At 40.3% G+C, this 144,179-nt stretch overlaps 1 protein-coding gene and 1 long non-coding RNA gene across 7 annotated transcripts; one reads left to right on the top strand and one right to left on the bottom strand.

Moving 5' to 3' along the window:
- Positions 1 to 29,917: 29,917 nt before the first annotated feature.
- On the bottom strand, positions 29,918 to 40,322 carry LOC136792135 (uncharacterized). The gene is made up of 3 exons (XR_010835419.1): positions 40,225 to 40,322; positions 35,418 to 35,487; positions 29,918 to 30,691 (listed from the first exon to the last, which is right to left on the bottom strand). It is a non-coding gene; the product is annotated as an uncharacterized lncRNA (long non-coding RNA).
- On the top strand, positions 39,318 to 137,891 carry EVA1A (eva-1 homolog A, regulator of programmed cell death). 6 transcript variants are annotated; one of them, XM_067007380.1, is made up of 6 exons: positions 39,496 to 39,760; positions 42,226 to 42,287; positions 46,303 to 47,159; positions 86,671 to 86,793; positions 96,148 to 96,319; positions 136,620 to 137,891. In XM_067007380.1, exons 5-6 carry the CDS (start codon positions 96,274 to 96,276, stop codon positions 136,991 to 136,993), a joined length of 420 nt encoding a protein of 139 aa, XP_066863481.1. In that variant the 5' UTR covers positions 39,496 to 39,760; positions 42,226 to 42,287; positions 46,303 to 47,159; positions 86,671 to 86,793; positions 96,148 to 96,273; the 3' UTR covers positions 136,994 to 137,891. The 6 variants fall into 6 exon arrangements, with proteins under 6 accessions (XP_066863479.1, XP_066863480.1, XP_066863481.1 ...); XM_067007379.1 differs by lacking the exon at positions 42,226 to 42,287 and having other exon boundaries at positions 39,484 to 39,760; XM_059079665.2 differs by lacking the exon at positions 46,303 to 47,159.
- The last annotated feature ends 6,288 nt before the right edge of the window (positions 137,892 to 144,179 follow it).

The raw sequence follows: 144,179 nt of genomic DNA, 5'->3' as shown, positions 1-144,179 counted from the left end.
ATATTACTTAGCAATAAAAAACAAAATAATACCATTTGCAGCAACATGGATTGACATAGAGAATGTCATACTGGGTGAAATAAGTCAGACAGAGAAAGACAAATATGTTATGATATTGCTTATATGTGAAATCTAAAAAAATGGTACAAATGAGCCTATTTACAAAACAGAAATTTGAGTCACAGATGTAGAAAACTTATGCTTACCAAGGGGCCAAGGAGGTGAAGGGATAAATTGGGAGATTGGGATTGACATATACACACTACTATATATAAAGGATAACTAATAAGAACCTACTGTATAGCACAGAGAATTCTATTTGGTGTTCTGTAATGACCTATATAGAAATGGAGATGGAGTCTAAAAGAGAGTGGAGATATATATATATATAAAACTAATTCACTTTGCTGTACAGCAGAAACCAACATAACGTTGTAAATCAACTATACTCTAATAAAAAAGTTAATTAGGGCTTCCCTGGTGGCACAGTGGTTGGTTGAGAATCCGCCTGCCGATGCAGGGGACACGGGTTCGTGCCCCGGTCTGGGAAGATCCCACATGCCGCGGAGCGGCTGGGGCCGTGAGCCATGGCCGCTGAGCCTGAGCGTCCGGAGCCTGTGCTCCACAACGGGAGAGGCCACAACAGTGAGGCCCGCATACCACAAAAAAAAAAAAAAAAAAAAAAAAAAAAAGTTAATAAAAAAATTCAGAACCAAAATTAACATTTATCTTGTCCCATCTTCCTACCTGCAGCAGAAGGTGGGTGAAAAAAATCTGCTGTTTTAGAGTCCCAGGTTGTCAGCTTCTTACGCTCTCAGCTCATGTTCCCCCAACCCCCTATAGAAGGTTGGTGATTGGACTGGACACAGGTAATTAGGAGACAAGGACAGGGTCTTCTGCCATGGGACCTGTGTCTAACATAGCCTCCTCGAGAAGTAGCTATCTGAAGCTGAGTCTTTCTCTTGTGGTACATTTATGGTCTCTTCAGACACCCCCTGCCAGTCCCTCTGACCATAGGCCTTGTGACATGGGCAGTGCCTTCTGTCCCTTTGGATGTCATTCCCCCGAGTCCCTGGTTTGCTCATGGCCCAGTCTTCATTGAATCTCACTGTTGGGGTTGCCTCAACCTCCAAGACTCTGCTCTCAGGCAGGGCTTAAAACCTTTTCAGTCAGGCTCTTCTGTCTTTTCATGGTCTGTGATACACTCACACATCCTTACTCTGACAAATTCTGGGAGAACAGTCCAGTTCTGAGGCAGCATCTTTTATCCTGCTGCCCAGGCTGCCTTAGCTATATCAACATTTCCTGTACCCTCCCCTCCCTGCCTTTGGGAACACAGTGCAAGATCTTCTATTGCAACCACAGAAGCTTCCTTCAATAAGTTTGAGGGGAAGAGGCTGCCTCTGGACACTCCTCAAAAGGGAGTAGGGACTTGGCAACAGCACCATATAAATAAATCTTTGTGAAACTCCCCACTCCCCTCCTCTCTAGATACAGACTCTTCTATATTCTCAAGTAGGGGACAGTGCTTGAGGATCATAGAATCAGATCTTGGAAATTTCCTTTGTGAATTCTGCACATAGTGAGCTAGCCCACCCTCAACCTTGCTCAGGCTTCAGTTGAGACTGAGGCAAGAAAAGTCCCATCTAACAAGTCTGTGACATAAACCTCTAGTAAGAGGAGGTGTCAATTCAGAGATTCTCAATTCACACACTCATTTACTCACTCCCTCATCACTCACACAGCACCTGTTCTTTGAGTCAGGAAGCTGGAAACCGTCCAGGGACTGTCAAGCTTAACTGGACAATCAAGCAGCCCTTATTGCATTCAATTTGGATTGTCTCTAAGTCAACAGTTTTTAGTGAGGCTACTGACTGGGACTAAATTCAGCAGCATATGGAAGTGGTCAAAATTGCTCCACAAACTTGAGGTGCAAATGTGGGCATATCTCTCTCATTTTTCCAGTTGCATAGCAAGTAAGTCGAAAATCAGTCTTTCCTTGAGGTCGCCCCTCTCAACTGTCTGAGATCATCTGAGAAAGTCCAGGATGTATGATGGAGAGAGCACTGGGATGTGCTGTGTCCGCTGCTGCCGCTGCTCAATGCTGTCACACGGTGGCGCCATTGAAAGTCCTTCAGCCTTCCACAAAGGGGCTTTTGTCCTTATCCCCGCACAGCGGCTCAGGTTCTCTGAAGGAGAATGACCCCATTCCCTCAAGCAGTAACTTCGGCCAGGGCTGACCCACACACACCAACTAGAGCTCACGAGGTTGCTGCTTAGCTGAGATCTGCTGCCAGTTTTTTTTCATAGCCCCCCTCCAGGTGCCAACTTGTTCATGGATCCCCAGGCCAGCACAGCCTCCCAGGAATCCCTGTGAGCCTTTATTTTCAACTCAAAACACAAAGTGTCCTGTTATCACCTCCTCTTCCTGAACAACTGGGCTAATTGCCAATCATCTAGAGTTCTGAAAAAAAGTGCTCTCAATAACTTGCTAGGGGAATTCCAGGATGCCTTTGTAACAGGGAAGAGGCAAATCTGACTTCATGTTGGATCTGTTTCTTTTACTTTAACCTTTGCTTCCTGTTGCTTTTGTTCACTAAAAGGATACTGTCTATACAAAATGGCCTGCCTCAGGGAACCCTGCCCCTCTGCCTGAATGTTAAACCAAAATGTCTTTGTTCAGGGAAACATCCTGACCCTGTCCACCTGTGGATGGATGCAAGGAAGAAGAAATTAACACATCCCCTCCCCAAGGCTGGCCATTCCAGGGGACATTTGCAAATCTTACGGCCTTTTTACTTTACTTCCTCATCTCCCCCCCACTCTGTTCTATAAAAGAAACTGGCATCCAAACCCAATAAATTGTTTTTTGCAGACATTAGTCCGCCATCTTCTCGGTCTGCCAACTTTCCAAATAAAGTCATATTCTTTGCCTCAACACCTTGTCTTCTGATTTATTGGCTTGCTGTGCAGAAAGCAGAGTGAACTTGGGCTCGGTAACACCCTATCTCTTCCCTTCCCCTTCCCTCCACCTCATGTTAGCAGCCCATGGATGCCAAATTGGTTTTCTGTCAGAGTCTACAGGCCAAGAAGAAGTTGGGAGTTTTCTCACTTAATAAAGGGGCTACAAATGTAATCTTTTAATCTTCCTTAGGCATCCCTCAAAGTAAGTGGTGCCTCAAAGTCACTCTGCCTCAAAGTAAAAGCATGTCTCACATGTTTTAAGATCTGGAACTGTTCATGGCCCTCAACTTCAGAGCAGATCTCTGGGAGTGCATTTGAAAATAGTGCTACAGTCTGACCCCTCTGACTTAAGGAAGTGAGTTTAGATTCCAGGGGCTTGTTCATGCAAGTTTAGAAACTTTTAAAGTTTCTAAGAACAAAGGTTAGTCTCCATGGAGATGAGAGTGGGGAACCCAGTGTTTCTGTTGCAGGGATGGAAGTCATGGAGTGCTGGATGTCACACTAGTGACTAAGCCACATCTCACCTTTAGTGAGTAGGAGCCAGGCACTGAGGGGAGCAGAGGTGAGAGGGTGAGGCAGTACGTCCCACAATCTGGGATAACAACATTTAACATCTTTGAACATGGGCTATATGCAAAGCATTTTTGGGGTTACTTTGCATATGTTAATTCTAATCTTCATGATCACTCTATTTGGTAGATATTTATTACCCCCATTTTACAGATGAGGAAAGCGTGACTCAGAGAAATAACCAGTCTAGTGTCACACTGCTAGTTGTGGAGTTGGGATTCAAACCCAATTCTTAGTAATCTACAACTCATTCTCTTCCCATTATCCTATGTTGGCTCTCAAGAATAGTGTCCAACTTGGAAGATGGATGGCAAGGAGAAGGTGGCTGGGAATGGATCTTGCCATATTGCAGGGTTTCTTTTGAGATTTAATGTTTAGAAAAATGATAGTTTTGCCTATGAGTCAATGATGAAAATTATTCTGACCCACAGTCCCTGGCAGAAAGAGTGGTGGAAGCCAAGGGCACAGAACAAATGTGACCACTTCTTTTCCTTGGTAGTGGATGAGCTTCTTGTTAATCTGGCATCCTCTTTCATGTCTCTGTGCCTTTGCCCTCACTGCTCCTCTGCCTGGAGTTACCTTCAACTCCTGCCTTGCTCAGCTTGGGGAAAGTCTGACAATCTCCTCTGCAGAAGAAGGTTTTCTTTTCCTGATGCATCCCTCAATACACAGGTAGAATTAGGCACTCTCTCATCTGTGTCCCCATTGTTCTTATGCAGGCACTAGTACATCATGCATTATTCAAAGCATAGTCATTGTTTAGGCCTAGGGCTAAACACGATGACAGAGGAGTTATTTTTTACACAAGACAAAAACATGCCAGGAATTCTCAGAGCCCCAACCATTCAAGAACAGGGAGATATGAAGGGAGTCTGCATGGCCCAAAGGCAGACATGGTTAGGGGGTGAAGCTGGAGTCAGGAACCAGGAACCTGGAGAGGGTGACAGAAACAAGTGCTAGCAAGTCAAGCCAGAAGGTGCAGTATGTAGTGAGGGGCCTGCATGTAGATGGTTTGTCCTCAGTAAGCAGGTGATGAATCAGAGGAACCAGCAATGATGAACAGCTTTTCTTAAGCCAAACCTGAGGCTGTGTTTGTCACAGGCAGTTGCTGCAATCAGGAATGAAATCATAATTCTCCCAAGAACTCATCATGCTCCTAGAACTTCCCTCTGTATTTCCCAGCTGACTTCCCCACAGGTTTGACCAAAGACCTGGACCACTTGAATTGGTAAACTACACCAACCATCCTGGCCAGCCATACTCTGAGCAACACTTCCCTCTCTAGGTGTCTGTTTGCAGAGCTATAAATACCTGAGCCCCAAATGACAATTCAGGATAACTCAACCCCTTCATTTGGGAGCCAACAGTTACTCCTGGCCATGAATCTACTTGTGCCCAACACCCCTTTGTTTTCCTAGGAGTTGGGACTATCCTTGATGAAGCCTCCAGGTCTTCCTTATTTCTGCATTTAATGAGCTCATTTCTTTTTCACTTAGCAGGTTTTAGGGCTGGTTAATGAGTGGTGGGGTTCTCTTTAACATTCAAGTTGGGCCAAGCTCAGGGCACTTTTCTTGCTATTTCCAGCTCTTAAGTCCCTAATGTCTCTTGCATTCTCTCCCCACCTCCTCGGGCAATCACCCTCCTCAGTACAGATCCAATCTGTGGAAGTTTCTGGAGTACAGTGACTAATAGGCCTTGGGGTTTTGTTTTGTTTTCTTTTTTTTATTCACATATCTTCCCTGGGATAGTTGTTTCAAGATGAGCTTTTACTTTTTTAAAAAGAAGAAGCTGTTGAAACATCAGGGAAAGAGATTTGGGTTTTTTTAAAAAATTAGTTAATTAATTTTTTGAGAGTTATGCTTTATTCGGTGGGAATTTTTAGGACTTCAAGCCTGGGAGGCAGCAACTCAAGTAACCCAGAGAGAATTGCTCTGAGGAGGGGAGGTGGAAGCCAAGGTTATGTAGAAGTTTTGCAACAAGGGACAGGTATTCAGAACATCAAAAGATTACTGTTAATTAAAGAAAACCAGATATCCCAAGTTAAGGAAAGTAAGAATGTGTGTTTTTAGTAAAGAAGGTATACAGAATGTAATTACATTTTATTGAGGAAAAACAAATTTATGCATTTTCAGGATTAACTAATTTTAGATTGAAGTTAAGTAAGTAAATGGATTTTGTCATTTAGTAAGCTAATACAAGACTGGATTTTGATATCTCTCTCTGTTAGTGTGCTCCTTTTTGATAACCGATTGTGTGAGTTTCTGTGCCCTTAAGCGATCTGTATTTAATTTTAAAAATATTTTTGTGACTTTGGTTAAAAGAATAAGTATTGTTTCATAGAGACCTATGATCCTGTTGTGTTTTAAAACCTTTTTGATATCTTTAACAAACTTCCCCAATATAAAAATTAACTAAACTTCTTTGAGATTTGTTTTTAAATACAGAGTTTCTTCTCTGGGTTTTGTCTGAAGCTTTTGGTAGATTTTGGGGTGGGGGCTGGTTGTGAATTCCAGGGAGACTTGCCAGAGGCTGTTTCAACTTCCTTTGTGTGAAGCTATTGTAAAGAGCTGCCAGAAGAGAGCACTAATGAAAGGGAACTTGGAAACCTTGCTGTGGTGATTGACACCTGGGAAATTTTCAGCCCAGAGAGAAGTAGTGTAGGATCCATGTGGCAAGAACAGGAATCTACAGTGACTCAACAGCTGACTCAGTTCCTAGTAGCTCCTCATGGTAATGACATCGCAGCTGCTTTGTTGACTCATGTACCACAGGAAATTTAGCCCAAAGAACCTCCTTATACATTTGCCCCTCCATCCATCTACACATCCATTGATCTCCCATCCATCGATCTTCTATCTGTCTATCCATTTATCCATGCAATAAATGAAGATTGAGCACTTACTGTGAGGCAGGCACTGGGCTAGGTACTGGGGCGGCAGGAGGAATGATTGCACACAACCATAATGAATAACCACAGGCCATCTTCACACATTTCAGAGTGAGGACTCTTGTGTGGTGGAGGCCAAAATACAGTGGGGAGGGACTAGAGAATAATTCACAGAAACCTCAGCATGCCATGTTTGGGTAGTACACAGAGTGATTTTTAACTACTTGTCTCCTGCTGAACCTCTGAAGCTTGGGCACAACACTCCTCCCCCTGAGCTCTGCTCTCCCTGTGAAGTCTTGGCTTTCAGACTGCTTCTGCATGGGGTCTAGGCTGTGGGTGGCAGGCAGGTGTTTCCATCCCAGGTGAGATCAGAGAGAGGAGCTCAGGTGGAAGGCAGTCTGCCTTCATCTCTGTTGGGTTGCATATGTATTTTTGTTCGCTAAGGCTGCTGTAACAAAACACTACTCTGGGTAGCTTAAACAACAGAAATTTATTGTCTCAGTTCTGGAGGCTAGAAATCCAAGATCAAAGTGAGAGTAGTGTTGGTTCCTTCTGAGAGCTGTGAGGGAGAATCTGTTTCAGGCTTTTCATCTGGCTTCTGGTGGTTTGCTGACAATCTTTGGCTGTCCTTGGCATTTAGAATCACCACCCCAATCTCTGTCTTCATTTTCGCATGGCATTCTTATGTGTGTGTCTCTGGGTCTAAATTTTTATTTTTAATAAGGATATCAGTCATATGGGATAAAGACCCACTCTAATGACTTAAATAATTATATCTACAATGACCCTATTTCCAAATAAGGTCACATTCTAAGGTACTGGGGGTTAGAATTTAGTGTATGGATATTAGGGGGACAGAGTTCTGCCCATAACATCATGTTTCTGACTTTATCCTCTTCTTCCTGCCACCAGCAGTGTCTAAGAAAAAGAGATCAGAGTGATTTGTGCTGGAGAGCAGCATGGCCTGCGGAAGTCTCATGGACAGCTGCAGAAATGAGGAGCAGCAGTTAGCGGGTGCCAGGGATTTTTGTCTTCTATGCTTTTGGGCTCAGAGATAGCAGGAACCTGAAGGGGAAGAAAACCCCAAGCATGCATCCCTTGAGCCTGGGATACATTGACCAGAGGAGAGCCGGGGGCAGGTTGCCCTAGGATACGGGTGAGGCAATCCTTTGGGTATGAGGGAAAGGGGAGAATAGGGATCAGGGCCCAGAGTTCTGAGACTTTTTTGGGTAGTATTGTGGGCAGGAATTGGAGTATGAAACTGCTCACGATGGCACCTGGGGTGACTGAGGCTGTGTGAATGACCTGGTGTTCATGTGTGCAGCCATCCGGGATTCGCTGAGATTCTCTTAATCACATACTCTTTGAAACATAGATGCATTTAATTAAAAAGCATAATTATAGTGGGGAACTGTAATAGAGTACTTGTAGAGTCTGACAGATAATTTTAAAAAAGAAAATAGGGGATATTTGCCTTACCAAATATTAAAATTTAAGATAAATTATTGTCATCAAAAAATATGCTTTGGCACATGAATGAATTTCTCAAAGGAATAGGCTAGATGTCAGGAATGGACACAGTATGTTTACATACTTAAAATTTTTTTTTAAATTTTATTTTTGTAAGCACTAGTCTTTTTTTGAATTTTTATTTTTTATACAATACGTTTTTATTAATCATCAATTTTATGCACATCAGTGTATACATGTCAATCCTAATCACCCAATTCATCACACCACCCGCCCCCCCCACACCACTTTCCCTGCTTTGTGTCCATACGTTTGTCCTCTACATCTGTGTCTCAATTTCTGTCCTCCAAACCAGTTCATCTGTACCATTTTCTAGGTTCCACATATATGCATTAATATACGATATTTGTTTTCCTCTTTCTGACTTACTTCACTCTGCATGACAGTCTCTAGATCCATCCACATCTCAACAAATGAACAATTTCTGTCCTTTTTATGGCTGAGTAATATTCCATTGTATATATGTACCACATCTTCCTTATCCATACATCTGTCGATGGGTATTTAGGTTGCTTCCATGACCTGGCTATTGTAAATAGTGCTGCAATGAACATTGGGGTGCATGTGTCTTTTTGAATTATGGTTTTCTCTGGGTATATGCCCAGTAGTGGGATTGCTGGATCATAAGGTAATTCTATTTTTAATTTTTTTTTTTTGTGGGCCTCTCACTGTTGTGGCCTCTCCCATTTTGGAGCACAGGCTCCGGACGCGCAGGCTCAGCAGCCATGGCTCACGGGCCCAGCCGCTCCACGGCATGTGGGATCTTCCCAGACCAGGGCACGAACCTGGGTCCCCTGCATTGGCAGGCGGATTCTCAACCACTGCACCACCAGGGAAGCCCATATTTTAATTTTTTAAGAAAACTCCACACTGTTCTCCATAGTGGCTGGATCAATTTACATTCCCACCAACAGTGCAAGAGGGTTCCCTTTTCACCACACCCTCTCAACAACAGCATTTGTTGTCTGTAGACTTTCTGATGATGTCCATTCTAACTGGTGTGAGGTGATACCTCATTATAGTTTTGATTTACATTTCTCTAATAATTAGTGATGTTGAGCAGCTTTTCATGTGCTTCTTGGCCATCTGTATGTCTTCTTTGGAGAAATGTCTATTTAGGTCTTCTGCCCATTTTTGGATTGGGTTGTTTTTATTTTAGCATTGAGCTTCATGAGCTGTTTATATATTTTGGAGATTAATCCTTTGTCCATTGATTCATTTGCAACTATTTTCTCCCATTCTTAGGGTTGTCTTTTCGTCTTGTTTATGGTTTCCTTTGCTGTGCAAAAGCTTTGAAGTTTCATTAGGTCCCATTTGTTTATTTTTGTTTTATTTCCAGTACTCTAGGAGGTGGATCAAAAAAGATCTTGCTGTGATTATGTCAGAGTGTTCTTCCTATATTTTCCTCTAAGAGTTTTACAGTGTTCAGTCTTATATTTAGGTCTCTAATCCATTTTGAATTTAGTTTTGTGTATGTTGTCAGGGGGTGTTTTAATTTTATTCTTTTACATTTAGCTGTATAGTTTTCACAGCACCACTTATTGAAGAGACTGTTGTTTCTCCATTGTATATCCTTGCCTCCTTTGTCATAGATTAGTTGATCATAGTTGCGTGGGTTTATCTCTGGGCTTTCTATCTTGTTCCATTGATCTATGTTTCTGTTTTCGTGCCAGCACCATATTGTCTTGATTACTGTAGCTTTATAGTATAGTCTGAAGTCAGGGAGTCTGATTCCTCCAGCTCCGTTTTTTCCCTTCAGGACTGCTTTGGCTATTTGGGGTCTTTCGTGTCTCCATACAAATTTTTTTTTTTTTTTTTTTTTTTTTTTTTTTTTTGTGGTATGTGGGCCTCTCACTGTTGTGGCCTTTCCCGTTGCGGAGCACAGGCTCCGGACGCGCAGGCTCAGCGGCCATGGCTCACGGGCCCAGCCACTCCGCGGCATGTGGGATCTTCCCGGACCGGGGCACGAACCCGTGTCCCCTGCATCAGCAGGCGGATTCTCAACCACTGCGCCACCAGGGAAGCCCTCTCCATACAAATTTTAAGACATTTTGTTCTAGTTCTGTAAAAAATGCCAGTGGTAATTTGATAGGAATTGCATTGAATCCGTAGATTGCTTTGGGTAGTATAGTTATATTCACAGTATTGATTCTTCCAATCCAAGAACATGGTATATCTCTCCATCTGTTGGTGTCATCTTTAATTTCTTTCATCAGTGTCTTATAGTTTTCTGCATACAGGTCTTTTGTCTCCCTAGGTAGGTTCATTCCTAGGTATTTTATTCTTTTTTTTTTGCAGTGGTAAATAGGAGTGTTTCCTTAATTTCTTTTTCAGATTTTTCATCATTAGTGTGTAGGAATGCAAGAGATTTCTGCGTATTAATTTTGTATCCTGCAACTTTACCAAATTCATTGATTAACTTTAGTAGTTTTCTGATGGCATCTTTACATTTCTCTATGTACAGTTATCATGTCATCTGCAAACAGTGACAGTTTTACTTCTTCTTTTCCAATTTGTATTCCTTTTTTCTTCTCTGATTGCCATGACTAGGACTTCCAAAAGTATGTTGAATAATAATGGTGAGAGTGCACATCCTTGTCTTGTTCTTGATCTTAAAGGAAATGCTTTCAGGTTTTCACCATTGAGAATGATGTTTGCTGTGGGCTTGTCATATATGGCCTTTATTATGTTGAGGTAGGTTCCCTCTATGCCCACTTTCTGGAGAGTGTTTATCATAAATGGGTGTTGAATTTTGTCAAAAGCTTTTTCTGCATCTATTGAAATGATCATATGGTGTTATTCTTCAATTTGTTAATATGGTGTGTCACATGGATTGATTTGCATATATTGAAGAATCCTTGCATCCCTGGGATAAATCCCACTTGGTCATGGTGTATGATCCTTTTAATCTGTTGTTGGATTCTGTTTTCTAGTTTTTTGTTGAGGACTTTTGCATCCATATTCATCAGTGATGTTGGTCTGTAATTTTCTTTTTTTTGTAGTATGTTTGTCTGGTTTTTGTATCAGGGTGATGGTGGCCTCATAGAATGAGTTTGGGAGTGTTCCTTCCCCTGCAATTTTTTGGAAGAGTTTGAGAAGGATGGGTGTTAGCTCTTCTCTAAATGTTTGATAGTATTCACCTGCAAAGGCATCTGGTCCTGGACTTTTGTTTATTGGAAGATTTTAAATCACAGTTTCAATTTCATTACTTGTTATTGGTCTGTTGATATTTTCTGTTTCTTCCTGGTTCAGTCTTGGAAGGTTATACCTTTCTGAGAATTTGTCCATTTCTTCTAGGTTGTCCATTTTATTGGCATAGAGTTGCTTGTAGTAGTCTCTTAGGATGCTTTGTATTTCGGTGGTGTCTGTTGTAACTTCTCTGTTTCCATTTCTCATTTTATTGATTTGAGTCCTCTCCCTCTTTTTCTTGATGAGTCTGGCTAATGGTTTATCAATTTTGTTTATCTTCTCACAGAACCAGCTTTTAGTTTTATTGATCTTTGCTATTGTTTTCCTTGTTTCTATTTCATTTCTTTCTGCTCTGATTTTTATTATTTCTTTCCTTCCGCTAACTTTGGGTTTTGTTTGTTCTTCTTTCTCTAGTTACTTTAGGTGTAAGGTTAGATTGTTTATTTGAGATTTTTCTTGTTTCTTGAGGTAGGCTTGTATAGCTATAAATTTCCCTCTTAGAACTGCTTTTGCTGCATCCCATAGGTTTTGGATGGTCGTGTTTTCATTGTCGTTTGTCTCTAGATATTTTTTGATTTCCTCTTTGATTTCTTCAGTGATCTCTTGGTTATTTAGTACCATATTGTTTAGCCTCCTTGTGTTTATGTTTTTAACGGTTTTTTCCCTGTAATTCATTTCTAACCTCCTAGAATTGTGGTCAGAAAAGATGCTTGATATGATTTCAATTTTGTTAAATTTACTGAGCTTGATTTGTGACCCAAGACGTGATCTATCCTGGAGAATGTTCCATGCACACTTAGAAGAAAGTATAATGTGCTGTTTTTGGATAGAATGTCCTATAAATATCATTTAATTCTATCAGGTCTATTGTGTCATTTAAAGCTTCTGTTTCCTTATTTATTTTCATTTTGGATGATCTGTCCATTGGTGTAAGTGAGGTGTTAAAGTTCTCCACTATTGTATTATTGTCTGTGGGTCTATTTCTATTTTGTATATAAGTTCATTTGTATCATTTTTTTTAGATTCCACATACAAACAATATCGTGATATTTGTCTTTGTCTGGCTTACTTCACCTTAGTTTGATAATCTCTAGGTCCATTCATGTTGCTGCAAATGGCATTATTTTTTTCTTTTTTATGGCTGAGTAATATTCCATTGTGTGTGTGTGTGTGTGTGTGTGTGTGTGTGTGTGTGTGTGTGTATATATATATATATATATATATATATATATACCACATCTTCTTTATCCATTCTTCTGTTGATGGACATTTAGGTTGCTTCCATGTCTTGACTATTATAAATGAACATTGGTGTGCAAGTATCTTTTCAAATTATGGTTTTCTCTGGTTATATGCCCAGGGGTGAGTTTGCAGGATCATATGGTAGTTTATTTTTAGTTTTTTAAGGAACCTCCATAGTGACTGAACAAATTTACATTCCCATCAACAGTGTAAGAGGGTTCCTTTTTCTCCACACCCTCTCCTGCATTTATTATTTGTAGACTTTTTGATGATTGCCATTCTGACCTATGTGTGGTGATACCTTATTGTAGTTTGATTTGCATTTCTCTAATAATTAGTGATATTGAGCATCTTTTCATGTGTCTGTTGGCCACCTGTATGTCTTGTTTGAAGAAAGTCTATTTAGATCTGCACATTTTTTGGATTAGGTTGTTTATTTGTTTTTTATATTGAGCTGTATTAGCTGTTTGTATATTTTAGAGATTAATCCCTTGTTGGTTGCATTGTTTCAGCAACCCCATTTTAAGCTGTCATTTCAGTAGATATAAAAGTACCAGTACCTAAGAATATATGACAGGGGTGTTTACGGAAGTACTGTTTGCTGTGGCAAAATATTGGGCAATGAATCATTATCCGTTAATGATAAAATGGCCAAATAAACATGGTGCCTCCATGCTGTGGGATATTATGTAACTATCACAAAGAATAAATAAGTTAAATCTATCAACATATTCACATGGAGAAATGTTAATATATTAAGTGCAAAATCAAGTTTTTTCCAAATGTGTATACTATAATTGCATTTTTGTAAAAAAGTTGAATAAACAAATAAAGCTCAAGACTCATGCCTGTTCTGGGTTTGCATGTATTTATAACAGCTTGGACAAGTATGGCTTAACAGCATAAATTCCCTCAGGTAATATGAATGAGAGGGAGTGATTTTTATCTTATTGTTTCTATACTTTTGGTTGGTCTGCTTTTTACAAGAATCATGTTTTTGCTTTTTTAATCAAAAGGATTTGGTTAAAGGCAATTTTAAAATGAAAAAAAGGACAAAGTGCTTAAAATATGTCTATGGCTCACTGGGCCCTAAGGTTAAAGTCCACTCTCTTTAATGGACTCACAAGGACCCTGGGATCTAATGTCTGCCTACAGCACCAGCCATTTTCCCCTTTATTCTGCTCTTTCTCTCTGTTCTCCAGCTGTGCAGGACCAGGAGCATTCTTGGCAGCATTATTCCCTCCTACACATCTGGATCTCACTTCCCATGGAAATCCCTGAGACTGGGCAAAGTACCCACCTTACCGTTCCTATAGCTCCTTGCACCTATGTCCCTGATGATATTGCTGTATTGCCTGTTTACTTACTTTTATCCCCACTAGATGGTAAGTACAAAGAATGGAGGAATAGCTTTTGTCATGATGTCCCCAGTGCCTTGTCTAACTCATTGTAGGTACTAAACACAATAAATATTTGTTGAATAAATAAAGGAAAGAAGAACAAAATGAATGAATGTCAAGCATCAGAGATACAAAGAAGAAAACATAGTCTGTGCTCTCAAAATTGCATGATGGAGAGACAGACATGTAAACAGCCCAGTTATAAAAGAAAGAGATGATTATTGTTATAGAGCAGAGGGAACATAAGCTACCTAAAGTTACCTGGAGAAAGTCTGGATGATTTCATAAGTGAGGAAACATTTAACCAGAGATTTGAAGGATAAATAGACATTTACCAGGAAAATAAGGATGGAATGATGTTTCTGGCCCAAGAACCAGCCCCTTCAAGAGCACAAAGGCATGAAAGAGCAAAACATATTCTGAAAAATTTCAATAGATTTGGTGTTGCTTGAGTGTAAAGTTCAGGTTGGGAAAAGGAGTATAAGAAAGATCATAAATGGAAGCAGCTATACTGATGAAGGTCTCTGCTTGGCCATGCACATGAGTTTAAGGTTTACATGGGGAACTACTGAGGAAGATTTTAAGCAGGGGTGTGATATGAGAGGTTTTAGATCATACTCTCAAGATATGAAGTTTGGGGCAGGAGACGATTATCAGATAAAGGGAGATTGGCCAGGAGCGCAACAAAAAGGAGGTTACTACAACCTTCTATTGGAGAAGTAATCTGGGCTGAACCACAACAGAGACTAGGCTTCAAAGAGGAGGGATTGGTGAAGTACTAAGGTGGTCAAGTTGACATAACTCAGTGTTTGATGGGCTGGAGTGGTCAAAAGTCAAAGTGAACCCTCAAATTTCTGATTTGGCAATTTCAGAAATATCACAACAAGAAATATCAGAGGAGAAGCAAGTCTGAGAAAGGTAGAAAACAAACTCAGTTTGGATCATGTTGCGAGTATTCATCTCCTAGGGCTTAAGTTCAAAAACCGCATGGCTCAAATCAACAGAAATTTACTCTCTCACAGTTCTGGAGGCTGGAAGACCAAAATCAAGATGGTCAGCAGGACCATGCTCCCTCCAAAAGCTGTAGAGGAGGATCCTTCTTTTCTTGCCTCTTCTTGGCTTCTGGGTGGTTGCTCTCAATCTTCAGTGTTCCTGGGCTTGCAGCTCCAATCTCTGCTTCTGCCATCAAATGAACTTCTCCCTGTGTGTCTCTATCTCCATATGGCATTTTCCTCTTCTTATAAGGACTAGTCATATTTGATTAGGACCCACCCTACCAACCTCATCTCAACCTGATTATATGTGCAAAGACCCTATTTCCAAATAAGGTCACATACACTGGTACTGGGCATTAGGACTTCAACACATATTTTGGGGAGACTCAATTCAACCCATTACACTGAGTTTAAAGGGTGGTGGGACCTTTGGTGGAGGTTCCCAGGAGGCGCCTCAATAGACGGTTCAGGGGAGAGTCCTGGTCTACATATCTTTAATTATAATATACCAGCAAAGAGACAGCATGGAGTGATCACAGCAAATACGTAAGTGGCCTGAGAAGAGAAACTTTGGGAAAGTCAAGGTTATGGAGCTGCAAGGGCCAGAGGATCCCATGCAAGAGGTGACTGAGAAGGAGGGGTCAGAGTGTGAATGTCTGCAAGGGACTCTTGTGCTGACCATCTTGACTCATGTTAGGGGTGTTTGAACCCAGGCTGTCTGGAACTAGAGTCCACTCATTATAGCTCTTCATTGTACTCGTGAGCTTTGCCAATTTCTTTTGAAATTTCTTGTCTACTCAGCAAGTTTAGACCAAGAGAGGGGACAAGAATGATGTGGACAGTTAGGAAGCCCTCAGGGGGCCTGCTGTCAGGTTCTAGGAATACAACTTTGGCTTTGGGGAGAAAAATAGCAGTGAATTTAACAAGAAATGCAGCGGAGCCTGGGTACCCAGGTCATCACTACCCTGTGAGCTCTACATGTCTTCTGGGCTGAATTCAGCTGTCACCACGTGCAGGCTTACAAAGGGCATGGACTCACAGCCTGAGCCCCCTTTTTCAATTAGTGAATTATGCATCAGAACCAGTGACTCATAACCTATGGGGATTGACAGGGCCCCCAAAGATAATCCAGTTTGACTCTTTGATTTCACAGGTGAGAAGCCAGAGGCCCAAAAGGCAGAGCAAGGACTATGGCAGATTAAAGATGACTACAAATTCTTTGACACTTCTCCCATTGTGAGTGAGAGCTATATCCCTCCCCATGAATCTGGACAGGCTCTATGACTGCTTAGCTAATAGAAAGCTGCCCAAGTGACACTGTGCCAGTTTCTGGACTCAGGCCTTAAGAGGCTAGCACCTTCCACTTCCTGCTCTGTGAACATGGATGCTTTGAACACAGATGCCATGCTGTGAGGAAGCCCAAATAACCCCATAGAGACACACAGGAGAGGAATTGAGGTCCCTGGTCAACAGTCCCTGGTGACAGTCAGCATTTTGTGCCAACTTGGAAGTGGATCCTCTAGCTCCAGTCAAGTGTCTCCTGCTGAAAACTCATGGAACAAGAATAGCCACCTCTGCATAGCCTTGCCCCAAATGCAGATTTATGAGTAAATTAAATGCTTGTTGCTATTTTAAGCCTCTAAGTTTGGGATGGTTTGTTATGTAGCAACAGATAATCAGAAGAAGGTGCTCTGACCCTCAGCCAATGTTTCTTTCACACTAGTGCTCACTGTCTCCCTTTGGATCATGCAGGCCACTCACCAGTCTCGGTGGTCTGTGAAGCTGGAAAAACTGGTGCATTACCCTGCATGAGGACTGCTCGATGATTGCAGGTCTTCAGCAAAAGTCACCAAACCTAATGATCATGAGAATCCCTGGGATCTGGGGCTTAAGTATATAGATTCTTGAGGCCTATCCCAGTTGTATATTGAATTAGAATCCTTAAGTGTGCAACATTTCTATTTTTTAAAGCTTCCCAGGTGATTCTGATGATCAGCCAGCTTTGGAAACCATCAATCATGATTTATGCATGAGCAATTTGGAAAAATATCCCAGCATCACTGACATGCACAGATTATCCTAAACTAGGCATTTCTGGAATTTTTCCATTTGTATTAAGATTCCTAGGCCGAATGAGTTATTCCTACTTCCTGGTTAAGGCAATCTGAGGCCAAGTTCTTAGCACAGTTACCCTTCATTTAACTTGGTGTTGGCCTGGGATTCCTCAGTGTAGATGTTTCTGATGACCCTGGACCAGGTTAATGTGTGTAAATAAAAGGAAGGGACTAATTAGTCATTAGTGTTGTTTGCCAAATATTTATTTGAAGAGGCTCTCTCCTTTTCTTGGCATATAATAGGATCACATTTCCTGGCCCCTGCAATTGAATAGAACCAAATAAATAACTCTAACAAATGAACAGAGATGTGTGTCACTTTTGGGACAACACATTTTATTACAAGTCCAAGACCCTCCAGAATTCTCTTTTCATCTGCATTATGAGTGGCAATGTTCCAGATGGTGGTTGTTCTATCAACATGGGCTCCTGAGTGACAATGATGTACAGAGCCTCCTTGTTTACCCTACAAGGTTTGTTGATGTTTGTTATTGTAGCATAACCCAGCCTAGTCTGATTGATATAGCCAGAAATGTAAGGCTTATCACTCTGAAGCCTCGTCTCTCTTATGTTTATTGGTTAGAAGCATACTCTATAACCAATTTGAATTTTTATGTTTTTCCACTTTAAAGACTTATTAATTACAAAGTTCTATTCCCGTTCTTGCATGAACGAACACTTTTCCTCCCAGCAAACTTGTCAGGGACCTGTCTATTCTCACAACATACAGTAGGTGCTGAGAACATGATGTTACCTGTTGAAAGGATATGGCTTTTATTTGCCTATTCCATGGAACTCTGATAATTATGAATTCTGGGGCATAAACTAACTCATAGAAGATTCTACTTAAATATTTCAAATACTATGTGGAATACTGTCTTTTTAAAAGGCTGTCTTACAAGGCATGTTTTCTGATTTTTCTGAAAAGCTGCTGGTGTGAGATAATGTCTCTGTCAGTGAATGAGTGTAGGTTTTCTACACCCAGCAATAGTGTGCTCTATATTGACTATTTTCAGACATTGTTTTTCTCTCACATTGTGGTAGAGAAGTTGAGAGCCCTGATATTCAAAGGGAGGAAGTATTACTTTGTCTCCTGAGCCAGCATGTGAGGCTGCATCTATGAAGCTGTGACTTGTTATTGATTATTATTCTTTTCCTTAGAAAGAGAACATAAAATGAGGGGCTGCTTTCTTCCATCTTGTTTGCAAAAATAGTCATCAATGTTTTCTGGTATCTTGGGTAGTAAGTTTTCTTTATTATTTAACAAGTAATTAAGTCTCTCCCTACTTGATCTATACTTGAATTTAGCTTCTGAATTTAGAAGTTTTAACAATTTATTCAAGTAACGTGTATATATTCTGTTAATAATTCAAATATTGCAAATAATGTTGAAATCCCTCTTTGCCACATTCCATTTCCCATTCTCCTTCCCAGGGTGGATTGCTTTTACTAATTTTATGTGTATGTCTTTAAATTTTTATACACATATTTATACATAATAAATGTACCTTCAAAATTATATAGCATTTTTTGTGTTTTAATTTTCTTTACATACATGGGAATTGTTGTACATACTGTCTGCAAATTGCTTTCTTCACTTAATATATCTTAGAGTTATTCAAGTCAGTATAAATAGAGAAATCACATTGTTTTCTGTTCATTTTCTATAATGTGGATGTGACATAGTTCATTTAATAATTTCCCTATTTGAAGACATTAAGGTTATTTCTCAGATTTTGTATTACAAATAGTGTGACCACAAACATCTTCATATATGTGACTTTCTGCACATATGTGAATGTTGACTTAGAGTTGACACAGGAAAGTGTAATAGTTTTGTCAAAGCTTTCATTTAATTTTATTTAAAAATATTATTTTAAAAATGTGGTAAAATATACACATTACAATTTTAACCATTTTCAGTAACATTAAGTTCATTCACATACTGTGCAACCATCACCACAATCTATCCACAGAATTTTTTTCATCTTGCAAAATTGAAACTCTGTATCTATTACACATTAAACCCATTTCCCCCTACCCTAATCCCCAGACCATGACCACTCTACTTTCTGACTCTGAATTTGACTACTTTAAGTACCTTGTTTGGGTGGAATCATACGGTATTTGTCCTTTTGTTATTAGCTTATCTCACTTGTCATAATGTCTTCAGAGTTTATCTATGTTGTAGTGTTTGTCAGAATTTCCTTCCTTTTTAAGGCTGAATAATATTTTATTGTATGTATGTACCTCATTTTGTTTTGCAACTTTCATTTTAATGGATTGTCCTCAATCTCCCTCCAAGTGGCTGGATCATTACATAAGAGCAGCCATTTCCCCCTGTTTTTGCCAACATTCTACATTAAGAAACTTCTTGAAGACAAAAGTGATATTTCATTTTAATTTGCATTTCTCCAATTAATAGTGAGATTAAACTGTTTTTATATTTTTATTTCTGTAAATTACTTCTTAACAATCTTTTCTCACTTTCCTATTGGATTATCTTTTTCCCATCGATTTATTGCAGTTCTTTATATATTCTGCATACTCTCCTTTGTTTGTCATATTCATTGTAATTATTTTCTCTGAGTATGTCTCTTTTAACTTTGTTTGTAGCTGTTTTTCTGCTTGCCCCATTACCTCTGTTTTCCATTAGTCAAGTTCTTCTATTCCTTGAGTTTGGCACCTCTTTTTAATGGTGTTAACTTTCCTCAAATGTTTAATGATTTGTGATTGTGAGTGATTCTTTGTATTTTTTTCCCTTTTAATGGCTTTGCATGCATTCTTTTTTACGAGCCTGCATAGGATAGGTGAGCGGAAGGAGAGAGGGGCATTGCATGCTGCTGTGCTTGTAGTCTAGTGTGCATAAAGTGAACCTAGGCAGAAGCAAATTGCTGCCAGGTATGTTACTTTGATAGACTCTTAGGCAGGAGAACTCCTCATACTTGCCAGGGGTTGTGAGTTGCCCAAAGCAAGTCTGTTTTTCTGTCCAAGCATGCATGCTCATTGTTCATCTCTAAGTGCAGACAGCTCTGTCATCTGCTGCCTGATCCAAGTAGATAAGTCCAAGTAAGATGAATGGGTGGGAAGATGGGAAGGTGGAAGGAGAGGAAGGATTCCACAAACCTGATGGCTCTTACTGTGGAACCTTAGATACTAACCCAGTTAGTGATTCCTGGATCCCTCCTTCTCTACCTACTCGTGTTAGGCTGTGCCTTGTCTTTGCTTCACCTTTTGTAGCTGCCTGTGTGCATTTTGGTTGTGGTTTTCTTCTTCAATCCAATCCTATCGGTATTCTAGGTTTTGGTAATTTTTTCCAGATTTCTGGTCTGTTGAGCAGGATTGTGGGCCTTGGCAAACAGCTCTTAATTTTTCCTTTCTGGCTCCCTCACTTTCAGGAATCCAGGCTCTCTATGAGAGCCAAGGGACCTATAAGAATGGGAAAGGATCAAAAAGATTAATCATCTCAGTGAGTTTCAGTCAGTGTGTTATTTGATCCTGGTGTGACACCTACTGCATTTGCTCTTTACCAATATATACAATACCTTGGAAAAATTTAGTTCTCATGGGCCATTACAATGAAAAGTAGAACTGGCATCTACATTTATGTTAACAGAGAAGGTGATTGTCCCCAGCTTTCATTAATCTTCTATCAGGAAATTTTCTCCTATGAATGTTTGTATCAGTTTTCTTACATGATAAGAAAAAGTGAGCAAGGCTGAATTTTCTTTAAGACTAAACATTGAGAGATACTTAAATAAGTTGAAACAAAGAATAGAAGTTTATGTTATTTAATATAGTCAGAGGAGTTTTACTGGACTTTGTTCTTGGATCCAGAATTTTGAAAAAAGAATATTACCCCTAAGAGACCCTATTTATCCATCTTTCAATGGCTGGGAGAATTTTTCATCCTTGGTGAAATGACGTGACATTCGAACACATTAACCTTTAAACTGCAAGGGGAAAAAGTCAAGAGTACCTCTTATTTGTTGAAGGTAGTGAAGGTATTTAGATTCAAACTAGACATATTTTCTTTTATCAAAGTGTCCTGAGTTCAGTAAGAATACAGATGCATGGAAATTAAAAATATTTGATGGAAATGAATTCACTGTGTTAGTCCCAGATTTTTTTTTTTTAATGCAGTCTTTCATTTCATTCTCACAGGAGTTTATTTATTTTATTATATTTTTTTGCGGTACGCAGGCCTCTCACTGTTGTGGCCTCTCCCGTTGCGGAGCACAGGCTCCGGATGCGCAGGCTCAGCGGCCAAGTCTCACGGGCCCAGCCGCTCCGCGGCATGTGAGATCTTCCTGGACCGGGGCACGAACCCGTGTCCCCTGAATCGGCAGGCCGACTCTCAACCACTGCGCAACCAGGGAAGCCCTATTTATTTATTTATTTACTTTTAAATATTCTGTATTCTTTTTTAAAAATTTTTATTTTCTTTCTTTTTTCTTTCTTTCTTTAGGCTGCATCTGGTCTTAGTTGGGATCTTTGTTGAGGCATGCAGGATCTTTCATTGTGGATGTGGGTTTCTCTCTAGCTGTGGTGTGGGGGTTTTCTCTCTGTAGTTGTGGTGTGCAGGCTCCAGGGTGCATGGGCTCTGTAGTTTGTGGCACGCGGGCTCTCTCATTGATGTGAGCAAGCTCAGAATTTGTGGCACGCGGGCTTAGTTGCCCTGTGGCATGTGGGATCTTAGTTCCCCAACCAGGGATCGAACCTGCATACCCTGCATTGGAAGGTGGATTCTTTACCACTGGACGACCAGGGAAGTCCCAGTCCCAGATTCTTTTAGTGCATACAGGTCATTCTTTAAGTTTCTGTAGCTGTTCTTAGAATGGAAGTATCAGGATCTTCAGAAATGATGAAGATTAGCTCTAACAGTTTGACTGTTAAAAGTACTTTGTATCCACTGAGAAGAAGTCATAATCCTGGAGTTTTGGAGAAAAGGATATTCATACTAGACTAAACTATGCATACATTCCAAAGGCTTGATAACAACTTAGGCTCTTGGTACCAGTTCTATAATTAACAGGGACAAAATTGAACTGAGACCAGTAACAGGCCTATAAATGTTTTATAGAAAAAACATTTATCAAAATGTGTTTTGATTTGCTTTCGTATTAAAGCTAAAAAGCCCAAATTTTGGGCTAGCAACAGACAGCAAACAGACTATGAAATTTATAAACAGTTCACACATATAAGTGGCCCATCATTGGAAAAATGAAATGCCCAGCTGGACGGGGTGCCTTTGGAGGGTTACTGACTTATGGTTAGTGTCTGCAACAGTTTCTGGATTCCTAAATACCCAAGGATAGTTGTACTAGATGGGCACAGGCACTGGTATCATCTGGCTAGACTACGTTTTTTCCCTTGTAAAAGCGGTGATACTCTTTCATCTTTTTGCATGAGATTGTTTTAATCAGTTCTGTGAGGGACCCTCATGGAGAGGGGTTGACTGGCTCATCCAAGCAAAAGGTCTCCAGAGCACAATGCAATCCCTGTATACTTTGTGTTCAGAGTTTTGTCTGTGGCATTTCAGCTCCCTAACTTGGACTTTCTGTGCTCTCTATTTGACGGTTGCATGAAGCATTTTTGATAATGAGACCTAAATCTTTGTTCTGGATAAATGTCATCTGTAAGTATATGCTTTTTAGCTTGGATTATTGCCTTATTTATTTTACAAACATTGTGTACACTAAGATATAATATTTGGGGTTTTTTTGTCGAGGGTCTGTGACAGATTCTAACTCCTCTCTCTCTAGCTTTGTTTTCTGTCTTTATATATGGAACACTCATCTCCAGTGAGATATCTTTGGCACACATTTCTATCTTGCTGGCCCTCCTGCCTCTAATCCATTTGTGACTGCTTAGAAGCATGTAGACAATTTTTTTCCAGCTCTAATGGATTAAGCCATAGTTCATGTTCTTAAAAAAATCCTTATAACTTATTTATGCTGGGCAATTTTCAGACTTTCATTCTCAGTCCTTTAACATTCTATAGTCAGTCAAAGCCTGGAGGAGAGAGAAGAGAAGTTGACCTCTAAACTGTTATATATAATGGAACTAGTTCAAATCTTTTTATGAATTTTTTATTACAAAAGTATTATACATCTTTTAGACAAAGCTAGAAAATAGAGGAAAAAACCCACAATATCCAGAGAAAATGTGCATTAGTTTTGAGAGTTTTTTTTCCTAATTTTTTCTATTCACTTAAATTGTGTAGTAGTTAGGGCTACTACTCAGATTTGTATCCACCTTTCAAATTTCATATTACAATATAAACATTTCCTCATGTTAATACAAACTTCATAAACATTTGTAATGACTTCAAGACATTTAATCATAGAGACGTACCATAATTTAACAACCGCTATATTGTTCAACATTTTGTTTCCAAATGTTCATGAGTGCACATAATGATGTAATGAACATCTTTGTGCATATGGATTTTAAAAACTATTTTCTTAGGTTAGTAGTTTGCTGCCTAGAACTAGACTCAAAATTCCGGAAGTCTCTCCAAAATAAATTTCAAATATTTAAAGGAGAAAAACAGGGAAATCTGAATAAACCTCTTACATAACCATGGTACATTTAACAAAACTAAGAAATTGACATAGGTGCCATACATTAACTAAAGTACAGACTTTTTCAGTATTTTCCCATTTTTCACTCATGTCTCTTTTCTGTTCTAGGACGCAATCCAGGATACCAGATTGTTTTTAGGGTTCAAATTTTAGAAAATTGTGACAGTAGCTTATTGAGAAAGGGAGCTGAGTTATGTGTTTTCTGGGTCCTTGCTTAGCTCAAAATGTCTTCCTCTTACTGAGTCATAAATGACAACCTTGTTGTGGGTGGGATTCTTGAGTCTTAGTTTTCCTCCTTTAAATATTTGAATATATTATCATGTTCCTCACACATTTTTTTTTTTTGTTTAGTCTAGTCATTATGAGCCCCTTGAGTTTTCCTTCTATGATCTGCTTCCTCATATGATCTAGTTCCTTATATGATATTTGGCAAGGTTTCATAGCTCTGACTGTTTGTAGCTTGTCAGAACTTCACTGGTCATTTGCTGTCTCGAACTGGATCAACACTCAATAAGTCTCACCAAGGGCTTCCCTTGTGGCGCAGTGGTTAAGAATCCACCTGCCAGTGCGGGGGACATGGGTTCAAGCCCTGGTCTGGGAAGATCCCACATGCGGTGGAGCAACTAAGCCTGTGCACCACAACTACTGAGCCTGCACTCTAGAGCCCGGGAGAAGCTCGCGTGCCTAGAGCCCATGCTCCGCAACAAGAGAAGCCACCATAAAGAGAAGCCCTCGCAACCGCAATGTAAAAGTAGCCCCCCCAGCCCCCCTCCCTCCAAGGGGCAAAGAAACAAAGACCCACTGAAACCAAAAATAATTAATAAATTAATAAATTAAGAAAAAATGTCTCACCAACACAAAGTACATTCCATCTTCAACAGTTGGCTTTTGACACGGCCCATGATTCTCATATATCCTTTGGCAGCTGTATCTTTCTTGACTGAATGTCTATTCAAATAAATTGTAATACCAAATAAAAAGTTGGTTTTAATATGAGGAAATGCTTATGACATAAACAATAGAATTTGAATATTCCCTATTCAAATGAAATAAAATGCACGGATTATTTACCCTAGTCTTAACCCATGCATTCTCAATGGGAGTAAGCAGTGAAAAAAATCTCTATGTTACAATGGTTGTGGTTCTCCAAAGCTCAGCCTTACCTAATAAAATCTTATTCCTTGGTATTTAATTTCTCTCAGGGAGAGATTAAGACAAAGTAAAATGTTCTCCTAAGGGGGGGTGAAAATGAAAGTCATACAGTTATTATCTTCAACAAAATACTGATTTCCCAATCTGTCAAGATGATCTCAATTCTTTGGAGGGTTAAACGTATAAATGTCTTTATTATGAATTGAAACAAACCATCAATAAACAAGGCAGCACTTTGATCATAAACACTCTGACTACCCTCAAGACTGACCCAAATTTAGGGGCTTGGTATGATTGATCACAGACAAAAGGTTCCTCCTCATAGATAACATGATATTATTTTGAATAAAAACATTATGATATAATCAAAGACTCTGCTTAAGAAACTGAAGACAGATTAGGGTTAATGGTATTTCCTTGGTTTATCAACTTAATAGCCCAAATTAAATAGTACATGAAATTAGTCTGGAACAACAATTAATAAATATTTCACAGTCCCTAATGATCATTGCATTCTCCCTCAATGCTTAAAAATCACCACCATCACCATCATCATCATAATCATTATCATTATCATCATCACTACTTTTCACTGAGCAAGTGGTATGTGCAGGTTTGATGCTAAATGCCCTACTTTCATTACCACTTTAGATACTGTTATTTTTTCAATCAATCTGGAATTTATTTTTTTAATGGTGTTAGGTGGATATTCAATGGTATTTTCCAGATTTGGAAATTTCCATATGGAAATCAAGTTGTCTCAGTTCCACTTATTAAATAGCCCATCTTTCTCCCAATGATTTATAATGCCCTCTCTACTTTATACCAAGGACTCATTTATACTTGGCTCTATTTCTGGGCTCTTTATTCTATTCCATTGGTCTATTTGTCCATTTATAGGCTGTTATTATCTTAGTAATTTGTTTGCTGGCTTACTTTTCAGTAAGCCTATATAGCTTGTGGAGTAGGTTCTTTGTTTCAGAATTATCTTGGCTACATCTTGACCTCTGTGTGCTCTTGGTGAGTGAATTCTGGTCTTTCTTTCTCTTCTTGTAAGGACACTAATCTCATTATGAGGACTCCACCCTCATGGTCTTATCTAAACCTAATTACCTCCCAAAAGTTCTACCTCCTAATGCCATCACATTGGTGATTAGGGCTTCAACATATGAGTTTTGGGGGACATAAACATTCAGTCCATAACATGTCTAAAGGAGTAGAATTCTAACCCTCTTTGCCAATTTCTGGATCCATAGATTCATGGCTTCAGCTCCTGTTCATTACTATCTTGTTCACAGAAATGTTTATCGTGTTTGTGAGCATGCTTTATGTTACTTAAAAACTTTTTTTAACTGTTTTTTACTATCTTTGGGAAAGATGGGAGAATTTCAAGCCAAAATGCTTGAAACAGAACTATGCATGTTTTGTTGACTGAAAACTCCCCAAAGTCTCAGCTGGATTATCTGTGGTCAGCTCAGCAGTACTACCACCTGCTTCCCTGCATTAAAAAGAAGAAGTTAGAAATGACATTCCCCAGAATTCCCTTTTCTCTGTGATTCCAGGGTAGCATCAGTCAGGGCGAGGCATTTGCATAAGACTGGAAGGCAGAGGAGTAGGAGGGGCCACACTCTCTGGAAGCAGATGTGAGGCTCTCAACAACTTCAGGGTATTCTTCTGAATGAACTTCTTGGATACTGTAGGCAGTTGAGACAGCCAGCAGTAGCTTCTAGAGAATCTCTCACTGCATAGTTTCTGGCTAAGATGCATGGTAGGAATTTCTCAAAGTTTTCTGATATTTGAAGCAGTGTCCATGTAAGCTATTTAGAACCTCTTATGATTGTGATGCAGGCTGAGATTGTCACAAATAGCCTGCTTGACCTTTGCTCCCTAGTCCTGCAAACAGATAAACACCCCTCAAATATCCCATTTTAAAGCTTTAGTACTTGGAGTAGATCAAGGAGTGTGGTAGTCAGCCTCCAAGATGGCCCCCAAAGATTGCTTGTGAATACCCCTCCCAGACTGAATCAGGGATGTCTCTGTGTAACCTATAGAATCATGTGGAAAGGATGGTGTGTGACTTCTGAAGCTAGCTCAGAAAAGGTGTTGTGGCTGGCATCTTGGCCTTTGGAAAGTTTGCTCTGGGAGAAGCCAGTTTTCAATTCATAAGGAGACTCAAACAGCCCCATGGAGAGGCCCACTTGAAGAGGAACTGAGGTCTTCTACTAAAAACCAGCACCAACCTGTCAGCCATCGAGTGAGTTGCTTTGAATGGACCCTCTAGTTCCAAGCAAGTCTTCAGATGACTTAAACCCCAGTCAACCTCATGAGAGATAACAAGCTAGTATTTCCCAGTTGAGCCACATACAAATTCCTGGCCCATAAATACAGATAAAAATTGATTATTGTTATTATAAGCAACTAATTTTTGGGGGGGAAGGTGTTTATGCAGAAACAGATAACTAATACAAGTGGCTTCCATTTTCCTGAACAAAAGCTTATGAAAAAAACTTTTCATTTTAATTCTTCTCCATTTGTCTTATGTACCTATACAGTCCCTGTGCAGTGTGAGTCAGGTCCATTGTCATTTTCTTGCCTGGAATTATTTAAGTCAAGCCATCTTGTGTTTTTCAAATTGGTTGCCAATTCCCAGCTGGAAGAGTTGTTTGCATCTCCCAAGATTATCAGCATGTCCACTACTTATTCTTCCTGCAGAAGGAAGATGGCAGGTTTGAGAGCTGTCAGAATGTAACTGGTTGAATCCCATCTCTACTATTTTCTGGCTGTATAATCTTGAGCAAATTTCTAAAGATTTCTAAATTTTAGTTTTCTGACTATTAAGTAAGAATAATAGTACTTACCACACAAGTTTATAAACAGGTTAAATTTTAAAAGTATATTAAAAATTTACAACATAGTGTCTGGCACATAGTGATCATTTACTAATGGTTTCTATGATGATGATGGTGATAATCATGAGGATAATGATAAAGTGTGAGCTTTGGTGTTTGTCATTCAAAGAAACTCAAGTTTCTTCCTGTTTCGAATATCTATTATTGTATAACATACCACTTCTCAAATTTGTATCTAACAACAAGACCATTTTATTATCTCTTGCAATTCTGTGAGCTGACTGGGATCAATTGAGTATACCTGTTCCATGTGGTATTGACTGCAGTCATCTGAGGCCTTTTTGGGGTTGGAATATGCAAGATGGCTCATTCACTTGGCTGTTCTTAATATTGTCTGTTGGCTGGGAGATCAGTTGGTGCTTTGATCAAAAAGCCTACAAATGGCTTTTCCATATGACTTGAACTTCTCACAGCATGGTGGCTGGATTCAAAGAGTCAGCATCTCAAAAGCAAAAGTTCCAAGAAGGAGGAAGTGAAAACTACTTATTCTCTTAAAGGCTAGGCCCAGAACTCGCATGGCATTATTTCTGCTACATTTGGTTTGTTAATCAGTCACAGAACCAGCCCAGACTCAAAATTAGGAGTAGCAAAGTCTTCCTTAGATAGGGGTAGAGACAAAGAGTTTGCCCTCATATTTAAGCTACCACATTCCCCAATTTCCATTCCAAATACCTCCCAAAATCACTCAAGAAGATTCTATGAAGCAAGGTAAGTCTATGAGCTTTCCAAAATATGTCTGATTTTTTCTTACCTCTGTCTAGAGCAAGCCTATCCCTCTTCATAAAGTTTTCCCTCAGATACCTCTACCCTCTGGGGGATCCTAGGACTGATTGTCAGGATTGGCCATAGATCAGTGTCTGCTGTGAAGTTTTATGACCATACAACCATCCATTGGTATCTGCAGGGGACTGGTTCCCCTCACAGATACCAAAATCTTTGGAGGCTCAAGTACATTATATAAAATGGTATAGTATTTGCATATGACCATTACATAGTCTCCTATATAATCTCTAGATTACTTATAATACCTAATACAATGTAAATGCTATGTAAGTAGTTGCTGGAGTGGCAGCAAATTCAGGTTTTGCTTTTTGGAACATTGTGGAATTTTTTAAAATTTATTTTTAATTTTTTTAGTATTTTCAATCTGCAGTTGGTTGAATCCACAGATATGGAACTTGTGGATGTGGAAGGCTGAGTGTACCTGTTACTTGACACTTTCCAGATCTGAATACTCATTTTGTATGTAGTTTCCCACTGAGTGGGATTTATATGTCTTGGCTTTCAGCATTGATCAGTGCTTAGTAAGTATTTTCTGATTTGAATGCTATATTGTGGGGAGGAGTGATGGAAGGGAATTGATATTTATTGAACACTTAGAGCCAAGCACAATGGTAAGTTTACATATATCATTTTGTATATATATATATATATATATATATATATATATATATATATATTTGTGTGTGTGTGTGTGTGTGTGTGTGTGTGTGTGTGTGTGTGTGGTACGCGGGCCTCTCACCGCTGTGGCCTCTCGCGTCGCGGAGCACAGGCTCCAGAAGCACAGGCTCAGCGGCCATGGCTCATGGGCCCAGCCGCTCCGCGGCATGTGGGATCCTCCTGGACTGGGGCACGAACCCATGTCCCCTGCATCGGCAGGAGGACTCGCAACCACTGCGCCACCAGGGAAGCCCTTATTTTGTATATTTTTGATGACCATTCTATAAGTATTATTATTCCCATCTGACAAGGAAACCAAGTACTTAATTTGCTTTATTTTACAACCAGTAAGTAGAAAAACCAGAACTGAATGCAAATCTATTTGAGGCCAAGGCCCTTATCTTTCACTGGTATCATCCTGCCTACAAATCCCTTGAAATGAAGCTCTCTGGGAAAAAAGGGGAAAACTATGTAACTAGGGACTGTGGTTTCTAGAGTATTTGAATAATAAACTCCCATGGTGAGGGTATGCTCTAGTCAGCTTATCTGTGTGCAGACATTTACTACTGCCTAGGACTAAAGCCACTTGAGATCTGCTTTTTCTTTTTGTTTTTCAAACTCCCATGACTCTCAGTGGCCTTGGTCATAGATCCTTTCCATTATTATTCCCTTTTAAACAGCTTCTTGGTATCATGACAGCATGTTTGGAAACACAGTGGCATATGTGTGGTGATTAAACTTCACTAAAATGTCTGGATCTTAGGCTTCCATAGGCCTCTTGGCTCCAGCATTGCCTGGGAGCCCCTATTTATGTCTTCATTTGAGGAATCTCAAGAGAGAGTTTGTGGCTCCTTCTCTGCAGCCTCAGAGGGGAGAAAAATTGCTGGGTCAGCAGTTCCAGAGGGCTTCAAGGGGATCAAAGAGAGAAAAGCAAACACTGAGGAAAAATGTGCTATTTATTCTTAGAACAAAGTTACATTGGCAGCTTGCTCCTCTCCAGTAATACTTGTTTTCCTGAAAGGATTATACATGTGTTTGCTTCCTTCCATAGGATTTAACCACCACTCAGCTTATGACCTGCAACTTCTATCTCCCAGCCCCTCTCAACTATGCTTTCAGTTTTCTCACTGGTTGGGCAAAATTAAAGAGATTAAAATCAACCATGAGAGAAAGTGGGTTAATACAGCAGTTACAAATGCCCATGTCAGCAATCCAAGTCAGCAGCTTAAATTAACTCAGCCATGTGAGTAGCATCCCTGTGCCATAGATGGGGGGATCCAGAGATTTTAGGCCTCTATCCCCAGGGAAGGAATGAATAGGCTTAGGCTAAGTGAGGAGGCCTGCTAAGTGGAGGTGTCTTTCTTTGGGAGAGCAATTTCATTCATGGTTTTTTCATGGACATTTCTGCTTTTAATTAATTGAACAAATTCATTGAGTGTTATGTGGCATGATAATTTATTGAGAAGTTTTTCATGTCTTCTTCTCTTTGTTGTCAGTGCTCTTCTCTCTTCTGCCTCAAGAAGGTAGGAAGACCCTTGTCTTTGGGGGCTTTTTTGTTGCTGGTTGAAAACAGACTTTCTAGTAGAAGAAGAAGCCCTTTTTCTTGGTTTTGTTTTGGTCACCTATGCTGATTGATGGGAATTGTGCTGGGGCTGGAGTGGGAGCTTTGGGTTTCTGAGGGTACACATCCTGACTGGAGGCTGAGGAAGTCCCTGTAAAGGAAAGAAAGAACAAGATTACAGAGGGTGTTCATCAAGTATGAATGCCTGGACCCTGCTTTCCCACAGCACTCACAACGAGGGCTGCTTGTTGTGAGGGCAGGAGGGGAGAGGGGTAGAGTAGAAACAAACAAACATTAGCGGCTGTGGCCTTGAGAACCCCTGTGAAAAAAATCTCAAGTCCCAGGCCTCAGAAGTACCTGTATCCTTGTTCCATGCAGGCTTGGAAAATAAGTCTGGATGTGGTAATCAGTATAGACAGAAGAGGCCCCTCTTTGCATGTTCTATATGGTACAAGTCACCAGGGACCTACCCCTGACCTTGGGAAGTACCTAATAATGACTGAGATTAAATTTCCCTATGGAGGGAGTAAAGAGCTCAGGGAAAATTAAATTCAATTTAGAGAAATAAGAGAAGTGTGATAGTTCTTGCATCCTAATAATGTATTAGCACCTACTAGGTGCTAGGCACTGTGCAAACTCTGGAGACAAAGAGATGAACAAGCACCTGTTGCCCTCACGAGTGAGGAAACACATTGCAGAGTTCACAATGAAGACATGTCACAGATGCCAGGAACTCAGGAGGGAGCACTGCCTCTATTTGGAGGCAAGGAAGTCTTTCCAGAATTGCTCATCTTTATTCTGAGTCTTAAAAGATAAGCTGGAATTCCTCAGTGGAGGATGGGGGTGGAGTTGAGAACATTCTGTACAAAGGTACAGACGTGTGAAATAGCATGACATGTTTGGGAGATGGTAAAGAGGTTGATACAGCTGAAGCACGATAGATTGTTATAGAATGGGTGGAGGCTGACCTTGAAGGGCTTTGAATCCCATGCTAAGAAGTCTAGACTTTATCCTGTAAGAGGTGGGCAACCCTCAAACGATGCTAGTAACGTGAATATGTACATTTATTATGAATCAAAGCCAGTTAAGGAAGGTCACAAAGGAGGAATAACCACAAAGGTAGGAAGGAATCTAGGAGATGGGAAAGTGCAGAAGTGAAGGGAGAAGAGTTTGTGAAGAAGAAAGTAGCCAACAGTGGACAATACTGCAGAGAAGTACCAACACAAGCTCAGGGACAGCCACTGGATTTTGAAATTTGGAACCTATTTTTGACTCCAATGAGGGCAAATTCAGTGGTGCGTTGGGAGTCAGAAACCAGACTACAGTGAGTTGACAATTGAATGGAGGTTGAGCAAGTGATAATAAATACACCCACTTGTTTGAGAAATTTGGAAAAGAAATAAAAATACGGAAAAATACCTATAAATGGGTAATTTATTTATGTATTTCAAATGATGAGGAGGGCTTAAGCATCTTCAAGATTTAGGGGAAGGAGGCAATGGGAAGATCAGAGATGAGGGAAGAGAAATTAGAGCAAGGAAGGAAGTCTGGCAAGCAGAGGCTTGAAGCACAGAGAAGAACCCCCTGACTGACCAAACCTCCCATGTGCCTAAGGGGTTGAGGTCATACATCTGTGTGGAAGCTGTTACTCTGCACATCTCAGGACAACCAAACTCTATGTTTCTGAGAAGTATAGTAAACCATTTAAACATAAATCAAATGGGTCATATTTTAAATGCATTAATCAAACTTGCTAATTTAAAGGATTCCTAGTATGGACCTTCTGTTGAAACAAATGAATTAGCTTTTCATTTATTATCTCTTCTTCTGTTAGGACCATAATCTTAGACTCCTTGTTCACATCCAAAGTAGATTCCTCAACTCCATTAGCTGTGTCCAGACACAGGAGGCTGAGTGGTTGCTGGATACCGGCATCAGTTTAAGAATGGAAATCACTCCAATTTGGGCACTGGGGTAATGAACAGAGTGCCATACATTTGGTTTGATTAGATCTAGCACACCTGTGCATAAGGACACCATGTTCCAGAACTTGCTACTATGAAATTTATGAATCAGAGAACTGATTAAAGGAATGTACTGTAGGGTTTTAAGAAGTTCAGGGTTACCTCAAACATCTGCTCTGTTTAGTGCACAATCTTCAAAGAAATGTATAGTTTGGTATGTTTTGTCATCTGTCTTGTGTTTGCCTATTTACCTTTCAGACCAAATCACTCTACTAATTTCTGAAGCTCACACCTTTCACAGAGTTACAGGAGACAAGTCTTTGAGGAATTTGGAAGAGTTGTAGGCAGTCTCATAAAGGAGTCCTGAATAACGTTCAGAGTTTAGCTCAGTTATGCTGTTAGATTGAGCTACTGTAACACAAATATTATACTTTATTTTGAGCTCTACTGTTTCTAATTCCTCTAAAAATGACTTTTAGTAGTTTGCTACATATGAAGTGTACTTTTTAATAGGTTGTGGGACTAAAATTACTTATAGCAGAATGTCTTAATTTTATAATGAGTCAATGGTATTTTCAATATAAAAAAGACATTTATATTATAAACAACTGTTTAGGGTCATATACATTGTGGATAGAGACATAACTTGCTTTTTCTTAAAGCACAACTATTAGCAACTTTACTAGGCATGTTTCATGATTCCATTGTCTCATTTCTTATAATTAAAACCTCTCAGTTTTATAGTGACTTCCTGTTGGTTAGAAAGAGAGTGTTTTGTATGAACGATTTAGTAAAGTTATATTCATGTTTATTTAACCTTGTTAACCAAGATGAAAAAAATAAAGGAGGTCTCAGCAAAAGGATGAGAATCTCCCTATGGAAAACAGTGGGAATACAAGAAGCAAAATTTACACTCAGCTATGTTTATGGTTTAAATGATGAATATATTTTGATTCAAAACCTATCATTATTTCTGCCTGGCAAACCGGTTCATCTGTACCATTTTTCTAGATTCCATGTATATGTATTAATATATGATATTTGTTTTTCTCTTTCTGACTTACTTCACTTTAGAATTGACATATATACACTAATATATAAAAAATAGATAACTAATGAGAACCTGCTGGATAGCACAGGGGACTCTACTTCGCTTTGCTGTACAGTGGAAACCAACACAACATCACAAAACAACTATACCTCAATTTTTTAAAAACACCTATCACTAATCACAGGTTATGTTGTATTGGGCAGCAGAAACTGGTGAGAGAAATATTTTGATTTCTACTCTGTTGCCTCAAGCAAGGTAAAGTGGCTGAGCCAAAAGGATTTAGATTTCTACTCTTCTGACTGGGCCCATGAGGAATTAATTCAATGAGAGATAAGCTTCCACTTTGCAATAGAATAAAGACATGCTTAGTTGATGCTTGTGCCTCATTATTTCATCCCTTTTGGACACATAACATTTTAAGAATGGTGGGAGAGGTGATTAGATCACTGGGGGGCCAGTTGGGGGGGTGGTGTTCAGCTGTGTGGCTCAAGTTCCCTGTGCTTTCTGGTTTTATTATAAAATTTTTTGACTAGTGTGTCCAGTACCCCCTTATATTCCTCTGTACAGGCAAAACTTCGCTTTTTGAAAGGGAAGACAAGGCCTGGGAACGTTAATTTCATTATCTACCTCTGGAAACTAAGAAGAGCATAACCGTCAATACTGATTTATTTGGTGATTAAAGACATCATTAGACCTTGTAAAAAGTTGGTGAAAGGTCTGGCTGTAAATTTATGGTGCTGCATTCTTCAATCTTTGGTGTCTAGGAGGTGTTAGTAGCTAATACTATCATATGACTAGTGTCATTTCAGCAGGTAGTTGTGAAGTGAAATGCCACCTGGTTAATGAAAGGAAGGAAGAAACAAAGAAACAAAGAGAGAGATAAATTGTCCTGCTTCCCCTAATATTTTAAACAATACTTTCAGGCTCACTTTTGTTAAAATGAATAAATATGAAATGACTGTAAGATAGAACATTAAAAAAAAAACTCAGCCTCCTGATTTTCCTAAAGTAACATCATTAATGGTGACACATTGATGTCTCTGTCTGCACATCCATTAGCCTCTCATCAGGCCATGAGGCAATTTCCTTTGTCTTATTTGGTTTACATGACTGCCTTGCTCTGACGCTCTTAGAGATCATTTTCTACTTCTGGAATTCATAAGTGCTTGATGTTTGAACGCTTCTTGTAAATAGCAGTGCTATAAAAGAAGAGACAAGAATTCTGGTTTCAATCATTTGTACTTTCTTGGGACAGAACCAGATTTCCTACTCTTGACCATGTGATGATGACATTACCTGCTCAAGGCTGAGATAAATCCAGGGGTTTTTGTTAGTTTGGTATTATCTTAACATGCTTTGGTCAAGAGAGAGATTTTGATATTTTCCTTTTCCTGATGACTTCTGGCGATCATCCATTACTAAACTGAGTGCCTTACTTACTTTGCAAACTCCTTATCTGTTAGGACCTAGGCTTTGTCTCTGCATTTCCTACAGAAGTGGTTCTTAATTCTGACTGTACATTTTAATTTCCTGCAGAGGTTAAAAAAATGGGCTCCACACCTAGATATTCTGATTCAATTGATCTGGTCTAGAGCTCTGCTTGTAATTTCAAAATATTCCCTAGGTCAGGATTGAGTGTAACGTGCAGCAAGGTCACCTACAGTGTCTAGGACAATTCCCTGTGAAGGGCAGGTGGTCTCCAGGAAATGGCAGTTAAACTGAACTGCACTGATAAACAGGCTACACAGGGCCGGATGATTTTGGGTGAGGACATATCTGGACATATTCCACTGCAGGCATTGTGTAGTACCTTAAGCGGCTCATAATTTTGGGGTAAAACCACAGGGGCCTGAAGGTCTTACCTTAGTTGAGTTGGTAGATCAGTTTTGTTTTGTTGTCCCCCTTTTGGGTGCTGTGCCTTAGTTTCCTCATCTGTAAAATGGAAATATCCAAAGTTTGAGGTCATATTTTTGTTTGAGGCAAAAACCAGTACCAGTAAAAATTCGCCGCAATGAGCTTTGTGTAAAATCATCAAATTGCTGTCATGCAGACACAAATGGGAATTTAGGAAGTGGAAGCAGCAGAAATGTGTCTGGGGTACTTGTCAAAGTTGATTGATAGGGCTCAACAATGATGTGGACTTAGGGATTCTCCTACCAAATCCCAGCATCATGACATTAGTGCTGCTGAAGAAATGCCACTGAGGGTTAAAACTACCACTTCTCTTTTGTGTCAAATAAAGGGGCTCTGGGGACTAGACCTCTTTCATGAGTCAGAGGTTCTGCTGCTGGCCAGGACACCAGTGTGCAGGATGGTGGAGCCCTGCTCTTACCACCAGAGCCTTGGGAGCCCTGCACACTCTGCAGGGAGGCACAAGCCTGCTGACACATCAGCAAGAATACTTACACTGAGAGCTTAGTTCACAGCCCTGGGCCTGGACCCAGGCATGAAGTAGTTACTTCAGATCCTGGTTTCCTGGGATGAACACTCTTCCACTTCTAATTCTCCACCCCTGCCTATAACTGGAGCTGAGACTGTTCCTGGGCACATGGACTCCCTCCTGCCTCTGTTCCTGACTGGCTCATCCTGTGGATCTCAATCCCAGATTGTGTTCCTATCCACTTCAGCCTTAAGGCCAGCCAGCTTTCCCACAACCAGGGGAAACTTCACAAGATAACCCCTGAGCATCTGCCATGGTCTAGCAGAGGGACTTAATGCTCCTCCTCACATATGATCTAAAGTCTGAAATGCTATGTAATGCTATGCTTTAGTTATATCCCCCTAAAGCTGGAAAATAGAGGATTCCCTGTTTTATGATAGTTGTGCTATTAGTGAAGTACTGGCCCCTCTCATTTTGGGATAAATCTCCCCCATACATTTGGTTTCTTGTAACAATCTATGGTTTATCTCTTGTCATCTCATCTCAGTCTATGGAGGATTAAACCACACATAGTGTCTTAGTAAAAGAGCTATCAAGGACAACTTATTTTACAGGTGGAAAATGGGTCATAGAGAGTTTTGATGATGTGTAACCATAATAAGTGAATGGGACCTGAAATGAGGACTCTCTTTTCTATCAAAGTGGCAGGGTGGCATCAAAACGGTGGTGGTAAATGCAGACAGTGGTGGTAGCAAAGTGTACCACTTGAGAAACTTGGATGGCAGGGACAAAAAGATTTTCACTTCATGACATTTCAGTTTTCTCATTTATAAAATATGAAAACAAGAGCATTTAACATGTCAGGATGCTGTGAGGGTTAAGAGAAATATATGTGAAAAGGACTGGTGCCGGGTTTGGCTCTTATACGTAAGTAAGGCAGTAAGTGCACACACATGCAACCACGAAGTGGGTAGCTTTGAAGAGTTCCTGTCCAAGGTTTAACCATAGTCCACAGGTCTCCTGAGATAACTTCTGGGGTCACTGGTTTCTATAGGACCCTGGAGCAGTCACTCCAAAGCCCTTCCCTCAGGTTGACCTCTCTGGAGAATGACCCCAAAGACCCCCAAGAGGGCTCTCTGGTCACTAATGCCCAGTTGCAGAACCAGAGGCAGGGGCTGTCCTAGATGGCAGCTTTCATCCTGTTATATCTATGATTCCTGAAACCAGTTGGACAGCAGAGGTTCAACAGTATCTTCTTCATTATAATGAAATGAAGTTATCCTAAGCAGAGCATTTAGCCCAATGCCTGCTGTGTACTAGGCATTCAAAAATGTTAGTAGTTATTAATAGTAGTAGTTTTAAATCCAAAGCTAGGTTCATGGGTCAGAGTTCTTCCAAATTCCAGACTCCTTCCTCTAGATTAGGAAGCAAGTGAATATGTTCTGGGTTAGAGCCAATCCATGGAAAGTCTATGCCACCGACTGTTATTTATTCATTCATGTATTTATTTATATACGTAGTACACATTTATTGAGCATCACTTATGTGTGTTGCCCTTGCTCAACACACAATTCTCTGATCTCTGGTGTTTATGCATGGCAGTTGCATCAGGGTGGTACCAATAGTGTTACATAAGGAAAATCCACTTCTCAATATCACTTTTCCATCTGCCTTCTGTTAAAGCTAGAGAGTTAGGAGGAGCTCTGATCATGGCACATGTGGGTGAGATCTGGAGTTAGTCATGTGTGTATTTTTCAGATAAGAAAACTGAGGCCTGAGAGGGGAGTACTTGCCCCAAGTTCAGACAGTACTTTAGTGGCCACCTGAGGCTAGAATCTGGTTCTGATTAGTTTAGGAAGAAAGTGCCCTTTCCAGCAGACCACTTGCCTCTGTATGAGAGGGAGATAACTAGTCTTTACATTTTCACTTACACATAGGTGTTCTTTTTCTTTCTGAAGAGGTGCATTTCAAGGTTAAATGAAATAGCATTTGAATAAGCCTAGAACAGTTGTTCTTAACTCTGATTGCATTAGATCATCTGAACATCATTTCGAGAATACTGATTTTGGAGTCCTACCCCCAGACCAAATAAATATGCGTTTGTGGGACCAGGGGCCTCATATTGGTTTTTAAAGCTCTCCAGATGTTTCTAAAATATGTTCAGGGCTCCACAGTCTAATATCCAGTCATTCTAATACACAGTCAGTGGTCTAGAGATCAGTGCTTCCAAAACTAGAGATCAGATGCACATTTGAATTATCTGGGGATCTTGTTAAAATTCAGATTCTGATTTAGTAGGTCAAGTGGGGCTGGAAAGTTCACACTTCTAACAAGCTCCCAGTTCATGTTAATACTGCCATCCCCAGACCACAGTTGGAATAGCATCTCCAGAAAGTGCTCTGGATTCTGGTTATCCACTGGTCACTCACTAGGTACCCCAGCCAGAGGCGTGGAAATTACCTCTTTCCTTCATCCACTCATCTGCACCCTATCAGCTCTTGGTCACTATTTCTGGTCAACTCCACCCCACTGTTCTCTGCATCTCCTATCCTTTCTTGGTAGACTGGTCAACATTCTCTTCCATGTTCACCCACCATCACTCCCCATCCTGGCTGTGTTCTCTGCTAGACCACCTCCTGATGGGGTTTTCCCATTCCTCCTTGGCTCTGTGCATGCCATTTTTACTCTGTGGAAAGCTCTTCTAGTCCTTGACCTATCTCTTAAGAGACCACAGACTCCCTGGACCTCTTCTCTGCCTGCACTAGTTACATATGACGATTGTCTAGGAACAAGATGCCCTACTGGTTCTTTTCTAAGTTCCCAGAGCCCAGCTCAGCACCTATCATGCTCTTAAATAAAGTAGGTGTTCAATTTAAGAAAGAAAACCCCAACTCTGAATGAGCAAGGCCAAAGACCTCAGCTGCTCTCCTTTGGATCAAAATGAACATTCCTTCGAAATCATGTTTTAGGTTTTAAATTCTCCAGTTTAAGAAAAAAAAGTCGATCAAATTCAACAAAGTATTATTTCTTGTAGTTTAATATGGGCTCAGGGACTTCCCGGCAGTCCAGTGGTTAAGACTCCGAGCTTCCACTGCAGGGGGCACTGGTTTCCATCCCTCCTAGGAGGACCTAAGATAACTGCATGCTCTGCAGCATGGCCAAAACAAAACAAAACAAAACAAAAACCAACCAACCAAACAAACGAAAAACCAAACAACAAAAAAAGGGCTCAGAGCAGGTGATAGGACAGGAAGGAGAGGATGGATGCTGGAAGCAGCTGCAGCTTGGAGGTCTGCTTTCAAATCTGGGCTCGTCCCCGCAGGGAGAAAGGGAAGATCCCGGGGACAGCTGATGGAGAAACTTCCATAGAAGCGCGCGGGTCAGGCTGGAGTTCCGGAGCTAGAACTAACTTGACGCGGAGGGAGGCTCCGCTTGCGGCAGCCATTGAAGTTTCGTGTCTTTCCAGAGCCCACATGGGCCGGCCACTGGCTTGGGGAGGGGGGAGGGGAGAAGAAGGAGGGAGGGCAGGTCCGGAGCGGAGTGGGTGGAGTGGAGGGGGAAGACCAAAGGAAATGAGACAACCTTTTCCTCCCACTGACTCGTGCTTCTCCAGCGTCTGCGGGTCTCACTACCGCTGCCCGTGAGCGCCCAGGCCGAGATCCAGCGCCTCGCGCCCGCCTCGGCGTGTCTCCCCTGGGATTTCTTTCTGAGGCGCCAGTGCCGGCCCAAACCCTGGCCACAGCTTTGTTGCGTCCTCCCCTTAGTGATCGGCTCCTGGTTCCCGAACAAGGACCCCGGAAGTGCGCGTCGGTGGCTCCGGCGAAGGTAAGCGGCGCCGGTGAGAGCGCTAAGGGCGTAGGGACGCCTGGCATCCCCCAGCGGGCCCTGGTCGGCCCGGAACACCCCTTCTTCGGAAACACCCAGAACACTTATGACCTGAAGCCTCTGCTTTGTTCCTGACCCCCTGCCAGGTGTTGTAGCCTGGGACCCCCAGGGAACTTTGCTTCCCAGCGCTTGTTTTTACTCTCTCTCTTCCTCTTACTTTCCTGTTGCTTCCCCCGCCCCCTCCCCCCTCGTTTCTTTTTCTGTACCCAATAACTCTCTGCTCCTTGCTAATGCCGCCTGGCTTCCGAGAGCGAGTCCTTCCCTAATCTCAGCGCCTCTCTCCTCCTCCGCCCCTGGGACCATGGGCTGAGCATGCAGGCCCGCGACAGTGACTGGCTTTGACCCCGGGCCTGCCGGAGGTGGATCTGTCCGAAATTTCCATGGCTCTCATTGATCTCATTTACCTTTCGAGGCACTCAGCTGGCCGCGTGCTTTTGGCGACCCCCAGGACCCCGAAATCAAAGCGGATTGGGGAGTAACAAGGTCGTTGGCTCCCCTTAAATCCTCAGGGGGACTCTCTGCTGTGGAGAGGGGCGCGGTCAACTTCTTGCAGCTCTGATTGGGCTTCCCAAGGATTGGGGTGTGGGGGTGGGGAGGAGCACTGGATATGGGACTCGGGGCGTGGAGGTAATGAGGCTGGCTTGGAAGGATAGGCGAGGAAACCACTTCGTGCTAGCTTGCCATTTTGCTCTTATTAACTGCCTGAGTGCTCACATCAAGCCTCTGAGTAGGGATTCCTATCCTTATTTTACAAAGGGACAAAATGAGAAGCACAGAAGTTAAATAATGCTACCGGAGCCACATACCTGGGAAGGGGCCCAGCCAGGATTTGTGAATCAGCTGGTTTGTACCGCACAACCCACACCCAGCCCTACAGAGAGTTCCTCTATGCAGTCTGAGCAGAATCCCAACACCTACCCCTGGGTCATACCATGAGGAACCAGGCTTTTTCCATTTTGAGCAAATACATCTTGGTTCCATTCAAATCCAAATGATTTATTTAGTACCTACTATCCTCACAATTCAGTGACGAGCACTGAAGTTTCACCTTGGAACCTTACTCTTTCATCCTCTACCCATCATCCAGTCTGTCAGCAAATATGTAATTCTTCCCCAGAAGGCTGGCTTGAGTCTCTCTCCCCAAAAGGCTCTTAGGCTTGTTGGCTAACACAGACCCTGGAGTGGGACCTCCAGCATTTGAATCCTGGATGGGGCCTTTCTGTAGTTTTCTGTGGCTGGATTTCCTCATCTGTAAAGTAGGGATGGGAGAAGTGGCTCTCAATTGGTGTTTTGATTTTGCCTCCCAAATGACATCTGGCAATGTCTGGAAACATTTTTTTTTTTTTTTTTTTTTTGTGTGTGTGTGGTACGCGGGCCTCTCACTGTTGTGGCCTCTCCCGTTGCGGAGCGCAGGCTCCGGACGCACAGGCTCAGCGGCCATGGCTCACGGGCCCAGCCGCTCCGCGGCATGTGGGATCTTCCCGGACCGGGGCACGAACCCGTATCCCCTGCATCGGCAGGCGGAGTCTCAACCACTGCGCCAACAGGGAAGCCCTGGAAACATTTTTGACTGTTAACATATAAGTGTTGCCCCCACCCCCCAACAGAAGGGATGGGAATCTGCACATGTGAACATGTTTTACAAGCACCAGAGGTAGATCCTGTGCATATTAAAGTTTGAGAATCACTGTCTTACAGAATAAAATCTAACCACAGACATTGGCCTACATGCCTGTTCACACTGGTCTCAACTTACCTTCCCAGCCTCACCTTATGACACTTTCTGTATGCACTTTCCATTCCACCCAACTCACTATTCTGGTATTCTAGGTGTTGACTTTTTGAAATGCCCTTCTTCCTCCGTGGCTGACAAATTGCTCATTTTTCTTTGAGACTAGAGCTCAAGTCCCCTGCTGGGTGAAGCATTATTCAGTTCCTGCAGATGGTTCGGTTCTGTCCCTCCCTGCTACCAGCCATCCTCCCCCATTTTTTCTTTCAGTGTATCTCTCTTACAGTGTTTACTGTTCTGTATAAGGATCTCTTGTTCATCCCCTGACTTGTTTCTTTGTACCTGGACCTAACACAGTGCTGCCCTCATGCTGGTGGTTAAGCTTGTGGATTTTGGAGTTAGGCTGCCTGCATTCAAATCCTAGTTCTGCCACTTAACTCTGTGACCTTGAGCACATTGACTTAGTCTCTCAAAGCCTTATTAACAAAATAGGAAGAAATAGTCTGCCTTCTCTGCAGAGAAGTGTGATTAACTAATAGGATAATGACTGTTCATCTTAGTACTGAGGGGCTACTCTGTGCAAGGACATGGCTCAATTTTAGTATTTTATATTTTTAGTCATTTAACTTTTATGAGGACCTTATTAAGTTAGTACTGGTATTACCCTATTTTCCAGGCAAAGAAATGGAGGCACAGAGAGGCCAAGCAGTTTGCCCAAAGTCACACAGCTAATGAGTGGTAAGCCAGTATTCACACAGACATCTGAACTGCAAAACACACACTCTTCACACTATGCAGGTAAAGGGCTTAAACCAGTGCCCCACATATAGTAAGTGCTCCATAAATGTGAGCTGGAGTTGGTTGTGTACATTGATAAAAGCCAAAGTCCATTGGGTTTTTCAACTGCACCACATCTATGATCTAAGACTGTGCCATTATTTTTACAATCCTGTTCCTTCCCTCTCCTTCTTGCCCCTAACCCAGTCTCAGAGGGACAGGACATTGGGGTCAGTCTCCGGTCACAGTTCTAGGTCAGCACCAATGAATTTGATGCTAAATGGAGCTTTATGTGTGCCAGGTCAGAGTCAGAATGGCATTAACTCTTTGGGGATGGTCCTATGGAATCAACACACCTGCTTGAGGTTAGAGGTGCAGACGAGAGGTCAGGAGCTATCTGACTCCAGCTTTGTCCTTTCTAAGCATGTGCCCTTTGCAGTGTGTACCTAGCACAGAAATATTGGGTTAAATCAATCAATGAATGTGGGATGGATGGATGAATGGCACCAGGTGGGTCTTTTGCCTTATACTTGATGATGCAGAGTATGTTTTCTCTCCAAGTGTTATATATCAGGGGTCCCCAACCCCTGGGCCACAGAATGCTACTGGTCCATGGCCTGTTAGGAACAGGGCCACATAGCAGGAGATGAACAGCGGGCGAGTGAGCTAAGCTTCATCTGTATTTACAGCCTTCATCTGTATTTACATTACCGCTGGAGCTCCGCCTCATGTCAGATCAGCAGTGGCATTAGATTCTCATATGAGTGCAAACCCTACTGTGAACTGTGCTTGTGAGGGATCTAGGTTGTGCACTTCTTATGAGAATCTAACGCCTGATGATCTGAGGTGGAGCTGAGGTGGTGAAGCTAGCACTGGGGAGTGGCTGCAAGTACAGATTATCATTAGCAGAGAGGTTTGCTTGCAGACTCATATCAAAGCCCTCTCACTGAGTGTCAAGTGACAATTAAGCTGCATCTGGTGGCAGGCTTTATAGGGGCAAGTGAGTTGATGTACTTCAATAGTACAACTGCATCAGGTGGCAAGTTTTAAGTCAGAATCTGACACTTATTTTAGTCTGCGTGTGGCTTGCCCATTATTTTATTTACCACTTCCATCCACACCTCTTTCCCACACTGCACACTTGTCTCAGTCACAGTTTTGGTAAGCCCAAAAGCTAACCCTAGCCAAACATGGAGACCAAGCACCATGCATTAAAAGACAAGCCTTTGGAGTTTTTCAAAAGAAACAAACGTGAACACAAAGAACAGAAGCGATTATTGAAAGCCACCACTTTATCAAATGTGTCAGCACTGAGAGCATCATTCTTAGTGACTAACTGCATTGCTAAAGCTAAGAAGCCCTTTACTATTGGTGAAAAGTTGATCCTGCCTGCCGCTAAGGACATTTGTTGTGAACTTTTAGGAGAGGCTGCAGTTCAAAAGGTGGCATGTGTTCCTCTTTCGACTAGCACCATAAGTAGACAAATTGATGAAATAGCAAAGGATATTGAGGCACAACTGTTAGAGAGAATTAATGAGTCACCATGGTATGCAATCCAGGTTGACAAGTCTACCGATGTTGACAACAAGGCAACAACTGCTTGTTTTTTGCGATATATTTTTCAGGAGGATGTGCATGAGGATATGTTATGTGCACTTTTGTTGCCAGCCAACACCACAGCTGCAGAACTATTCAAGTCTTTGAATGATTACATATCAGGAAAACTGAATTGGTAATTTTGTGTTGGTATATGCTTGTTTCACTACTCAGGTCAAAGAGGTTGCCTCTGAATGTGAATCTATGCACTGTGTCGTCCATAGAGAAATGCTGGCTAGCTAAGAAATGTCACCTGAATTTAACAAAGTTTTGCAGGATGTGATTAAAATTATCAACCACATTAAAGTACATGCCCCTTATGATCATCTCAATAGATGCAGAAAAAGCTTTTGACAAAATTCAACATCATTTATGATAAAAGCTCTCCAGAAAGTTGGCATAGAGGGAATCTACTTCAACATAATAAAGGACATATATGACAAACCCACAGCAAATATCATTCTCAATGGTGAAAAACTGAAAGCATTTCCTCTAAGATTAGGAATAAGACAAGGATGTCCACTCTCGCCACTGTTATTCAACTTAGTTTTGGAAGTCCTAGCCATGGCAATCAGAAAAGAAAAAGAAATAAAGGGAATACAAATTGGAAAAGAAGAAGTTAAACTGTCACTGTTTGCAGATAACATGATAGTATACATACAGAGTCCTAAAGTTGTTACCAGAAAACTACTAGAGCTAATCAATGAATTTGATAAAGTTGCAGGACACAAGATTAATGCACAGAATTCTCTTGCATTCCTATACAATAACAGCAAAAGATCAGAAAGAGAAATTAAGGAAACAATCCCATTTACCACTGCAACAAAAAGAATGAAATACCTAGGAATAAACCTACCTAAGAAGGTAAAAGACCAGTACTCAAAAAACTATAAGACACTGATGAAAGAAATCAAAGATATCACAAACAGATGGAGAAATATACCATGTTCTTGGATTGGAAGAATCAATATTGTGAAAATGACTATACTACCCAAAGCAATCTACAGATTCAATGCAATCCCTATCAAATTACCACTGGCATTTTTTACAGAACTAGAACAAAAAATATGAAAATTTGTATGGAGACACAAAAGACCCCGAATAGCCAAAGCAATCTTGAGGGAAAAAAACAGAGCTGGAGGAATCAGACTCCCTGACTTCAGATTATACTACAAAGCTACAGTAATCAAGACAGTATGGTACTGGCAAAAAAACAGAAATATAGATCAATGGAACAGGATAGAAAACACAGAGATAAACTCACGCACCTATGGCCAACTAATCTATGACAAAGGAGGCAAGGATAAAATAAACAAATGGGACCTAATGAAACTTAAAAGCTTTTGCACAGCAAGGGAAACTATAAACAAGATGAAAAGACAACCCTCAGAAAATATTTGCAGATGAATCAATGGACAAAGGATTAATCTCCAAAATATATAAATAGATCATGCAGCTCAATATTAAAAAAACAAACAACCCAATCCAAAAATGGACAGAAGACCTAAATAGACATTTCTCCAAACAAGACATACAGATGGCCAAGAAGCACATGAAAAGCTGCTCAACATCACTAATTATTAGAGAAATGCAAATCAAAACTACAATGAGGTATCACCTCATGCCAGTTAGAATAGGTATCATCAGAAAATCTACAAACAACAAATGCTGGAGAGGGTGTGGTGAAAAGGGAACCCTCTTGCACTGTTGGTGGGAATGTAAATTGATCCAGCCACTATGGAGAACAGTATGGAGGTTCCTTTAAAAACTAATAATAGAATTACCTTATGATCCAGCAATCCCACTACTGGGCATATACCCAGAGAAAACCATAATTCAAAAAGACATATGCACCCCAATGTTCATTGCAGCACTATTTACAATAACCAGGTCATGGAAGCAACCTAAATGCCCATCAAGAGACAAATGGATAAAGAAGTTGTGGTACATACATATGATGGAATATTACTCAGCCATAAAAAGGAATGAAACTGGGTAATTTGTAGAGACGTGGATGGACCTAGAGATTGTTATACAGAGCGAGGTAAGTCAGAAAGAGAAAAACAAATGTATATTGATGCATATATATGGAATCCAGAAAAATGGTACAGATGAACTAGTTTGCAAGGCAGAAACAGTGACACAGATATAGAGAACAAATGCATGGACACTAAAGGGGGAAAGTGGGGTGGTGGGGGGGTGGGATGAATTGGGATACTGAGATTGACATATATACACTAATATGTGTAAAACAGATAACTAATAAGAACCTGCTGTATAAAAAATAAAATAAAATTTAAAAAATAGATAAAATAGACCTCATTCTCAAAATAAATAAATAAGTAAAGTACATGCTCTTAACTCATGTCTGTTCGCGCAGCTTTGTGAGGAGATGGACGCAGAGCACACACGTCTTCTCTTATACACAGAAGTCAGATGGCTTTCTAAAGGTAGATCACTGGCCAGAGTTTTTGAGTTATAAGAGCTGCTCCAGAGATTTCTTTTAGAAAAAGAGTCACCACTGACAGCACATTTCAGTGACACAGAATGGGTTGCAAAACTTGCTTACCTGTGTGACATATTCAACCTGCTCAATGAACTCAGTCTGCCACTTCAAGGGAGGACGGAAACTGTGTTCAAGTCGGCACATAAAGTGGCTGCATTCAAAGCCAAACTGGAATTATGGGGGCAACGAGTGAACATTGGGATTTTTGACATGTTTCAAACATTAGCAGAGATTTTGAAAGAGACTGAGCCAGGACCTGCTTTCTTCCAGCTGGTACATGATCACCTATCTCATCTTTCAAAAGAGTTTGAGCATTACTTCCCAACCACAAAAGACCCGTGACCTAGGAAGGAATGGATCCGTGACCCATTTGTGAATAAACCAAGTGAATCGACTTTGTCTGTGCTAGAAGAGGAGCAACTTCTTGAGATCGCAAATGACGGTGACCTTAAAAGTATGTTTGAGACAACTTCAAATCTCCATACGTTCTGGATTAAAGTCAAGACAGAATATCCTGAGATTGCTGCAAAAGCACTGAAAAACCTGCTTTCATTTCCAACATCCTATCCTTGTGAAGCAGGCTTTTCTGTAGTGACAGACACCAAAATGAGATTATGGAGTAGACTGGACATAAGCAACACACTTTGGGTGTCACTGTCTCTCATCACCCCCAGATGGAACCATCTAGTTGCAGGAAAACAATTTCAGGGCTCCACAGATTCTGCATTATGGTGAGTTGTATAATTATTTCATTATATATTAAAATGTAATACTAATAGAAATAAAGTGCACAATAAATGTAATGCACTTGAATCATCCAGAAACTGGTCATCCCCTTTCCCTGGTCTGTGGAAAATTGTCTTCCACGAAACCAGTCCCTGGTGCCAAAAAGTTGGGGACTGCTGTTATATATTAAAGGTAAAACTTGTTAAGAGAATTTAATGACTCATATGGAGTTTTGGAGAACCAGGTTTGAAACCTGTCACTGACCCCCTATCTGAATTATGCATGACACTGGATACTAGGTTACAGGTGATCACTTCACTAACTTGAAATCTTTTTCCCTGAATGCAGCCCTGCCTTTGAAAGCTGAACCCCTTCCTTGCTGGTCCATTGACCACTTGCTGTATAGACCAGACTACTTGCACAAATACCTGCACATTTGTTTACTCTGGCTTCTTCCACAGCTGACTCACACAGTTGTAATCCCCCTGAGTTTGCTTGTTTTGGCAGGTTGTCTCCCAAACTTTAGTGGAATGAGGTTAGCTGGGTGTGCAAGGCCTTCAGGTTTTGTTAGAGGGTCACAGAAATATTCTAGTAAGGATGCTTTTGAGGATGGAGCAGAGTGAGAACTTCCCTGTCCATCAACACATCAGAGACCACTCAGATCTCCTGTAGCACTGCCTTCCCTCTTCAGATACCAGACTCTTACTGCCTCTGGCGTTATCCTCTCTCCTGGGTCACCAGATGGCTGATCTGAGAAACAGATTCCCCTAGGGTATGAATGACTGGAGTAAAAGTCTGACTTAAGATTTTTGGGGCATCACTTGCATTTTCACTGAGGTATTTAAAGCCTGATCCAGAAGATAAACTAGACCAGGAGAGGAATGTCAGACCCAGCACTAGGTTTTCAGGCCTCTGATGTCATGGTTTGGCTGCCTCTTAACTGACCAGCAGGCAGATTTCTAATGAAGCTGGTTCTGCTTGTGTGTCTGGTTCTAAGGAGAGACACCTCACCCTGTTCAGGTCTTGGCTGTGTTCTGTGAAATATACCTCGATTATGTGACTCTATGTGAAATCCTGTTGGGTTCTGAAAGGGTCATTTAGTCTAGACCAGACTAGACAAGACTGGTGATGGTATCTTGAGGAATTAGGGTGAGTTTTGAATACACATAGGGTAAGTAGCTCTATGTTGGGTGTCAGAGAGACAAACATGAGGAAGATAATGCCCTGGCTGATGAACTGTATGGATGGCTTCTCCTGAGTCTGGGCTTTTGAACATTACCTTTAGAGCAGCCAAAAGTCTATATGAATTGGTAAGTAATTGCTAAGTTTCTCTGGACTTAGAGAGGGAGGAAGAAAGCAGGGGCAGAGAGAGAGAGGGACAGACAGAGACAGAGGCAGAGACAGAGACAGAGAGAGACAGTGAGAGTGTACTTGATCAATTGGGTCTGTTTTACATAAAATCCAGCATGTGACCTAGCAGATCAACTGTCATGACTGATACATTTCCTGAGAATCATGTTCACAGTTGCAGTCCTTTTCTTTGATCCCACAGCCTTTTGCCAAGGCTCACCACGGATGATAGGTGCATATGCTTGTTGATTGGACAATTTATATAGGTGCTTCTATAGGTCATTCCCAGACTTCAGTAATTTATTTACCACTTAGTGACCCCCCCCGGCATGTAGGAAACAATAAGTGATAAATGAGTAAATGAATGCCCTAGTATGACAGTCACATCTTGACCCTCAAGATGCTCATGGCCTGAAGGGAGAGATAGACAAGAAAACCAGCACAAAACAGAGGAGTAGTTCTGTGACAGAGAAGATACAAATACAGAGGAAGACTCAATCCAGTCAGGGGTCAGGGAATAGAGGCAGTGAGAAGGGAGGTCTCTTTTGAGGAACATCTTTCCTCCACAGAAAGTGGTCCCGTAGGTGGTTCCCAGTGGTCAGTTACAATAGGAGAACCTGGGGTGGTTGCCAGAACCCATGGAAAGGGTTTTGTATGCCTTTATTGCATTGATCCTCACAACCATCCTCTGAGGTCAGTATCAGGATCCCACCCTCAGCTAAAAGACAGACCTGGGATCAGATCCAGGACGCTGGACTCTAAGCCCTTCACCATTGCTTCAGACAGTGTCGGGATGGTCATATTGTCATCAGAGACACTTTTAGAAAATCTAGTTTTCACAAAGGAAAGTACAGGTGTGTGGGTTGCTGTGGTCTAGGTGGGAGTGGCCTTTTCCTCCATGTTTTTCCTCCTTTCCCTCTCCTCTGCCTGATGTCTGAGGTCTTGCCTTATTAGAACTTAGAAGCAGTTAGAAGCTCTCTGCTCTGGGGGTCAGCAACTCTCACTTCCTCCTCTTGCTCCATCTTTGATCTCTGAGGCAGCTTGTATTTTGTCCTCTAAGGTGAGAGGAGGCAGAAATGCTGCTCAGCAGAGAAGTAGCCATAAGCTTTTGAAGGAAAGAAGTCTTTTTTTACAAAAAACCTTCCATAATTTAAGCCTTTTCCCTTTGCCCTGTGCTCTCTTGCCTGTGTCACTCAGATGGTCAGTAGCGGGAGGGAACTGACTTCAGGGGTCTTGTTTCTACACAGGGACCCCCCTTCAGAAGGGCTGCCCAAACCTGTCTTACCCTAAGGACCTACACAAATATGGCTGACTTGTCCTTTTACTCACTTATCTTGGCAAGACAGGCCACAGCAGCCCATGAGAAGGGGCTGGAAGGGACTCTTATTGGAAGACACACACAATACTTTACTGAAGCACTTATCCTGTGTTCCACTTGGCTGAACAACCTCTGACATTAGTTTCCTTCCTTGCTGGAGTAAACTTTGAGGACCCATGAAAATCAGAAAACAATGACTTGGACATATTGGAGTCTGGAAAAGATACACATGAAAGTGAAGATGGTGCTTGTAGGTGGCATTGTGTGCTCACAGAGATAGCTTGGTGGCCTTGGTTTGTCTCTTTAGCTCAAGCTGTTAGTGTTTACCGACTCCCTTGTGTGCCAGGCATAGTTCTAGGCCCTGGAGACACAGAGATGAACAAGTACTCTTCCTGCCCAAGAATCTCTGAAATCCAGTGTGCAGACAGGGGAATCAAAGATAGTAATGAAGCATTTTGCTATCCATCTCTCTCATTAAAGTAAGTTCTCTGAAAGCAAGACATGTCTTATTGATTCCTAAATCACTAGAGTCCACCATGAATTCTTACATATTATAGATGTTCAATCAGTGACTGTTGCATCACTCTAAAATTCAGCACTAGAGGCAAGACAGAGTACTTTGTGTGTCCAGAGGAGGCACAGCTAAACTCAGCTTGGACAGCAGGTGGGTCCAAGAGCATCTAGGAGGCTGAGACGGAGGCATCTAGGCTGATGAGAAGAGAATCACAGGCAGAGGAACCGGCGAGAAATACATCATGGCCAGGTGAGCAGGCATGGTGTGCTCCAGGAAGGGAAGAGAGGTAGGTGTGGTTGGAGAGGAGGGAGGCGGATCTCTAAATGGGCAAAGAGGCACACCAGGAAAAGCCTTGCTAAAAGGTTTGAATTTTAATCTGAAGGCACGGGGGAGCTACTACAGGATTTCACACAGAGGAGAGACTAGGTCAGAGTTTCACTGTAAAAATAGACCCCTCTGGCAGTAGATGTTGGAGAGGAATAAGACAGGTGGCAGGAAGACCATGTCAGGACACCACTGCAGTTTAGAGAGTAGAAAAGACCTGGGGTTTGAAGTCAGACCGACCTCAGTCTACATAGCAGCCCCATAACATCTTTGTGTAACTTAGGCTATTTATTAAGTGCCTCTGAGCTTCTGTCTTTCTCAATCTGAAAACAGGGATGGATGATCCCCTCCCTCATGGAGAGATGACTGTTGAGACTATGGACGATGAAGTATGTGACGTGTCTACTGCAGTAATTGATCCATAATTGGCATGTGAAAATAGTGGTGAATAATATTTTTAATATTATTGTTACTTATCATCTAGCTGGAAAAAAATGAGGCTCTATCTAAGACACTGGTAATAAGAGTGGAGAATTGGGCACAGACTCAAAAACTATTTTGACAATAAAGTTGACACAATTTGTTGACTGATTGTGCAGGGAGTTTGGGGGCAGGGGCAGGAGTCTAGGACTGACTGGGATTTTGGCCTGGGCAACCAAGAGTAAGTATAGTGGAGCTACTCATTAGTAGAGGTTATGGAGGAAGAGAAGCATTTGCAGGAAAACATGATGAGCTCAGTTTCAGACAAACTGAATTTGAAGAATTTTAAGGACAGCTAGAGAGACATGTCTAGTGGGCAAATGGTTTAGCAGATTTGGCATCCAGGAGAGAAATCTTTTTTTTTCTAACATCTTTATTAGAGTATAATTGCTTTACAATGGTGTGTTAGTTTCTGCTTTACAACAAAGTGAATCAGTTATACATATACATATGTTTCCATATCTCATCCCTCTTGCATCTCCCTCCCTCCCATCCTCCCTATCCCACCCTCCCTATCCCACCCCTCTAGGTGGTCACAAAGCACCTAGCTGATCTCCCTGTGCTATGTGGCTGCTTCCCACTAGCTATCCACCCTACGTTTGGTAGTGTATATATGTCCATGCCACTCTCTCACTTCGTCACAGCTTACCCTTCCCCCTCCCCATATCCTCAAGTCCATGGTCTAGTAGGTCTGTTTTATTCCCGACCTACCTCTAGTCTCTTCATGACATTTTTTTTTCTTAGATTCCATATATATGTGTTAGCATACGGTATTTGTTTTTCTGCTCTGACTTACTTCACTCTGTATGACAGACTCCAGGTCCATCCAGCTCACTACAAATAACTCAGTTTCATTTCTTTTTATGGCTGAGTGATATTCCATTGTATATATGTGCCACATCTTCTTTATCCATTCATCTGTTGATGGACAGTTAGGTTGCTTCCGTGTCCTGGCTATTGTAAATAGAGCTGCAATGAACATTTTGGTACATGACTCTTTTTGAATTATGGTTTTCTCAGGGTATATGCCCAGTAGTGGGATTGCTGGGTCATATGGTAGTTCTATTTGGAGCTTTTTTAAAGGAACCTCCATACTGTTCTCCATAGTGGTTGTATCAATTTACATTCCCACCAGCAGTGCAAGAGTGTTGCCTTTTCTCCACACCCTCTTCAGCATTTATTGTTCCTAGATTTTTTGATGATGGCCATTCTGACTGGTGTGGGATGATATCTCATTGTAGTTTTGATTTGCATTTCTCTAATGATTAATGATGTTGAGCATTCTTTCATGTGTTTGTTGGCAATCTGTATATCTTTGGAGAAATGTCTATTTAGGTCTTCTGCCCATTTTGGGATTGGGTTGTTTGTTTTTTTGTTATTGAGCTGCATGAGTTGCTTATAAATTTTGGAGATTAACCCTTCGTCAGTTGCTTCATTAGCAACTATTTACTCCCATTCTGAGGGTTGTCTTTTGGTCTTGTTTATGGTATCCTTTGCTGTGCAAAAGATTTTAAGTTTCTTTAGGCCCCATTTGTTTATTTTTGTTTTTATTTGCATTTCTCTAGGAGGTGGGTCAAAAAGGATCTTGCTGTGATTGATGTCATAGAGTGTTCTGCCTATGTTTTCCTCTAAGAGTTTGATAGTGTCTGTCCTTACATTTAGGTCTTTAACCCATTTTGAGTTTATTTTTGTGTTTGGTGTTAGGGAGTATTCTAATCTCATACTTTTACATGTGCCTGTCCAGTTTTCACAGCACCACTTATTGAAGAGGCTGTCCTTTCTCCACTATACATTCCTGCTTCCTTTATCAAAGATAAGGTGACCATATGTGCGTGGGTTTATCTCTGGGCTTTCTATCCTGTTCCATTGATCAAAATTTCTGTTTTTGTGACAGTACCATACTCTCTTGATAACTGTAGCTTTGTACTATAGTCTGAAGACAGGGAGCCTGATTCCTCCAACTCCATTTTTCGTTCTCAAGATTGCTTTGGCTATTCGGGGTCTTTTGTGTTTCCATACAAATTGTGAAACTTTTTGTTCTGGTTCTTTGAAAAATGCCACTGGTAGTTTGATAGGGATTACATTGAATCTGTAAATTGCTTTGGGTAGTAGAGTCATTTTCACAATGTTGATTCTTCCAATCCAAGAACATAGTATATCTCTCCATCTGATTGTATCATCTTTAATTTCTTTCATCAGTGTCTTATAATTTTCTGCATACAGGTCTTTTGTCTCCTTAGGTAGGTTTATTCCTAGATATTTTCTTTTTGTTGCAGTGGTAACTGGGAGTGTTTTCTTAATTTCACTCTCAGATTTTTCATCAATAGTGTATAAGAATGCCAGAGGTTTCTGTGCTTTAATTTTGTATCCTGCTACTTTACCAAATTCATTGATAAGCTCTAGTAGTTTTCTGGTAGCATCTTTAGGATTCTCTATGTATAGTATTATGTCATCTGCAAACAGTGACAGCTTTACTTCTTTTCCGATTTCGATTCCTTTTGTTTCTTTTTCTTCTCTGATTGCCGTGGCTAGAACTTCCAAAACTATGTTGAATAAGAGTGGTGAGAGTAGGCAACCTTGTCTTGTTCCTGATCTTAGTGGAAATGGTTTCAATTTTTCACCATTGAAGATGATGTTGGCTGTGGGTTTGTCATATATGACCTTTATTATGTTGAGGAAAGTTCCCTCTATGCCTACTTTCTGCAGGGTTTTTACCATAAATGGGTGTTGAATTTTGTCAAAAGCTTTCTCTGCCTCTATTGACATGATCATGTGGTTTTTCTCCTTCAATTTGTTAATATGGCATATCATGTTGATTAATTTGTATATATTGAAGAATCCTTGCATTCCTGGAATAAACCCCACTTGATCATGGTGTATGATCCTTTTAATGTGCTGTTGGATTCTGTTTGCTAGTATTTTTGCATCTATGTTCATCAGTGATATTGGCCTGTAGTTTTCTTTCTTTGTGACGTCTTTGTCTGGTTTTGGTATCAGGGTGATGTTGGCCTCATAGAATGAGTTTGGGAGTGTTCCTCCCTCTGCTATCTGTTGGAAGAGTTTGAGAAGGATAGGTGTTAGCTCTTCTGTAAAGGTTTGATAGAATTCGCCTGTGAAGCCATCTGGTCCTGGGCTTTTGTTTTTTGCAAGATTTATAATCACAGTTTCAATTTCAGTGCTTGTGATTGGTCTGTTCATATTTTCTATTTCTTCCTGGTTCAGTCTCGGCAGGTTGTGCATTTCTAAGAATTTGTCCATTTCTTCCAGGTTGTCCTTTTTATTGGCATACAGTTGCTTGTAGTAATCTCTAATAATCTTTTGTATTTCTGCAGTGTCCATTTTTATTTCTCCTTTTTCATTTCTAATTCTATTGATTTGAGTCTTCTCCCTTTTTTTCTTGATGAGTCTGGCTAATGGTTTATCAATTTTGTTTATCTTCTCAAAGAACAAGATTTTAGTTTGATCTTTGCTATCATTTCCTTCATTTCTTTTTCATTTATTTCTGATCTGATCTTTATGATTTATTTCCTTCTGCTAAATTTGGGGTTTTTTTGTTCTTCCTTCTCTAATTGCTTTAGGTGCAAAGTTAAGTTGTTTATTCGAGGTGTTTCCTGTTTCTTAAGGTAGGATTGTATTGCTATAAACTTCCCTCTTAGAACTGCTTTTGCTGCATCCCATAGGTTTTGGGTCATCGTGTCTCCATTGTCATTTGTTTCTAAGTATTTTGTGATTTCCTCTTTGATTTCTTCAGTGATCACTTCGTTATTAAGTAGTATATTGTTTAGCCTCCATGTGTTTGTATTTTTTACAGATCTTTTCCTATAATTGATATCTAGTCTCATAGTGTTGTGGTCTGAAAAGATACTTGATACGATTTCAATTTTCTTAAATTTACCAAGGTTTGATTTGTGCCCCAAGATATGATCTATCCTGGAGAATGTTCCATGGGCACTTGAGAAAAATGTCTATTCTTTTGTTTTTGGATGGAATGTCCTATAAATATCAATTAAGTCCATCTTGTTTAATGTATCATTTAAAACTTGTGTTTCCTTATTTATTTTCATTTTGGATGATCTGTCCATTGGTAAAAGTGGGGTGTTAAAGTCCCCTATTATGATTGTGTTACTGTTGATTTCCCCTTTTATGGCTGTTAGTATTTGCCTTATGCATTGAGGTGCTCCTATGTTGGGTGCATAAATATTTACAATTGTTATATCTTCTTCATGGATCAATCCCTTGATCATTATGTAGTGTCCTTCTTTGTCTCTTGTAATAGTCTTTATTTTAAAGTCTATTTTGTCTGATATGAGAATTGCTACTCTAGCTTTCTTCTGATTTCCATTTGCATGGAATATCTTTTTGCATACCCTCACTTTCAGCCTGTAAGTGTCCCTAGGTCTGAAGTGGGTATCTTATAGACAGCATATATATGGATCTTGTTTTTGTATCCATTCAACCAGTCTGTGTCTTTTGGTGGGAGCATTTAATCTATTTACATTTAAGGTAATTATCGATATGTATGTTTCTATTCCCATTTTCTTAATTGTTTGGGTTTGTCATTGTACGTCTTTTCCTTCTCTTGTGTTTCTTGCCTAGAGAAGTTCCCTTAGCATTTGTTGTAAAGCTGGTTTGGTGGTGCTGAACTCTCTCAGCTTTTGCTTGTCTGTAAAGGTTTTAATTTCTCCATCAAATCTGAATGAGATCCTTGCTGGGTAGAGTAATCTTGGTTGTAGGTTTTTCTCCTTCATCACTTTAAATATGTCCTGCCACTCCCTTTTGGCTTGCAGAGTTTATGCTGAAATATCAGCGGTTAACCTTTTGGGGATTCCCTTGTTTCTAATTTGTTGTTTTTCCCTTGCTGCTTTTAATATGTTTTCTTTGTATTTAATTTTTGATAGTTTGATTAATATGTCTCTTGGCATATTCCTCCTTGGATTTATCCTGTATAGGACTCTGTGCTTCCTGGACTTGATTGACTATTTCCTTTCCCATATTAGGGAAGTTTTCAACTATAATCTCTTCAAATATTTTCTCAGTCCCTTTTTTTTTCTCTTCTTCTTCTGGGACCCCTATAATTCAAATGTTGGTGTGTTTAATATTGTCCCAGAAGTCTCTGAGACTGTCCTCTGTTCTTTTCATTCTGTTTTCTTTATTCTGTTCTGCAGTAGTTATTTCCACTATTTTATCTTCCAGGTCACTTATCCGTTCTTCTCCCTCAGTTATTCTGCTATTGATCCCCTCTAGAGTATTTTAAATTTCATTTATTGTGTTGTTCATCGTTGCTTTCTTTCTCTTTAGTTCTTCTAGGTCCTTGTTAAATGTTTCTTGCATTTTGTCTATTCTATTTCCAAGATTTTGGATTATCTTTACTCTCATTATTCTGAATTATTTTTCAGGTAGACTGCCTATTTCCTCTTCATTTGTTAGGTGGGTTTTTATGTTGCTCCTTCATCTACTGTGTGTTTTACTGTCTTCTCATTTTTCTTATCTTACTGTGTTTGGGGTCTCCTTTTTGCAGCCTGCAGTTTCATAGTTCCTGTTGTTTTTGGTGTCTGTCCCCAGTGGCTCAGGTTGGTTCAGTGGGTTGAGTAGGTTTCCTGGTTGAGGGGACTAGTGTCTGTTTTCTGGTGGATGAGGCTGGATCTTGTCTTTCTGGTGGGCAGGTCCACGTCTGGTGGTGTGTTTTGGGGTGTCTGTAGCCTTATTATGATTTTAGTCAGCCTCTCTGCTAATGGATGGGGTTGTGGTCCTGTCTTGCTAGTTGTTTGGCATAGGGTGTCCAGCACTGTAGCTTGCTGTTCGTTGAGTGAAGCTGGGTGTTGGTGTTGAGATGGAGATCTCTGGGAGATTTTCGCCGTTTGATATTACATGGAGCTGGGAGGTCTCTTGTGGACCAGTGTCCTGAAGTTGGTTCTCCCACCTCAAAGACTGCCCTGACACCTGGCTGGAGCACCAAGAGCCTTTAATCCACATGGCTCATAATAAAAGGGAGTAAAAATAGAAAGGAAAGAAAGAAAGGAAGGAAGGAAGAAAGGAAGAAAGAAAGAAGAAGATAAAATCAAGTAGGATAAAATAAAGTTATTAAAATAAAAAGTAATTATTACAGAGAAAAATTTTAAAAAGTCAAAAAAGAAAACAAAAAAAACACAGGACAGTCAGAACCCTAGGACAAATGGTGAAAGCATAGCTATACAGACAAAATCTCACACAGAAGCACACATATACACACTCAGAAAAAGAGAAAAGAGGGAAAAAAAATAATATCTCTTGCTCCCAAAGTCCACCTCCTCAACTTGGAAGATTCGCTGTCTATTCAGGTATTCCACAGATGCCGGGCACTTCAAGTTGATTGTGGAGCTTTAATCCGCTGCTTCTGAGGCTGTTTGGAGAGACCTCCCCCTCTCCTCTTTGTTCGCACAGCTCCTGGGGTTCAGCATTGGACATGGCCCGCCTCTGCGCGTAGGTTGCCCGAGGGCGTCTGCTCTTCGCTCAGACAGGACGGGGTTAAAGGAGAAGCTGATTTGGGGGCTCTGGCTCACTCAGGCCGGGGGAGGGAGGGGTACAGATGTGGGTCGAGCTGCGGCGGCAGAGGCCGGCGTGACGTTGCACCAGCCTGAGGCGTGCCGTGCGTTCTCCCAGGGAAGTTGTCCTTGGATCCCGGGACCCTGGCAGTGGCGGGCTGCACAGTCTCCCGGGAGGGGAGGTGTGGAAAGTGACTTGTGCTCGCACACCGGCTTCTTGGCGGCAGCAGCAGCCTTAGCGTCTCATGCCCATCTCTGGGGTCCACGCTGATAGCCGCGGCTCGCGCCCTCTTCTGGAGGTCCTTTAAGCAGCGCTCTTAATCCCCTCTCCTCGCGCACCAGGAAGAAAAGAGGGAAGAAAAGGTCTCTTGCCTCTTCGGCAGCTCCAGACTTCTCCCGGACTCCCTCCCGGCTAGCCGTGGTGCACTAGCCCCTTCAGGCTGTGTTCACGCCTCCAACGCCAGTCCTCTTCCGGCTTCTGACTGAAGCCCAAGCCTCAGGTCGCAACCCCCCGCCCGTCCCGGCGGCTGAGCAGACAAGCCTCTCGGGCTGGTGAGTGCTGGTCGGCACCGATCATCTGCGAGAATCTCTCCGCTTTGCCCTCCGCACCCTGTTACTGTGCTCTCTTCCGTGGCTCTGAAGCTTCCCCCTCTGCCGCAGTCTCCGCCCGTGAAGGGGCTTCTAGTGTGTGGAAACCTTTCCTCCTTCACAGCTCCCTCCCACTGGTGCAGGTCCTGTCCCTATTCTTTTGTCTCTGTTTATTCTTTTGCCCTACCCAGGTATGTTTCTTGCCTTTTGGAAGGTCTGAGGGAGTTTCTTGCCTTTTGGAAGGTCTGAGGTCTTCTGCCAGCATTCAGCGGGTGTTCTATAGGAGCAGTTCCACGTGTAGATGTATTTCTCATGTATCTGTGGGGAGGAAGGTGATCTTCGCGTCTTACTCTTCCGCCATCTTCTCTCTCCTCCCATCTGGAGAGAAGTCTTAAAGAAGATTCAAGGGCAAACTTTTAACAAGAGGTAATGAAGTCATGGTGTTCAAGGAGAGTATAGAGCATGGGAAGAGGAATTATAATGGCCTGTGCTTACTGAGTGTGTACTTTGTGTTTGTTCTAAATATTTTAAGTGTATTAATGCCCTGAATAACCATTGCCAGAGAAGACTATTATACCTACTTTACAAATGAATAAACTGAGGCACAGCGTTAGTAAGTAACTTGCCCAAGGTCATACAAGTATAGTAATGGACCTAGGACTTTAGGCAAGGCAGTCAGGATTCGGAGCCTGTGCTATTAATGTCTTTGCCAGACTGCCTCTGAGAATGAGGGGACTAGGGCGCAACAGTGACCTCTGAGGGAGGGGAAGGAGAGGCTCTAGTGAAGGCAACAGGAGTAGGAGCTGGGCAGAAAAGTAGGAGGAAATGGGAGACTGGAATACAGGAGAGTTTCCAGGCAGGAGGGATCAGTAGCATCAAATTATCTGGAAATCTATTAAGAAAAGAAACGAAATATCCATGGATTTGGGAATAAGGAAGTTATTGATGACTTGGTGACGGGAATTTGAAAGATGAGGTGGGTTGAGGAACAAATGTGAGGTGAGTAGGTAGAGATACCAAACATAGGCAATTCTTTCCAGATGCTTGGCTGTGGAAGCGACAAGAAAGGGAAGATGATAACTAAAGGTATTAGGTAGAGGGAACATTTTAGAGATGGAAAAGACCTGTCAATATCTATGGGGAGGGACAGAACCAGAGGAGGCCTCACAGCGTGGCCACAAATGCACTATGCTCACTGGGGAAAGTATCTCTATGTTCACTTTTGTTTTTTATACAGATTTTTAATATCTCTCTCCATGTTCTGGACAGCTTCCATGTAGATGGTTAAGACTCACTAAATAAGCCCCTGAAATGTGTTTCAGATCTTCAACTTTTATTAGGTGGAGTAGAGAAAATTTCTTTCATAGTACCCAATGGTGAATCATTATCACATGTTGTTAAATCCAGACCATATCAAATTTATGTACAGTACATCATCTACTGAATTTATCTTTGAAATATTCCAAGAGAGCACAGTGTGCTAGAGCTCCCTGTCATGCATGTGGAATTGGGGTGTCTGCTCTATAGATACCAGAATAGTAAGAATGAAGGGTGGCAGAAAGCCTTGAGAGGAAGGAAAGTGACTCACAGCACAATGGGTCAATGGGTGGAAGGGAGGGGACACTGATCTTTGTGTGTGTGTGTGTGTGTGAGTGAGTTAAGTTTTATTTGGGGAAAAAATAGGGACTGCAGCCCGGGAGAGGGGGACACTGATTTTGAAGTGGACATGAGACATATGATCCTGTGAGCAAAGGGAAAGGTGATTGGAGATTAAGATTAATCTATAGAAGGAAACAGAGATTTGCTTGGATTTTATAGGAAATGGAAGGCATATTTTGTAAGGAGGTTTGCTAGGGCGACAACCCTATGCTTAAAATGAATCTAGATAATTTGGCTGCTGCAATTTAAGTTCTTAAAAATGGGAAAGACTGACATTTCCTTATGAATAGTTTGTTACTAGACTTAAAGGACAAGTCCAGCAAGCTCTGAGAGGAAGTGTTTATCAAGATCCCAAGACAATCTCTGTGTTTTAATACATAGGATTCTTTTGTCATTCAGACCAGAGATAGATGCCACAGAGGGTTAAAGGTTTGACTTAAACATGAAATTCAGCTTTGTCTTCATTCATGGAACTGACATCCCTGAGGCTGCAGGATGGAAATAGGGTTTGGCTGACAACTTCATAAATTTGCCTTGGTTGGAATGGTTGCAATCTTCTTGGAAACATCTGAGTGAAATGCACACACACCTCCACAGAAGGCCTTTATGGATGGGGCTGTCTCTCAAAGAGACACTGTCCAAAATCAGAAAGGCCACACAGGAAATGGCCTTGGGATATATTTCTTCCACATAAAGCAGCAACTCAGCTGAATTATTTGCTTGATCTTGAGCTTCAGGTATTAGGAAAAATGAACAGTACAACTTTCAAGAGTCACATTTTGAGCTTGAAGATTCCTTCTGTGAGTCAAGGAAGAATCATTCCAGCCTAACTCCCTCCTCAAACTTTCCCACGTAGGTCTTTCATCTGGATGTAGGCATGGTGTGGAGTGCCTTTGGCTGGGTATGGGTGTGATGCACAGACAGGACACTCTCCTTAGGGACAGAGGGAAGAAGTTGTAGTAGTCTTGCCCACCTTTTCCTAGTAGAAAGGAGTAGAGGATGTCCTTCTCCAGGAGGGCATGGTCAGGATACTGTATGCTTCAGTGAAAATGTGGACTCAATGATATAAATGTACATGTGGCTTTATTCTAGTTTCATGGGGTCTGAATTTGATCTCATGGAAAGGGCTATGTAAATGTTCCACACACATTCTAAGAATGAGTGAATAGGACTGTATACATGTTCCAAACATCCATATCAAAGCTATTAGTGGTGCTTATGCCCAACCTTCTGGACCATAGGAGTACCAGAAGGGTCTGAAGGGCAGTATCTGGTGCGCTCAGAAAGTAACAGCACTTTCTGATTCCTTACGCTATTTCATTGATATTTGATTCATTAGTAAAATCTCTCTTTCTCTCTCTCTCTCTCTCTCTGTCTTTTTTTTTTTCATTCATCCAACCATTCGTTCATTCAACAGACTGAACAACTACTATGTGGCTGGCTCCAGGATATGTGATGGTAATGTGGTGGTGAATCCAACAGTCTTAGTTCCTGTTTTCTTGGAGCTCACTTTATTAGGGGACAGACATTAAAGAAATTATTACACAAAGAAATACATGATTACAAACTATGGTAAGCACCATGTTGGAAAAGAACAGAGTGCTCCAGGAGGGAAAGAGAGGAGACAGTTTAGCTTGGGGGTGTCTAGTGAGGAAGACAGATATGTAGACCCATATCTACTGTATACGACATGCCATTTATTGGTGGGATACTGTTTCCAAGGAAGGAGTGCCTGACCCTTGTATAGCTCTGAGGGAGCGGTTCTAGAAAGCTTCATAAAGGAAGGGATATTTAAGAAGAATCTTGAAGAATAGGTGGAAGGTTTTTTTTTTTTTTTTTAATGTGGAAAGGGAGTAGTGTTGTTCTATGTGAAGAAAACCTGGTGTGTTTATAGGACCCTCATTCAGCAAGGCGTTTGGGCTTCAAGTAGGGGAATAGTGAGAGATGCATCAGGAAAGATTGGTAAGGGCCAACTAACACAGATTAGACTTTATCTTGGAGGCAAGTCACTGGAGGGAATGATGAGTTACCAAGGGGAGTATTCTAGAACAAGTTACCAAGGGTGCAGCAAACTTTTTCGGTGAAGGATCAGATAGTAAATATTTTAAGCTTTGCAGGCCATACAGTTTCTGTTGCAACTACTCACCTCTGCCACTATAGTGTGAAAGCAGTTATAGATGATACATTAAAAAATGAGCATGGCTCTGTTCCAATAAAACTTTATTGACACAAACAGGCAGTGAACTTGATTTACCGGTGAGTTTACCATTCACTGTTCTAGAATGATAATTCTAGAGGCTCACTGGAGATTGGACTGGAGCATGGGGAGAGAATGGAGGCAGGGAGGCCACTTAGGAGTCATTGCTTAAATTCAGGGAAGCTAAGAAGGAGGGACCATGAAGAGAAATGGCTTGTGACATGCTCCAAGGTAAAAATGACAGGACTACATAACCAATTTGATGGGAACATGTCTAGTTGTTTAACCTGTTGGTCACAAGACACTATGCTGGGTGCATTATATAGATTATTAAGCATAATCCTTAAGAATTCTTAATAATATTAAGTTTCATTTCCTATTTTTCAAACTGAGGTTTGGGAATGCTAAGTTTTTTGTCCAAAGTCATGTAGCTGGTATATGGTGGAGCTGAGATTGAACCTGGATCTGGCATCACAGCCCCTGCCATTCCTAAAATGTAGTCTTCTCCCCACCTCTCAGGGTATGTCATGAAGCCTCACTCCATAAGCCTATGCAACTTCCTCCTCTCTCTTCTCTCAGTCCCTGCTAAGACCCACCTAGCCCTTTAAGTTTCTCAATCAGCTTCTGGCATAGCAAGGACTAGAGCTGTGTTTTAGCCGAAAAAACTGTTAGGTATGAGATTATTCTTCTGTGTTTGACAAAGGACGTGCAGCAAAACTCAGACTCCATCTTGAGGTTCTAACCTGATGATTTTTGCATGTTACAATTTGGAGAAGACAGTGTGGTATTAGGTTGTGGACTAGGGAATCCCTGAATTTAAGTGTCTAGATTAGAACATTGTCCTATCCCCTGCCTAATCCCCTAGCCCCTACCCAGGAGATAACTGTCAAATTCAGGTAATAATATCTGATAAGGGAAAACTTGTTGATTTAAACCCTGGAGGTCAAGATTAGCTTCTGAAACAGCAAACTTGACAATTATCGTCAAGGAAATCAATTCAGTTACCATTCTCCCTCAGGTTGTCTAGTAACACCACTGATCATTACTTTAGTGCCTTGTCCGGGTTCAGTAATAGACAGTCTCTGCATCGAATATTTCAAACAGGACAGAGAAATATCCTAGAACAACTGAATTATATCATGGATACAGCAGTCCTTTTAGTGATACCTATTGGACAGCGTTGGGTCACGTGGTACACGGAATGGCGAAGAGACCTCTTGATTGAAGTGAATCAATTGCATGACCCATACCTTGGGCCAGGGAGGATGGACACACAAACAAAGTGGGACTCTTCCAGCAAGGGATAAGGAGGAATGCATGTTGGAGTTAAACACCAGTGCCTGCCACAGTTGTTGATCTGTTTTGACCACCAGCCTGTATTAGTTTCATAGGGCTGCCATAACAAAGTATTACAAACTGGATGTCTTATAACAACAGAAATTTATTGTCTCACAGTTGGGGTGGCTAGAAAAGATATCAGCAGGGTCATGCTCCTTCTGAAGGTACTAGGGAAGTATCTGTGCCAGGTTTCTCCCCTGGCATCTGGAAGCCTTAGGCATTTTTGTTTTCTCCCTGTGTCTCTTCACATTGCCCTCCCTCTCTTTATGTCTGCATTTAAATTTCCCCCTTTTATAAGGACACTAGTCATCTGGAAGGGCCCACTGTAATGACCTCATTTTAACTTGGTTACATCTGTAAAGATCCTACTTCCAAATAAGGTCACATTCTGAGACTTCACCATATCTTTTCTGAGGGACACAATTCAACCTATAACACAGCCCTTTCTCAGGGAGAGTTCAGGACTCCTTCCTCTTACCAAGGTGATTGAGTGCACCTACTCTAAGTTATCTTCATCTGTGGTCATTTTGCTGTTCACTTCCTCTATGTGCTGCTTAGGACATAGGGATTCTGTTTCTGTTTATTCCTAGTTTATTACATTTCAGATGGTTTCTCAGCCTTTGCACTTGTCAGTGTTCTTTAGGCCACACTCACTGCATTTGTCCTTCCACCCTCTCCTTTCCTTACTTTGAACTTTGTTCATTTAACAGTAAGTGTTCATATAACAGTAAGTGTTGAGTTCCTGTTGCATTTCAGGTACTATGCTACGCTCCAAGGATGTAAGGATGAAAAAGGTGAAAAAGACAGTTTCTGCTCTCGGAGTTCTCATGGGAGGCTACACAAGCAAATAGTGTGAAACAGTTGAAGAGGGAAGTGTGTGTGCAGATTCTGAATACTGTGCTGTCCCGAGCGTAGTGTCTGCCTTGTCTCCTTAATGCTGATAAGAGCACCCCAGGTCACTTCAACAGCTTCATCTGCTTGCTGTTTCTTTCCTTTCACTTTGTTCTTCACCCATGTTGATCCACATGCTCTTCTCCAACTATATAGTTTTCCATCTCAAATCTTGTCTTTCTATGTGAATGCTGTCTCTGTTTAATGTGTTCCCCTCCCCCATCCTCAGCCATTATCCAGTTGATTAACTCATGTTTCTTCTTTGAGACTCATCTCTGGGGCTTCCTCTTCCAGGGGGCCGACTATGCCCCCCACCATTCTCTCTTCTCTACCTGTGCTTACCTTTGGAAACAGTACTCCTTTCCCCCAAAGAGACACTGACCAAGGCTTGTTTGTCTTCATATCCCCAGTACTAGTATCATGCCTCTGTTAATAGGTGCTTTATCGATAAACAAGTGAATGAATGAATGATTCCTAGACTGGACTTTGCTTCTGCTTCCCAGGCTGTACTTTTCCTTTGGCATCCTTCCCTCAAAATCATGTCTAGTCACCACTTTTTTTCTACCATGTGTCCAGAGCAGTAGCTCGTGGAATTCTTTCCAACATGCTGACACCTCAGCTATGTTAGCCTTTCTGGTCAGTGGATACATTTGGCTACACATTGACCACCATCTCTTTGGTCTGTCCTGCTTCACACAAAGAAAGTCCTACTTACTTGCATGCAGGAAGATGGTTCTCATAGGTAAAGCAAAACTCCTTCCATGGTCTTCTCTGTTTCTTCATTTCCAAAGTTTCCCCTTTTCTCAATTCTAGAAGCAAGGGACATAGCATTTCTGCTACAATGATTATTTCAACAAGTATTTTTTTGAGCCCCAAGTTTATACCTGAGTTATGCTTGAAGCACATTAACTTTTATCTAGTTTCTGCCTTTCTGATAAAAAAGACCTGCTTCTTTTACTCCTTCCTGCTTAGTATATTGGGTTTCTCCTATGTATTGAATAACACAGTGATTTTCAATTTTTTTTAGCATTAATACTCTTCAAATGAAATCTTATATGGAATATCAATGAGTAAAAGAAGAAGGCAAAATTTTATTGTATATATGTAATTATTTTATTTGATAATTCTAGTTTATAACATAGTTATACATATTTTATATTGGCTGTACAGCCTTGAGAAAATTATGGCAGCCAGGCATTCAAAGTGATAGCACTTTTAAACAGGATACCTTGCAGATTTGGATTATTCTGATTAAAATGATCCAGAAACTGGAAAGAAGAATATAGGAAAATTTGGTTTTAATGTTGACTCATTAATACTATGTAACAGCTGTTGGCATTCTTTAATGATAAGGAATCTAACTGAAAGGAATAGATGAACAAGTTCTTCAATGAATTTTTGTCTTCCTTTGATAGAAAATTCTTCTGTGAAACTTATAGTGCCATTATGAGATGTTAATTATGTTATTAAAACTATTGTGAGAAACTCCAGTGCCTGTTTCTCTTTAGTAATCACTTAAAGCCTTTAACACAGCAAAAAAAATTTAATTTGGCATGTTGAGACCAAACTTCAGTTGTCATTTTCATCACTGACATTCTGGCCCTGCATTGCTGAGTTGGTCTTATTTGGATTTATAAAAACCTTCCAAGCACTCTAAGAATAAAACAAACAGTAATAATACCAATAATACCACAGGGCAACAGGTAATGTGGTCACTTATTATGGTACAGTTTACTATTATATCTTTATGTGAGCATGCACTCAATGGATATCCCTGAGTGTTGCCTGACATTTAATTGAACATGGCATGCTTGAGCCAGAGTTTTATAGCATAAGACTTGCATGGATCTGAATCATTTAATGAAATCTTCAGAACTACAGCTTTCCTAATTAATGACATATCTAATATGTTCAAACATATTCATGGTTTTGGCAAGAGAACCTTTATTCTATGATTGTTCATGTTTGGCATATCACACACTGAATATATCTGTTTATGGTTTAAAAAAATATTTTAAAAAACGTAACCTGAATCAAACATTTGTAGAACACTTGAAACAAATAGATTGAATTCCAGTGTATTTGAGTATGGTGTAAGACAATGGTGGTTTCAAGGAAGCTGCAGAACTGACTTGAGAGGGCCTCCCTGTTAGCATCAGATAAATGTCTGCCCAGCTCATGGCTTTTCATCTCCCAGGTGCTCAGCAGTTTATCTGCTTTGCATTGAATTGAATTGGCACAAAGCAGGTCCTGTGTGGCTATGGACTAGCTCCCCCTGGTGAGGAACCATCAGGAAGGTCTCAGGTGGAAGCTATCCACCTTCTCAAGAATGTACACAGCTCCTGCCAAGGAAGGCTGGCACACCCCTACCTAGAATTTCCATTTTCTCTGGCTCCCTGAGGGACATCCCTGGGTTTCCAGACTCTACCTTGTTTTTGATATACTCTTCTGATTTCCTCAGTGTCCCTGTGCTTATGCTCTGGTTTTAATAATTATAATGTACTTAGAAGTCAGCTTGGGACTGGGAGGCCAAAATGGGAAAGAATCAGATGACCAGGAATGCTTCTTGTTCCCATTTGCGTGTTCCTTGGTAGGGCATTATTTTTGTGAGTTCTCCACTTTTGCAGATGCCTCAGATATACTGGTCTTGGGAGGCCCCACTAGTGGCAGACTGAAGCATTTGCTTGAGGAATACTGGTTAAGAATAAAATGGCAAGTGGGTCCCACAAGTTTGCCATCATGTCCTGCCCTACTTGCAATTCTAGAGAGAAAATCACACAGGATTTGTTCAGAATTATTCAAGCACATGTTGGTTGTTGACCATTAGGGCTGAAATTCTTTTCATGCCCAGTGTGGTATGAATGCTGTGATTCTGTCTGACTACTTCCTGCCAGTCTCCATGACAGTTTCTTCTTTCTCCATCTGACACTGGCAGGCTAGGGTTCAGCCATGAGCTTTTTCCTCTACCTTTGGTATTCTTTGTCAGGGTTACCTCATCTGTTTTCATACTTCAGCTGAGGACTCTCAAATGCCTCTAGTTATCACTCCAGGATCACAATATGACTCCAGACTTCCTTTAGAATGTTATTCCCCCAAACCTCTTTACATTTCTTACAAGCTGGCCAAATTCAATGTTCTTGGGTCTCCCTACACTTCCTTCATGAAGGAGAATCTGATGTAAGGCCCCTAATTTTGAAGAAATCATAGTGTAATGCAAAAATATAGAAAACACATACTTTTACCATATGCAAAAGATTGGCATACAGGGATACAGGGCTGCAAAAGAGGGAGCAATTATGCATGGAGGGGAGAATCAGAGAACGTTCTTAAAGGAGGTGATGTGACATGGATCTTGAAGGGTGGGTAGGACTCAGAAATGCATTAATATAGAGAAGTGCATTCAGTAGAGCAAAACACAGAGGTAGAACTGGGTGGGAAGTATATGAAGAAGAACATGATTCCATTTGCTTGGACTTTGGCTGTGTTGGAAAGGTAGGTTGGGAAGAACATATGAAGGGCCTTTATTTACAGGCTCACACTTGAATTTTAGTCTGTAGGTGATGATTTTAGAACAGAGGAGTGGCATTATTAGAACATTGTTTCTGAATGCTCAGTCTGGCACCAATATATGATCTTGGGGTAGGGGAAGAAGAAAAGGGAAGAACTCTTAAGTTAGGTGAGTGACAATGGGGACAAAATAGTTAGAAGGGATATGAGGTAGAATCTTCAGGGCAAGGGAGATGAAGGGCCTAAGATGACTCCCAAGTTTAAGTGTGAGTGATTGGGAGGCTCAGGATATTGTGAACACTGTAGAGAAAATTGGAAGTAGTTAGGTGGGGTAATGAACTTAGGACACATTGGGCTGGAGAGATCTCTGGGAAATCCAAGTGGAGACTCCCATCCCACCTCACCCATCCTCAGTACTCTAGACTCCCTTTCAGATTAAAATGGTCTGGCTTCCTGCCTTGCTCCTCCCAGCTAGGATCAGCCCCACCTTGGTATGCCCAGGCCTATCTGACTTGAGGCAGTAAATGCTTAAGAGGGTCCTCTGACCCCCTGGGCATATATATTGGGGCATCAATCCTAATAGGTCAACCTAGAGCTGATCTTGAGAACTTTGCAGCCCATCTTCAACCCATGTGCTCTGCTTCACAGGACCAGTTTTTGTTTGTCTCCTTTTCAAATTCTTGTCCCCTTTCTTATGTTCTCACTCATGTAAGCCCTCCTGGGACAGAAACCCCTGCTCCCAGGCTATTGCCAGAGTTCTGATATCCAGGGACAGAACCCAGAGGCTGCAAGCTAGTTTTTAAAGGTAACTTCCTGGGTTTTGACCATTTTTAAGGCCCGTAGGGTTGACTCAATTCCTCTGTCTGCAAGGTCAAATCTTCAGGGCCTGTATCATCCTTAGGGATGGGCCCTGGTTCTCTCCCCACTCCTAGGTGCTACTTCGAATCCAGCACCACATCTCGCCAGTGACTTCCAGGAAATGTGAGGTGTCCAACATGTGCATGGAACACTCTGCATCTTGTACCTACCTGGGACCTTTTATGAAAGCATCTTGCATCCTGCCTCCCAAGTTTTGAACATTCCTTTAGATTAGCACTCCTCTCTCTCTTTTCCCCTGGTTGTCCTCCCACACAACTGGACACCTGACCTTCATGGTACAATGGATCTTTGGATTGCTGGTGCTGATATTTCCTATATTGATTGTTTTTGCTGCTGGTTGCCCCTTGGTTCTGACAGTGTCATCATCCAATTCCATGGGCACTTCCTTTGTGTTTATGGTTTGGGGACTTCAGAAATGAACTGAAACTGGGGAGGGATCTGGGAGTATCCAGAGCCTCTGTGACTGACTTAGTCAAACATCTTCAGTTACTTTCTCCTCATTCTGAAGACTTCACATAAGTAAAACCTTTCCTGGCCAACACCAAATAAATTTTGCATATGCTGCTTGAATTACTATGCATTTACCCCAGTGTGACTTTCTCACAAATTAATATTTCACTGAAACTATTCCTCTGGATAGGCTGACACCAGCAGCTGTGGTAATTCAACATTTGCTTTGTACAATGAAACTTTAGGACAGGATTTTTAAAAAACATTTCTCAGATATGTAGCTCATTTGGAAAAAAATAAGCATTCTTGGCAGAATCCATGTGGCACGAACCAAATATCCCAGCTTGTGTTTCTGTATACTCAGATACAAAGTGATGAGAAAATGCAGTTCTAAATGCCCATCATATAGCATTGGCATATAAAAGTTAGCATTACCATTTACTGAGTACCTACTATGTGCCAGACATCTTACCATGCTCTGCATCCTCAAAAACACCCTGTGAGTGTGCCAAACCAGGCCTGTTGGCCTTCTGATCCATACTCTACCCTGGGTAGGAGGGACTAAACTGGAGGCTGCCTTTCTCAGGCTTAAGGGTGCTCTGGCTTCTTGCTAGGTTTGGCCAAATAGAGTCACCAGTGAGAGGTTGGAGGGTGAGGAAAGCAGATTGTTTCCTTCCTCTCTCTTATCCTCAAGCATCTCCTCCAGTAGTGGCTGCATCTCCATGGTTCCAGCTTCCACTATTTGAGTCCTCCATGGTTCCAGATTCTTTCTGGTGACCCTGGCTCCTCCCTTAGCCCCTTCAGTTACCTTCTGCTTGTTGTTGCTAATCTCTAGTTTACCTCATGGTCCCATCTCATACTTACTCCAACTAATTTCCTCTTTTTAAAGTTCATACCAATTTGAAAAGATCTTTAAATTCTTGACTTCGTCATCTATTGTAGCAGTCTTCAAATCTCAGCTTCTCTATCACTTTCAACCTGTATTTCTATCTTTATCACATGCAACCAGTTCCCTGCATTAAATTTCTTTAGTTGTAAATACTTGAAGCAGTTTCTGTTTCTCTGGTTAAAAGCTGGTTGATGGATTGAGGCTGGAATCATTAGCCTCATTTTAAGGAAACAGGATCAGAGAGGTAAACTAACTTGCTCAGTCTTAAAGACAGGAAATAGTAGAGCTTTGGTTTAAATTCAGGCCTGATCAATCCTGAAGCTTGTGTCCTTTCCCCTACATACTCCTGTGTTCTGTTTCCTGCTGCCACATGAATGGAGTCTAATTTCTCCTATATAATCCCTTCATATTCTGGAAAAAGAAAACTCTCATAACCACCTTCTCCAAGATTTCCCCAGATGAAATGTCCTATGACTCTTCAACTGTTCTTCATGAAAAATAATTTTGAATTTCCCTAACATTTTGGTTGAGTCCTCTGGATTAGTGCTTCTTAAACTTTAATGTGAAGATTATTATTCAGGACAACTCTGGAGATCATGCATTAAAATTTTTTAAAATTAGACTTTTTTTGGATATAATTTTATATTTAGATGCAGTTGCAAGAAATGATGCAGTGATCGCATGTTCCATTACCCAGTTTCCCCAATGATAAATTCTTGCAAAACTATAGTACAATATCACAACCAGGATGTTGACATGATACACTCAAAATACAGAACATTTCCATCATCAGAAGAATCCCACTGTTGCCCTTTTATTGCTATACTTACTTCCTTTTTTACTCTAATCCCTCCTTAATCCCTGAAACCGCTTAATTTATTCACCATTTCTATAATTTTGGCATTTTAAGAATGTTATATAAATAAAGTCATAAAATATGCAACATTTTTGGATTGAGTTTTTTACTCAGTATAATTTTCTGGAGATTTATACTGGTTGTTGTGTACATTAAAACTCTGTTCCTTTTTTCTTGCTGAATAGTGTTTTATGGCATGAAAATACCACAGTTGTTTGAACCTTCACTCCTTGAAGGAAATTTGGGTTGTTAACAGTTTTTAGATATTACAAATAAAACTGCTTTAAATATTTGTGTAGGTTTTTGTGTGAATATAAATCTTCATTTATTTGAAAATAAGTGCCCAGGATTAGTGCAATTGCTGGGCTTTGTGATAGTTGCAACATCCAGTTTTTTGAGAAACTACCAAAGTGTTTTCCAGAGTAGTTGCTTCATTTTACATTTCCATTAGCAATGTATGAGCGATCCAGTTTCTCCATATCTTTGTCAACAATTGATGTTGTCTCTTTTTCAGTTTAGCCATTCTGGTAGATGAGTAGTGGTATCTCATTGTTTTAAATTTGCATTTTCCTAGTGACTAATGATGTTGAATATCTTTTCATGTGCTTATTTGCTACTTCAGTATCTTCTTTGGTGAAATGTCTCTTCATGACTTCATCCCTGTTCTAAATGGATTCTTTGCTTTTTTTTTACTGTTGAGTTTTGAGGATTCTTTATATATTCTAGATACTAGTCCCTTTGGCAGATATATGATTTGCACATTTTTTCCCCACTCTCTAGCTTGTCCTTTCATCCTCTTAACCCAGAAAAAATGTTTTTAATTTTGATGAAATCCAGGTTATCAATTTTCCCTGTTATGCATTGTGATTTTGGTGTCAAGTCTAAGAATTCTTTGCATAGTGCTAGATCCCAAAGATTTTCTTTTTTTTTTCTAAAAGTTTTGTAGTTTTATGTTTTACATTTGGTCTCTGATCTACTCTGAGTAAATTTTTATATAAGATTTAAGACTTAGGTCAAGGTTCACTTTCTTTCCTATGGCTGTCCAGTTTCTCCAGCACCATTTGTTGAAAAGGCATTTTCCTCCCATGAAATGCAAAGCACCTTTGTCAAAAATCAGTTGGGCATATTTGCATGGGTCTATTTCTGGGTTATCTATTCTGCTCCATAGATCTATGTTTCTATCTTTCAGAAGTAACACAGTCTTGATTGATGTAGCTGTATGCTAGTAAGTTTTGAAATTAGGAGGACTTATTCCTCCCAGTTTATTCTTTTTAAACTTATTTTAACCATTCTAGTTCCATTGCATTTTTATAACAATTTTAGCATAATCTTATTTATATCTACCAGAAATCTTGCTGTTTTTTTCATTTTGTTTTGTTGGTTTTGGGGTTTTTTTTGGCTGGGGTTTCAATAAGAATTACATTATACTTGTATATCACTTGGGGGAAAATTAGTATCTACACTATGTTGAGTCTTTCAATCCACAGCCATGGTCCCCTTTCATTTATTTAGATCTTTGATTTCTCTCCATAGCATTATGTAGTTTTCAGCATTCAAGTTCTGATTACGTTATGTTACATTTATATCTAAATGTTTCATTTTTTGAGCAATTGTAAATGGTATTGTATTTTTAATTTCAGTGTCCACATGTTCATTACTAGCATATAGAAATAAACTTGATTTTTGTATATTTTCGCTGTTTATCTTGCCTGTGACCTTACTGAACTCACTTATGTGTTTTAGGGGTTTGTTGCTGTTGTTTGCTTTTTTGTTTTTGTTTTGGGTTTTTAGATTCCTTGGTATGGTCTATGTAGACCATTATGTCATCTGCAAATAGGGACAGTTCTATTTCTTCTTTCTGATCTGTATCTGATCTATACCTAAGGATCTATAACTATAGCTCAGTCTGCTTTCAAGATTTCTTTCTGTGTTTTTAATTTTCAGAAGTTTAATTAAAATATGTTTTGGCATGACTTTCTCTTTTTTTGATAATAGCTATTTTTATTTATTTATTTATTTATGTTTAAATTTTTTTTAGAGTATAGTTGATTTACAATGTTGTGTTAGTTTCAGTTGTACTGCAATGTGAATCAGTTATATATATATACATATATCCGCTCTTTTTTAGATTCTTTTCCTATATAGACCATTACACAGTATTGAGTAGAGTTCCCTATAATATACAGTAGGTCCTTATTAGTTATCTGTTTTATATATAGTCATGTGTATATGTCAATCCCAATCTCTCAATTTTTCCCTCCCACCCCTTTCCCCCTGGTAAGTTTGTTTTCTACATCTTTGACTCTATTTCTGTTTTGTAAATAAGGTCATTTGTACCATTATTTTTTAGATTCCACATATATGTGATATCAAGTTATATCTGTCTTTCTCTGTCTGACTAACTTCACTCAGTATGACAATCTCTATGCCCATCCGTGTTGCTGCAAGTGGCATTAGTTTGTTCTTTTTATGGCTGAGTAATAGTCCATGCTTTATATGTACACATCTTCTTTATCCATTCCTCTGTTGATGGATATTTAGGTTGCTTCCATGTCCTGGCTATTGTAAATAGTGCCGCAGTGAACATTGGGATGCATGTATCTTTTTGAATTATGGTTTTCTCTGGATGTATGCTCAGGAGTGGGATAGCTGGATCATATGGTAGCTCTGTTTTTCATTTTTTAAGGAACCTCCATACTGTTCTCCATAGTGACTGTACCAATTTACATTGCCACCAACAGTGTAGGAGGGTTCTGTTTTCTCCACACCCTCTCCAGCATTTATTGGTTGTAGATTTTAGATGATAGGCATTCTGACCAGTGTGAGGCATAGTTTTGATTTGCATTTCTCTAATAATTAGTGATGTTGAGCATCTTTTCATGTGCTTTTTGGCCATCTGTATGTCTTCTTCTGAGAAATGTCTATTTAGATCTTCTTCCCAATTTTTAATTGGGTTGTTTGTTTTTGATATGGAGCTGTATTACCTGTTTGTATATTTTGGAAATTGATCCCATGTTGGTTGCTTCATTTGAAAATATTTTCTCCCATTCTGAGAGTTGTCTTCATTTTGCTTATGGATTCCTTTGCAGTGCAAAAGCTTTTAAGTTTAATTAGGTCTATTGATTTATTTTTGTTTTTATTTTCATTACTCTAGGAGGTGGATCAAAAATGATCTTGCTGCAACTTATGTCAGAGAGTGTTCTACCTATGTTTTCCTCTAAGAGTTTTATAGTATCTGGCCTTACATTTAGGTCTTTAATCCATTTTGAGCTAATTTTTGTGTATGGCATTAGGGAGTATTCTAATTTCATTCTTTTCCATGTAGCTGTCCTGTTTTCCCAGCACCACTTATTGAAGAGACTGTCTTTTCTTCATTGTATATTCTTGCCTCCTTTGTCATAAATTAGGTAACCATAGGTGCGTGGGTTTATCTCTGGACTTTCTGTCCTGTTGCATTGATCTGTATTTCTGTTTTTGTGCCAGACCATACAGTTTTGATGACTGTAGCTTTGTAGTATAGTCTGAAGTGAGGGACCCTGATTCCTCAGCTCCGTTTCTCTTTCTCAAGGTTGCTTTGGCTACTTGGGATCTTTTGTGTTTCCATACAAATTGTAAAAATTTTTGTTCTAATTCTGTGAAAAATACCATTGGAAATTTGATAGTGATTGCATTGAATCTATAGATTGCTTTGGGTAGTATAGTCATTTTCACAATATTGATTCTTCCAACCTAAGAATGTGGTATATCTCTCCATCTGTTTGCATCATCTTTGATTACTTTCATCAATATCTTATAGTTTTCTAAGTATAGGTATTTTGCCTTCTCAGGTAGATTTATTCCTAGGTATTTTATTCTTTTTGATGCAATGGTAAATGGGATTGTTTCCTTAATTTCTCTTTCTGATCTTTTGTTGTGGTGTATAGGAATGCAAGAGATTTCTGTGTATTAATTTTTTATCCTGCAACTTTACCAAATTCACTGACAAGCTCTAGTAGTTTTCTGGTAGCATCTTTAGGATTTTCTATATATAGTATCATGTCATCTGCAAACAGTGACAATTTTACTTCTTCTTTTCCAGTTTGTATTCCCTTTACTTCTTTTTCTTTTCTGATTGGCATGGATAGGACTTCCAAAACTATGTTGAATAGAAGTGGTGAGAGTGAACATCCTTGTCTTATTCCTGATCTTAGGGCAAATGCTTTCAGTTTTTCACCATTGAGAATTATGTTGCTGTGGGTTTATCGTATATGGCCTTTATTATTTTGAGGTAATTTCCCTCTATGCCCACTTTCTGGAGAATTTTTTTAAACATAAATAGATGTTGAATTTTGTCAAAGCTTTTTCTGCATCTATTGAGATGATCATATGGTTTTTATTCTTCAGTTTGTTCATGTGAGGTATCACATTGATTGATTTGCATATATTGAAGAATCCTTGCATCACTGGGATAAATCCCACTTGATCATGTTGTATTATCCTTTTAATGTGTGGTTAGATTTGGTTTGCTAGTATTTTGTTGAGCATTTTTACATCTATGTTCATCAGTGATATTGGCATGTAATTTTCTTCTTTTGTGATATCTCTGTCTGGTTTTGGTAACAGGGTGATGGTGGACTCATAAGTTAGCTTGGGAGTGTTCCTTCCTCTGCAATTTTTTTGGAAGAATTTCAGAAGGATAGGTATTAGCTCTTCTCTAAATGTTTGATAGAATTCGCCTGCGAAGCCATCTGGTCCTGGATTTTTGTTTGTTGGAAGTTGTTTTAATAACAGTTTCAGTTTCAGTACTTGTGATTGATCTGTTCATATCTTCTATTTCTTCCTGATTCAGTGTTGGAAGGTTGTACTTTTCTAAGAATTTGTCCATTTCTTCTAGGTTGTCCATTTTATTGTCATATAGTTGTTTGTATATAGTAGTCTCTTATGGTCCTTTGTATTTCTGTGGTGTCAGTTGTAACTTTTCCTTTTTTATTTCTAATTTTATTGATTTGAGTCCTCTTTTTTTCTTGATAAGTCTGGCTAAAGGTTAACAATTTTGTTTATCTTCTCAAAGAACCACCTTTTATTTTCATTGATCTTTTGTCTTGTTTTCTTTGTCTCTGTTTCATTTATTTCTGCTCTGATTTTTATGATATAATTCCTTCTACCAACTTTGGGTTTTGTTCTTTTTCTCTGCTTTAGGTGTAAGGTTAGCTTGTTTATTTGAGATTTTTCTTGTTTCTTGAGGTAAAATTGTATTGCTATAAACTTCCCTCTTAGAACTGCTTTTGCCGTGGTGTACCATAGGTTCTCTTTATTTTTTAAAACGAATTAGTTAATTCATTCTTGGCTGTGTTGGGTCTTTGTTGCTGGCTTTCTCTGGTTGTGGTGAGCAGGGGTTATTCTTCATTGCAGCATGTGAGCTTCTCATTGTGGTGGCTTCTCTTGTTGTGGAGCATGGGCTCTAGGCACGCGGGCTTCAGTAGTTGCAGCATGTGGGGTCAGTAGTTGTGGCTTGCAGACTCTAGTGTGCAAGCTCAGTAGTTGTGGCACATGGGCTTAGCTCCATGGTACGTGGGATCTTCCCGGACCAGGGATCGAGCCCATGTCCCCTGCATTGGCAAGCAGGTTCTTAACCACTGTGCCATCACGGAAGTCCCGTGTCCCATAGGTTTTTACTTATTGTGTTTTCATTGTCATTTTTCTCTAGGTAATTTTGGATTTTCTCTTTGATTTCTTCAGCGATTCATTGGTTGTTTAGTAACATACTGTTTAGCCTCCATGTGTTTCTGTTTTTTACAGTTTTTTCCTGTAATTGATTTCTAATCTCATAGTATTGTGGTCGGAAAAGATGCTTGATATGATTTCAATTTTCTTAACTTTACCAAGCCTTGATTTGTGACCCAAGATGTGATCTGTCCTGGAGAATGTTTCGTGTGCACTTGAGAAAAAAGTGTATTCTGCTGCTTTTGGATGGAATGTCTTATAAATGTCAATTAAGTCCATCTGGTCTAATGTGTCATTTAAGGGTTGTGTTTCCTTCTTCATTTTCTGTCTGGATGATCTGTCCTTTGGTGTAAGTGGAGGGTTAAAGACCCCCACTGTTACTGTGTTACTGTTGACTTCCCCTTTTATGGCTATTAGCAATTGCCTTATATATTCAGGTGATCCTATGTTGGGTGCATATATTTTAGAATTGCTATGTCTTTTTCTTGCATGAAACCCTTGATCATTATGTCATGTCTTTCCTTGTCTCTTGTAGCAGTCTTTATTTTAAAGTCTATTTTGTCTGAAATGAGTATTGCTATGCCAACTTTCTTTTGATTTCCATTTCCATGGAATACCTTTTTCCATCCCCTCACTTTCAGTCTGTATGTGTCCTTAGGTCTGAAGTGGGTCTCTTGTAGACAGCATATATATGGTTCTTACTGTTGTATCCATTCACAAGTCTGTGTCTTTTGGTTTGAGAATTTAATCCATTTACATTTAAGGTAATTATTGATATGCATATTACTATTGCCATTTTCTTAATTGTTTTGGGTTTGTTTTTGCTGGTCTTTTTTGTTCCCTTCCTCTTTTGTTCTTTGCTCTCCTCTCTTTTGGTTTGATGACCATCTTTAGTGCTGTGTTTGGGTTGCTTTTTCTTTTTTGTGTGTGTATCTATTGTAGTTTTTTGGTTTGCATTTCCATGAGTTTTTTAAAAAATTAATTAATTTATTTATTTTTGGCTGTGTTGGGTCTTTGTTGCTGTGCATGGGCTTTCTCTAGTTGCAGTGAGCAGGGGCTACTCTTCATTGCAGTGCATGGGCCTCTCATTGTGGTGGCTTCTCATATTGCAGAACATTGGCTCTAGGCACGTGGGCTTCAGTAGTTGTGGCATGCAGGCTAAGTAGTTGTGGCTCATGGGCTGTAGAGCACAGACTCAGTAGTTGTGACACATAGGCTTAGTTGTTCTGTGGCATGTGGTATCTTCCCAGACCAGGACTCAAACCCATGTCCCCTCATTGGCAGGCAGATTCTTAACCACAGTGCCACAAGGGAAGTCCCTCCCATGAGGTTTTGATATAGCAGTCTTTATTTATACAAGGTTGTTTTAAGTTGCTGGTCTCTTAATTTCAAATGCAGTTCCCATTTCCTGCATTTGTACTCTTGTCTTCTTACCATTGCTGGTTTTGATATCATATTTGTGTTTGGATGATTTCCTGCTGTTACTGTGTGTTTGCTTTTACCAGTGAGCTTCCCCATTTGTGATTTTCTTGTTTCTAGTTGTGGCCTCTTTTTTTTTTCTTTGCCTAGAGAGTTTACTGTATCATTTGTCATAAAGCTGGTTTGGTGGTCCTGAAGTCTTTTAGCTTTTACTTGTCTATAAAGCTTTTGATTTTTCTGTTGAATCTGAATGAGAGGCTTGCTGGGTAGAGTATTCTTGGTTGTATTTTTTCCCTTTCCTCACTTTAAATAAATTATGGCACTCCCTTCTGGCCTGCAGAGTTTCTGCTGAAAAGTCGGCTGATAACCTTATGGGAATTCCCTTATACATTATTTGTTGCTTTTCCCTTGTTGCTTTTAATATTTTGTCTCTGTATTTAATTTTTGTTAGTTTGATTACTATGTGTCTCAGCATGTTTATCTTTGGGTTTATCCTGAATGGGACTCCCTACACTTCCTGGACTTGGGTGATTATTTCCTTTCCCATGTTAGGGAATTTTTTGGCTATAATCTCTTCAAATATTTTATCAGGCCCTTCTTTTTCTCTTCTTCCTTTGGACCCCTATAATTCGAATGTTAGTGTATTTAATGTTGTCCCAGAGATCTCTGAGATAGTCTTCATTTCTTTTCATTCTTTTTTCTTCATTCTGTTCTGTGGCAGTGATTTCCACCATTGTATCTTCCTGCTCATTTATCAAATCTTCTGCTTCAGTTATTCTGCTATTGATTCCTTCTAGTGTATTTTTCATTTTAGTTATTGTATTGTTCCTCTCTGTTTGTTCTTTAGTTCTTCTAGGTCTTTGTTAAATATTTCTTGTATCTTCTTGATCCATGCCTCCATTCTTTTTCTGAGATATTGGATCATCTTTACTATCATTACTCTGAATTCTTTTTCAGGTAGATTGCCTATTTCCTCTTCATTTAGTTGTTCTTGTAGGTTTTTACCTAGCTCCTTTGTCTGCAATGTATTCCTCTGTCATCTCATTTTCTCTAACTGTGTTGTGGTCTCCTTTCCACAGGTGGTAGGATTGTATTTCCTCTTGCTTCTGGTGTCTGCCTCCTGTTGGGTGAGTTTGGTCCAGGGGCTTGTGCAGACTTTCTGGTGGGAGGCCCAGGTTCCTGCCTCTGTTGGGTGGAGCTGGGTCTTGTCCCTCTGGTGGGCTGGGCCATGTCAAGCAGTGTGTTTTGGTGTGTCTGTGAGCTTATTATGACTTTAGGCAGCCTGTCTGCTGATGGGTGGTGCTGTGTTCCTGTCTTGCTGGTTGTTTGGCCTGAGTTGTTCCAACACTGGAGCCTGCAGGCTGTTGGGTGGAGCCGGGTATTGGTGTCAAAATGGGGATCTCCAGGAGTGCACATGCCAATTCATATTCCCTAGGGCCTCTGCTACCAGTCCCCTTGCCACACAGTGAGCTACTGCCAATACCTGGTTCCCCAGGAGGCCCTCCAAGACCCCTAGGTAGGTGTATCCCAGGTTCCTATGGAGGTACTGCTTTGTGTTGACACCTTTGTATGTGCCCTCCAAGAGTGGACTCTCTGTTTCCCCCAGACCTGTGGAGCTCTTGCTCTCAAGCCCTGCTGGCCTTCAAGGCTAAATGCTCTAGGGGTTCTCCCTCCTGATGCCAGACCCTCAGACTGTCTTGGAGAGCTATTTTTATATGGGAAGGTCCTTATGTAGCCTTTGTTGCTTAAAAAAATATATATATATGGGTGGTTTTTTTTTTTTTTTTTGGTCCAAGGTCTGGTTTTAGTATGGATGACTGCCGACTGCCACCTCTTTCCTCAGTGTATGCTGGCTGTTATCCCCTTGAATAAGGGGTTTGACTGGTATTGTCATGGCCAGATCCTGCCCTGGATATGGAGTGCAGCCTCCCCTTTGCTCTGTGATTGTCACTGCCCTGTCAGGGGTGTGGTCTGCTCCCTACTTGTTGGAGTAGAAGCCTGTTTCTTAGAAGATCTTTTTCTTAGCTGTGATTCTGATCTGTGGTGTGAGGTAGGTGGGATTGGAGTGCTCCCACTGGGAGAGAATCCACTTAATATTTCTCCTCTATAGCTGTTTACCTGTGAGTGTGCTCTGTTGTGTCCCCTTTCATTCATTGTGTGGGCACACAAGGTATACTGTTGTTGACACTGCTCTCAGTCCTACCTTAACTGTGAGTATGCCGTCAATTGGCCCTGGTGATTCTCATGTGTTGTTTTCACCAGGCCACCATCACAGATCCAGTGAGGTCAGGTCTCAGGACTGCAGTAACCGTGTACCTGGACCTGCTATGGAGGCAGCTCAGACTCTGACCTTGCCCATCCCCTGTATGTGCCCATAAAGCCCACAGGTCCTAAAGCCAGACTCGTCTCAACTGGAGGAGCACTTGTCCATTTGGATGTTCTGCAGACACTGAATTTAGGAAGCTGTCTGTGGAGGTCTAACTCCACAATTTGCACAGCCACAAGGAGAGATTTCAGCTCTTCTTTCTTAGTCACAGAACCCCTAGGGCTCAGCTGTTGTTTCAGCCCCACCTCTGAGTGTGGGCCACCCACCAGCCTCTGCTCTGGAGGCTGCCAGAGTACAGGAGCCTGTCAGGTGGGAGGGAGCTGAGGCAGCAATCCGGGTGAGTGGGCCGCCCAGGCGATTGGGGTGAGCAAGTTACCCAGGCGGGGTGGGGGCAGAGGAGGCAATGGCTGGAGATGTGTGAGCCTGCTCCAGTGGGAGTCCTCCCTAATGCCTGTGGATGCAGGACCAGCACATGAGGAGAGAGGCTGCAATGGCGGCCCTGCCCTTTGCACGTCACTCAGTGATGGTGCTTTTCTTCTATCGTGGTCCGGGCTTCCTCCAGGAGCATTCCAGGTTGCAGAGCTCCTCACTCCCGTCCCTTCAGGCTGTCTCCTCACAGCCAACAGCAGTCCACTCCCCAGGTATGCTCCCCAAACCCCACGTTTTAGTACCCTGTCCCCGTCCACACTGATGGACACATGTCTCAGGCTGGGGCATGCTGGGCTGTGGCATAGACCATTTGAGTAGGTCTCAGTCTGTCCTTCCTGCCACAGACCAGTTGCTGTGCTCTCCTCCAAGCCCCTGAAGCTCCCCTTCTGTCCCAGGTGATCTCCCCACTGGTGAGGGGCCTTCCCCAGATGCAGGAAGCTCTCCTCATCTTCAGCTCCCTGCTAGGGGTGCAGGTCCCATCCTGCTTCCTCTCTTCTTCCTTTTCCCTTCTTCTTTCTTTCATCCTACCTGGTTACATGGGAATTCTTCTTGCCCTTTTAGGTGTCTGAGGTGTTCTGCTAGTGTTCAGCAGGAGCTCTGTGAGAACTGTTTCATTAGTAGATGTTTTCTTGATGCATTTGTGGTAGAGATGAACTCCACGTCCTTCTACTCCTCCGCCTTCTTGATCCTTTGGATTGGCATGGATTTCTTTGAGTCTATCCTTTTGAGATTTTGTCAGCTTTTCATATCTGTAGATTTTTATCTCTTCCTAAATAGGGGGATTTTACAGCCATTATTTCTTGATTTTTTAAAACACTTTTTCATTTCTGCCTGTTTTTTCTCTCCTTCTTTGATTCTAATGACATGAATGTTAGATCTTTTGTTATAGTCTTACAGGTCCCTAAGGTTCTGTTCAATTTTTTTTTAATCTATTTTCTCCCTGTTGCCCAACTGAGTAGGTTCTGTTGTACTACCTTCCAGTTCACTGATTCTTTCCCTTGTCCTTTCCACTCTACTGTTGATCTCATTTACTTAGTTTTAAATTTTGGTTATATTTTTCAATCCTAAAATTTTCATTTTTTCTTTATGTCTTCCATTTCTTTGCTAAGACTTTCTATTTCTTTGCTGAGACTTTCCATTTTTTAAACTTCATTTCAAGCATATTCATCATTGCTATTAGAAGTGTTTTTTAAAATCATGGCTGTTTTAGAATCCTTGTCAGATAATTCTTACATCTCTGTCATCTTGGTGTTGGCATCTATTGACTGGCTTCTTATTACTGCTGGGTGAGAATGAGAGTTCCAGATCCCATGTGGCCTCCACTGACATGATGTTGGTGATGGTGGGGCTTCTAACCACTGGGGTTGGTGCAAGTCCTGACCCTTCACTAGGCCTCCTATTACACTACTCCAGCAAGGAGGGAGAGGAGCTGGGTGGGGGTGAAGTCCAGGCTTCCTGTGTGTTCTCCACTGATACTGCCAGGAAGAGTGGCTCATTACCAGCTGTCTGGTATGAAAGTCCCCTTTCCCTACTTGGTCTTCTCTAATGCCACTCTCATGGGGACGTTGGGGGTGTCTTCTTGTAATCTCTCGAGGATGGAAGTCTAGGCTCCCCACTCAGCCTTTGCTGTTATGGGTGTAAGTTCGGGCCACAGTTTTTCCTATGGTGTTTGGCTGGGGTAGAGTAGTTATTGTCTAAAAGTTTTCTGTCTTGCTAGACTGTCCCTTAACTGGTCTTTTGACTAGAGAACATGCATTTGGTGGTTTTTTGCTTTGTTTTCTTTTGTTTTGGTCTACACCTCGTAGGTTTGGTTTCTGGGTTGCTGACTTCTTCAGAAGCTTCATCTCCCATTTTATTTCAGCTATCTTGGTTTCAGGTACTTTTACTTTCATCCTTTACCTGGACTATTGAGTTAATCTGTAGTGAGTCTTTCAGACTGTAATCTATAATCTCTGACTTCTCCAACAAAGCCTCCACTTCTGTCAGTGTTTTCTTCCTAGGAAGCAGAACTGACCATGTCACACTTCTGTTAATACCATTGTTCATAAAATAAAATTCCATCTCCTTTGTAAGGCACTGCAGATCCTCCAAGGTCCAATTCCAACTCTGCCTTTCCATCTTTAATTTCTAGTAAATCCTTCTGCCTACGCTTTTGCTCTAGACATGCCATATACCTTACCTCACATTATTCCTTTTGTCTCTAGTACATTTCTTTACTCTGGGAAGTATGGTTTAGAAGTTAAAAGCACTAGAGATGGGCTGCCTGAGTTTAAGTTCCATCTCCAATATTTTCTAGCTGAGTGATCTTGTATAGCACTACCTCTCTGTGCCTCAATTTTCCCATCTGAAAAATGGGAAAAAGAATAGCACAGGATTGTTATAAATTAATATTCTTAAATTAAATATTCTTAAATATTCTACATAAAGCATTGCCTGGTTACAGAGGAAGGTCTCCATAAATATGAGTTATTAGTATAATTTGTATTAAATTAATACTCAGTAGTTCAATTTAAATCTTACCTCTCTATGAAGTTTTTATGAGTTCTGCCCACTGCTCTCCCATTATTGAAATTAATTACTCTTTCCCATCTGCACCCACACCACTTAACTCACATTGCTTTTATACTTCATTCTGTTTGCTTAGCTAAGTTGCAGATCTCTCTCACTAACCGTGTTTGTTCATTTTAGATTCATTCAGTCAATGGAAGAATTCACTATGAGTCAAACACTAGATCACAGAGGTGTCTAAAACATTGACTCATATCCATGACAGAATTTATTTTAAAGAACTTATGTGCTCAGGCACTGTGCTAGGCAGCATAAATGGAGAAGGATGGGACATGAGATCCCTAAGGATTGAATGATGGTTAAAAAAAAATGGAGAGAGGAAATATAAGTTTAGCAGGGAGCCTGAATAAAGGGAAGGTCATTTAAGGGTGAGGGCAGGACTTCCTTGGTGGTTCAGTGGTTAAGAATCCACCTGCCACTGCAGGGGACACAGGTTTGATCCCTGGTCTAGGAAGATCCCACATGTTGCAGAGCAACTAAGCCTGTGTACCACAACTACTGAGCCTGTGCTCTAGAGCCCGCGAGCCACAACTACTGAGCCCGCATGATGCAACTACTGAAGCCTGCGCACCTAGAGCCCATGCTCCACAACAAGAGAAGCCACTGCAATGAGAAGCCTGTGCACCACAACAAAGAGTAGCCCTCACTCACCACAACCAGAGAAAGCTTGCGCACAGCAACGAAGACACAACTCAGGCAAAAAAAAAAAAAAAATGTTTTTTAAAAGGGTGAGGACAATTAAGCAAGTTTATTGTGGATAAGACCAGCAAATTGAAAGAGAGAGATTTTGACAGTGATTAGGAAAGAATGAGAAAATGTTTGAAGGAGAAAGACGTGTGTGTATACATACATGTATGTGCACATATATGCATGTTTTTACATAAACACACCTCATATGTATATATGTAAATATATGACATATACATACCTCACACACACAGACACACACACACACAGAGGTGGGGGAGAGAAGGGAAGGAGAAAGGGAGAAACTGCAAGTTTGAGAGGCAGAATTATACACATATATAATCTCTCTTTCTCTCCTTCTCTCTCTATCTTTCTGTGTGAATAGTATAAAGTATATCTTTCTGTCTACCTCTGTATAGATAGAGATGGAGATCAGTCAAAAAAGAAAGGTAAAAGAAGGATGAATCACTGATGGAATGAAATCTTATAAGAAGAAGAAGGAAATGATTTAATCAAAAGCACAGGTAAAAACTCCCTTAGAGAAATGAGGGAGGAAGGTCAGGATCAGATGGAAGAGAAGGGAGTTACAGTTCATGTAAGTTGGCTGCTGTTTCCTCTGGGAAGATGGGAAGCACAAGAGGGGTGAGGATGGAGAAGGGGGCTGAAAGAAAGGGGTAGTGGCTTGGTACATTTTCTCTTGGAAATGAGAAAGAACAATGCAAGGGACTTAGAAGTTTTCCTAGCAACATAAGGGCCTCACTGAGGGTGTAAACCAAACATTTACAATGGTGCTAATATGAATGATTTTTTTTTTCAGAAACACTTAGCCTTTAGACAAGAAAGCTGGCAGGTGAGGGTTAGAGTGGTCTTGGGGTTAGGCCTGGGGATGGTGGGAGGGCAGCAGAAAGGTCCTGGTAAGAGCCAAGTGTAGTGTAGTTATAGTAGCCAGGCTGTGTAGAGAAAAGTAAATGGAGGATGAGACTTAACTGGGTGAGCTGGAGAGTATAAGAAGTTTGAGGAACCAGAGAGGTTGGAGAGCACATTTACTTTTATTCTAGGGGTGAGAGTAGTAGGAAGACAGAAAGATCTGGTTGAAGAGTGGGAGTATGAGTATGAGTATGAGTCATTCATCCAACAGTCACTGAACATCGGCTTTGTCCTTTTACTGTGGGAGGCTCTAGGAACAAAGAGAAGAATGGAGACCAGGTGGTCCCTGCCCTTAAGGAGCTCACAGCCCAGACTTCAGAGGTGGTGCCTTTCTAAGTGAAAACAAAGTCCAGGATATGTTCTTGGAAGTGGTTTACTGCAGTGGGTTGGAGGGGAGGGTTGGTGGAGCAAAGGAAGCCACGCAGCTGGTAGGCTAGCATGTTGGATGTGTCATCCATAGGTGTTTATCAGTCCTGTAGAGAAAGTCAGGGTTTCTCTCTGCTCAGTCATTTCTCCAGGGCCATGTGTATCCTCTTACCATCCTGTGAGGTGGGAACTATTTTTCTTTTCTTTTTTTTCTTTTTTTGGCCATGCTGTGTGGCTTGTGGGATCTTAGTTCCCTGACCAGGGATCGAACCCAAGCCCCCACAGTGGAATCACGAAGTCCTAACCACTGGGGAAGGGAAGTCCCCAGGGAAGTCCCTGGGAGTTATTTTTCCATTCAAGCTTTTGCATCTCAGACTCCATGTGACCACAATGAGGTCAGTCCTTGCATGGTTTTCTTTAGTGTACAGTGGAGAGCAAGTGGGACTCAAAGAACTGATTCCATGCTTTGATACATGAGTTTCTAAAGAACTACTGATCTTGTGCTTTTTTGCCCTTACCAGTAAAATGGAGATAGGAAGATGCCACAAATCCTTTGTGAGGCAGAGGCAGCTGGGATAAGTAAAGATGTAAATAAATAAGCAAAAGTCGGATGCTGCAGGAGCTGGCAGGAAGCAGTGATGATGAATGAGTATGTATGCATGGAGCAAAGGGACTGCTTAGGGCTCCGGGACCTCTGTGACTGATTTCATTTTTTTCTAAACAATTCTAAATGAAACTGGCAATCTAAAGGAGCTGTGTGTAATCTAGGTCTTTCAGAGACCCCTGGTGGCTTCTCTAGCTGGGTTGAACAGAGGACTTGAGATTTCTCGGTGGAAGATACAGGCTGTGGGAATCCACTTGGCAGCATGTCCAGGTTTTTTGTGTCCACAGAGCTACATGAGACTTCATTTCATGGCCTACCTGGGCATTACTATCTGTAAACTAAATTTCCTCGCTTCCTGTTCCAGAGAGGCTGGCTTGCAAACTTCACTGATGAGGAGCCACACAGGAGCCACTGTAGCTATTTTGTGGGTTTTGGCTGACAGGAGGGAAGAGGAAGCATACATCTTTTGATTTTTTTACCCTTAGCTTCCCTTTTTGCTCTGACCGTGGGAGGTTGGTTTCTCTGGCTGTCTGGTTCAAATTCCAGATTAAACTCTGGCAGTGGGCTTCAGGGAATGCTATTTCATATCTTCAAGTGTCCAGACAAAGACCACCAAGGTTTCTCTGCTAAGCAGTTCATAACAACACCAGGTCTAAGGCATGATGTGATCTCTCAGCCATGTGATGACTCTCTGATATTTTTTATGCCATTTTTCTTTTCTTTCAGAGCCTGAGAAGCCAACTGAGGCCAACCAAGTTTCAGAACCTCTACTGTCTGATACTAGCATCTCCAAGGATGAATCATTCTAACCAGATACTCCTCTACTCTTAACAGTACACCTCTCCCCAGGTAGCTAAGGGGATAATAAGATTTTTTTGTTTTGTTTTTGTTTTTTTTGGCTATGCTGTGTGGCATGTGGGATCTTAGTTCCCCGACCATTGATTGAACCAGTGCCCCCTGCATTGGAAGAACAGAGTATTAACCAATGGACTACCAGGGAAGTCCCGATATAATAAGACTTTTTTACGACCCTTTGCACATCGTTTGATGAGATAGTCATCTGCATGGTGGCTTATATACCAAAGATGCGCATTGCTGCTACTGAAATATAAGATGAAATGTTTAAGTTCTCTGTTCAAAACTAGCAGGTAAAAGAGAGGGAGTACAACTCTTTTGTATTGTTTCTTCTTTAGCTCTTGCTCAGTATGCTCCATTGATCCAAGAGGTTGCCAAGATGCCTACCTTAAAATTTCATTTACTTTAAAAAATTTATTTATTTATTTATTTATTTATTTTTGGCTGCATTGGGTCTCCATTGCTGTGTGCAGGCTTTCTCTAGTTGCAGCAAGCAGGAGCATTTGTAACAACACCATGCATTTGTATGGCACTTGATAATCGATAAAGTAGTTTCACATATATTTTCTTGTTTAATTCTTGCAACTACATAATCAGGGAAATTTTTTCATCACAGTTATAGATGAGAAAATTGAGGCTGAGAGACTCTGTGAGACTTACCTAATTCTTTGCAGGTAGGAAGTGGTGAAATCAGGATTCAAATCGCTGGCATTCGGAGTTCCATAGTCTCCACGTGTCACACAGCCTCCCAAGAGCATAGGCTAAACTGAAGAAGATAAGATTTGTCTTTGGGTTTTTTTAGCTGCCTTTTTCCAGCCCTTTGTTTCTCACCATTCCTATCTGTGTTGGAAACCATGATGTGCAGCCCAAATCCCCCTTCAGGAATGAAAGACTTACCTCCCTAGCTGCTGGCAGTGCTGCTGTCTGCATTGCCTTAGCTGGAAGGGAATAATTGCCTCTGCTCAAGAGGCCTGCCTTGCTCAAGGTGACCCCTCTTGCCATGGCTGCCACATCTAATGACTGATCAATGTGAGGATATAAAGGCCTACCCACCCTGGTCCCAATTCTGAAGAGCGAGTCCAGCTTCAGAAATCCCCAGGGAGTTGGCTGAGTCCTTCATTCAGATTGCGTTGCAGCTCACCTTCTCCCTCAGCCTAGTGATGTTTCTTTCCCATTCTTTCCCCTTCCTACAGGTATTGATCCCAAGAAATCTCCCTAATAAACCTGTATGCTAATCTCTGCTTTAGTCAGTTTCTTTTGAAACCCAACCTCTAACATCATGTACAATTCATAGAACTTGGATTTCAGGCATCTGTTAAACTAATCCCTACTATAAGGTAGTCTGATAGGAAGTTATCCTCCTCAAATATAACTTGCATTTTAAGAAGGCCTCAAGCCGAAAACTCTAAGATCCCTAGAAAGAAGCCTCTGATGATGAAATAAATATAAGTGCTAGTTTCTAACCTGGATTTGTAAATTAGTGTGGGACCAATGCATATTTTGTGAGTTGATTTTTTAAGATTGTATTTTAAGAACCATTTATAAATTTCAACTACAATTTAAAAAAAGATGAAATGTACTATCACCAGGCATACTTCATTTTGTATATCCAGTGGTTACACTCTGTATAGGTGGGTAGACTCAAGGTTCCAGAGAGTATGAATTTGCAGCACTGGGAAATAAGTTATCTCTAATATGGAAACCAGTGAGAATCGCATGCAATACATACAATTAGTCATTCAGTTTAAGAGATGGTGCTTATAAGCCAGCTTGTCATCTTCATCAGGAGGCCAGCATGTGTACAGGAAGACAAAATTCTGAGAGGTAGGTGATGGAAAGAAGCTGTCTCTTCAATTGTGACACAGGTTTTCAGTAATTGGGTGAATGAGCTTTGGGTCATAGATGAAAGAAAGCTGTCAAAGAGTAAGAAATATAAGAATTAGTAGGTGCTGTCCAAAGAAAGTGTGCTGCAATTCTGGTTTACTGGCCCTAGAGTGTTCTCTAGACACCATTTTCCCCTAGAATGGTGTGGGGTTAATCCAATGGATAATCACAGGGAGAAAACCCTGGCTTTGAAAATATATGGCTGCTTAGTTGTAATTCTGTCCTAGCCAAGATAATCCCCAGGGTCAACTTGTCTAGAAGAGAATCTGGTCTAGATCTTATGCCAGGTGGCTCTCCAGTTATGAATTAATAAACTGGTATTGGTTGATGTTATATTTTCTTTTTTCTTTAAAAAATAAATTTATTTATTTTATTTTTGCATCGGGTCTTCATTGCTGCACATGGGATTTCTCTAGTTGCAGCAAGAGGGGGCTACTCTTCGTTGCGGTGTATGGGCTTTTCATTGCAGTGGCTTCTCGCTGTGGTGGCTTCTCTGTTGTGGTGGCTTCTCTGTTGCAGAGCATGGGCTCTAGGCACATGGGCTTCAGTAGTTGTGGCACATGGGCTTAGTTGCTCCGCAGCATGTGGAATCTTCCCGGACCAGGGCTTGAACCCGTGTCCCCTGCATTGGCAGGTGGATTCTTAACCACTGCGCCACCAGGGAAGTCCCCTGATGTATTTTCTTGAGGGCTTGGTTGATGTGATTTGTTCTCCCAGGGTCTATTTACTTCTGGTCATGGAACATTGAATTGGTGGCCCAGGGCTTGGACCTGTGGTGTCCTGAGCAAAGCTGCTATGAGCTGCCAAGCAGACCTTTCTCTGACACCTTTCTCGCTGTAATGGTGATGTGCATGAGGTTCACAAACACTGAGAGTTTCTTAGGTTGATCAATGAGGTAATGTTTGTTCTAGAACAGGGTTTCTCAACCTTGATGAATTAACATTTGGGGCCAGATAGTTCTTTGTTGTGGGGGTGCTGTTCTATACATTGTAGGATTTTAGCAGTATCCTTGCCTCCTACTAGATGCCAATATCAACCTCCACTGCAGTTGTGACAACCAACTGTACCCTGGGGAGCACACTGCCCAAGGTTGAGGACCACTATTTTAGGAACTAACCAGTGATAAGGGATTTCCTTGAGGACTAGAGCACAAAATTTCACTTGTAGGTGGATGAGTTCTTCATGCCCCTTACCTTTATATTGGTTAAGTGTATTAGGGTCCTCCAGAGAAACAGAAACATATATATTTTTTACATAAATATATAACAATAGATTATTATTATTATGAAGAATCAGCTCACATAATCATAGAGGTTAAGAAGTCCCATGATTTGCCATACACAACCTTGCAACATGGAGACACAGGAAAGCCAGTGTTGTAGTTCAGTCCCCAAGTCCCAAAGCCTGAGAACCAGGGGAGTGAATGGTGTAAATCTCAGTCTGAGGCCAGAGAAGACAAGATGAGATGTGATACTCCAACTCAGCAGAGAAGCAAGAAAAAAGAGACAAGTTCCTCCTTCCTCTGCCTTTTGTTCTATTCAGGCTCTCAATGGATTGGATAATGCCCATTCATATTGGGGAGGGCAATCTACTTTAGTTAGTTTACCTATTGCTAATCTTATCTGGAAACACCTTCATAGACACACCCAGACATAATGTTTAATCTGGACATCCTATGGCCAGTCAAATTGACTCATAAAATTAACCATCACAGTAAGAGATGCAGAAATGTTTTAATTACAGGGCAAATCACCAGTGGAGAGTGTCTAGAACTACCTGGAGTTGGTTCATCACTATTAAGGGGGGGCTCAGGGAGAGGGTTTGGTAGTAGAGTTTGGCTCTGGGAGTCATCATGTATCTAACTTCTGCAGACCTTGTCTCATTGGCAGCTACCCTGAACAGAATCTCCTGTGCTGAGTCCTGCCCTCTGTCTCAGTGTCCTTATGAAGGACTTGCCCTCCTACCCTAGATCAGATTTATAAAGGATGCATTAAGTGAAACTCCTCCTAAGCCTATGCTGTTATAATATCTGAGTGCTCAGGCTGAAGGGGATCACAGAAGTCAGGCAGAGCATTTTGCAAACTCTATTGGGCATCTTACAAAATGAGAGTTTGATTCCAAAGGTCTGGGTGCCCAGGATTATGCAGATCTAACAAGCTCCTAAGTGATGTCAATCCTGCTGGTCCTTGTACCATAATTTGAGTAGTAAAAATCTAGGCCAGAGGGCTGCAGACTATGTATGGTCCGTGGGCCAATCTGGGTCCACCACCTACTTTTGAAAATAAGGTTTTATTGTAACACAGCCACGCTCATTCGTTTATGGTTGTTTGTGGTGGTTTTGACACCACAATGGCAAAAGTTGAGTAGTTGAGACAGAGAGCATATAGCCCTCAGAGCCCTTTTATAGTAAAGTTATAAAGGTGTACTGACCCCGGCTCTATGTTGACTTGTGCTACATGGACCACAGGGGGTTTTCCTGTTCACTATATAGGATGGCCCACCAGCAGTGCAGTTGTCTTTCTTGACCCTCAACCTGCCTTCTTGGTCCCCTTTCTTTTACTTCTGGCTCCTGCAACGCTCTCCATTAGTGCCTGGGGCATGGAGAGACTTTCAGGAAAAATTTCTGCGCCATGGTTAAGCTTCCGTCTTGCATGTGGTCCTTTCATAATCCTGAGGAAATACCCTGCTTGGCACCCCACTCAGAGCCAATCAGCCCTGGTTTCCTTTTAGTCTTCAAAGTGGCTCACTCTAAGACCTGTTCAGAAATACTCTCTGGGACTTACTCATGCATACAAAGTTCATGCCTAATTGCTCTTTCTGTTTTTCAGCTAGCCAGAATTTACTGAGAACCTCCTTTCATCAGGCACCATACTAGGTACCAGGGTAATAAGGACTTGTAAGAAGTCTCTTCAGTAAACCAGTAATTCCAATTGCAATATCATAGGTGCAATATTAGAAATATATTCTAATACTTTGATAGAAAAAAAATAGTCTGGAGGATTTGGAGCTTTACTGCATTAGACCTTTCTAAATAAAACATGAATTTTTATTAATTTTTACACAAACCCATTTTTGCATCCATTGACATGATAAGTTTTTCCTCTTAATCTATAAATGTGATAGATTGCAATTATTTACATTTAATGTTTTTATAAGTGAGATACTAACATCTTTTACTTAAAATTAAGCCATATCCATAATTTGATATAAATTAGAATTTTACTGACTTCAATTTTTAAAATCAAAGTGTAGTTGATGTACAATATTCTATAAATTACAGGTGTACAGTATAGTGATTAACAGTTTGTTTATTTTTTAATGGAGGGCCAAGAGGTGTTAGTCTTTTATTTTTTTCTTTATTATTATTTTTTGACTTGATTTCTCTAGGCGCGTGGGCTTCAGTAGTTGTGGCTCGCGGGCTCTCGAGCGCAGGCTCAGTAGTTGTGGCTCATGGACTTAGTTGCTCCATGGCATGTGGGATCTTCCTGGACCAGGGATTGAACCTGTGTCCTCTGAATTGGCAGGCGGATTCTTATCCACACTTCCACCAGGGAAGTCCCCACAGTTTTTAAAGGTTATACTCCATTTTTAATTATTATAAAATATTGGCTACATTCCCTGCATTGTACAGTATATCCTTGTAGCTTATTTTATACATAATAGTTTGTACTTCTGAATAACCTACTCTATATTACCCCTCCTCCCCTTCCACTCCCCACTGATGTACTAGTTTGTTCTCTATATCTGTGAGTCTTCTTTTTTGTTATATTCACTAGTTTGTTGTATTTTTTAGATTCCACATAGAAGTGATATCATATAGTATTTTGACTTTAATTTTAATATCTCTATAATTCTGCTACCATTCCTATTAACTGAAAATCAATATTTGATTGCTGGATTCTCTAAAGAATCTTTAAAATTTATCCTTTAAAATTCATTGTTTTACCTCATCAACATCTTATATTTATTATTATTATTATTAATTTAAAAAATTGTGGTAAAATACATATAACATAAAATTTGCTATTTTAACCATTTTTAAGTGTACAGCTCAGTGGCATCAAGTACATTTACTTTGTTATGCAACCATTATCATTATCCATGTCCAGAACACTTTTCATCTTGCAAAACCAAAACTTTGTACTCTGTATCCATTAAACAATAATTTCCTATTTCTCCCTTCTCCCAACCCCTGACAACCACCATTCTGCCTTATTCTGCCTTCTGTCTATGAATTTGACTACTCTAGGTACTTCATATAAGTGGAATCATACCATATTTGTTCTTTTGTAACTGGCTTACTTCACTTAGCATAATGTCCTCAAGGTTCATCCATGTTGTGAATGTGTCAGAATTTCATTCTTTTTTAAGACTGTGAGTAATAGTCCATTGTATGCATATACCACATTTTGTTTATCCATTTGTCTGTGGATGGACACTTTGATTGATTTATCTTTAGGCTGCCATAATAATGCTTCATCATAATTTGTGTACAAACATCTGTTCAAGTCCCTGCTTTCAATTCTTTTAGGTGTAGACCCAGAGGTGAATTGCTGAATCATATGGTAATTCTATTTTTAATTTTTTGAGAAACTGCCACACTGTTTTCCATAGTGCCTCCAAAATTTTACCTTCCCATCAACAGTACAAGGATTCCTCTCCAATCCTCTCCAAAACTTGCTATTGTCTGGGGGTTTTTTTGGGTTTTTTTTGATAGTAGCCATTCTAATGGATGTGGGGTGGTATCTCATTGTGTTTTTGATTTGTGTTTCCCTAATGATTAGTGATGTTGAGCATCTTTTCATGTGCTTATTGGCCATTCATGAATCTTCCTTGAAGAAAGGTCTATTCAAATCCTTTGCCCATTTTTTAATCAGGTTGTTTGTTTTTTGCTGTTGTTGTGTTGTAGGAGTTCTCTATAATCTAGATATTAACCCCTCGTCAGATATATGATTTGTAAATATTTTCTCCCATTCCATGGGTTCCTTTTCACTCTGTTGATTGTATCCTTTGATGCACAGAAATGTTAAGTTTTGATGTAGTCCAACTTATCTATTTTTATTTTGTTTCCTGTGCTTTTTGTGTCAAGTCCAAGAAATCATTTCCAAATCCAGTGTCATGAAGCTCTTCCTCTATGTTTTCTTCTAAGAGCTTTATAATTTTAGCTCCTCCACTTAGATCTTTTATCCATTTTTAGTTAATTTTTTTTTAATATGGTGTAAGGTAAGGGTTGAACTTCATTCTCTTGCATGTGGATATCCAATTTTCTCAACAAGACTATTCTTTCCAAATTGAATGGTCTCTTGTTGAAAATAATTTAACCATATACGTAAGGTTTTATTTCTGGGCTCTCTATTTTATTCCATTTATCCATATGACTGTCTTTATGCAAGTACTACACTGTTTTGATTACTGTAGCTTTGTAATATGTTTTGAAATGAGGAAGTGTGAGACTTCCAGCTTTGTTTATTTTATTAGGATTGTTTTAGTACTTTGGATTGCTTGATATTCCATATGAATTTTAGTATGGGTTTTTCTATTTCTGAAAAAAGGAAGTCTTTGGGATTTTGAGACTACAGTAGAACTTTTGAATTCTCTCTTACAGGAAATGTTAGCCAGGGAGGAGGGACATTTAGGCAAAAGGAAGGGCACAACCAAAAGCATGAAAAGATGAAAGAGCTTAGTGTATTTGGGGAACTGAAAGTAATCTGGTATTGTTGAAGCATTAGGCATACTTGTATCTCTGTTATATGTGTAAGAGTGTAAGCTTGGGTAGGAGATGAATTAAGAGCTAAAATAGAGGTCAGATATTGTGAAAGTGGATGTGTTTTGTGTTAAGAAGTTTAATGGGGATTAAACTTCTTAACATTAATGAAGGGTTAGACTATGGAGTGAAGTGATCAGATTTATACTTTATAAAGATAACCCTGTTGGTAAAAGTGGGTGCTAGATTGAATAGGAAGAGGTATTTTCAGAAGCATCAGATAGGAGACTGTTGGAAAACTCACAGAAATAAAATGAGACTTGCACTATAGTAGTATTATTGGGGATAGAAAGGAGGGAATGGACCTGAAACAGCTTTGTCCTACTATATACTCAGAAATATTCCAGTGGCTTCACTCTCTTCCTAGGTCCTGAAGTCCTCAGACCTGCAGAGCAGTTTCTGAACTCAGGGTGGTGGTTCCAAGTTTTCACCTGTATCATCAGTTGTCACCTTTTAGGAACTCAAATGGCTGTTGAAGACTCAGAGGTACAGGGATCCCTCAGCAATAGCTAGCCCTTTCTCAGAGCCCCCAGGCTCCCACTCCTCATCTGCCACTCTCTGGGCCTCTGGTTGCTCCAAGGACCTTGTGTTCATTTTTGCCCTACTTATGGGTTTGTCTGTCTTTTCTTGCTTTGGTCTTCCCTGAGCCCACTGGAATTTACCAAAGTGAGAGTTATCTTATCTGTTGTGACCCATTCCATCCACCTATGGAATTGCAGCTCTTCAGGACCTCTAAATGTGATCCATGTTACCAATGTCTGTGACCCACCTGAGAACCTGTTCTGCAAGGACTGGAACCTTCTGCTTCCCTAGCTTTCCCTAACCTGACATCCTTCCATACCCTGTGACTCAGTTCCCTGTCTTCAGTTAGAGTGGCATTGAAAAGGAGTCATTAAGATCTCTGCCACTTGAAATCCTCAGCTCTCTGCCAGGGCTTCACTGAATGTACTGGGTAATGATAATGCTAGTTCTGAGCAGCAGCAGCAGCTGGGGAAAGAATGTGCTCCCCCAGCCAGAGGCTGAGCCACTGAATACTGAGATCCCAAGTTCCTGTTCTGAATCCTGGTGGTCAGTTCCTTTGATGGGCCATTTGTGGCAGTGCATGTCTGTTTGGTTGGCCCATCACAGTCACAGGTGGAGTCATGGAGCTAGGGGCAGGTAGCAGGCTCGAGCTCTCAACTTCTTGGGAGCATTTTAGAACCAGAACCACTTTGGGAGTTCTGAAATAGTCAGCTCTGACCCATTGCCAAGAATGCACATTTGGTAATACGTGGGATGAAGCAAACTGATCGAAGTACACAAGTGCCATCAGTACAGGGGAAAGCAGAACTATGTGAAAAGCAGGCTGTGGCTTGGGGTTAAAATGCTGTGATTAAAGTGATGATGGACTAAACCTCATAGGCAAACCAGGAAGAATGCAATAAAAAGGATCAAGGAAAGGTGAGGGAGAAGTATTAAAATGGGAAATTGGGAGGAGATGGGGAAGAGAAAGGAGAAAGGCCAGGAAAAACAGATTTAAGGAGTTGCTGCTTGTTTGAAAGCCAAGAAGCTGTTAGAGCAAAGAGTACAAATCTCAGATCTTTGCAGCCCTCTGGCTGGGAAGGTTGGACTGGTTTTTGTTCTTGAGCCCAGGCTACCTGGAACACAGCCTCAGGAAATCAGAAATGTGTTCTCATCACTCACTTTGTGTTCCCAAACAGAAGAGAAGAGAGGGAGGGTGGCCACCTTGATCCAGCTGAAGCATCTCCAGGAGGCCTTTTCTGGATGTCACATCAAGGCTGCCCTTCTGCCACAACACGGAGCTGGTGATCCCCGAGTTCGTGGACATGGCTTTGCTCAGCAATATCCTAGAGGCCTATTCCTTTGTCTCAGGTAGTTGTTCATTCTCAGCTGGTCCAGGTCTGAGGCCTGGGGCTAGGTAGAGCCATTTCCTGGGTGGTCATCTCTGGTCTTATACTCAGGAGAGAAATGCCTCTCATAACAGAGAGGCTCTGTGGTACTGAGTTTTGAGATGAAAAGTTTTGTGGTTTGAAACTTAAGCTTTCTCTAATTTGGCAAATGGGTTCTAAGAGCTTTATCTTGCTGAAAAATGTTTGGTTTCCTTTTGGGCTCTAGTGAACGAAGTAGCCTGGGGTTACTGTTGGCTTCTGTCATTAAGCATTTAAGTCTGATATGTAAGGCCAGAATGGAGTATCCTCAGCCTGATTATTTCTATACAGTGGTTCTCAACTCCACCCAGGGTGTGTGTGTGTGTGTGTGTGTGTGTGTGCGTGTGTGTGTGTGTGTGTGTGTGTTTGTGTGTTTATGTGTAGTCTGTGTTTGGGGGGTTGTGTGAGAAGTTTGATAACCTTCTGGGAGACATGGAGAAAGAGTATGTGAGTATGGGAGAGTCTGATATTTGCTCCCTCCTTGGTTCACAGTTGTTTTCTTTTAGAAAGATGGCTGACTTTCTCCTCAAGATCATTTCTTGAGAACAGGTTCTGTTCATATAAAAGGAGTCATTTAAAAATACATGAAAATATACCCAATAAAGCTGAAATTTTAAAAAATACATGAAAATGCTGAATAGTTTGAATGACCAAATTGATTTTCTGCTGCTTGAGTGAGTTTTTAAGGTTTTGGTAGTTTGCTTTTCTTTATTTTATTTGGCCTTATGTCTCTGTTTGTTGTATAAAAGGAAGGGACTGAGGTTCTGATTAGATTTCCCCTGGGGGACTGGTTTTACTTTCTAGTTCTCTGGTCAGGGTTGATATGTGGTGACCTCACAGTTCAGGTGGAAAACCTGACACTTCTATTTACAATGGCAAATCGGAGCTAAGGTTGAGGATAAAGGAAATTCATGGCTTTTTGTTAAGAGAGCATCTTGGATGACGTGCAACCTGATTTTAGAAAGGAGGACTTCTCAGGAGCCTGGCTGGCTCCTTTGTTGTTGGCAAGATTCAGTATGTAGTCTTCACAAGCCTCAAGTCCAGGGTTCTCCCTTTTCAGATCAACAAAGGCTCAGGTCATCAGTCAGCTCCTCACCTCCCAAAGGAAGTTCAGTGCCTGGGGCCTCCTTACCTGGGCACCCACACATCAGAAGAATCTCAGCTCTGCTCTTTCTTCTAGGTTATTCTGGAGAGAAAGGACACTGGAGCTGGAAAATAGATGTTTGAAACTCTGGTATCATGTTTTCACAAGTAATTAAATTGATGATCTCCTCAACTCTATAGTATGGACACCCCAAAATGAAGTGGGGTGTGGCAGGGAGGGTCTAGAGTTTCCAGGCCTCAGATGACACTTGCAAATAAGCTGTTTTAAGTTCTCATCTTGGGTGAGAGCAAACAGGCTTCTGGACTTTGGAACTCTACTCAGCACAAGAAGTACCTGGCAGCTTTCCATTTTGGCCGGGATGACCCTGAGTTGTGATCATTGAATGCCCTGGTGTTTACCATGTGTCTTATGATCTTGTTAAAGTGAAAGGGTATATGGCCCTGTTTTTCTCTCCCCTTCAACCTTTTTCCTTCCCACTCCATATTCTGGAATTAATATTGCTTAGGATGTAGGAAGATAATGCTTCTTTTAAGTAAATACGGGCTGAGGAAATGGAAAGTGGAGTGGCTAAAATAAAATGCATTAGATTAAGTAAATAGACTTGGTGGCTAAAAATTCATTCTGGGTGTGATTCAGAACAGTCTGACTATAAAGGAAATGAATTAAAAAATTTAAAATATGAAGGTGAAGATAACAGCCCCTAAATGCTCCTATTTTCTCCCAGTTTATCAGTTGTCTCATCCATGCGGTCTATCATTTCAGGAACACACTTGCTAATACACATAACTCCCTTATTCCTTTGTCTAGTTTCTGATTAAACCAACAGGCAAAATCCCAACTCTTAAGTAAACCCTTCTTTCTCCCCTTTTTCCCTCTGCACTCAAGTAACCAAACACTGTTAAAAGTTTGCAGATTGAAGCCATTAAGAAATTCATGGAATTTGACCTTAGCTGAGGCTTTGTAATACTGTGTCATTCTTTCTATTTGCTTTTGGATACATCCTGCTCCCATTCTTCACAATACCCATTTCAAACCTTGACCAAGGTATAATTTAAAATATCTGTTTATCAAAATGTACCCGTAGTTGGCAAATGCAAACTAAGAAAAAAAGGTAGCATTAATGAAGGGTTAAAATTAATATATAAAGAGCTCTTACAAATCAACAAAGGTTAAGTGTCCCAAAAGAAAAGTGGACAAAGGATAAGAATCATCAGTTTGTGAAAGAAAAAATACAGATTACTGGTGAAACATAAGCAGCTCAATATCTAGCAATTAAACAAATGCAAAATGAAACCAACAGTGAGGTTAACATTTTAATTTTATAAAATTCTCAAATATTTGAGTGATTACATTTATAATTTCAATTTTGGAAAAAGTGTAGGGAGATGAATACTTGCACATATTGCTGATGGGATTATAAATTGCTACAGCCTCTCTAGAAAATGATTTGGAAACAAATGTCAAAAGCCTTAAAGCCACATATAGCATTTAGCCAGCAATTCCACAACTAGGAATTTATCCTAATGAAATAATTAGGGATATGGGTCAAAAGTTTACTGTGAAGACAGTTTATCTCAGAACTGTTTATAATAGTAAAAAAAAAAGTAGGTGAATATTAATTTAAGTAGAAAGATGTTTATGATGTACTACTGTTAAGTAAACAAAGCCTGTTACCACACAGCATATACAGTATAATCCCATTATGTGTGTATATTCATATGTATATATAACCACATTTTACTACAAACTATATCTGGATGCTGTGATTGTATGAGTATGTGTATGTGTATTTTTAATTCTCTTTTGCTTAGATGTATTTATAAGTGTTCTATACTTCATTGATATTAGTTTTGTAATAAGTAATGTTATTTTATTGAAATTTAAAAATTTGAAATATATATGTGCATATATATATAAATATAAATAAATGAATATATATATATATATAATATATATATAATTACCACAGCCTTACTCTTTTCTGACTTCTCTAGCTGAGTATCTAAATGACCTGAACGTTACCACTTAGATGTTCCATAAGTGTTTCAAATTGAACCTGGCCTGGAATGGAATACTGTCCCCTTTAAATATGTTTCTTTTTTTAAAATTGAACTATAGTTAATTTACAATGTTGTGTTAGTTTCAAGTATACAGCAAAGTGATTCATATATATATATATATATTATATGTATATTATATGTAATATATCAAAATATATATTTAGGGCTTCCCTGGTGGCACAGTGGTTGAGGGCCCACCTGCCGATGCAGGGGACACGGGTTCGTGCCCCTGTCTGGGAGGATCCCACATGCCGCGGAGCAGCTGGGCCCGTGAGCCATGGCTGCTGAGCCTGTGCGTCCGGAGCCTGTGCTGCGCAAAGGGAGAGGCCACAACAGTGAGAGGCCTGCGTACTGGAAAAAAAAAAAAAAAAAATATATATATATATATTTAAATATATATGTTCTTTTACATGTAAAAGAATGTATATATTTTAAATATATAAAAAGAATATATATATTCTTTTTCAGATTTTTTTCCATAATAGGTTATCACAAGATATTGAGTATAGTTCCCTGTGCTATACAGTAGGACCTTGTTGTTTACTTATTTTATATATAGTAGTGTGTATATGTTGATCCCAGACTCCTCATTTATCCCTCCCCACCTTTCCCCTTTAGTAATGTTTTTTTTCTATGTCTCTGAGTCTATTTCTGTTTTGTAAATAAGTTCATTTGTACCATTTTTTTAGATTCCACATATAAGTGATATCATATGATATTTGTCTTTCTCTTTCTGATTTGCTTCACTAGTATGATGACTTCTAGGTCCATCCATGTTACTGCAAATAGCATCATTTCATTCTTTTTTATGGCAGAGTAATATCCCATTGTGTATATATATATATATATTTCTATATATTTCTATATATTTCTATATATATATATACCACATCTTTATCCATTCATCTGTCAATGGACATTTAGGTTGCTTCCATGTCTTGGCTATTGTAAATAGTGCTGCTATGAACATTGGGGTGCATGTATCTTTTTTATTAGAGTTTTCTCTGGATATATGCCCAAGAGTGGGATTGCAGGATCACATGGTAACTATTTTTAGTTTTTAAGGAACCTCCATAATGCTCTCCATAGTGGCTGTACCAACTAACATTCCCAACAGTGTAGGAGGGTTCTTTTTTCTCCACACTTTCCAGCATTTATTATTTATAGACTTTTAAATGATGGCCATTCTGACTGGTGTGAGGTAATACCTCATTAGAGTTTTGATTTGCACTTCTCTAAAAGTTAGTGATGTGGAGTATCTTTTCATGTGTTTATTGGCCATCTGTATATCTTCTTTGGAGAAATGTCTATTTAGGTCTTCTGCCCATTTTTTGATTGGATTTTTGTTTTTTTAATATTAAGCTGTATGAGCCATTTGTATATTTTGGAAATTAATTCCTTATCAGTAGCATTGTTTGCAACTTAAATATACTCCTTATTTTGTGTACCATCTAGGGTATCACTTATACTAGAAATATGATTTTTAGCCTTTGATGCATCTTCTTCACTGCCCATATCCAATCACTTACAGTTGGTCCATTTCACCTTTCAATGTCCCTGAAATGCCTCCCTTCTACTTTATTCCCACTGAAGTTCCCAATGAGCTTGGTTTAAGCTCATTCATGTTTTTGCCTGCTTTGCCATAATGGCATTTTCTATGGTCTACCAACCTCCAATCTGTGTTTTGTAGTGAAACGATGTTTCTAAAATGTAGATGTGATGATGCAATTCCTTTTACTTTTTAGAATCTCTTTGTGGATCCTCGTTATATCAAGGATAAAATCCAAACACTTTTTTATGGTTTAACAGTTAGAGTTGTTTTCAGCTGCAAATAGTAGAAACCTTCAATTTGGTGGCCTAAACACATAGGAGTTATCTTACCCACATAACAAGAAGTCTGGAGGTAGGTGGTTGCTAGCATTAGCTCAAAAATGTAGGGGACAGATTCTCTGTGATTCTCATGACCTTTTTTTTAAGCTCATCTCATGGCTGCAAAATGGCTGCTGTTGCTCTTGCCTTTTGATTCAAGATTGAAAGATGGATGAAAAAGGAAGGAGGTTCCAGTCGGCCTCATCTCATGTTTCATTGGCTAGACCTGTGTCATATGGCCATTTCTAGCTGTAAGAGAGGCTGGAAAAATGAGAATTCTAGCCTTTTCAACTTCCAGACCAGTGGTTCATAATCAGGAGTGATTTTGCACAGTAAGGGGATTTCTGCCAATATCTGGACATATTTTTGGCTATAACAACAGGTGAGGGTTGCTGTTACTATGATCTAGTGGGTGGAGAAACATACTACAATGCATAGTACAACCTCTATGACAAAGAATTAACTTTTCAAGATGTAGGTTGTGCCAAGGTTTAGAAAACATGCTGGAATAGAGACAAACAAGAGGGAAGGGACTTAGGGATGGTTTGAGGTACTTCAATCTGCAGTTTTTTAATGTGGCTTACCAGGGCTTTTATTGTCTAACCTTGACTTCTCCATGCTCTTATTTAATTATAGTCCTCCCTGACCAAGGCCTCACTTCAATTATTCTAAACCACCTGCCTAGCCTTTTCTCATCTCTTTTGCAGTTATTTCCTTATCCAGGAATTCTTCCATTCAGTGTTGGACTGGCTAACTCCTTTCCAGTCTTTAGAAATCTCTCAGTCATCTTATCCCCTCATTCCCTACTCTGGCTTAGGTGCCCATCCACCTAAGAATCATCCATGTGTTCTCCCTACACGTGTTTGGTTTCCTCTATCTCAGCACTTGGATTGGAGCAGTAAACACTTCTTGTTCTAACTACTTGAAAGCAACCCCTTGTTATCATAATATAACAATTAAAAATGAGGATAATCTCATTAATAATAATAACCTCATTAATAACTTCTAGGAAGGCTGTTAGAAAGACTAAGCTGAATGATTGCTCTTTTTAATTTAATGTTTTGAATTGATAATACATTCTCCAGCCTCATTCTTCCATTCTTTTTAGATTTTTCTTTAAAAATCACCTTCTCATTGAGATTCCTTTTGGTCATTTTGTCTACCTCCTTCCCTCCAGCACACATTTAACATATCATATCTTCCTTCCTATTTTTTTCTGTTTTCTCCTTATCACCACCTAACATACCACCTACTTTATTTATTTATCTTGTTTATTATCCATCTCCTTACTAGCTTACCAGAATGTAAACTCCCAAGAGCACAGAGATTTGTGTCTCGTTTATTTACTGCCATATCCTCAGCATCTAGAATAGTGCCTGGCACCTATGAGATGCTCAACAAGTTAGTGAATGAATATTGCTCAGTGATCAAACAATACAAAATGACATGTAGTAAGAGGTCTTACTCCAGAGCTGTCTCCTACTTCTAGTCCCCAAATTTGATCCATACCAGGCTTCTCTGCATCTTTCCAGAGTTGTTTGTGCAGATATAAGAAAATATGAACATATAGTCTCACCTTCCCCACTGTTATACACAGGTAGCATATCCTATATACTGTTTTGTACTTCATTTTTTTCACTGAAAAAATGTATTTTGAAAATATTGTATTTAATATCAGTGTATAGAGAGCTTCCTCATTCTTTTAGACAACTACACACCGTTCCATTGTACAGATGAATCATAGTTGAACCAGTCATGGCCAGTGGGAATGGTTCAAATCTTTTCAAACAGGACAACAAACCTGCAATAAATAACTGTGGCATACATACGTGTTCAAGTGCATTTGTAGAAAAAATTATCAAAAGTAGTATTGCTGGATCACGTGTATAATAATTATTATTTATGTTAAGTATTACCAAATTGGCATTTAAAGAGTTTCACAAATTTACTGCTTATAAGATGTATGAGAAAACCTTGTTATAGTATTTTCAAACTGTTGGATTTTTGACAGTCTGGTAGATAAAAAATAATATCTAAATGTCATTTAATTTTTGTTTCTCTAGGTCATAGGTCAGGAAACTTTTTCTTTAAAGAGCTAGATAGTAAATATTTTCAGCTTTGTAGGCCATACAGTTTCTATTCTAACTCTCAACTCTGTGTTGTAGCATGCAAGCAGACATAGACAAAACATAAATGAATGGGCATGGCTATGTGCCAATAACAAAACAGACAGCTGGCCAGATTTGGCTTGTGAGCCATAGTGTGCCAACCCCTGCTTTCGGGGAGCATCTTTTCATATGTTTAAAAACCATTACTTTTCTGTGAACTATTAATATTGGGTTGGCAAAAAAGTTCATTCAGGTTTTTCTGTAAAATGCAATGGAAAAACACGAGCGAACTTTTTGGCCAGCCTGACCCCCCCCCCCTTTTTTTTTGGTCCATTTACTTTATTTGTGTCTTTTTTCTTAATGCTGTTTCTAGATGCTCTTTATATATTAGGTCTCCATTACATATTTCACATATTTTTCCCAATTTGTCATTTACCTTTGCTTACAGTAATTTTTTTCACTGAATAAGTTTTGGGGGATTTTTTTTTTGTGTGTGTGTGGTACGCGGGCCTCTCACTGTTGTGGCCTCTCCCATTGCGGAGCGCAGGCTCCGGACGCACAGGCTCAGTGGCCATGGCTCACAGGCCCAGCCGCTCTGCGGCATGTGGGATCTTCCCGGACCGGGGCACGAACCCGTGTCCCCTGCATCGGCAGGCGGATTCTCAACAACTGCGCCACCAGGGAAGCCCCTGGGGGATTATTTTTTTACTTAACCAATATTCTTTGGATGTTTAACTGCCACTATAACTATGCAGACCATGTAGTATTTAGCCAGAATTTGAATCACTTTTCCTATGAGATTGGCATGAGGGAGGTGGTCTCAGCAATGAGGGAGAGTAGACCAACATTACTCAATTAATAATCACAAATTTAGAGGTTTAAGAAAGTACTGTAATTTCTGTTTTCTATTATTATTATTCTATTATTTATATGGGAATGTGGTGAGGGCTGAGAACTTTTATGTCTCTAGGCCAAAGGAACTGTAGACTCACAGTAAATTTTTGTGGAATAAAGTAATCATTTATTGACTTATAAAATAAAAAAAAAAAAATCCAACAGTTGGAATATCCCCTTTCAGAGAGTTTGGTGAAAGTGGTACTTTCATACACAGCTGTTAGCAAGATAAAGTAATGTACCATTTTTGAACATTCATTTAGCAATTTTTATCAAGAGGTATAAAAATATATACCCTTTTGACATGAAGATTTCTATTCTGAGAATCCATTATAAAAGCAGTAAGTGAAAAAAAAAGCAAAAAAGGAAGTAGTGTTAAGCACAAAAATGTTCCTTCCATCATTTTTAATAAAAAAGAAATTTGCCACAACCTAAGTATCCAAAGGTAGGAAACTTTTTGTAGCCTATGGGTAGAATACTATGTAGCCATTGTTAAGTATGATTGACTGGAAGACTGTGGAACAATACAGAAAGACATTTACATTATATGAAATGTGTATGCTTGGGGTGAAGAATGAATAGGTTGAGCACAGAGGATTTTTAGGGCAGTGAAAATACTGTGTATGATGGATACATGTTATTATACATTTTTTGAAACTGATAGAAGGTACACCACCAAGAGTGAACCCGAATATAAACTCTGGGCTTTGGGTTATTATATGTCTATTAGGTTCATGTGTTAAATATAATAATTGTACCAAATTATACCAAATGTAATAAATGTACTGCTCTGCTGGGAGATGTTGAAAATGGCGGAAGCTATTGCATGTGTGGGGTTGGGAGGTATATGGGAAATCTCTGTACCTTCCACTTAATTTTGCTGTGAACCTAAAACTGCTCTAAAAAAATCATCTTAAAAATAAGCAAAAAGTATATCCAGAGAAAAAAATATAATTTGTATATAAACTGATTATAATCAAGTAAATATAAATTTATATAAGAGAAAGAAAGAACAGAAGACAATTCGCTTCACTGTACTTCATAGTGTGTAGTTATATTCAGGTTGTAAGATTATGGTGATTTGATAGATTTTTTTCTATTCCTTACTCTTTTTTTTTTTTTTTTTTTTTTTTAAATTTATTTATTTATTTATTTATTTATTTTTTAACATCTTTACTGTAGTATAATTGTTTTACAATAGTGTGTTAGTTTTCCCTCTACAACAAACCAAATCAGTTATACATACACACATGCTCCCACATCTCCTCCCTCTTGCATCACCCTCTCTCCCACCCTCCCCATCCCACCCCCCCAGGCGGTCACACAGCACAGAGGTGATCTCCCTGTGCCACGCAGCAGCTTCCCACCAGCTATCTAATTTACAATTGATAGTATATATATGTCCCTGCCACTCCCCCACTTCGACACAGCCCACCCCTCCCCCTCCCCATATCCTCAAGTCCATGCTCGAGTAAGTCTGTGTTTTATTCCCGTCCTACCACTAACCTCTTCATGACATTTTTTTCCCTTAGAGTCCATATATATGTGTTAGCATACGGTATTTGTTTTTCTCCTTCTGACTTACTTCACTCTGTATGACAGACTCCAGGTCCATCCACCTCATTATAAATAACTCAGTTTCATTTCTTTTTATGGCTGAGTAATATTCCATTGTATATATGTGCCACATCTTCTTTATCCATTCATCTGTTGATGGACACTTAGGTTGCTTCCATGTCCTGGCTATTGTAAATAGAGCTGCAATGAACATTTTGGTACATGAGTCTTTCTGAATTATAGTTTTCTCAGGGTATATTCCCAGTAGTGGGATTGCAGGGTCGTATGGTAGTTCTATTTGTAGTTTTTTAAGGAACCTCCATACTGTTCTCCATAGCGGCTGTATCAATTTACATTCCCACCAGCAGTGCAAGAGGGTTCCCTTTTCTCCACACCCTCTCCAGCATTTATTGTTTCTAGAGTTTTTGATGATGGCCAATCTGACCGGTGTGAGATGATATCTCATTGTAGTTTTGATTTGCATTTCTCTAATGATTAATGAGGTTGAGCATTCTTTCATGTGTTTGTTAGCAATCTGTATATCTTCTTTGGAGAAATGTCTATTTAGTTCTTCTGCCCATTTTTGGATTGGGTTGTTTGTTTTTTTGTTATTGAGCTGCATGAGTTGCTTATAAATTTTGGAAATTAATCCTTTGTCAGTTGCTTCATTTGCAAATATTTTCTCCCATTCTGAGGGTTGTCTTTTGGTCTTGTTTATGGTATCCTTTGCTGTGCAAAAGCTTTTAAGTTTCATTAGGTCCCATTTGTTTATTTGTGTTTTTATTTCCATTTCTCTAGGAGATGGGTCAAAAAGGATCTTGCTGTGATTTATGTCGTATAGTGTTCTGCCTATGTTTTCCTCTAAGAGTTTGATAGTGTCTGGCCTTACATTTAGGTCTTTAACCCATTTTGAGTTTATTTTTGTGTGTGGTGTTAGGGAGTGTTCTAATTTCATACTTTTACATGTAGCTGTCCAGTTTTCCCAGCACCACTTATTGAAGAGGCTGTCTTTTCTCCACTGTATATCCTTCCCTCCTTTATCAAAGATAAGGTGACCATATGTGTGTGGGTTTATCTCTGGGCTCTCTATCCTGTTCCATTGATCTATATTTCTGTTTTTGTGCCAGTACCATATTGTCTTGATTACTGTAGCCTTGTAGTAGAGTCTGAAGTCAGGGAGCCTAATTCCTCCAGCTCCATTTCTCGTTCTCAAGATTGCTTTGGCTATTCGGGGTCTTTTGTGTTTCCATACAAATTGTGAAATTTTTTGTTCTAGTTCTGTAAAAAATGCCAGTGGTAATTTGATAGGGATTGCATTGAATCGGTAGATTGCTTTGGGTAGTATAGTCATTTTCACAATGTTGATTCTTCCAATCCAAGAACATGGTATATTTCTCCACCTATTTGTATCATCTTTAATTTCTTTCATCAGTGTCTTATAGTTTTCTGCATACAAGTCTTTTGTCTCCTTAGGTAGGTTTATTCCTAGATATTTTATTCTTTTTGTTGCAATGGTAAATGGGAGCGTTTTCTTAATTTCACTCTCAGATTTTTCATCATTAGTGTATAAGAATGCCAGAGATTTCTGTGCATTAATTTTGTATCCTGCAACTTTACTAAATTCATTGATTAGCTCTAGTAGTTTTCTGGTAGCATCCTTAGGATTCTCTATGTATAGTATCATGTCATCTGCAAACAGTGACAGCTTTACTTCTTCTTTTCCTATTTGGATTCCTTTTATTTCTTTTTCTTCTCTGATTGCTGTGGCTAGAACTTCCAAAACTATGTTGAATAAGAGTGGTGAGAGTGGGCAACCTTGTCTTGTTCCTGATCTTAGTGGAAATGGTTTCAGTTTTTCACCATTGAGAACGATGCTAGCTGTGGGTTTGTCATATATGGCCTTTATTATGTTGAGGAAAGTTCCCTCTATGCCCACTTTCTGCAAGGTTTTTATCATAAATGAGTGTTGAATTTTGTCAAAAGCTTTCTCTGCATCTATTGAGATGATCATATGGTTTTTCTCCTTCAGTTTGTTGATACGGTGTATCACATTGATTGATTTGCGTATATTGAAGAATCCTTGCATTCCTGGGATAAACCCCACTTGATCATGGTGTATGATCCTTTTAATGTGCTGTTGGATTCTGATTGCTAATATTTTGTTGAGGATTTTTGCATCTATGTTCATCAGTGATATTGGCCTGTAGTTTTCTTTCTTTGTGACGTCTTTGTCTGGTTTTGGTATCAGGGTGATGTTGGCCTCATAGAATGAGTTTGGGAGTGTTCCTCCCTCTGCTATCTGTTGGAAGAGTTTGAGAAGGATAGGTGTTAGCTCTTCTCTAAATGTTTGATAGAATTCGCCTGTGAAGCCATCTGGTCCTGGACTTTTGTTTGCTGGAAGATTTTTAATCACAGTTTCAATTTCAGTGCTTGTGATTGGTCTGTTCATATTTTCTATTTCTTCCTGGTTCAGTCTCGGCAGGTTGTGCATTTCTAAGAATTTGGCCATTTCTTCCAGGTTGTCCATTTTATTGGCATACAGTTGCTTGTAGTAATCTCTAATAATCTTTTGTATTTCTGCAGTGTCAGTTGTTATATCTCCTTTTTCATTTCTAATTCTATCGATTTGAGTCTTCTCCCTTTTATTCTTGATGAGTCTGGCTAACGGTTTATCAATTTTATTTATCTTCTCAAAGAACCAGCTTTTAGTTTTATTGATCTTTGCTATTGTTTCCTTCACTTCTTTTTCATTTATTTCTGATCTGATCTTTATGATTTCTTTCCTTCTGCTAAATTTGGGGGTTTTTTGTTCTTCTTTCTCTAATTGCTTTAAGTGCAAAGTTAGGTTGTTTATTCGAGATGTTTCCTGTTTCTTAAGGTATGATTGTATTGCTATAAACTTGCCTCTTAGAACTGCTTTTGCTGTATCCCATAGGTTTTGGGTCGTTGTGTCTCCATTGTCGTTTGTTTCTAAGTATTTTTTGATTTCCTCTTTGATTTCTTCAGTGATCACTTCGTTATTAAGTAGTGTATTGTTTAGCCTCCATGTGTTTGTATTTTTTACAGATCTTTTCCTATAATTGATATTTAGTCTCATAGCGTTGTGGTCGGAAAAGATACTTGATACGATTTCAATTTTCTTAAATTTGCCAAGGCTAGATTTGTGACCCAATATATGATCAATCCTGGAGAATGTTCCATGAGCACTTGAGAAAAATGTGTATTCTGTTGTTTTTGGATGGAATGTCCTATAAATATCAATTAAGTCCATCTTGTGTAATGTATCATTTAAAGCTTGTGTTTCCTTATTTATTTTCATTTTGGATGATCTGTCCATTGGTGAAAGTGGGGTGTTAAAGTCCCCCATTATAATTGTGTTGCTGTCGATTTCCCCTTTTAAGGCTGTTAGTATTTGCCTTATGTATTGAGGTGCTCCTATGTTGGGTGCATAAATATTTACAATTGTTATATCTTCTTCATGGATCGATCCCTTGATCATTATGTAGTGTCCTTCTTTGTCTCTTGTAATAGTCTTTATTTTAAAGTCTATTTTGTCTGATATGAGAATTGCTACTCCAGCTTTCTTCTGATTTCCATTTGCATGGAATATCTTTTTCCATCCCCTTACTTTCAGTCTGTATGTGTCCCTAGGTCTGAAGTGGGTCTCTTGTAGACAGCATATATATGGGTCTTGTTTTTGTATCCATTCAGCCAGTCTGTGTCTTTTGGTGGGAGCATTTAATCCATTTACATTTAAGGTAATTATCGATATGTATGTTCCTATTACCATTTACTTGTTTCGGGTTGTTCTTGTAGGTCTTTTCCTTCTCTTGTGTTTCTTGCCTAGAGAAGTTCCTTTAGGATTTGTTGTAGAGCTGGTTTGGTGGTGCTGAACTCTCTCAGTTTTTGCTTGTCTGTAAAGGTTTTAATTTCTCCATCAAATCTGAATGAGATCCTTGCTGGGTAGAGTAATCTTGGTTGTAGGTTTTTTTCCTTCATCACTTTAAATATGTCCTGCCACTCCCTTCTGGCTTGTAGAGTTTCTGCTGAAAGATCAGATGTTAGCCTTATGGGGATTCCCTTGTGTGTTATTTGTTGTTTTTCCCTTGCTGCTTTTAATATGTTTTCTTTGTATTTAATTTTTGACAGTTTGATTATTATGTGTCTCGGCGTGTTTATTCTTGGGTTTATCCTGTATGGGACTCTCTGTGCTTCCTGGACTTGATTGACTATTTCCTTTCCTATATTAGGGAAGTTCTCAACTATAATCTCTTCAAATATTTTCTCAGTCCCTTTCTTTTTCTCTTCTTCTTCTGGGACCCCTATGATTCGAATGTTGGTGCGTTTAATGTTGTCCCAGAGCTCTCTGAGACTGTCCTCAGTTCTTTTCATTCTTTTTTCTTTCTTCTGCTCTGCAGCAGTTATTTCCACTATTTTATCTTCCAGGTCACTTATCCGTCCTTCTGCCTCAGTTATTCTGCTATTGATCCCATCTAGAGTATTTTTAATTTCATTTATTGTGTTGCTCATCGTTGCTTGCTTCCTCTTTATTTCTTCTAGGTCCCTGTTAACTGTTTCTTGCAAATTGTCTATTCTATTTCCAAGATTTTGCATCATCTTCACCATCATTATTCTAAATTCTCTTTCAGGTAGATTGGCTATTACCTCTTCATCTGTTAGGTCTGGTGTGTTTTTATCTTGCTCCTTCATCTGTTGTGTGTTTTTCTGTCTTCTCATTTCGCTTATCTTACTGTGTTTGAGGTCTCCTTTTTGCACGCTGCAGGTTCGTAGTTCCTGTTGTTTTTGGTGGCTGTCCCCAGTGGCTAAGGTTGGTTCAGTGGGTTGAGTAGATTCCCTGGTTGGGGGGACTAGTGCCTCTGTTCTGGTGGATGAGGCTGGATCTTGTCCTTCTGGTGGGCAGGTCCTCGTCTGGTGGTGTGCTTGGGGATGTTGGTAACCTTATTATGATTTTAGGCAGTCTCTCTGCTAATGGATGGGGCTGTAGACCTGTCTTGCTCTTTGTTGGGGATAGGGTGTCCAGCACTGTTCTTTGCTGGTCCTTGAGTGAAGCTGGGTCTTGGTGTTGAGATGGAGGTCTCTGGGAGATTTTCGCCGTCTGATATTACGTGGAGCTCGGAGGTCTCTTGTGGACTAGTGTCTTGAGGTTGGTTCTCCCACCTCAGGGACACCGCCCTGGTGCCTGGCTGGGGCGCCAAGAACCTTTAATCCACACGGCTCAAAATAAAAGGTAGAATAAATAGAGAGGAAAGAAAAGGAAGGAAGGAGGGAGGGAGGGAAGGAAGGAAGAAAGGAAGGAAGAAATGAAGGAGGGAAGCAAGAAAGCAAGGACGGAAGGTGCAGAGGAAGAAAGGGAGGAAGGAAGAGAGGAAGGGAGGAAAGAAGGGGGAAGGAAGGAAGAAAGGAGGGAAGGAGGGAAGAAAGGAAGAAAGAAAGGGAGAAGACAGAGTAGTATAAAGTATAGTTATTAAAATAAAAAATAATTATTAAGAAGAAAAATTTCCTTTTAAAAAAAACAAAAAACAAAAAACAAAAAACAAGAAAAAAAACCAAAACAAACAAACAAACAAAAAAAAACCAGAAAAATGGGTCGGTCTAACCCTAGGACAAATGGTGCAAGCAAAGCTATACAGACAAAATCTCACACAGCAGCACACACATACACACCCACAAAAAGAAAAAAAAGGGGAAAATAATAGTATATCTTGCTCCCAAAGTCCACCTCCTCAACTTGGGATGATTCGTTGTCTATTCAGGTTTTCAACAGATGCAGGGCACTTCAAGTTGATTGTGGAGCTTTAGTCCGCCGCTTCTGAGGCTGTTGGGAGAGATCTCCCCCTCTCCTCTCTGTTCGCACAGCTCCTGGGGTTCAGCTTTGGACTTGGTCCCGCCTCTGCGTGTAGGTTGTCCGAGGGCGACTGCCCTTCGCTCAGACAGGACGATGTTAAAGGAGCAGTTGATTCGGGGGCTCCAGCTCACTCAGGCTGGGGGGAGGGAGTGGCACGGGGGCGGGGCGAGTCCGCGACGTCAGCGGCCGACGTGACGCTGCACAGGCCCAAGGCGCGCCGTGCGTTCTCCCGGGGAAGCTGTCCCTGGATCCCGGGACCCCGGCAGTGGCGGACTGCCCGGGCTCCCGGGAGGGCCGGTGTGGAGAGTGACCTGTGCTCACACACAGGCCTCTTGGTGGTGGCAGCAGCAACCTTAGCGTCCGACACCCGTCTCTACTGTCCGTGCCGACAGCCGCGGCTCGCGCCCGTTTCTGGAGCTCCTCTACGCGGTGCTCTTAATCCCCTCACCTCACACCCGAGGAAGCAAAGAGGCAAGAAAGAGTCTCTTGTCTCTTCGGCAGCTCCGCGCCCGGTTCTAGGGCTCCTTTAAGCGGCGCACTTAATCCCCTCTCCTCGCGCCCAGGCAGCAAAGAGGGAGGAAAAGGTCTCTTGCCTCTTCGGCAACTCCAGACTTCTCCCGAACTCCCTCCCGGCCAGCCGTGGCGCACTAGCCCCCTTCAAGCTGTCTTCACTCTGCCAACTCCAGCCCTTTCCCCGGGATCCGACTGAAGCCCGAGCCTCAGCTCCCGGCCCCGCCCGCCCCGGCGGTCGAGCAGACAAGCCTCTCGGGCTGGTGAGCGCCGATCGGCACCGATCCTCTGCGGGATTCTCTCCGCTTTGCCCTCCGCACCCCTGTGGCTGAGCTGTCCTCCGCGGCTCCGGAGCTTCCCCCTCCGGCGCCCGCAGTCTCCGCCCGCGAAGGGGCCTCTAGTGTGTAGGAGTCTTTCCTCCTTCTCGGCTCCCTCCCACTGGCGTAGGTCCCGTCCCTATTCTTTTGTCCCTGTTTATTCTTTTTTCTTTTGCCCTACCCAAATATGTGGGGAGTTTCTTGCCTTTTTGGAGGTCCGAGGTCCTCTGCCAGCGTTCGGTGGGTGCTCTACAGGAGAAGCTCCACGTGTAGATGTATTTCTGATGTCTCTGTGAGGAGGAAGGAGATCTCCGCGTCTTACTCTTCCGCCATCTTTAAGCCGTCTCCTATTCCTTACTCTTTTAATATTGTATTATTATATATAAATCATTTGTCACATATATATACATATATCCATACTGGCATATATCTATTTATCCACATATAATAATTGAACTTTTAGAAATTGTGTATTCATGATTTAATTCAATAAATACTTAAGAGATAGGCACCATGAGCAAAGCACTGGCTGGATGCTGTGGAAATCCAAAGTGAATCGTATGGATTCTCTTCTCAAATTTCTCACTGTTGTATGGGGAATATAGTGGTTACATAACTGATTATAATACAACTATATAAAGTCTGCCTAGATTGGAGGAGCTAATTACACTCCTCCTTTCCATATTCAAGGAGCCAGAAAAGCATCAGAATACAGTATCAACTTGCCCAGTAAATAAGCCAGATCAGATAATGTGTCAAGGCCTTCTACCTAGCTGCCCTTGAGTCCTGGACTATAGGACTGCAGGTCTTTCCCACTGCAGGTAAAGAAAAGTGGGTATGGTGGATTAGGATGAGGCGGAATAATGAAAGGCCTCTTCTGGGGTATTTGTTGCCTGGGGGCAGGAGAGGGGGAGTAGGAGAAGAGAGGGGAAGCTGAAAGAAGTGAAAGCAAAGGAGAACCAGCACCAGAAGGAAGGAGCACCATAGCCAGCCTAGTGGGCACAGTGATTCTCCAATACTCCTTCCTGGGGAAGAAAAAATCAGAGCTGGAAAGAGAAGAAAGGAAGCTTTCTCCAGCATTTCAGAGAAGACAGAAGTGTTAATGGGAGTCTTAGTTTTTCTATAGGGAGGGGCAGAATCCCATAAAGAGACATCCTCACAGTGCCTTAAGAATTCAGAGAAGAGTTTGTGCTGAATACTCCCTGATTCTACACAAGTCACACTGTTCTCTTTAAAGCCTATTTTAAAAACCTTTTCTTTTCCACTCAAGGGATTGCAAGCTGTAGGGCCAACAAGAAAGTCCATGCAGGGAAAAGATTACCTTTGCACAGACCTCAGCTGAACTGACCTGGACTGGTGTTACTGTTCTCTCCTACTGAGTCTGTTGGGCATGATCTGAATTCCAAGGGTGCAAATGAAATTAGCCCCAGTACCTCCCCATAGGGCCTCTTCCTGCCAATGAAAACAATGACCCTGCAGGAAGCAAGATATAGCAATACATTTATTTTTATTTATTGAGGGAAAACTACCATCAATAGCCCTCTATATTCTGCTTCTTGGTCAATTAACAGCTATCTGGATCTCCTCAAGATGAGGGTAGATCATTGCCTAAGAGGAAGTGACCTGGAACAGAGAGAGATAAAGCAACCACAATAGAACTACAGTTTGATTTTTATAAAAGAATGATGAAGAGAAACAACACAAGTTATATCAGCTGTGGAAATCAGTCCTGAGTCACCTGCTCAGGATCCAGTGAGACTCAGTAAAAACTCCTTGCCCTCTCTGGTTGCTTTCACTGGGTTTCTGTGGGAATCCATGTCTGAGACAATTGTAGGCAAAAAAAAGATGTTTTCTGATCTGGAAAGTAAGACAGGACAGGATGGACTAGTTACGCTAGAGGGAGAATAGTGGTTTCCAACATTCAGTTCAGTAACCATCTTCAAGTTAACCTATCTTATAGGTGGGGTGAGGGCAGGTTGTGAAAGAGAGACCGTAACTCACAGGGAAGGGAGGATGGGATGAGAAAGAAAGGAAGAGAATAAGGGAGAGAAGGAAAGAAGGAGGAAAACAGATAGATGGGTAGAGGAATGAAAGAGGGAGGGAGGGAAGGGAAGGTGGAGAGAGAGAGAAAGGATGGAAGGAAGGAAGGGAGAGAGGGAGGGAGAAAGGAAGGAAGGGGAAAGAGGGGAAGAAAATAGAGTGAGAGTAAGTTATCAGTTATTTCCGGGATCTGGGATAATCCCTTTATGCTTGTCATCTGTAATATCTTTACCACAATTCAGCAGAGTTGGTAGTGTTATCGTTGTTTAAAAGAAGAGTCTGAGATGAGGCTTCAAATACAGGTCTGCCTGATGATTTTCCACCCTGGTAAAAGCATTGATTTATACATCTTTTCTAGAAAGCCTTTTCGGATTCCCATATTTGAACTTAGCTTTTCCACTCACCTTTGCATTTCCAGAAATCCGTCTTCATGTTTCTATAGTTGCACTTCCCTTTGGTACTGCAACGGATAAGGCCATCGAGCTCACTCAATCCTCTCAGTGTTTGCTGAATATCTGTTTGCTCGATATTGGCTGGACAGAGTTCAGTTTCAGCCTCCTTCTCTCTCCCTTTCTTTCTTTTCTTCCCTCCCTCCCTCCTCTCTTTCTCTCTTTCTTTCTTTCCTTATTCCTTCCTTCCTTCTTCCTTCCTCCCTTTCTTTCTTTTTCCTTCCTCCCTTTCTTTCATTCTTTCCTTCTTTCCCTCCTTCTTTCTTCCTTCCTTCCCTCCTTCCTTCCTCCCTTTCTTTTTCTCTTCTTTCTTTCTTTCTTTCTTTCTTTCTTTCTTTCTTTCTTTCTTTCTTTCTTTCTTTCTTTCTTTCTTTCTTTCTTTCTTTCTTTCTTTCTTTCTTTCTTTCTTTCTCTTTCTTTCTTTCTTTTTTTTCTTTCTCCCTTCCCTTCTCTCCCTCCCTCCCTTCCTTTCTTTCTTTAAAAGAGATATAATTTGACATTGCATAGATTTAAGGTGAGAATGTGTTGCTTTGATACATTTCTGTATTGTAGTATGATCACCATAGTAGCATTAGCTAACACCTCTTTCATGTCATATAATTACTATCTTCTTTTTTAATGGTGAGAACAATTAAGACCTAGTGTCTTAGCAACTTTGAAGTCTATAATACAATATTGTTGTCTATAATGACTATGCTGTGCATTAGGTCTCCAGGACTTATTTATCTACTAGTTGCTAATGTGTACCTTTAAACAACATATTCCCAGTTCCTCCACCCCACAGCCCCTGGTAACCAGTGTTCTACTCTGTTTTTATGAGTTCAACTTTTTTAGATTCCACATGTTACTGATATCATATATTATTTGCCTTTCTCTGACATTTCATTTTAGCATAATGCCCTTGAGGTCCATCCATGTTATAAATGGCAGGATCTCCTTCTTTTTTATGGCTGAATAATACTGTAATATATATCACATTTTCTTTATCTATTCATCTGTTGATAGATACTTAGGTTGTTTCCATAATTTGGTTATTGTGAATAATGCTGCCATAAACATGGGAATGAAGCTATCTCTTTAAGATGGTGATGTCATCTCCTATTTCCTTGATCATCCCAATAGATGCAGAAAAAGCATTTGATGAAATACAACTTTCTTTAATGATAAACTCTCAACAAATTGGGTATAAAAGGAATATATTGAAGTATAATAAAGGCAATATATGACAAGCCCACAGCTAACAGCATACTAATTGGTGAAAGATGAAAGCTTTTTGATCACAAAGCCTCCACCATTTTACTAACCCCTGTACGTTTTTGATGTCACAATTTACCTGTTTTTATATTGTATATTTTTTTAACAGACTATAGTGGTTTTAGTTATTTTTAGTACCCTTTTCTTTTAACCTTTATACTGCAGTTAAGTGGTTAACACAGCATCATAGCACAGAATTAGAGTTTTCTAAATCTGAATATTTACTGTATATTTACCTTTACCAGTGTGTTGTATACTTTAATGTGTTTTCATGTCACTAATTAGCATATTTTCTCCTTTATATCTGAAGGATAATTTTGCCAGGTAAAGTATTCTTGGCTGGCAATTTTTTTTCAACAATTTGAATAGGTCATTCCACTCTCTCCTGGCCTGTAGCATTTCTGCTGATAAATCCTCTGATAGCCTAATGACGATTCCTTTGTAAGTTTATTATCTTTCTTCCTTGCTTTTTGACAATTTCATTATAATGTTCTTGGCGCTCTTTTGCATTGAGATGGTAGGATGATCTATTAGTTTCATAAACTTGGATGTCAGACTCTCCCTAGGTTTGTGAAGTTCTCAGCTAGTGTTTCTGTAAATAAACTTTCTACCCCTCTCTTCTCCTTCTGGAACTCCAGTTATGCTATATATTTGTATGTTTGATTGAATCCCATAGATCATGTACACTTTCTTCCCTCTTTTTCATTCTTTTTTTCTCTGTTCACCTCTGATTGTGTTATTTCAAAATTACTGTCTTCTTGGTTGCTTATTTTGTCTTCCATTTGATCTACCCTACTGCAGATTCTCTCTGTTTCATTTTTCATTTTAATCATCAAATTCTTCAGCTCCAGAATTTCTGTTTGGTTCCTTTTTATGGTTTTAAACTTTTTGCTAAAGTTCTCACTTTGTACATATATTTTTTCCCTGATTTTCTTGAATTGTCTTCTGTGTTTCTTGTAGCTCACTGTTTCCTCAAAACAGCTATTTTGAATTCTTTTTTTTTATTTTTTTAACATCTTTATTTGAGTATAACTGTTTTACAATAGTGTGTTGGTTTCTCCTTTACAACAAAGTAAATCAGTTATACATATACATATGTTCCCATGTCTCTTCCCTCTTGTGTCACTCTCCCTCCCACCCTCCCTATCCCACCCCTCTAGGTGGTCACAAAGCACAAAGGTGAACTGCCTGTGCTATGCTGCAGCTTCCCACTAGCTATCTAATTTACATTTGGTAGTGTGTATATGTCCCTGCCACTCTGTCACATCGTAAGAGCTTACCCTTCCCCCTCCCCATATCCTCAAGTCCATGCTCTAGTAGGTCTGTGTTTTATTCCCATCCTACCACTAAAATCTTCATGACATTTTTTTTTTTGTAGATTCCATATATATGTGTTAGCATACGGTATTTGTTTTTATCCTTCTGACTTACTTCACTCTGTATGACAGATTCCAGGTCTATCCACCTCATTACAAATAACTCAGTTTCATTTCTTTTTATGCCTGAGTAATATTCCATTGTATATATGTGCCACATCTTCTTTATCCATTCATCTGTTGATGGACACTTAGGTTGCTTCCATGTCCTGGCTATCGTAAATAGAGCTGCAATGAACATTTTGGTACATGAGTCTTTTTGAATTATGGTTTTCTCAGGGTATATGCCCAGTAGTGGGATTGCTGGGTCATATGGTAGTTCTATTTGTAGTTTTTTAAGGAACCTCCATACTGTTCTCCATAGTGGCTGTATCATTTTACATTCCCACCAACAGTGCAAGAGTGTTCCCTTTTCTCCACACCCTTTCCAGCATTTATTGTTTCTAGAGTTTTTGATGATGGCCAATCTGACCGGTGTGAGATGATATCTCATTGTAGTTTTGATTTGCATTTCTCTAATGATTAATGATGTTGAGCATTCTTTCATGTGTTTGTTGGCGACCTGTATATCTTCTCTGGAGAAATGTCTATTTAGTTCTTCTGCCCATTTTTGGATTGGGTTGTTTGTTTTTTTGTTATTGAGCTGAATGAGTTGCTTATAAATTTTGGATATTAATCCTTTGTCAGTTGCTTCATTTGCAAATATTTTCTCCCATTCTGAGGGTTGTCTTTTGGTCTTGTATCCTTTGCTGTGCAAAAGCTTTTAAGTTTCATTAGATCCCATTTGTTTATTTTTGTTTTTATTTCCATTTCTCTAGGAGATGGGTCAAAAAGGATCTTGCTGTGATTTATGTCGTACAGTGTTCTGCCTATGTTTTCCTCTAAGAGTTTGATAGTGTCTGGCCTTACATTTAGGTCTTTAACCCATTTTGAGTTTATTTTTGTGTATGGTGTTAGGGAGTGTTCTAATTTCATACTTCTACAGGTAGCTGTCCAGTTTTCCCAGCACCACTTATTGAAGAGGCTGTCTTTTCTCCACTGTGTTTCCTTCCCTCCTTTATCAAAGATAAGGTGAGCATATGTGTGTGGGTTTATCTCTGGGCTTTCTATCCTGTTCCATTGATCTATATTTCTGTTTTTGTGCCAGTACCATACTGTCTTGATTACTGTGGCCTTGTAGTATAGTCTGAAGTCAGGGAGCCTGATTCCTCCACCTCCATTTTGTGTTCTCAAGATTGTTTTGGCTATTCAGGGTCTTTTGTGTTTCCATACAAATTGTGAAATTCTTTGTTCTAGTTCTGTAAAAAATGCCAGTGGTAATTTGATAGGGATTGCATTGAATCTGTAGATTGCTTTGGGTAATACAGTCATTTTCACTATGTTGATTCTTCCAATCCAAGAACATGGTATATTTCTCCACCTATTTGTATCATCTTTAATTTCTTTCATCAGTGTCTTATAGTTTTCTGCATACAAGTCTTTTGTCTCCTTAGGTAGGTTTATTCCTAGATATTTTATTCTTTTTGTTGCAATGGTAAATGGGAGTGTTTTCTTAATTTTATTCTCAGATTTTTCATCATTAGTGTATAAGAATGCCAGAGATTTCTGTGCATTAATTTTGTATCCTGCTACTTTACCAAATTCATTGATTAGCTCTAGTAGTTTTCTGGTAGCATCCTTAGTATTCTCTATGTATAGTATCATGTCATCTGCAAACAGTGACAGCTTTACTTCTTCTTTTCCTATTTGGATTCCTTTTATTTCTTTATTTTCTCTGATTGCTGTGGCTAGAACTTCCAAAACTAGGTTGAATAAGAGTGGTGAGAGTGGGCAACCTTGTCTTGTTCCTGATCTTAGTGGAAATGGTTTCAGTTTTTCACCATTGGGAACAATGCTGGCTGTGGGTTTGTCATATATTGCCTTTATTATATTGAGGAAAGTTCCTTCTATGCCTACTTTCTGCAGGGTTTTTATCATGAATGGGTGTTGAATTTTGTCAAAAGCTTTCTCTGCATGTATTGAGATGATCATATGGTTTTTCTCCTTCTGTTTGTTGATATGGTGTATCATGTTGATTGATTTGCGTATATTGAAGAATCCTTGCATTCCTGGAATAAACCCCACTTGATCATGGTGTATGATCCTTTTAATGTGCTGTTGGATTTTGTTTGCTTGTATTTTGTTGAGGATTTTTGCATCTATGTTCATCAGTGATATTGGCCTATAGTTTTGTTTCTTTGTGACGTCTTTGTCTGGTTTTGGTATCAGGGTGATGGTGGCCTCATAGAATGAGTGTGGGAGTGTTCCTCCCTCTGCTATCTTTTGGAAGAGTTTGAGAAGGATAGGTGTTAGCTCTTCTCTAAATGTTTGATAGAATTCGCCTGTGAAGCCATCTGGTCCTGGGCTTTTGTTTTTTGCAAGATTTATAATCACAGTTTCAATTTCAGTGCTTGTGATTGGGCTGTTCATATTTTCTATTTCTTCCTGGTTCAGTCTTGGCAGGTTGTGCATTTCTAAGAATTTGTCCATTTCTTCCAGGTTGTCCATTTTATTGGCATAGAGTTGCTTGTAGTAATCTCTAATAATCTTTTGTATTTCTGCAGAGTCAGTTGTTACATCTCCTTTTTCATTTCTAATTCTATTGATTTGAGTCTTCTCCCTTTTTTTCTTGATGAGTCTGGCTAATGGTTTATCAATTTGATTTATCTTCTTGAAGAACCAGCTTTTACTTTTATTGATCTTTGCTATTGTTTCCTTCATTTCTTTTTCATTTATTTCTGATCTGATCTTTATGATTTCTTTCCTTCTGCTAAATTTGGGGTTTTTTTGTTCTTCCCTCTCTAATTGCTTTAGGTGCAAAGTTAAGTTGTTTATTCGAGATGCTTCCTGTTTCTTAAGGTATGATTGTATTGCTATAAACGTCCCTCTTAGAACTGCTTTTGCTGTATCCCATAGGTTTTGGGTCGTCGTGTCTCCATTGTCATTTGTTTCTAAGTACTTTTTGATTTCCTCTTTGATTTCTTCAGTGATCACTTCGTTATTAAGTAGTGTATTGTTTAGCCTCCATGTGTTTGTATTTTTTACAGATCTTTTCCTGTAATTGATATCTAGTCTCATAGCATTGTGGTCAGAAAAGATACTTGATACGATTTCAATTTTCTTAAATTTGCCAAGGCTAGATTTGTGACCCAAGATATGATCTATCCTGGAGAATGTTCCATGGGCACTTGAGAAAAATGTGTATTCTGTTGTTTTTGGATGGAATGTCCTATAAATATCAAGTAAATCCATCTTGTATAATGTATCATTTAAAGCTTGTGTTTCCTTATTTATTTTCATTTTGGATGATCTGTCCATTGGTGACAGGGGGGTGTTAAAGTCCCCTACTATGATTGTGTTACTGTCGATTTCCCCTTTTATGGCTGTTAGTAATTGCCTTATGTATTGAGGTGCGCCTATGTTGGGTGCATAAATATTTACAATTGTTATATCTTCTTCATGGATCGATCCCTTGATCATTATGTAGTGTCCTTCTTTGTCTCTTGTAATAGTTTTTATTTTAAAGTCTATTTTGTCTGATATGAGAATTGCTACTCCAGCTTTCTTCTGATTTCCATTTGCATGGAATATCTTTTTCCATCCCCTCACTTTCAGCCTGTAAGTGTCCCTAGGTCTGAAGTGGGTCTCTTGTAGACAGCATATATATGGGTCCTGTTTTTGTATCCATTCAGCCAGTCTGTGTCTTTTGGTGGGAGCATTTAATCCATTTACATTTAAGGTAATTATTGATATGTGCGTTCCTATTACCATTTACTTAATTGTTTCGGGTGGTTCTTGTAGGTCTTTTCCTTCTCTTTTGTTTCTTGCTTAGAGAAGTTCCTTTAGCTTTTGCTGTAAAGCTGGTTTGGTGGTGCTGAACTCTCTCAGCTTTTGCTTGTCTGTAAAGGTTTTAATTTCTCCATCAAATCTGAATGAGATCCTTGCTGGGTAGAGTAATCTTGGTTGTAGGTTTTTCTCCTTCATCACTTTAAATATGTCCTGCCACTCCCTTCTGGCTTGTAGAGTTTATGCTGAAATATCAGTGGTTAACCTTATGGGGATTCCCTTGTGTGTTATTTGTTGTTTTTCCCTTGCTGCTTTTTAATATGTTTTCTTTGTATTTAATTTTTGACAGTTTGATTATTATGTGTCTCGGCGTGTTTATCCTTGGGTTTATCCTGTATGGGACTCTCTGTGCTTCCTGGACTTGGTTGACTATTTCCTTTCCTATATTAGGGAAGTTTTCAACTATAATCTCTTCAAATATTTTCTCAGTCCCTTTCTTTTTCTCTTCTTCTTCTGGGACCCCTATGATTCAAATGTTGGTGCGTTTAATGTTGTCCCAGAGATCTCTGAGACTGTCCTCAGTTCTTTTCATTCTTTTTTCTTTCTTCTGCTCTGCAGTAGTTATTTCCACTATTTTATCTTCCAGGTCACTTATCCATCCTTCTGCCTCAGTTATTCTGCTACTGATCCCGTCTAGAGTATTTTTCATTTCATTTATTGTGTTGCTCATCGTTACTTGCTTCCTCTTTATTTCTTCTAGGTCCTTGTTAACTGTTTCTTGTAATTTGTCTATTCTATTTCCAAGATTTTGCATCATCTTCACCATCATTATTCTAAATTCTCTTTCAGGTAGATTGGCTATTACCTCTTCATTTGTTACGTCTGGTGTGTTTTTATCTTGTTCCTTCATCTGCTGTGTGTTTTTCTGTCTTCTCATTTTGCTTATCTTACTGTGTTTGGGGTCTCCCTTTTGCAGGCTGCAGGTTCGTATTTCTATTTATTTTTGGTGGCTTTCTCCAGTGGCTGAGGTTGGTTCAGTGGGTTGAGCAGGTTTCCTGGTTGGGGGGACCAGTGCCGCTCCTCAGTGGGTGTGGCTGGATCCCGTCTCCCTGGTGGGCAGGTCCACATCTGGGGGCGTGTATGGGGATGTCGGTAGCCTTACTGTGATTCTAGGCAGCCTCTCTGCTAATGGATGGGGCTGTAAAACTGTCTCGCTCTTTGTTGGGTATAGGGTGTCCAGCACTGTTCGTTTCTGGTCCTTGAGTGAAGCTGGGTCTTGGTGTTGAGATGGAGATCTCTGGGAGATTTTCACTGTTTGATATTACGTGGAGCTGAGAGGTCTCTTGTGGACCAGTGTCCTGAGGTTAGTTCTCCCACCTCAGAGACACAGGCTTGACACCTGGCTGGAGTGCCAAGAGCCTTTAATTCACACGGCTCAAAACAAAAGGGAGAAAAAAATAGAAAGTCAAGAAAGGCAGGAAGAAAGGAGGAAGGGAGGGAAGGAAGGAAGAAAGGAAGGGAGGGAGGAAGAAAGGAAGGGAGGGAGGAAGAAAGGAAGGGAGGGAGGAAGAAAGGAAGGGAGGAAGGAAGGAGGGAATAAAGAAAGGAAGGGAGGGAGGAAGAAAGGAAGGGAGGAAGGAAGGAGGGAATAAAGAAAGGAAGGGAGGGAGGAAGAAAGGAAGGGAGGAAGGAAGGAGGGAATAAAGAAAGTAAGGGAGGGAGGAAGAAAGGAAGGGAGGAAGGAAGGAGGGAATAAAGGAAGGAAGGGAGGAAGGAAGGAAGGAGGGAAATAGGAAAGAAAGGAGGGAAGAAAGGAAGAAAGAAAGGGGAGAAGACAAAATAAAGTAGGGTAAAATACAGTTATTAAAATAACAAAATAATTATTAAGAAGAAAAATTTCTATTAAAGAAAGAAAAAAAACCAAAAAAAAAAAAAAAATGGACGGTCTAACCCCAGGACAAATGGTGAAAACAAAGCTACACAGACAAAATCTCACACAGCAGCACCCACATACACACTCACAAAAAGAAAAAAGGGGAAAATAATAGTATATCTTGCTCCCAAAGTCCACTTCTTCAACCTGGGATATTTCGCTGTCTATTCATGTTTTTCACAGTTGCAGGGCACTTCAAGCTGACTGTGGAGCTTTAACCTGCTGTTTCTGAGGCTGCTGGGAGGGACTTCCCCCTCTCTTTGTTCGCACAGCTCCTGGGGCTCAGCCCTGGACCTGGCCCCGCCTCTGCGTGCAGGTAGTCCGAGGGCGTCTGCCCTTCGCTCAGACAGGGCGGGGTCAAAGGAGCAGGGTTAATGGAGCAGCTGATTCGTGGTCTCTGGCTCACTCAGGCTGGGGGGCGGGGCATGGATGTGGGGCGAGTCCGTGGCGGCAGAGGCCGGCGTGACGCTGCACCCTCCCGAGGCGCACTGCGTGCTTTCCCGGGGAAGCAGTCCCAGGATCCCAGGACCCTGGCGGTGGCGGGCTGCACAGGCTCCCGGGAGGGCCGGTGTGGAGAGTGACCTGTGCTCGCACACAGGCCTCTTGGTGGCGGCAGTAGCAACCTTAGCGTCCCACACCCGTCTCTGTTGTCTGTGCGGACAGCCGCAGCTCGCGCCCGTTTCTGGAGCTCCTTTATGTGGTGCCCTTAATTCCCTTTCCTCGCGCCCCAGGAAGTGAAGAGGCAAGAAAAAGTCTCTTGTCTCTTCGGCAGCTCCGCGCCCGTTCCTGGAGCTCCTCCAAGCGGCGCGCTTAAACCCCTCTCCTCGCGCAGCAGTAGGTAAAGAAGGAAGAAAAGGTCTCTTGCCTCTTCGGCAGCTCCAGACTTTTTCCCGAACTCCCTCCCGGCCAGCAGGGGTGCACTAACCCCTTCAGGCTGTTTTCACTCTGCAGACCTTTCCCTGGGATCCGCCCGAAGCTCAGTTCCCTGCCCCGCCCGCTGCGGCGGGTGAGCAAACAAGCCTCTGGGGCTGGTGAGTGCTGATCGGCACCGATCCTCTGCTGAATCTCTCCGCTTTGCCCTCCGCACCCTGTTGCTGCGCTCTCCTCCGCGGCTCTGAAGTTTCCCCCTCCGCCACCCACAGTCTCCGCCCGCAAAGGGGCTTCTAGTGTGTGGGAACCTTTCCTCCTTCACGGCTCCCTCCCACTGGTGCAGGTCCCGTCCCTATTCTTTTGTCTCTGTTTATTCTTTTTTCTTTGCCCTACCCAGGTACGTGGGGAGTTTCTTGCCTTTTGGGAGGTCTGAGGTCTTCTGCCAGCGTTCGGTGGGTGTTCTATAGGAGAAGTTCCACGTGTAGTTGTATTTCTGATGTATCTGTGAGGAGGAAGAGTGATCCCCGCGTCTTACTCTTACCCCATCTTCTCCTGAACCCTGAATTCTTTATCAGCTAGATTATAAGATTTTTTGCTTTTGAGTTCAGTTATTGAAGGATTATTATCTTTTGGTGATGATGTGTTTTCTTGATTCTTCCTCTTTCTTTTAGTTCAGACACCTCCTCAAATCTTTACTAGTTGCTTTCAGATAGGGTATACTGTTTGTTGATCCTGTTCTATCTAGGGTTCTCTCTGACCTTGTATTTATACACCTCCTCTGTCCTTCTTGCTCCCTCTTGTGGCAGAATTCTTAAGCTTTTATGTCTTCTGTGGTTCTTACAACTCACCTGGCTGGCTGCTAGAAATCTCTCTTGTTTTCCAGAAGGTAGCACTACAGCTCAGGTTTGTGTTTTCTCTCTTGCCCACAGATCCTGGTCTGTTTTTCTAATAGCACTCCATTCACGCTGCTCACTACTGCTGCCAAACTCTGAGTGCAAACAAGGAGACACCACAGAGTGAGGGGAGGTGTGGGTTTAGTACTTGGGGCATTGGGGGTAACCACCAGCTGGTGGGGATATCCTTGGCTGAGGGCTGAGATTCTCCCAGGGGCTCTTGAGTGGACTTCCTGCTGAAGCCCTGAGCACAGACAGCAGGAACCACATTGCTTTAACACCTTTTGATGTTTTTATTAGGCTTTTCTGATCTTCTCCCTTCCTCCAGTCATAGAGGTCCTGCTTCCAGTACTCCTAGTTTTGCTGGAGAAAAATGGGTTTCTCTTGCAGCATCCAGCATAGCTGGGGTAGTCAGGCACTCACACTGTACTCTCCTTTTCACCTGTGGAGAGGTCACCACGAGATAGTTGTCTTTATTGTGTCAACTTGTGGGGAGGGGCAAAGCTGAAAAATTTCCTCTTTCCCTCTCCACTGCATTCAAACTTGTGTGTGTGTGTGTGTGTGTGTGTGTGTGTGTGTTTCCCTCCAGTGGTGTGCTCTAATCACCTCCAGGGGGCTGGAATTTTACAAATTCTCTCTCATCTGTAGGTATTTGCCCAAGTCAGCACTCTCCAGGTTTTTCCCAATCATGGCTGGGAGTTGTTGAGGCAGGGTTGCTCACTCTGCTGATTCTGCATCCCAAACCAAGGTTTGTCTGTCTATTACCAGATGAACAGGTAAGCAAGACTTCTCCCTAGTCCCTTGACATATGATATTAGACCACACAATTCCCATGGAGGCACTGTGGTTTATGGATAGATACCTCATTAGTTGTACAAAAAGTAAGGATGTCTTACACTACCATGATATTAATGTCAGTCCCTTTTTACTATGTTTCATTGTTTGTTGACTACTCTTATGTTGACTCTTAATGTTTTCTTTTTTCTTCTTTAAACAGTTTTTATTTCACATTGTCCCTTTTTGTATTCAATCATATGCATACATTTCTTCCCTTGCAGTAAACATTGGACTATTCGTGTTTTCTATTTTCTTCTCTATTCTTTTCTTTGTACCTATACTTTGTATCTATTTTACTTACATCACTGTCATTTCAGTGGAGGTTTCAGAGAGAAGGAGGGATCATAAACACATGTGTTCAGTATGCTGTGTTCAGACTGATAGAACCTTTTTTGGGTACAATTTGAAATGTATAAAACCTGAAAATGCCTAAGCCCTTTGATACAGCTGTTCTATTTCTAGATTAACCTGTAGAAATAATTCTGCAATGCATAAAGAGATATATACAAGGGCAAAAAATACTGATTTTAGCATTGATTGTAATAGTGAAAAATAGGAAACAATTTATATGCTATCAAGAAGGAAAAAGTTAAACTTTTATATCTATACTACAGAAAAAATATGCAGCAGTCATAAAGAATACTATTGACCAACAAGGGTGAGGAGGGCAGAGCAGAGAGATTCCTGCACAGAGGATCGGTGCCGACAAGCACTCACCGGCCCGAGAGGCTTGTCTGCTCACCCGCCGGGACAGGCAGGGACTGGGAGCTGAAGCTCAGGCTTCGGTCGGATCGCAGGGAGAGGACTGGTGGTGCAAACACAAACTGAAGGGGTTAGTGCACCACGGTTAGCCTGGAGGGAGTCCGGGAAAAGAAAAAGTCTGGACTGGCTGAAGAAGCAAGAGACTTTTTCTTCCCTCTTTGTCTCCTGATGCGTGAGGAGAGGGGATTAAGAACACTGCTTAAAGGAGCTCCGGAGACGGGTGTGAGCCGCGGCTATTAGCATGGACCCCAGGGACGGGCATGAGAGGACAAGGCCGCTGCTGCCTCCACCAAGAAGCCTCTGTGCGAGCACAGGTCACTATCCACACCTCCCCTCCTGGGAGCCTGTGCAGCCCACCACTACTAGGGTCCCGTGATCCAGGGACAACTTCCCCGGGAGAATGCATGGCACGCCTCAGGCTGGTGCAACGTCATGACGGCCTCTGCCTCCACAGGCTCGCCCTGCGCTCTGTGTCCCTGCCTCCCCCCAGCCTGAGTGAGCCAGAGCCCCTGAATCAGCTGCTCCTTTAACCCTGTCCTGTCTGAGCGAAGAACAGACGCCCTCCAGCGACCTATACACAGAGGCGGGGCCAAATCCAAAGCTGAACCCTGGGACCTGTGCGAACAAAGAAGAGAAAGGGAAATTTCTCCCAGCAGCCTCAGGAACAGCAGATTAAAGCTCCACAATCAACTTGATGTACCCTGCATCTGTGGAAAACCTGAATAGACAACGAATCATCCCAAATTGAGGAGGTGGACGTTGAGAGGAAGATATATTATTTTTTTCCCCTTTTCCTCTTTTTATGAGTGTGTATGTGTATGCTTCTGTGTGAGATTTCGTCTGTATAGCTTTGCTTTCACCATTTGTCCTAGGGTTCTGTCCATCCTTTTTTTTTTTTTTTTTTACTTAAAATATTTTTTTTCTTAATAATTATTTTTTATTTTAATAACTTTTAAATTTTATCTTATTTTATTTTATCCTATTTCTTTCCTTTCTTTCTTTCTTTCTTTCTTTCTTTCTTTCTTTCTTTCTTTCTTTCTTTCTTTCTTTCTTTCTTTCTATCTTTCTTTCTTTCTCTTTCTTTCTTTCTTTTTTCTCCCTTTTATTCTGAGCCGTGTGGATGAAAGGCTCTTGGTGCTCCAGCCAGGAGTCACTGCTGTGCCTCTGAGGTGGAGAGCCAACTTCAGGACACTGCTCCACAAGAGAACTCTGAGCTCCATGTAATATCAAACGGTGAAAATCTCCCAGAGATCTCCATCTCAACACCAACACCCAGCTTCACTCAACGAACAGCAAGCTACAGTGCTGGACATCCTATGCCAAACAACTAGCAAGACAGGAACACAACCCCACGCATTAGCAGAGAGGCTGCCTAAAAACATAATAAGGCCAGAGACACCCCCAAACACACCACCAGACGTGGACCTGCCCACCAGAAAGACAAGATCTAGCCTCATCCACCAGAACACAGGCACTAGTCCCCTCCACCAGGAAGTCTACTCAACCCACTGAACAAACTTTAGCCACTGGGGACAGACACCAAAAACAACGGGACTGACGAACCTGCAGCCTGCAAAAAGGAGACCCCAAACACAGTAAGATAATCATTAATGAGACAGAAAAACACACAGCAGATGAAGGAGCAAGATAAAAACCCACCTGACCTGACAAATGAAGAGGAAATTGGCAGTCTACCTGAAAAAGAATTCAGAATAATGATAGTAAAGATGATCCAAACTCTGGGAAATAGAATAGAGAAAATGCAAAAAACATTTAACAAGGACCTAGAAGAACTAAAGAGGAAAAAAACAATGATGAACAACACAATAAATGGAATTAAAAATACTCTAGATGGGATCAATAGCAGAATAACTAAGACAGAAGAATGGATAAGTGACCTGGAAGATAAAATAGTGGAAATAACTACTGCAGAGCAGAATAAAGAAAAAAGAATGAAAAGAACAGAGGACAGTCTCAGAGACCACTGGGACAACATTAAATGCACCAACATTCTAATTATAGGGGTCCCAGAAGAAGAAGAGGAAAAGAAAGGGACTGAGAAAATATTTGAAGAGATTATAATTGAAAACTCCCCTAATATGAGAAAGAAAATAGTTAATCAAGTCCTGGAAGCACAGAGAGTCCCATACAGGATAAATCCAAGGAGGAACATGCCAAGAGACATATTAATCAAACTATCAAAAATTAAATACAAAGAAAACATATTAAAGGCAGCAAGGGAAAAACAACAAATAACACACAAGGGAATCCCCATAAGGTTAACAGCTAATCTTTCACCAGAAACTCTGTAAGCCAGAAGGGAGTGGCAGGACGTATTTAAAGTGATGAAGGAGAAAAACCTACAACCAGGATTACTCTACCCAGCAAGGATCTCATTCAGATTTGATGGAGAAATTAAAACCTTTACAGACAAGCAAAAGCTGAGAGAGTTCAGCACCACCAAACCAGCCTTACAACAAATGCTGAAGGAACTTCTCTAGGCAAGAAACACAAGAGAAGGAAAAGACCTACAATAACAAACGAAAAATAATTAAGAAAATGGGAATAGGACATACATATCGATAATTACCTTAAATGTAAATGGATTAAATGCTCCCATCAAAAGACACAGAGTGGCTGAATGGATACAAAAACAAGACCCATATATATGCTGTCTACAAGAGACCCACTTCAGACCTAGGGACACATATAGACTGAAAGTGAGGGTATGCAAAAAGATATTCCATGCAACTGGAAATCAGAAGAAAGCTAGAGTAGCAATTCTCATATCAGACAAAATGGACTTTAAAATTAAGACTATTACAAGAGACAGAGAAGGACACTGCATAATGATCAAGGGGTTGATCCAAGAAGAAGAGATAACAATTGTAAATATTAATGCACCCAACATAGGAGCACCTCAATATGTAAGGCAAATACTAACAGCCATAAAAGGGGAAATCTACAGCACATTCATAGTAGGGGATTTTAACACCCCACTTTCACCAGTGGACAGATCATCCAAACTGAAAATAAATAAGGAAACACAAGCTTTAAATGATACATTAAACAAGATGGAGTTAATTGATACTTATAGGACATTCCATCCAACAACAAAAGAAAACACAGTTTTCTCATGTGCTCATGGAACATTCTCCAGGATAGATCATATCTTGTGTCACAAATCAAGCCTTGGTAAATTTAAGAAAATTGACATTGTATCAAGTATCTTTTCTGAGCACAGTGCTATGAGACTAGATATCAATTATAGGAAACAATCTGTAAAAAATACAAACACATGGAGGCTAAACAATACACTACTTAATAACGAAGTGATCACTGAAGGAATCATAGAGGAAGTAAAAAAAAATTCTTAGAAACAAATGACAATGGAGACATGATGACTCAAAACCTATGGGATGCAGCAAAAGCAGTTCTAAGAGGGAAGATTATAGCAGTATAATCCTACCTTAAGAAACAGGAAACATCTCGAATAAACAACCTAACCTTGCACCTAAAGCAATTAGAGAAAGAAGAACAAAAAAACCCCAAATTTAGCAGAAGGAAAGAAATCATAAAGATCAGATCAGAAATAAGTGAAAAAGAAATGAAGGAAACAATAGCAAAGATCAATAAAACTAAAAGCTGGTTCTTTGAGAAGATAAACAAAATTGATAAACCATTAGCCAGACTCATCAAGAAAAAAAGGGAGAAGACTCACATCAATAGAATTAGAAATGAAAAAGGAGACGTAACAATGGACACTGCAGAAATACAAAAGATCATGAGCGATTACTACAAGCAACTGTATGCCAATAAAATGGACAACCTGGAAGAAATGGACAGATTCTTAGAAATGCACAACCTGCTGAAACTGAACCAGGAAGAAATAGAAAATATGAACAGCCCAATCACAAGCACTGAAATTGAAACTGTGATTCAAAATCTTGCAACAAACAAAAGCCCAGGACCAGATGGCTTCACAGGCGAATTCTATCAAACATTTAGAGAAGAGCTAACACCTATTCTTCTCAAACTCTTCCAAAGTATAGCAGAGCGAGGAACACTCCCAAACATTCTACAAGGCCACCATCAGCCTGATACTAAAACCAGACAAAGATGTCACAAAGAAAGAAAACTACAGGTCAATATCACTGATGAACATAGATGCAAAAATCCTCAACAAAATACTAGCAAACAGAATCCAACAGCACATTAAAAGGATCATACACCATGATCAAGTGGGGTTTATTCCAGGAATGCAAGGATTCTTCAATATACACAAATTAATCAACATGATATGCCATATTAACAAATTGAAGGAGAAAAACCATATGATCATGTCAATAGAGGCAGAGAAAGCTTTCGACAAAATTCAACACCCATTTACGATAAAAACAGTGCAGAAAGTAGGCATAGAGGGAACTTTCCTCAACATAATAAAGGCCATATATGACAAACTCACAGCCAACATGGTTCTCAATGGTGAAAAACTGAAACCATTTCCACTAAGATCAGGAACAAGACAAGGTTGCCCACTCTCACCACTCTTATTCAACCTAGTTTTGGAAGTTCTAGCCACAGCAATCAGAGAAGAAAAAGAAATACAAGGAATCCAAATCAGAAGAGAAGAAGTAAAGCTGTCACTGTTTGCAGATGACATGATACTATACATAGAGAATACTAAGGATGCTACCAGTAAACTACTAGAGCTAATCAATGAATCTGGTAAAGTAGCAGGATACAAAATAAATGCACAGAAATCTCTGGCATTCCTATACACTAGTGATGAAAAATCTGAAAGTGAAATTAAGAAAACACTCCCATTTACCATTGCAACAAAAAGAATAAAATATCTAGGAATAAACCTACCTAAGGAGACAAAAGACTTGTATGCAGAAAATTATAAGACACTGATGAAAGAAATTAAAGATGATACAAATAGATGGAGAGATATACCATGTTCTTGGATTGGAAGAATCAACATTCTGAAAATGACTCTACTACCCAAAGCAATGTACAGATTCAATGCAATCCCTATCAAACTACCACTGGTTTTTTTCAAAGAACTAGAACAAAAAATTTCATAATTTGTATGGAAACACAAAAGACCCTGAATAGCCAAAGCAATCTTGAGAACAAAAAATGGAGCTGGAGGAATCAGGCTCCCTGACTTCAGACTATACTACAAAGCTACAGTTATCAAGAGAGTATGGTACTGGCACTAAAACAGAAATATTGATCAATGGAACAGGATAGAAAGCCCAGAGATAAACCCACACACATATGGTCATCTTATCTTTGATAAAGGAGGCAAGAATATACAGTGGAGAAATGACAGCCTCTTCAGTAAGTGGTGCTGGGAAAACTGGACAGGCACATGTAAAAGTATGAAATTAGAACACTCCCTAACACCATACACAAAAATAAACTCAAAATGGATTAAGGATTTAAATGTAGGGCCAGAAACTATCAAACTCTTAGAGGAAAATATAGGTAGAGCACTCTGTGACATTAATCACGGCAAGATCCTTTTTGACCCACCTCCTAGGGAAATAGAAATAAAAACAAAAATAAAAAAATTGGACCTAATGAAACTTAAAAGTTTTTCCACAGCAAAGGATACCATAAACAAGACCAAAAGACAAGCCTCAGAATAGGAGAAAATAGTTGCAAATGAAACAGCTGACAAAGGATTAATCTCCAAAATTTACAAGCAGCTCATGCAGCTCAATATCAAAAAAACAAACAACCCAATCCAAAAATGGGCAGAAGAACTAAATAGACATTTCTCCAAAGAAGATATACAGATTGCCAACAAACACATGAAAGAATGCTCAACATCATTAATCATTACAGAAATGCAAATCAAAACTACAATGAGATATCATCTCACACTGGTCAGAATGGCCATCATCAAAAAATCTAGGAACAATAAATACTGGAGAGGGTGTGGAGAAAAGGGAACACTCTTGCACTGCTGGTGGGAATGTAAATGGATACAGCCACTATGGATAACAGTATGGAGGTTCCTTAAAAAAACTACAAATAGAACTACCATACGACCCAGTAATCCCACTCCTGGGCATATACCCTGGGAAAACCATAATTCAAAAAGAGTCATGTACCAAAATTTTCATTTCAGCTCTATTTACAATAGCCAGGACATGGAAGCAAGCTAAGTGTCCATCATTGGATGAATGGATAAAGAAGATGTGGCACATATATATAATGGAATATTACTCAGCCATAAAAAGAAATGAAATTGAGTTATTTTTAGTGAGTTGGATGGATCTAGAGTCGGTCATACAGAGTGAAGTAAGTCAGAAAGGGAAAAACAAATACTGTGTGCTAACACATATATATGGAATCTAAGAAAAAAAAGGTCATGAAGAACCGATGGGTAAGACGGGAATGGAGACACAGACCTACTAGAGAATGGACTTGAGGATGTGGGGAGGGAGAAGGGTAGGCTGTGACAAAGTGAGAGAGTGGTATGGACATATATACACTACCAAACGTAGAATAAATAGCTAGTGGGAAGCAGCCACATAGCACAGGGATATCAGCTTGGTGCTTTGTGACCACCTAGAGGGGTGGGATAGGGAGGGAGAAGCAAGAGGGAAGAGATATGGGAACATGTGTATATGTATAACTGATTCACTTTGTTGTAAAGCAGAAACTAACACACAATTGTAAAGCAATTATACTTCAATAAAGATGTTAGAAAAAATAATGTGTCTATAAACCTTCAATTGACTCAAAAGCAAAAAGTAAAAAAAAAATATACTATTGACATATGTTGAAATCTCTCCAAGAAATATTTTAAATTTTAAAAGCAAATATAAATCATATATGATTCCACTTATATTCTTTAAAAACCCACAAAACAATATATACATTTTGATTCATACTTACACGTGAATATAGATTATGGATCTAATCTGCTGATGTCAGTCTTGGGTCTGGTCAGATTGGCCATGCCCTTCGACTCAAGGCCAGGCATGTCTGAGTGCTCTCACATGTAGAAGGTGAGAGCTCTTCACTGAGAGGCTCTCATTCTGTTGAACACATCATACAGGGATCATCACTGGGCCCACTAAGTATATTACTCATCAACAGAATGATTTTTTTTTCTCTCACCAAAAAAGGGCTTAAATTACTCCCCCACAAATTAAACTGATGAGGGTATGCAAAAATGCCCACACTGGCTTTCAATCTGTGATTGTATAAGTTATCTATTGCTGTACAGCAAATTACAAATCTTCCTCAACTTACCCATTGTAAATTGAAAATATCCTAAGTCAAAATACATTTTTTAACAAAATTTTATTTTGTGTTGGACTATAGTTGATTTACAATGTCATATTAGATTCAGGTGTACAGCAAAGTGATTCAGTTATATGTATACATATATCTATCCTTTTTCAAATTCTTTCCCCATTTAGGTTATTGCAGAATATTAACCAGAGTTCCCTGTGCTATACAGAAGGCCCTTGTTGGTTATCTATTTTAAATATAGTAGTTTGTATATGTCAAACCCACACTTCCAATTTATCCCTCCCCTCCACCTTTCCCCTTTAGTAACCATAAGTTTTTCTTGAGTCTGTGAGTCTGTTTCTGTTTTATAAATAAGCTCATTTGTATCGTATTTTTTTGCTTCTACATATAAGTGATATCATATGATATTTGTCTTTTCTCGGTCTGACCTACTTTACTTAGTATGATAATCTCCAGGTACATCCATATTGCTGCAAATGGTATTATTTCATTCTTTGTAATAATTGAGTAATATTCCATTGTGTGTGTGTATACATTCATATATATATATATATATATATATATATATATATATATATATATATATATACATATATACATTCATCTGTCAATGGACATGTAGGTTGCTTCCAAGTCTTGGCTATTATAAGCAGCACTGCAATGAACATTGGGGTGCATGTATCATTTCAAACCATGGTTTTCTCCAGATATATGCCCAGGAGTGGAATTGCTGGTTCATTGGTAGCTCTATTTTTAGTTTTTTAAGGAACTTCCATACTGTTCTCCATAGTAGCTGTACCAATTTACATTCCCACCAACAGTGTAGGAGGGTTTCATTTTCTCCACACCCATCCTAGCATTTATTGTTTGTAGGCATTTTGATGATGGCCATTCTGACTGGTGTGAGGTGATATCTCAATGTAATTATATCTCTAATAAGTAGTGATGTTGAGCATCTTTTCATGTGCCTCTTGGCCATCTAAAGGTCTTCTTTGGAGAAATGTCTCATTTAGATCTTCTAATTTGATCTTCTAGTTTGATTGGGTTTATTTTTTATATTGACAAAAATGCATTTAATACACCTAACCTGTGGAACATCATAGCTTAGCCTAACCTACCCCAAATGTGTTCAGAACACTTACATTAATCTGCAGTTTGGCAAAATCATCTAACACAAAGCCTATTTTTTAATAAAGTGTTTAATATCTCATGTAGTTTATTGGCTACTGTACTGAAAGTGAAAAACTGAATGGTTGCCTATGTTCAGAATGGCTGTAAGTGATCATGTGGCTGACTGGGAGTACAACTCACTGCTGCTGCCCAGCATCAGGAGAGAGTATTGTACTGCATATTGATAGCACAGGGAAAGATCAAAATTTTAAATTAGAAGTACAATTTCTACTTGAGTGCCTATTGCTTTCACTCCATTGTAAAGTTAAAAAATCATAAGTCTAGCCATTGCAATTCAGGGACCATCTGTACCTCAAAACAACACATATTAATTATCTCTCTGTTTTTGTAAGTCAGAAATCTGGGATTGGCATAGCTGGGTTCTCTGGTTCAAGGTGTCCCACAAGGCTGCTGCATGACCAGGGTTGTGGCCACCTCAATGCTCCACCAGGGGATAATTCACTTCAAAATTTTAAATTCCAGTAAAATAACATTATCTATTACAAAAGTAATGTCAATGAAAATAGAATACTTAAAAATACAGCTAAGCAAAATAAAATTTAAAATACGCAAAACATATTCATACATTTCCAAGTTTTGAAGTCTGTTTGTGGTCACACTTAGTTCCTTGCTATGCAGTCCTCTCTGTAGTACAAATCATAGCATGGGAACTGACTGCATCAGAGCAAGCAAGTGAGTAAGTTAGAGAGAGAGAGCATGAGTAAGTTGGAAGTCAGTCTTGGGTTACCTGATCTCGAGTCATCCATCACTTTTGTTAGAAGTAAGTCACTAGGTCCAGCCCATTATGTCCAGCCCTTGGAGGGAAGGGCTTGCATAAGAGTATGAATACCAAGAGGTGGGGGGTCATCTCAGAAGTTACCTACAACTATGATTAAAAGGTAATTCAAGGGGTTGCAGGAGCAAATTCAGAAGCAAAGATTTTTCTGGTATAAGCAAATGGCACAGTTACTTGCTTCTAGTAAATGCTAAATAATATTTTTCTTTTTTTAACTTTTCATTTTGAAATAATTTTGAAGTTAAGTTACAGGAATAGTAAGAGAATTCCATACACTCTTTACCCACACTCACCATTTGTTGAAAATTATATTTTGAAAACATTACGTGGTTTGTCACATGGAAAGGCAATCTTTGTAACCATCAAAGCTTTGAGGTCTGGTGAGAGGCGTGCATCCTGTGCTGGAGTCATATTTGCTTTTTGCATATATAGTGGTCATCTCTCAAATGTTCTCTTCTTCCTCCTCCTCCAGAAAATCCTGAGCGAGCAGCTCTGTACTTTGTCTCTGGTGTGTGCATCGGGCTGGTCCTCACTGTAGCTGCCTTGGTGATGAGGATCTCTTGCCACATAGACTGCCGGCAGCATCCCCAGAAGAAGTTCCTGCAGGACCAAGAAAGCAGCAGCAACAGCAGTGACAGCGAGGATGGCAGCTCCTATGCAGCATCCGACATCTCAGTCAGGAGACACCGTCGCTTCGAGAGGACTTTGAACAAGAACGTCTTCACCTCAGCGGAGGAGCTGGAGCGTGCCCAGCGGCTAGAGGAGCGGGAACGCATCATCAGGGAGATTTGGATGAACGGCCAGCCCGAGGTTCCTGGCACCAGGAGCCTGAACCGCTACTACTAGGGGCAGGAGCAGGAATCCACACCCCGTTGATAGCCGCCTGGTAGAGAAAGGTCCCGCAAGGAGGGCGGGCACAAAGAGTTGAACGCAGCTCTGCTAATGTTATGGTGGCAGAGATAAGCAGGACATTCCCATTTTCTGGCCAGGAGGACTGATTTCTCCCTTTTGACTAAATTTATGGAGAAGTAGAAAAACCAAGTTGGTTCATCAACTTTTCCAGGTCTTGGAATGGTGCTGAAAACCCTCTCCAGCAATGTGGATGGAGATTAGAGAAATGGAACTTGTGTTTTCTCTTGATTTCTGAGGATCTCAGAAGTTTCTGCAGACTTCATTGCTATGTGTTATTTCTTTACAAAAGGAAGTATTATTACAGCATGAGGGCTAGGAAGAGCAGGGTTAACTTAACCCAGTAAATGCAACTTTCTAAATGACTCCATGATATGGAGGTGATTTTGATCCAGATAGCATGATCAATGCTTATTGTTTAAGGTCTATTCTTTCAATCTTGTGTTGCAATGGCAACCTCAGGGATTAAAATCCTATTTTTTATTACAGTTCCCACTTCACTCATGAAAATGAATAATGTATTATAGGAGATGTGTCAGTGAACTAGAAAAATGTCAATAACCTCAAAGGATGAAGGTTTTATTTTAAATAGCTTGTAAAGAATATATTAACATGCAATTAATGCTACATGCATTTGAAAATGCAGCACAAGAATAAAAGCTGTGTTTTCCCCCTTTTGGAGAGAAGAACATTTTGTTATGACTCTAGATAATCATGATTTTAAGCAATTTGTTTAAAAATAAAAACCGTTTGGATTTCTAATAAAAGAATGGGAATGGAAGGTGAGGAATAAAGCCAAAATTAAGTTGGGATAAAAAATAAATGTTACATAAGATCTTTTTTGTTGTTTTATTTTTATCTCTGTGGTTACACTTACCCTAAACAGCAGCCCTTTTATATAGTTGGGTATGGTCTTTTGCCAGGCCGTTCAAATAGCTGAAGAATTGTGAGAAACTGGAGAATGGAGAAATGGCCTCTAGGGGCTTTTCATTTTCTGTATGTTTCTGTTATGATTACAGTATAGTTGAGTTATTGTTAAGTTGATAGAGGAATAGAAGACTTACCTAAGGCTAGAAATAATATGGTGGCCTCATACTGAGAGGGGAAGTTGGTAAGGAAGGAAGAGGGGCAAGGCTGAACCACTCTTAGAAATGGGTTACAGAGGAGGAAGCAGCATCCTTCAGCCTGATAGACGGCAATAATGCATTCTATCAGTCTGTCGGATCCCTTATCTGGCCATGCAGTGGGTTGCTTAGTCAGCCTGTCTGGATGCTCAAGAGCCTTCCTACTGGATTTCCCCTGTTCATTGGCTTTGTCATCATACCTGAGAAGATGGTTGGCAGACTTCCTCAGCTGGACACTCTATTACTTTGGGAACTCACTATCTGTGATATGGTCTTGGAAGTCTGTCTTAAGAACTGAAGGGTTACAGATATCTGTTTCCCAAGGGGGCAATAGTTTGCTTGAAACTCTCAGTGGTTGGCTTGATTATACCTTTTTGAGTGATCTCATTGGCTAGTAACAACTGCCAAAAATCTTGTTAAATCTGCCTCTCTGAATCTGGGTTCTTACCCTTGTGGTTTCAGTCCCTTGGTAACAAGTGCAGGAATCATCCCATTCCCCTGGGCTTTAGATTAACACCATCTATATTGGCTTGTGCCACTTTTAAAAGTTTTTATTTTTTAAAATTAATTTTATTGGAGTGTACTTTCTTTACACTGTTGTGTTAGTTTCTTACTGTACAGCAAAGAGAATCAGTTATACATATAAATATATCCACTTTTTTTGATTTCCTTCCCATTTAGGTCACCACAGAGCACTGAGTAGAGTTCCCTGTGCTATATACTAGGTTCTCATTTGTTATCTAATTTATACATAGTAGTGTATATACGTCAGTCCTAATCTCCCAATTCATCCACCCCCGTCCCCTGCTTGGTAACTGTAAGTTTGTTCTCTACATCTGTGACTCTATTTCTGCTTTGCAAATAAGTTCATCTCTACCATTTTTCTAGATTCCACATATAAGTGATACTATACAGTATTTGTTTTTCTCTTTCTGACTTACTTCACTCTGTATGACAGTCTATCATCTGGTCCATCCAGTTCTCTGCAAATGACACTATTTTGTTCCTTTCTATGGCTGAGTAATATTCCATTGTATATATGTACTACACCTTTGTCCATTCCTCTCTTGATGAACATTTAGGTTGCTTCCATGTCCTGGCTATAGTAAATAGTGCTGCAGTGAACAACAGGAGGCATGTATCCTTTAGAATTATGGCTTTCTGCAGATATATGCCTGGGAGAGGGATTGCTGGATCATATAGTAGCTCTATTTTTAGTTTTTTAAGGAGCTTCCATACTGTTCTTCATAGTGGCTGTATCAGTTTACATTCCCACCAACAGTGACCAGGGTTCCCTTTTCTCCACACCCTCTCCAGCATTTATTGTTTCTAGATTTTTAAAAAATTTTATTTATTTATTTATGGCTGTGTTGGGTCTTCATTTCTGTGCGAGGGCTTTCTCTAGTTGTGGCAAGTGGGGGCCACTCTTCATTGCGGTGCGTGGGCCTCTCACTATCGCGGCCTCTCTTGTTGTGGAGCACAGGCTCCAGACGCACAGGCTCAGTAGTTGTGGCTCATGGGCCCAGTTGCTCTGCGGCATGTGGGATCCTCCCAGACCAGGGCTCGAACTCATGTCCCCTGCATTGGCAGGCAGATTCTCAACCACTGCGCCACCAGGGAAGCCTGTTTCTAGATTTTTTGATGATGGCTGTTCTGACCAGTGTGAGGTGATACCTCATTGCAGTTTTGATTTGCATTTCTCTAATAATTAGTGACGTTGAGCATCTTTTCATGTGTCTGTTGGTCACTGTATGTCTTCTTTGGAGAAATATCTATTTAGGTCTTCCTCCCATTTTGTGATTGGGTTGTTTGTTTTCTTGATATTGAGATGCATGTGCTATTTATATATATTTGGAGATTAATCCCTTGTCAGTTGCTTCATTTACAAATATATTCTCCTATTCGGAGGGTTGTCTTTTTGTTTTGTTTATGGTTTCCTTTGCTGTGCAAAAGATTTTAAGTTTAATTAAGTCCCATTTATTTATTTTTGTTTTTATTTCCATTACTCTATGTGGTGTATTGAAAAAGAACTTGGTGTGATTTATGTCAGAGACTGTTCTGCCTACATTTCCTCTATGAGTTTTATAGTATCTGGCCATACATTTAGGTCTTTAATCCATTTTGAGTTTATTTTTGTGTGTGGTGCTAGGGAGTGTTCTAATTTCTTTTCTTTTTTTTTTTTTTACATGCAGTTGTCCTGTTTTCCCAGCACAACTTGCTGAAGAGCCTGTCTTTTCTCCCTTGTATATTCTTGCCTCCTTTGTCATAGATTAGGTGACCATAGATGTATGGGTTTATCTCTGGAATTTCTATCCTGTTCCATTGATCTATAATTCTGTGTTTGTTCCAGTACCATACTGTTTTGATGACTGTAGTTTTGTAGTATAGTCTGAAGTCAGGAAACCTTGTTCCTCCAGCTGCATTCTTCTTTCACAAGATAGCTTTTGCTATTTGGAGTCTTTGTCTTTCCATACAAAGTGTAAAATTTTTTTGTTCTAATTCTGTGGAAAATGCCATTGGTAATTTGATAGGGATTGCACTGAATCTGTAGAATGCTTTGAGTAGTATAGTCATTTTCACAATATTGATTCTTCCAATCCAAGAACATGGTACATCTCTCCATCTGTTTGTGACATCTTTGATTACTTTCATCAGTGTTTTCTGAGTACAGGTCTTTTGCCTCTTTAGGTAGGTTTATTCCTAGGTATTTTATTCTTTTTGATGCAATGGTAAATGGGATTGTTTCCTTAATCTCTCTTTCTGATCTTTCACTGTTAGTGAATAGGAATCCAACAGACTTCTGCGTACTAATTTTGTATCCTGCAACTTTACCAAATTCATTGCTGAACTTCAGTAGATTTCTGGTAGCATCTTTAGGATATTCTATGTATAGTATCATATTATCTGCAAACAGTGACAGTTTTACTTCTTCTTTTCCAACTTAGATTCCTTTTATTTCCTTTTCTTTTCTGATTGCTGTGGCTAGGATTTCCAAAACTGTGTTGAATAAAAGTGGTGAGAGTGGACATCCTTGTCTTGTTCCTGATCTTAGAGGAGATGCTTTCAGTTTTTCACCATTGAGAATGATGTTTGCTGTGGGTTTGTCATATGTGGCCTTTTTATGTTGAGATAGGTTCTCCTATGACCACTTTCTGGAGAGTTTTTTTTTTGATCAAAAATGGTGTCGAATTTTGTCAAAAGCTTTTTCTGCATCTATTGAGATAATCATATGTTTTTTTTTAACATCTTTATTTGAGTATAACTATTTTACAATAGTGTGCTAGTTTCTCCTTTACAACAAAGTGAATCAGTTATACATATACATATGTTCCCATGTCTCTTCCCTCTTGCGTCACCCTCCCTCCCACCCTCCCTATCCCACCCCTCTAGGTGGTCACAAAGCACAGAGGTGAACTCCCTGTGCTATGTGGCAGCTTCCCACTAGCTATCTAATTTACATTTGGTAATGTATATATGTCCCTGCCACTCTCTCACATCGTCACAGCTTAACCTTCCCCCTCCCCATATCCTCAAGTCCATGCTCCAGTAGGTCTGTGTTTTATTCCCGTCCTACCACTAATCTCTTCATGACATTTTTTTTCTTAGATTCCATATATACGTGTTAGCATACGGTATTTGTTTTTCTCCTTCTGACTTACTTCACTCTGTATGACAGACTCCAGGTCTATCCACCTCATTACAAATAACTCAATTTCATTTCCTTTTATGGCTGAGTAATATTCCATTGTATATATGTGCCACATCTTCTTTATCCATTCATCCAATGATGGACACTTAGCTTGCTTCCATGTCCTGGCTATTGTAAATAGAGCTGCAATAAATATTTTGATACATGACTCTTTCTGAATTATGGTTTTCTCAGGGTATATGCCCAGCAGTGGGATTGAGGGGTCGTATGGTAGTTCTATTTGTAGTTTTTTAAGGAACCTCCATACTGTTCTCCATAGTGGCTGTATCCATTTACATTCCCACCAGCAGTGCAAGAGTGTTCCCTTTTCTCCACACCCTCTCCAGCATTTATTGTTTCTAGAGTTTTGGATGATGGCCAATCTGACTGGTGTGAGATGATATCTCATTGTAGTTTTGATTTGCATTTCTCTAATGATTAATGATGTTGAGCATTCTTTCATGTGTTTGTTGGCGACCTGTATATCTTCTCTGGAGAAATGTCTATTTAGTTCTTCTGCCCATTTTTGGATTGGGTTGTTTGTTTTTTTGTTATTGAGCTGCCTGAGTTGCTTATAAATTTTGGATATTAATCCTTTGTCAGTTGCTTCATTTGCAAATATTTTCTCCCACTCTGTGGGTTGTCTTTTGGTCTTGTTTATGGTATCCTTTGCTGTGCAAAAGCTTTTAAGTTTCATTAGATCCCATTTGTTTATTTTTGTTTTTATTTCCATTTCTCTAGGAGATGGGTCAAAAAGGATCTTGCTGTGATTGATGTCATAGAGTGTTTTGCCTATGTTTTCCTCTAAGAGTTTGATAGTGTCTGGCCTTACATTTAGGTCTTTAACCCATTTTGAGTTTATTTTTGTGTACGGTGTTAGGGAGTGTTCTAATTTCATACTTCTACAGGTAGCTGTCCAGTTTTCCCAGCACCACTTATTGAAGAGGCTGTCTTTTCTCCACTGTGTTTCATTCCCTCCTTTATCAAAGATAAGGTGAGCATATGTGTGTGGGTTTATCTCTGGGCTTTCTATCCTGTTCCATTGATCTATATTTCTGTTTTTGTGCCAGTACCATACTCTCTTGATAACTGTAGCTTTGTAGTATAATCTGAAGACAGGGAGCCTGATTCCTCCACCTCCATTTTGTGTTCTCAAGATTGTTTTGGCTATTCAGGGTCTTTTGTGTTTCCATACAAATTGTGAAATTTTTTGTTCTAGTTCTGTAAAAAATGCCAGTGGTAGTTTGACAGGGATTGCATTGAATATGTAGATTGCTTTGGGTAGCAGAGTCATTTTCACAATGTTGATTCTTCCAATCCAAGAACATGGTATATTTCTCCACCTATTTGTATCATCTTTAATTTCTTTCATCAGTGTCTTATAGTTTTCTGCATACAAGTCTTTTGTCTCCTTAGGTAGGTTTATTCCTAGATATTTTATTCTTTTTGTTGCAATGGTAAATGGGAGTGTTTTCTTAATTTCACTCTCAGATTTTTCATCATTAGTGTATAAGAATGCCAGAGATTTCTGTGCATTAATTTTGTATCCTGCTACTTTACCAGATTCATTGATTAGCTCTAGTAGTTTTCTGGTAGCATCCTTAGTATTCTCTATGTATAGTGTCACGTCATCTGCAAACAGTGACAGCTTTACTTCTTCTTTTCCTATTTGGATTCTTTTTATTTCTTTTTTTTTTCTCTGATTGCTGTGGCTAGAACTTCCAAAACTAGGTTGAATAAGAGTGGTGAGAGTGGGCAACCTTATCTTGTTCCTGATCTTAGTGGGAATGGTTTCAGTTTTTCACCATTGAGGACAATGCTGGCTGTGGGTTTGTCATATATGGCCTTTATTATGTTGAGCAAAGATCCCTCTATTCCTACTTTCTGCAGGGTTTTTATCATGAATGGGTGTTGAATTTTGTCAAAAGCTTTCTCTGCATCTATTGAGATGATCATATGGTTTTTCCTCCGTCAGTTTGTTGATATGGTGTATCACGTTGATTGATTTGCGTATATGGAAGAATCCTTGCATTCCTGGAATAAACCCCACTTGATCATTATGTTTGATACTTTTAATGTGCTGTTGGATTCTGTTTGCTAGTATTTTGTTGAGGATTTTTGCATCTATGTTCATCAGTGATATTGGCCTATAGTTTTCTTTCTTTGTGACGTCTTTGTCTGGTTTTGGTATCAGGGTGATGGTGGCCTCATAGAATGAGTTTGGGAGTGTTCCTCCCTCTGCTAACTTTTGGAAGAGTTTGAGAAGGATAGGTGTTAGCTCTTCTCTAAATGTTTGATAGAATTCGCCTGT

This window comes from Kogia breviceps, chromosome 11 (genome assembly GCF_026419965.1).
Source record: "Kogia breviceps isolate mKogBre1 chromosome 11, mKogBre1 haplotype 1, whole genome shotgun sequence".
Classification (NCBI taxonomy): Eukaryota; Metazoa; Chordata; class Mammalia; order Artiodactyla; family Physeteridae; genus Kogia; species Kogia breviceps.
The sequence above is the reverse complement of the archived record's forward strand: the minus strand, read 5'-3'. Positions and strand labels throughout refer to the sequence as shown.

What these genes read in the sequence shown, in the direction of transcription:
- EVA1A (XM_067007378.1), top strand. Translation starts at nt 96,274, where the DNA reads ATGGCTTTGCTCAGCAATATCCTAGAGGCCTATTCCTTTGTCTCAG. An exon ending in GGCCTATTCCTTTGTCTCAG is followed by an intron (nt 96,320 to 136,619) that starts GTAGTTGTTCAT and finishes CTCCTCCTCCAG; the next exon opens with AAAATCCTGAGCGAGCAGCT.